At 42.9% G+C, this 126,171-nt stretch overlaps 2 protein-coding genes across 7 annotated transcripts; both read left to right on the forward strand.

The window, feature by feature from the left end:
- The first annotated feature begins 20,871 nt into the window (after positions 1–20,871).
- On the forward strand, positions 20,872–83,249 carry Il13ra1 (interleukin 13 receptor subunit alpha 1). Its single transcript, XM_041642914.1, has 11 exons — positions 20,872–21,191; positions 35,051–35,190; positions 39,145–39,283; positions 42,012–42,132; positions 50,073–50,257; positions 52,979–53,130; positions 59,341–59,388; positions 59,663–59,795; positions 63,747–63,843; positions 67,153–67,237; positions 80,775–83,249. The coding sequence occupies exons 1-11, from the start codon at positions 21,113–21,115 to the stop codon at positions 80,865–80,867; spliced, it is 1,272 nt and encodes a 423-aa protein (XP_041498848.1). The 5' UTR covers positions 20,872–21,112; the 3' UTR covers positions 80,868–83,249.
- Positions 83,250–108,276: 25,027 nt separating this feature from the next.
- Positions 108,277–111,529, forward strand: Zcchc12 (zinc finger CCHC-type containing 12). Of its 6 annotated transcripts, none has more exons than XM_041642842.1 (5): positions 108,277–108,345; positions 108,427–108,498; positions 108,857–108,917; positions 109,116–109,253; positions 109,650–111,529. In XM_041642842.1, exon 5 carries the CDS (start codon positions 109,752–109,754, stop codon positions 110,859–110,861), a length of 1,110 nt encoding a protein of 369 aa, XP_041498776.1. In that variant the 5' UTR covers positions 108,277–108,345; positions 108,427–108,498; positions 108,857–108,917; positions 109,116–109,253; positions 109,650–109,751; the 3' UTR covers positions 110,862–111,529. The 6 variants fall into 6 exon arrangements, with proteins under 6 accessions (XP_041498776.1, XP_041498780.1, XP_041498777.1 ...); XM_041642846.1 differs by having other exon boundaries at positions 109,116–109,249; XM_041642843.1 differs by having other exon boundaries at positions 108,860–108,917.
- The last annotated feature ends 14,642 nt before the right edge of the window (positions 111,530–126,171 follow it).

Raw genomic sequence — 126,171 nt, forward strand, 5'->3', positions numbered from 1 at the left:
ATGACACAACATTTCCCAAAAGCAATCAGAAGAAGGAAGAGTTTACATTGCTTCCCAGTGTGAAGGTGCTGAGGAAATTCCAAAGGAGTTCCGTGACAACTTTGTACCCGTTGTCAGGAAGCAGACAGCCTCTGAGCCGCCTTCTTCTTCCTCTTCCTTCTTGTGTTTTATTATTGAGACAAGGCTTTACTAAGTTTCCCACGGTGGCCTTAAAGTCACTCTCTAGCCCATTGTAGCCTGCAAATTTTGATCCTCCTCTAGCTAGGATGTAGCCTTCCAAGAAGCTAGGATTACAGGGCTGTGCAGCCAAGTCCAGCGCAGCCAAGCCCAGCTCAAACTTCAGTTTTTGTTTCCCAGGCAGATTGTTTGCCAAGAGTTCCCAGGAGAAGTGGCACCAACACTCAACCAGGTCCGTAGACCAGAAATGTAGATGTCTCGTGTGTGACCTCCCCCTCCGTTTCGAACCTTCTGATCCTTTAGTAAACATTTTGGTCTCCACCTTTAAATTTTCCATGCCTAACCTGCCCATTTTCATGCTACCATCCTAGCTGAAACAGCTCTCATCTCATGCCTGTCAAACCACAATGGCCTTAAACATCCACCCTTTACCACCCTGAGTCAACTCGGCAGTTAAATAATCTGTTTATTTTATTTTAAACCTTTGAACATGTGTATATACGCGTGTATACGTGTATAATTTATTCATATGTGAGAGTGTGTTTGTACACGCATGTGGAGGCCACATGTAAGCCGCAGATATTGTTCCTGGGAGCTGTCAACTGTATTTTTTACCTTACTTGATTTTAGGTGTATGAGTGTTTTGCCTGAATGCCCAGGGAAACCAAAGAAGGTATGGAGCCCCTGGTACTCTAGTGTCATGCAGTTGTGATCCACTACACCATCTCTTTTCTAGTCCTTTTTTTTGGTATTTCAAGACAGGATTTTCTTGTGTAGCCCTGGCTGTCCTGGAACTCCCTCTGTAGACCAGGCTGGATTCAAACTCACAGAGATCCATCTGCCTCCCAAATGCTGGGAATAAGGCTTGTACCACTATCGCCCAGTGGATTGAATTTTTTAAATTTAGTTTTGAGAGAGGATCTCATGTAACCCAGGTTGTTTTCAAACTTGTTAGATAGCTGAGGAGGTTAGTCTTGAACTCCTTATCCGCCTGCCTCCACCTCCTGCATGCTAGGATTATAATAATGGACCCACCCAGCCAGCTCATATAGCATTTTGACAAAGACTACTCATCTATTTAATCCACTTCATTTTTTTTCCATAGCATTGGATTTTTTGGTGTCTGATCTGTCTCCCTGAAATAAATATAAAATATGAGGGCAAGACATTTTTCTTGTTAGCTGCTGGATCTTCTCCTAAAGAAATTTCTAGCACATAGTAGATGCTCAATAAATACTTGCAAAATAAATAGATGCATAAAAGGCACAGGTGAGACTACAGGAATTAAGGTCAGAAATAAAGAGGAAACTTTTCAAACCTTGGAGTACTAAGTAAGTGGCTTGTGCTTCAGTGGTGGGAGATTCAAATTCAATGCAAAACTTGGTTATCTTTCAATGGCTATTCCTGTCTGCCAAAGTAGTGGATTACCTCATTGTTGACTGGACACAAGATCACTCAGAGTAACAACTAGCATGACTAATTTCTAACCAAAGGGCTATAAAAGCAAATGCCACGTGAAAGCCACTTGGGTTCTTCCTTAAGAGCCAGCTTCCAGGCAGACATGGTGGCTTATTCTTGCAGTCTCGATACTCAGGAGTTCAAAGCATGAGCATTACCATGAGTTGGAGACCAGATAGCTGGACCTTGAAGATAAAACCTAGAGCTACAGCAGCTGTCTTAGATCATGAGGTTATCTGACAAATAGAAGCTACGAGCAATGGACTAATGAAATGGAAGAAGCATAGGTGTCAGAGATCACTGGAAGTTCAAACACTTTATATCAGCCCCAGGCTGGTATAGTCTGGTTATGGAAAGATGGGTTTTCTTCCTGTTGATGCCACTATTATTTTGGAACATTGTTGCTCTTGGATGAATCTAATACTAACCAATACAATACACATATGGAGAGAGGCGCTATGAGTTTGAAACCAAGAATACTATAGAATGGCCTGCATTAAAAAAAACATACATTCTATTAATTATTTGGTGTGTTGTGTGTGTATGCTAATGTGTGTGCTTATGTGTGTGCATGCACTCAGGAGTGTGTACATATGGAGGTCACAGGACAACTTGTAGGAGTCATTTTTTTTTCCTTCCAACATGTGAATCCTAAGGACCAAACTAAGATCACCAAGTTTGGTAGCAAGCCCCTCTACCCACTGAGAAAAATGTCCCTGCTCCCTTTCTTTATATGTGAAATGTGTATGTATGTATTTTATGTGTATGCATGTATATATGTATATATAGAGAAGTGGAATAATAAGCCCTTTATTTTGTACAATTAATTTTTTAAAAGAAAATCCCATTTAGCCTGGCATATGCATCCCAGTAGCCCTAGCATTTTGGAGGTAGAGGCAGGATGAGAAGTTTAAGATCATATTCAGCTAGATAGTGAGTATGATGTCAACCTGGGCTATATAAGACCCTGTCTCAAAAAATAAAGAAGAGGAGGAGGAAGGGAGAAGAAGGCAGAGGAGGAGGAGAAAAGCAAAGAAAATGTACATATTTTTCTTTTCCATTTTTTGACACAGGGTTTCTCTATGTAGTCTTGGCTGTCCTGTAACTATGTAAACCAGGCTGGACTCACAATCAGAGATCCTCCTGTCTCTACCTCCCAAGTGCTGTGATTAAAAGGGAGCACCGCCATGCCAATCTGAAAAATGTTATAATCAAAGGCTTAAAAAATATTCCATGCTGTCTCGAAATAAAAAAAATATTCCATGAAGCAATAATACTGAGAAGCTCCTGAATGACACCCTAACATAGCTACTATAGTCAAAAGACTCGTGCTGTTACCATTAAAATGTATGTTTAAGGTTTTACAACGAACTGGAAATCAATATTTGACAAAGAGATTGCCCACCATTTTCTGCAAAGAACAGTAGCCAATACTTTTATTGGTTGTTTGCTAGGTGCCAGGTCCTGTTCTGAAAACTTCCTATGTTTGAACAATTTGATCCAATAACATCTGAAGTAAGGGCCATACTCACCATAACCTTCCCCATTTTCTTCTTCTTCTTCTTCTTCTTCTTCTTCTTCTTCTTCTTCTTCTTCTTCTTCTTCTTCTTCTTCTTCTTCTTCTTCTTCTTCTTCTTCTTCTTCTTCTTCTTCTTCTTCTTCTTCCTCTTCCTCCTCCTCCTCCTCTTCTTCTCCTCCTCCTCCTCTTCTTCTCCTTCTCCTCCTCCTCCTCTTCTTCTCCTTCTCCTCCTCCTCCTCTTCTTCTCCTTCTCCTCCTCCTCCTTCTCCTCCTCCTCTTCTTCTTTCTTCTTCTTTCTCTTCCTCCTCCTCATCCTCCTCCACCACCACCACCTCTTCGTCTTCTTAAATTGTTTGTTTGGTTTTTGAGACAAGGTTTCTCTGTGTTGCCCTGGCTGTCCTGGAATTCACTCTGTAGACCAGACTGGCCTTGAACTCAGAGATCTGCCTGTCTCTGCCCCCAGGTACTGGTGATTAAAGGCATGTGTGCCCCTGCTGGGCTACCATCCCCATTTTCTGAAAGAGGAAGCAGAAACACGGAGAATTCAAGGAACTTGAATGCAGCCAAACTAACAGCAAGTGTTGGAGTAAGGATTCTCACCAGACATTCTGGCTACAGAGCCCTTGATCTAACTATGGTGAAATCTTATTTCAGTATTAGTAATTTTACAGCAATGGTACTTTGAGTTGCTGCTGTGCAATAAGTAGGATTGTTTGCATGAGTAAATAGCCAAAAGCTGATAGACACTATTTTTAGTATGCCATTAATATAACTTTAGTAGAGCTGTCTGCCCATAGCTTTTCAGGACTGGTAATCCCCCACACTGAGGCTTGAAAAGGTTACTTTCTGAAACCACAGGAAAGACGGTCCTCAAGGGAGTCTTGTCTATGGTTTTCATTTCCATTAATCTTTTCATCATTAGCACCCTTGGTCGGTAGGATAGGGATAAAGGTTGAAGCTGGATTTCATGTAGCCCAGACTGCTTTCAAGTTAACTATGTAGCAGAGACTGGCTTTGAACTCCTGCCCTGCCTGCCTACATCTCCTGAGTTCTGGCATTATAGGCACTGTGCCATCATGCCAGTGATAGCAGATTTATTTTAGTATGATTTACTCATTCATAGTGAGTTCAGAGCTAGAGATAGAGCTTAGTGGTAGAGCATTTGCATAGCATGCCTGATGCACTGGGTTCTAGCTTCAGAACCAGCCCTATGAAATATGGCTACAGGAAATTCAAGGGCTTTCAACATTCTCTTGTGCTCACAGGTAGTCACTTCCCACCATCCTCACTTATCTTTAAGTCACTATTAAATTATTGCCTGTTTATTAGCTTTTCTAAATAGCTCTGTAATGGAATAATATAGTATGCAGCCTTTTTCGAATAGCTTCTTTTACTTAACATGATGTTTTCGTGGTAGGACAATAAAAACAAATGATTATTTAACCCTTTTTTTATGGTACTGGGGGATGAAACCTGAGAGTTTGGGCATGTTGGATAAGTAAGTGTTCAACTTGTAAGTTACAACCAAAGTCATCATTAACATTTCTTTTTTTCTCTTTCTCTTTCTTTCTTTCTTTCTTTCTTTTCCTCATTTTTCAAGTCAGGGTTTCTCTGCAGCTTTGGAGTCTATCCTGGAACTAGCTCTTGTAGACCAGGCTGCCCTCGAACTCATAGAGATCCACCTGTGTAGTGAGGAGCTGCAGGCAGGCCTGCTTTTCATCCCAGCTCCTGCATGGCTAGCTTTACACCCAAAATAACAACACACAAATTGTATTTATTTAAACACTGCCTGGCCCATTAGTTTTAGCCTCTTATTGGCTAATTCTCACATCGTGATTAACCCATTTCTAATATTCTGTGTAGCACCACGAGGTGGTGGCTTACCAGGAAAGATTCATCATGTCTGACCTGGCAGCTGGCTCCATTGCGTCTGACCTCACTTCCTTCTACAAAGCATCCTGTTCTGTTTACTCCACCTACCTTATGTTCTGTCCTATCAAAGGGCCAAGGCCATTTATTAACCAATGAAAGTAACAGATAGACAGATGACCCTCCTCCATCACACCTGCCTCTGCCTCCTGAGTGCTGGGATTAAAGGTGTGCATTATCACACCTTGAATTCACAGAGATCTGTCTGCCTCTGACTTCCAGGTATTGGGATTAAAGGTGTGTGCCACCACCACCAGGCTCATCATTAATATTTTAATGCAACTGATTTACTGATATATCACAAGAATTCAGACATATTGGGCTGTAGATATGGCTCGGCAGTTAAAAGCACTGGCTGTAGTTCCAGAGAGCCTGGGTTCAGTTCCCAGCACCCACACAGCAACCATGTAAAACTCTACTGTCAGGGAATGGGAAGCACTCTTCTTCCTTGCATGAGCATCAGACAAACAAGTGGTACTCAGACATATATGTAGGCAAACACCCATATACAGAAAACATTCTTAAAATTAATTCTAACGAATTTATCACATTTTCTTATTTTTTTAAGGTTTTTGCCTCTTTGAGACAGAGTCTCACTAGATATCCCTGGCTGGCCTGGAAGTCTCTATGTAGACTAGGCTAGCCTCAAAACCACAGATTTCCCTGTCTCTGCCTCCTCCATAGTACCAGGATTATAAACGTGTGCTACTAAGTCCAGAATTTTTTTCATGAATTAGAGATATAACTCAAGCATTTTACTGACAGGACTATCACTCCAGTCCCTAAATACATTTTGTTGTACTTTTTCCTTGAGACAGGGTCTCATGTAGCCCAGGCTGGCCTCCAACTATATACAGTTGAGTACCGTGCTGAACCTATGCTCCTCCTGTCTCCACTTCCCAAGTGCTGGGATTAGAGTGTACCACGCCCAGTTTATGCAGTGCTGAAGGAATCAACCTAGGGCCTTGTACATGCTAGGCAAGGCATAGCCTGAGCTCTTTCTATCAACTGAGCTACATCTCCAACTCCTGTATTTTATTGTAATAAAACCAAATAAGACAAAATTGACCAGTTTAACACTTTTTATTGTATTGAGCAAATGTCCTACTATGTATCACAATGACTTCATTATCCCTCCACGTTATAGTATGGGTCAGGATGCTGTTCCACTATTTGTATAGGCCATGGGTTTTTACTTTTCTTTAAATTTTATTGATTTTTATTTTTTAATTTTATTGAGTTCTACTGTTGTATGGTGCGTGGGGGGTCCCTTTGTTTTGGCCGCTCAGCTAACTTACACACAAAATAATCACACAGAAACTGTATTAATTAAAACACTGATTGTCTATTAGCTCTAGCCTCCTATTGGCTAACTCTCACATCTTAATTTAACCCATTTCTATCAATCTGTGTTCACCACGAGGTCATGGCTTACCCGGAAAGATTTAGCATGTCTGATTCTGGCAGCTCCATGGCGGTTCTCTCTCTGATTCTGCTTTCTATTTCCTAAAATTCAGTTCTGTCTTCTCCGCCTACTTAAGTTCTGCCCTATCAGGCCAATCAGATTCTTTATTGATTAACCAATGAAAGCAACACATAAACAATGGTGAGCATTGTTTAATTTCAAGCCATGGTTTTTTCGTCCATTCATCCACTACTGAACATTTGGGTTGTTCCTACAATTGCACTATTGTGAACAGTGCTGCTGAGAACATTGGTTCAAATACATTTCTGATTGCCTGCTTTTAATTCTTTGGGGTTTATACCTGGGAGTACACTTGTTGGACAGCAAAACAGTAACACATCTAGTTTATTTCCAGTCCCAGGGATTGAGCTCAATACTTTACTCATGTGAAACAGGTGTACGTAGCACTGTGCCCATTATTTAGAGTAATCTCCACACTGTTTTCCGTAACATTTATACCATTTACATCCCTGTCAGTAGAGAATCATAGGATCACATACATCCTTGTCTTTGCAAACACTTGTGTTTTTTTAAGGGAAGGAGTAATTTGCAGGAGACCTTTTGGGCAAGGTCTTACTATGTAGCCCTCAATGTCCTAGAAATTGCTTTGTATAAACAGCTGGCCTTTAACTTGCTGAGATCATCTTGGTTCTGCCTTCTAGGTCGTTGAATTACATGTATATACTATCAAGTCCAGTTAACACTTATTATTTCTGCTTTGTTGTTGTTGAGACAGAGTCTCATGCAGTCCAGGCTAAAAATTAAGTAGTATCTTATTATAGTCTTTATTTTCACTGTCTTAAGATTTATTCCTTATAGTTTGCTTGCTTTTTGGGTTTTTTTTGGTTTTTTTGTTTGTTTTTTTTTGTTTTTTTTGACAACTCTGGCTGTCTGGAACTCCTTTTGTAGACCAAGGTGGCCTTGAACTCAGACAGATCCACCTGCCTCTGCCTCCCAAGGGCTGGGATTAATAGCGTGGACCACCCCTGCCCAGTTTGTCTGCTTTTTCTTATTTTAAATAATCAATAAATGCCTTACAAGAATGAAAGACTCTGTTTATGAAACAGATACCCCCAAGTATCTACAAGTTTCTAAAGTTAGCTTGTTTAAAGTCAAGTGCACCTGTGGCTGAAGAAACTAATTGCTTCCAAACTTTAAACATTACTATGGCAGACACTGCCAAACACTTGTCACAGGTTAGGTTAACCAGAAGTCTACTCCCTGGCGAGTTGTTAAGGAGTGACCAGAGGACAAAGTCCTATGAGAAGGAAGAAAAGAAGGCAGTATTTAGCTGCTCATCATTGAGTGTGCATGCATGTGTGTGTGCACATATGCATGGTCATGAGTGTGCGTGCGCACATGGTCATGAGTGTGTGTGTATGTTTCTGTGCACATGGGCATAGTCATGAGTATGTATGTATGTGTGTGCACATATGCACGGTCGTGAATGTACATGTGTGTACACACGTGCACGGTCGTGAGTGTACATGTGTGTACACATGTGCACGGTCGTGAGTGTACATGTGTGTGTGCACATATGCACGGTCGTGAGTGTACATGTGTGTACACACGTGCACGGTCGTGAGTGTACATGTGTGTACACATGTGCATGGTCGTGAGTGTACATGTGTGTGTGCACATGTGCACGGTCGTGAGTGTTCATGTGTGCACACATGGTCATAGTCATGAGTGTGCATGTATGTGTGTGCGCATGTGCATGGTCGTGAGTGTGCATGTGTGCACACATGGTCATAGTCATGAGTGTGCATGTATGTGTGTGTGCATGTGCATGGTCGTAAGTGTACGTGTGTGCACATGGGCATGTTTGTGAGTATGTGTGTTGCATCATATTGCATGCATGTGAGTTTGTGGGTTCACACCCCTGCATTGCACATGCAGAGTCCAAAGAAGGACATTCAGTGCCTTCCTCTATCACTTGTCTCCCTATTTCCTTGAGACAGGGTCCCCCACTGAACCAGAAGCTAGGCTGGCCAGCCAGTGAGCTTCTCTCATCTGCCAGTTTTCACTTGCCAACACTGGAGTTACAGACACAAGCAGACTTGGCCAGTTTTTTGTGTTGGTGCTAGGGATTCAACCTCAGGTCCTTACACATACACAGCAAGTGCTCTTACCCACTGAACCATCTCCCCAACCCTCAACTTTTTTAGGCATTCTGACCCTGGGATCAGAACACCTAAGAATGACTAGTAGAGCACACTAGAAGAGGTAAAACTCTGAGTCACTTCAAATCAAATAGTTCTCAAGCTAGTGAGACCAAAAGACCCACTCTCTTGTCTCATCTCCCCCTTTCATATTCGCTCTCATTCTCTCTCCCTTTCCTCCATGTATTTTCCCCAGACTCTGTCACCTTCCCAGATTTATTTCTTTCTATACCACTTCTGGGATTCGTGTATCATTTCATGTTCTATGCTTGTATCTTTTCTATGGATCATTCCCGAAATTTCCATAAATTTGTAGGCAGTAGGATGAAAACAGCTAGGAGAGTTTAGATTCAGTTTGGTTTCTAGGACTTCTAAACCTAGAGAGGCATTGTGTTGTTCACTGTTCTGACAATCATTTTTCTACACTGTAAGGTGACATTGTACATTGTAATCCAGAAAGCTTCAAAAATAACAACAGCATCTATTTAATCTTATCCCGAAGAATGAAATAATTACCAGCAGAAGGTTAAGTTGTCCAATCTGAGTAAGACCCACTAGAAATCTGGAAGTTCGGCGCCTCTATTTATTTCAGTCTGGTTGTGGAAACCACCAGAGACCAGAAAAGCACCCAAAACTCCACCAGAGCGCCAGTGTTCCTACAGTAGCATGGTAAGTCTTAGAAGAATGTCATGCTACACGGGACATAGAAAAAGTCAAGACTTGAAGCAACTCTTGTAAGGAATCTCAAAACAAACAATGTCAAATGAGACGAGACCCTTTCCCACCTTGGAAACTTTTTGCTTTTTAGCAAAGAAAACACTTTGTTTCCTCTAATTGACATGAATTCACACACACGTGCGTGCACGCACATACACACACATTCATATTTATGCAGCTTGCTAAGTTTAGTTGTAGCATTGTTATAATAGTGATGATGAAATTTTCCTCTGACCGCAATGTGTTTGAGCCCAAATGGTTCCTCTTTCCAGGCCCAGGTCCGAGCAGTGGGGTGACACCCACTCTCCTGCAACAGGACTCCTTAGGAGTGGAGAGTAAGGATGGAGCTGTCCTCCATTAAGTAGGGAACACACTAGGGAATTGAACTGCATCCCTGTGGAGGAAGCCCTACTGCCTTTCTAGTTCTTCACAGAGACTGAAGATCCCTACTAAGCCAGCTTTATCATGGCCAACTGAGAGCGTCCTCCACAATTGAGTGTGTGCTGGCCAATCTCTGCCAACCTGTGGTCAGAAAACCACTGGGACTAGGGCTTGCCCATTCCTGTGCAGGACCGCAGGGACCTTTTTCCCAGAGGGCTTCATCACAACAGCCTGAACACATAAGCTGGTCTGGGGATAGAAGGGTAAGAAGAAACAGGAAACTGAGTGGCAGCAAAGGAGAAATGAAAGAAAAAGGATGGAGAACACATAAGACAATGCCAGCAGAAAGGAGAACACCAGATGGGGAACCATAAGCAATGAGGGAACTATAAAGCAAAATATGAAAGAGTGCTCAAAATTCTAATAATAGTTCCCATTTTAGTATCCTTGATACACTAGGTACTGGGTAAACATTTATTTGAGATTTTATTTTCTTCCAAATTTTATTTAATACAATAAACCTTTTGGAAGGTATTAAAGCAATGAAATCTTGTAAAAATTAACAAAATCCCTCACATTTAAAAGAAGTCAAGAGAGGAAAGGATGAAAAAAAGCATAAAATCAGATGACTGAAATAAAAATGTTAGGCTAATTGTAAACAAACTAAACTCTATAGTTAAATGGCAAGGGTTTCCTACTGGAAACAGAAAGAAACTTTGCACTTCATGCTGTTTCTTAAAGCAAACCTATATTGTGACAGTACTGAAAAGAAATATCCCTGGCACATGCTAGCCTAAAGAAAGCTTATAAAGGTCTATTCAGATTAGTCAGAAACGACTTTAAGGCAAAAAAAAGAATACTTAACTAAATGATGAAAGTTTGGTTCACTAAAAAGAATAACAATTCTAAAGATTTGTATGTATCTGATGAAATAACATCAAAGTACACATTTAAAAGAAAAAAATAACTATACTATCACAGCAGGGTATTTTAATACTTGCCTCCTCATAGTTAGTAAGTCTGGCAGACAAAATAAATAAATAAATAAATGTCACAAGTAACCAGATGTGGTGGCAGAAATCTATAATCTTAGCCCTCAGTGGATGCCAAGGCAGGGGGACTTTGAGTTGAAGACCAGTCTGGGATACATGATATAATTGAGGTGACCTTGGGCTACACACATGAAGACTCTGTCGTAAGGAAACAAAAACAGAGGCAGGTGGGACACTGCAAGTTCGAAGCCAGATTGGTCTACACGTCATGAGTTTCAGGAGAGCTAGGGCTATATAGAGAGTCTCTGTCTCAGAAAACCAGAAAGGAAGAGAGAGAGAGAGAGAGAGAGAGAGAGAGAGAGAGAGAGAGAGAGAGAGAGAGAGAGAGAGAGAGAGGAAAAAGAAAAAAGAAAAGAAAACAGAAACAAAAAGAATCAGCAAATACACTATTGTTTTGGTCTGCACAATCCAGGAACTTGATTTAATGGATGCATCCAGAATACTGGGCTCAAGGAGTGGAGAGTAGATACTTTCGTCAAACACTCATGGGCCATTTATGGTAATAAATTACATATTGTGCCATGAAGCAGAAATCATGAAATTCACAAGGACTGGCACCATCATGGATGCTGCAGATGCAAAGAAGTGGAATAACTGAACCTTGCTTCTGAGCGAGAACTGGAAGTTCTTTTAGCTAAGCAGGTGCAGCCACAGCACTGTGCCACGGTGCCTTTGAGGAAGTCTTTTCATTCTATTACCTAGGATCCCAAGAGGCAATGCGTTGAAGGGGTGTGGGCAAGAGGGAGTAAGGCAGCAGCTGCACTGGGAGGGGTTCTCTCTCTCTCTCTCTCTCTCTGTGTGTGTGTGTGTGTGTGTGTGTGTGTGTGTGTCTCCAAGCCTGTTGTTTTCAAGTGAAAAGTGAAGCCTCAACTCCATGTTTGCATAGGGACCTATCCAAAAGGTAGATACGCAAAGTGGCCCATGGGGATACAGTTAAGGTGATATACAAGTCAGAGCCCTGTCTTTTGGGGAAGAGTTACTGGTATACTAAGAGCCTCCTACTCAGAGAACCTTTGTGGACTGAGGTCTGAAACTAGACTTTGATTTGGTTAAATGGAAATATTATTGTCCTTGCCTTTCAAAGCAAACAATGGACAGCTTTCAAGGTGCAGGGGTTGGACTCAAATGTGCAAATGATATATTTGAATATTTCAACCCAGGACCCTGAGACTGGAATACTAAGGTAATGCTAGAGATCAACGAGGATACACCACTGCACTGACCTGGCTGTTAAGAGCTGCTCTTGAACCAGGGATGGTAGTTCAGGACTGGCACTTCCCACCGCTTGGAAAGCTGAGGAAGAACGATTGCCTGAAGTTCAAGGCTAACCCCAGGCTCTAAATAAAAAGGTTTCACTAATAAAAGAAAAAAAAAGCTTTATATGACAGTAGTGAGATTGGGCCAGCCTTGAGGTAGGTTGATGCCCGGTTTTCTGAGAAACCATCACACTGATTGGTTGTACAGGTTTGCATTCTCACCAGCAATGCAGAAGTGGTCTCTTTACTCCGCATCCTCTCCAGCATACGCTATCATTGGTGTTTTTGATCTTAGTCATTCTGACTGGTGGAAGATGATATCTCAGACTCCTTTTGATTTGCATTTCCCTGATGGCTAAGGATGTTGAACATTTTCTTAAGTGTCTTTCAACTATTTGAAATTCTTTTGTTGAGAATTCCCCGTTTAGATCTGTACCCCATTTTTAATTAGATTATTTGATAGTTTGACGTCTAATTTCTTGAGTTCTTTACATATTTTGGAGATAAGTCCTCTGTCTGATGTGGCGTTGGTGAAGATTCTTGGGGCAGACTGTGGGGCCACTGGTAGTGAGACTAAGATTTATCCCTACTGCTTGTTCTGACTTTTTGGAACCCATTCTCTCTGGAAGGATATCTTGCTCAGCCTAGATATAGGGGGGATGGCCTTGGTCCTGTCTCAAAGCAATGTGTTAGACTTTGCTGATTCCCATCGAAAGCCTTACCCTCTCTGAGGAGTGGATGGGGGGGGGCAAGAAGGTGGGGGAGCAGGAGGGAGAGGGAGTGGGAAATGGATTTAGAATGTAAAATGAGAAAATATGGTTTTTAAAAAATAATAAAGTAAAATAGAAAGATTGGGCAGGGAAGGGGGTGGGGCCTGGAGAGGATTTTGATTTATAGTGGAGAGGGGACACTGAGCAGGCTACTGGGGGTCCTGGCGGAGATGCTGCTACCAGAAGCCAAAGGAAGTTCTTTATATGCTAACACTCTGAGGTCCTTCCTCTTTTGGCCACTGAGGGTTGGAAAACAGAATAGGGCCGGCTATAGGGAAGCAGTGTTCACAGCCTGAGAAATGGAGGCCAGAGAGCCGGGAATGTTCTGTTTTCTTGTGGGGTGAGGGATTCCTGGCCCAGGGGCATACTCTTATATAAAATAGCACTGCTTGCTTTCCTGGAAATCACGGTGTTCACTTTGATATTAGTGCCTGCTGGCCAAGCCCTGAATTACCCCCAGACTTTCAGACTTTCAGACCTCTAGATCTTAGTAACTCATCTTAAACAACCCTTTATTACATCACGGCTTTGTTTGGAAAGCTTGCTTATCAGATGCAGCCACCAAAGCTGAGCTCCTCCTTTCCTCTCCTTCCTGCCCCCCATCTCTCCTCCATTCTTGAAGGTTTAGTTCAGCTCTGAATGAAAAAAAAAAAGAATTAGAAAAGGAAAGATTTGGGCAGTGGTGCATGCCTTTAATTCCAGCACTCGAGGGCAAAGGCAGGGAGATCTCTGTGAATTTGAGCCCAGCCTGGTCTACAGAGTGAGTTCCAGAACAGTGGGATAGCTAGGGCTACATGGAAGAAACCATGTCTAGAAAAACCAAAAAAGAAAAAAAAACAACAGGAAGAACAGGACTGCTCCGAGGTATGGTGGAGGAGAAGGTTCATTGAGATGAAAGGGAGAACATAGCCAGAGGCAGACATCTGGGAGAGTCCAGAGTGGACGTGACTAGACTGAGCGGGTCATGTGAGGAGAGAGGGGAGAGGAACTACTTACCAAGAGGGGAGGCCTGGGTCAAGAGATCGGCAGGGCCAAAATGGCTGAGTTATATACGGACCAGAAGAGCTAGGAAAAGGAATGCACTGCCCAATAACTTGGTTGGAGAGTTTAGGGTAAGGCAGGGGGTATGCCATCCAGGAGGGCCCTGTGACAAGTAGAGACTGAGGGATGCTGAGAGAACCTGGCAACCAGTGTCTGCTTTGCTATATTAATCTCACCTCAGCCATTTGTCCCAGGTTTGAGACCTATAAAACTCCTGTCTAATTCATGAGCTCTTCAAAAGCAAACCTGACTACATTTGTCTGCCCCAACTTTTTCTGAACTTGACCCAGGGACAAAGACTTTTGTCGTTCGCTTATTATTGTTTATTATTATTATTAATTGTTTTTAATAATATTTTATCTTTGTTTCGTGTAACCTTCCAAAGCTTAGGCTAGGAGCATGTTGCCTTTCATTTGTTGGTTAGTATCCTTTTACAGCACCTAAAAATGAGTGATTTATTCATAAATTAAAGCCTGACCTTAATTTGGAGGCTTAGGAGTCTCTAGGTTTCAGAACATGGACCCAGCAGCACCTGCTGGGACATGCCTCCTATGCCTTAGGTTTCCCCGAAAGGGTTCTGTCACGCCTCATTCGCCAAACCTGTAACAGAAAAACACTTGCTAAGGAGCAAGGCCTTTCGATCCAATTAAACATGAGCAATGAGGGCACTGCATGTGCTGCTAACCGTATTACAGTCATCTGTGTATTTTCTGTGGTGCCAGGGGATGTCTTCTGGAAGCCACCTCCGAGAAACCCAGAATCTAAGCAAGAACAGGCTGCTTGCTCTCTTGGTATGGCTTAAGGACAAGCTCCCCTGATGACTGTCTCTTCTCAGTCAGCCTTCTCCTAGCTTCTCTAGAGCCACATGGATGGACTTGAATCTCACGGCAGAAATAATCCTTCCCCTCCATACCCCTCTATAACTATGACTGCAGAACTTACTGAATGCTATGAGGGGCAGGAAAGTATTTTGCTTTGGGGGAGCGAAGTAGTTACCAACAAATGTGACATCTGGCAAAAGGAGAAAAGCAAAGGGAAACCATTTGTGTGGAGACAACAAACAGGAGCCAGGCAGTGGCAGGAGCTGGCCTGGCCAGGGAGCAACGGAGCGACACAAGGACACAAAGGCTGCTTGGTGGCCTGAGTCTTGCTACAATTGGCTGTAGGTCTAATAAAACAACAGTATTTTTGGTTTCTTTAAAGAAGCTGTAGGATGGGGAGCTACAATTCAGTCAGCAGAGTGCTTGCCTAACTTAATGAAAGAAACCCTGGGCTCACTAAGCATGGTGGCTCCTAGACTCTATCCCAGCACTCGGGAAGTAGAGGCAGGCAGACCTTTGGTAGTTCAAGGAAAGCCTGGTTTACAGAGTGAGTTCCAGGACAGGCAGGGCTGCGCAGTGAGACGAAGAAGGCAGAAGATTCCCCACTCAGAATAAATGGCATATGATGACCCGTAATCCCAGCACTTGGGAAGCGGCAGCAGGAGGATTGGGAGTTCAAGGTCATTCTTGTCTCCGTAGCCCTTTATTGGCTTGGGATTTTTGTTTGTTTTGTGTTGTTTTTGGTTTTTCAAGATACGGGTCTTGCTTACACAGCCATTTGGAAGACAATCTGGAATGCATGAACCAGTTTACTTTTTTAAAGGGAGGGAGTAGGGGACTGTCGATCTGGAGGGACATGTGTGCGCATGTGGAGGCCAGTGGTCAACTTTCGGGATTGTGCCATGAATGAGTTCTGTTCACCCCCTTCCCTGCCCTGATCTGATTTTTGTTTGTTTTTCCTCCTTTAGATTATTTTGTTTAATTTTATGTATATGAATGTTCTGTCTACATGTATATATGTGTGTCACATACATGTCTGGTGCCCCTAGTGATCACAAAGGGAAACTGAATCCTTTGGAATTGGAGTTACAGATAATTTTGAGCCATGGTGTGAGTGCTGAGAACCAAAGCCAGGTCCTCTGCAAGAACAGCCAGTGCTCTTGACGATTGAGCCGTCTCTCTAAAACCCACTCCATTGGTTGAAATAAAATCTTTCACTTGGCCTGGAACTCACTGATTGGCCTGGATGACCTGCCAACCCCAGAGATCCCCTCTGAAGTCCCCACCCCCCTTTCAGAAGACAATTTTGTTAAGCAGCCTTGGCTGGCTTGGTACTCATTATGTGAATATCTACTCCTTGCCAGGAGTATTTTCTTCCCATCTACCTGACAGTCAAGACAGCCAGAAACATCCCCAGACACGGAGCAATCCCCTGTGGGAACACTTGGGTGGCAGGAGTGAAACAATAGGTTCCATTCTCTAAACAGAAAAAAAAATGGTCAATTTTCTTCAGGGGACATCCAGCCTAAAGGTAACTAACCACCTTTTAGCTGGTTGGCAGTGGCAGGGATCTAAGTGCCCTGGGAGGGGCTGGGCTGCTGATGTAGCTGGATGGAAGTCTGGAGAATCAACCTGCCCCGATGAGGAAAACCTGCAGGCAAAGAAATTGGAGGCTCATGTGACACTTTGAAAAGGGTGTCACTTAGGAAGGTTATGTGGAAGAGTATAGCAGTCAGATTTGAGCACTGAGATGCTCTGTGTTGGTTTTCAAGGCCAGCTGATAAGGACAGAAAACAGGACTCTGCGTGTCTAGGCAGGATCGAATCTGAGAAATGCTTATCCTAATGTAGTAATTGACTGCCTGGCTAGACAGTATGATGGAGGAGCTGCGTGTAACGTAGGGAAGGAGTCTGTCAAGACCAGGCAATTGTAGCATTCATCTGATACAGGCAAGCACCGGAAAACGGGTGAATGAAAACCAAGTGTAAAAGAGAAGGAAAAGAACCCTTAGTCTAGAATTTATCAATTTTGGTGCAAATGTGTCATTCTGAACAGGCTAAATCTCAGTGGCGGGCCTGTCCTGTTCATTGAAGGATGGCCAGCAGCAGCCCTGGCCTTATCTAGTATAAGTCAAGAATGTTCTCTTCCCAACAATCTCTGACAGCCATAACAACCAGAAATGTCCTGAAAAAATGTCACCTGGGAGGCCGAATGGTCCTGATTAGAAGCCATCACTTTAGAGTCATTAGAGGGAAATTCTTTGTGACTTACACTCGTCCCTTGTACTTCATGCTGTATCTGTTTGGATCCTCCCTAATAAAAGGTTGAGGACATGCTGTGGAATATTTTCCTAAGAGATGGGCACTTTTAGCTAAGCCCATAACATACTCTACTGTCCATGTCCTTTTCGAATTTGTGAGGTTCTTTCTAGCTGGCTCCAGCGAGACCTGATTTAGGGAAAAGAGGGACATCATTCTTTCCCCTGAGGTGTCTTGTCTGCTCCTTTTCCACTCCTGTAGGAGGAGTGCCTCCGTGAGAAAGTGAAAATGAAAACAGTTAACTGAAGCTAGGCATAAAGGCTGTGCCTGTCTTTCCAGAACTCTGGAGGCTTTAGCGGAAGAATGGCTGATGGTTTGAGGCCAGTCTACAGAGTAGCTGGTGACTTCCAGACCAGTCTGGAAGTCTGGGCTACAGTACAAGACTCTGTCTAGAAAAAACATTCTCTCCTTTACAAAATAAGACAAAATAAACTAACTGAACCGGAGGTGGACCCCACTGCCAATCCCAGTATTCGGGAGGATGAGATGGGAGAGCAGCATTGTGGAGGCTAGTTTGGGTTCCACGGGAAGACCATGTCCAAAAGTAGGAGGGAGAGGAGGAAGAATAGAAAGAAACAAAAAAACAGGCCTCACTTCCTCCCCATCCAGAGTGGATGAGGTTCATAGATCAGCTCAGAGCTCCAGCCACCCAGGAGTCAAAGTGCAAAAGAGGTAGATAGTAGTCTCAGGCCCAAGTCACATGGGCTGGAAGGGTCAAAAAGAAACTCGGTGTTGCCTCATCATGACTTGGATCGTTCAAAGCCAAACTGAGAGTTTCTTTTTAACTGCAGTTCCTGGAAAGCTTTCCATTTGTCCTTATTCTTCTTGCACACCAGAGGAGTGGCCTCATTGAATCTAATGTGTCCTTTGAAATAGAGCACGCAGAATCGCTAAAGAAGAGTTGGATTTTGAAGACGCAACATCCCTAGACCTTCTCTTACTCCACCCCTCAGATTAAAAAAAATGTTGATGGATGTTTAGAGTCAGAAAGAAAGGGAACTGGCTTCATAGATTCACTCAGCTGGGTGAGAGGAAAACGTTCCCTCCCCTCGCCTGTTCCACCCTTTGCCTTTTCTCTTGAGATGTTCAAACTCTCAAGGCCGTTTCTGGAAGTTAATGAAAATGACTGCTTTAACTTTTTAGAATCATTTTTTTTTTGCCATTGCTGTGCAAGTTTTAAAGCACTCATTCAATCTAGGCTAGGCAGTGCCCACGATGGCACACAGCCAGTCCCCAGGGACTCTCTTTCCAACTGGAGACTCCTTAAAAGGCAGGTGGCATAATCATTTTGGAAATGCTATCATAAACTTATTGTATAATGTTTATAGAACATGTCAACAAGTGTGTATGTTTGAGGTGATGAGAAAAGGGGAGCCTTGGGCTAGAGAGTGCCAAACTACTTACAGAGAGATTTTAAAAGGGCAGAACCAGCTACCAGTTCCATGGGCTTTGATGGTATTGTTTTCAGAATCATTATTTTATTTGATAATACATATATAGGTGTGGCTTTATACTGAACCTTCGACAGTAAGAATCAGTGTCTCAAGATTCACTGCAAGCAATCCCCACTCCTAGAAACCTTCCTTGCCCCTTCCCTATCATAACATGTGTTCCTTTGCATCATCCCATAGTTCCATGTTCATGTTTCTGGTGAAGACCTCAGAAACTGTTTGCAGCGCTTTGTTGACAAGTTCTACCTTTCCTGCTTTTTCAAAAAATGCCATTGCTTGGTGCTGAGGACAGAACTTAAGAATGTTGTGCGTGCTAAGCACAAATTTAACCACAGAATCAGACACTTCCAGCCAAGGTCTGTCTTCAATGATTTTCTTCCACAGTTCTTGGACTTCACAAATATTTACTGAACTCAAGAGCTTTCATTCCAGAGTGGAGCCTTTGTTTAGCTAGATCAAACATTCTGATGGCCTCTGGGTGAGGTCGAGACTAGATATAGTATAACTAGGTATAGGTTATTAATAACTGTTTATAGCTACTTTCAGGTATTGACTTAATCTAATGAAAATACATCTCAATGGGTCTCACCATCCACTCAGACATCTTTATCAGGAAAAGAGAGATTTTTTTCCAGCCATGCTCTAATGCTTAATTAAGACTTATAAGTATATTGCCTTACACAGTAAAAATGATTTTGACTTTTCAGAAGTGATTAAAACAATAGATTGGTGTGTGTGTGTGTGTGTGTGTGTGTGTCTGTGTGTGTGTGTGTAGGTCAGAGATCAATTATCATTTGTTTTTCCTAATTGCTCCCCACCTTATTCTTTGAGACAGAGTATCTCACTGGACCTGGAGCTCACCAATTTAGCTATACTGACAGATTAGCAAGTCCAAAATTCCAAAGAATATTCCTGTCTCTATTTCCCCAGGGTTGGGATTACAGGTTCACTCTTCTGTCCTTGCCTTCTGGGGATCTGAACTCAGGTTCTCACGCTTGTGTGACAAGCACTTTACCAACTGAGCCATTCCCCTAAATCCCCAAATCAAGCCCTCTGAAATATGGGTTATTATTGTGGACTATTGCTCTATCACAAGGATCTTCGTAAGAAGAACATGGAGATAGATTGGCCAGAGTAAGAGAAAGAGATATATTTTGACCACAGAAACAGAGGTTTGCGTGTTATAGCAACAAAGCAAGCAATGTCTCACGGCATTAAAGGTCAAGGAAACAGTTTGTGTCTACAATCTCCAAGAGGAAAGTGGCTCTGCTCCCACTTAGGTTCAGCGCAGTGCGACTTCTAATTTCCAGAAATGTACTAAAGCAAAACTTAAGCCACCAAATTCATGGTGACATTCACAGCAGCGCCGCAAAACTTACAAAGCTCCTTTCTCTCCTTTCCCAGTCACAGGAACCCTTATTAGCACCCAGCATTGTGACTCCCACGTGGAGCCTTTTGTCAACTCGAGATCTTCTCAATGCACATTATTTACATTTTCACCACATGCATTTGTGTGTGTGTGGACATGCCGTGGTGCCCGTATGGAGGTCAGAGGTCAACTCGCAGGAGTCATTTTTCTTCTTCCTACATGTGAGTTTTGGGTATTGAACTCAGGTTGTCAGGCTTTGGAGCAATCATCCTGTTACTCACTGAGTTTCTCTCTCTCTCCCCCCTTTACTCCTCCTTCCTCTCTCTCCTGTTGTTTTATGTTAATTGTGTCCCTCATTCGAGACTTGGTCTTACACTGCCGGCAGGCCTGGTGTGCAATTGGTGACAGCACTTGTACTTCAGTCCTAGAATTGTTAATAACTTGTTCAGTCTAAGCCACCGTGAAACATCATACCTATCTACAATACGGAACTTGAAAGCGGAATCTATAGTAGTTTATTGTGTGTTTAAACAAATACGGGTACATAGGATAGTGGCACTGTCCATTGTTTGGGGGCTGTCACTTTACAAATCCCATTCAATGTTATTACCAGCTTTCAAATATACCATTATTGCCCTCTTGCACAAAACAGGGTGCCACTAAAGTCCCCTATTTGGACTACCAAGCCCTCCCAGAGAAATAAATAAGGCATTACTAATCTGGGGAATCAGGGCTTAGGAAACAACGCTCAGAGACCTAAGGCTGGAAGCCAGGTTTCCAAGCTCCCAGGCCAACGTTCTTTCCCTACATGACCCTGCCCTAGTGTCTAGCAGGGTGCAGTCTTTGGCACCTGGGACAACCAGGCATCCTCATAGAAGTGGGAGCAGGGAGAGGCAGTGACTGGAGCCTTGCCACAAAGCTTCAGAGGAAGTCACCTTGGGTCCTAAACAGGACGTTTCTGTAGCTGTGACAGGTGGTGGCGCGGAGGGAGGCCAGGTGTCACTCGGTGGGAGCCAGGGAGCCTCGTGCCCCGCCCCGTCGGCTGCCCGAGCCCTGGCGCCCCCGCGCGCTCGGGTTACCTGCGGCCGTGGGCGGGGCGGCCCTTCCCGACTACGCCTGCTCTGGCCTCCAGGGCGCCGCGGCCGGGAAGTGGGAGCGAGAAGCAAGGAGGCGGAGACTGCGGCGGCTTCAGCCCGGCCGCGCTCCGAGCCGAGCCGAGGGGCTGCATGGCGCGGCCAGCGCGGCTGTGTGGGCTGTGGGCGCTGCTGCTGTACGCCGCAGTGAGCCCAGGAGCCGCGGCCACAGGTGAGTGTGGCCCCGGGTTGGGGGACGTGGCGGGTAGGGACGTGGACCGGTGGGCAGGGAGCCTGGGGCGGAGGGGGCTTGATCGTCGTGGCCTGGGTGCGCGCTGAAGTGGTCGTTGCTTGGACGCTGTACTGGCCGTCAGCCTTCTCCCCCAGGGTTGGGGCTCCCGGATCCTACTGGATTTGGGGGGAACTCCGGTGCTGGGGATTTCCCAGGCGAGGTGGTGGGGAAGCCGGACTGACTACCCTCTCACTTCCCTTGCGCTCTAGGGAAGAGCCAAGAAGGAAGTCTGGAGGAAGGGGACTAAAGGGATTCTAATTTTTGCTTGAAATGACCCCATACTAGTGGCCTTGCCTGTGAAGGGATGAGTGATCCAGGGGTGGCGACCAAGTCCTGGTGAGCTGGGAACTTCCCAGGGCTCCTTGCCCGGAGCCTCTCAGATGCTTAGTTTGGAAGTGTGGATTTGGCGGTGGAAGTTAAAGGGAGCCTCTGAAAATAGATCTTAGACTTAGTAGTAAAAGGGCACAAGGGTCAAGAACCTCCTCTGGCGTTAAGAAATCCTTTGAGAAGACCTGACCGGCATCCGATGCCTCCCATCTTTAACAAACTGTATATCATGGGGGAAAAATCTCAAATTTATATAAAAAAAAAAGTTGTACATTGCTTCTGAAGTCGCTCCATTGCCCTTGTGCTTGTAAGCAACTTTTAACTAATGAACTTGGCAGAGTTGTCGTGAAAATCGAAGGTGAGTGATTTCCTCATAGACTGGGCCTGGCAAGTCTAGAGATCTGGGCCTTTTAGAATAGATTTTATTCTCACATACACACACACACACACACACACACACACACACACACACACGAAAACCAATTTGCTTAGCGAATGTTTACTGAGTGTGTTGTGCTTTGAAACGAAAGCTGAAATGGTAATTAGGAAACAAATGCGCGATCTACACAATATATGTTGTGTCTGTGAAGGGCGGTATTTCTAGGGGCTGAGGCTGTCACAGTGAGCAGAACGGATCAAGACCCTGAGCTCTGAAGCTAGTTACACCATTGGCAGAGACTGTGTGTTTCTGTGTATTGAGTAAAATATACCACTAATGTACTATGGAGAGAAACAAGACAGGGTAGAGGGTTAGCGTTGTAAATGGCACACAGCAGAAAGACTTTCCTGAAAAAAATGGCATTTGAGTGAGACCTGAGGTACACGTAAGTCTGTTGGACAGTAATTACCCTTTTTTCCTGGGTTCCTGGAGAGGGTACCTGAGGGCTTCATGCTGGCTCTGGGGCTGAGTCACACCTCCAGCCCTTGATAATTATTCGAATGTTGGCCTTGTTTCTTTTATGCTGAGCCAGGCTCTGGAAGGTTGACTTAGGATCTTAGGGTACACAGAATAATCTGTCTGAAACATCGCTACTTCAGTTGGGGACACCAAGTCTCTGTAGGTATATAGGAAAGCTGAAGACCACAGACTTACCTAAGGTCACCTATCTCTCGAGTGTCCTGGTTTTCACAGTGTCATTCCAGCACAACTCCTCCTCCAGGTTTCTTCCCCCCCCCCCCCCACACACACACCTGAAACAACAGCTGGCTCTTTAGACAAGACTGTCAACCCTCAACTTCTGGGCTTTTTTTTTTCACCGTCATTTGTTGGAACCTTAGACTACAGAAACTTCTCTCCCTTTTAGAAATGCCGAAAGAACTGCATTTGTGGGATGGCGTAAAAAGCGTTTGCTATCTCTAGTTACTCAGAGGTTGACGTTTGTATGACTCTGACATGGACTGGCTGTGAGACTCAGGATTTGTCATTATTCCCCTCTGTGGGTGATGGTTTTCTTGTGGGTGAAATGAACAGACTGAGCTGTGTGTGTTTTAAAGAACTGTTTTAATTGTAACGTCTGTGTTTGGGTGTTGAGAACTCCATTCATCTTAAGTGCTCCTTTCGGTTTGATCCTGCTGAATATTTAAAAAACGATTAGCTTACTAGTTGAGTTCAGTCTCTTTAGCACAGCAGCTAAGCTGTGGCATTGCTTAATAACAGCTAGCATTTCCCTGTCTACTGTCTGCCCAGCAGTTTTCTAAGGACTTTACTTCGTTTAGTTTCAAGTTGTATTTGACACGTCTCTGTCCTATGAAGCTAGTTTACATTATTGGCAGAAGCTGTGTGTTTCTTTGTGTTGAGGAAAATATAGTATGTCCAATACTTCTAAAGTACTATGGAGAGAAACAAGGCAGGGCAGGGGGTTACAAGTTTACTTACTAGTTTAGTTCAGTCTGTTTATCTTGATAGCCCACATTGTGGTATGGTGTAATAACAACTAGTCTTAAACTCCTGGCATGCAGAAGAGCTAGGTAGGTACCTTTCAGGGTACCAGTATAAGACTAGTTGGGATCCATGAAAGTATATACAGACTAGTCAGTACAGTAAGAATAGTATATTGCCAGGTGGTGGTGGCGCACGCCTTTAATCCCAGCACTCGGGAGGAGAGGCAGGTGGATTTCTGTGAGTTCGATGCCAACCTGGTCTACAAGAGTTAGTTCCAGGACAGGCTCCAAAGTACAGAGAAACCCTGTCTTAAAAAACAAAACAAAACAAAATAGTATATTGGAGACTGGCTTGTAGTTTGACACATAATTGGAGTTTTGCTCTGCAGCCCAGGCTACCCTTGAATGAACTCCCTGAAATCCTCCTGTTTCGGCCTCCTCCTTGCTCAGACTATAGATGTGTACCACCTTCCCCAATTTTAAGTGTTTCACTTCTATATCATTTAACCTTTACAAGCAGACTAAACTTCAGGTGTTAATATTGGTTCCCTTTTGTATACAAGGAAGTCGAGGCACACTGAGGCTGAAAGTCTTAACTAAATAAAGTCGAGGAGCTAGGCTTCCAACCCTAGCAACTTGATTCCAGAGGCTATGCCTTTAACCACTATTACTGTATTCAGTACCTCTTTCAAAAGAAGTAAGAGGGAGTCCTGGGCATGCAGAAGAGCTAGTTAGCCACCTCCCAGGGTACCAGTATAGGCACTAGTTGGCATCCGTGAAAGGAGAGGCAGACTAATCGTATATTGGAGACTGGCTTCATAATGGTTAGACCATGTAGTCCAAATAATAGGTATTCAGAAGAGAGGAAACTGAAGGCTGGCAGTTTCACAGAATAGGAAAAAAAACTTGAGCTAGACCTCAGAAAAGGTGGGATTTGATTGGAGAAAGTGTGTAGTGGAAGTTAAACAGGAGCAGCGATGAGGAAGTGGCTGGTCAAGAGCCTTGTGTGGTCAGAAGAAAGAGTGGCAAAGTCAATCTGTGCAAAGAAGCTTGATTTGCTCGTAAGCATCCTGATCAGGGCACGGTCTGAAGAAAAGCAAGCAAGGAGACTCGTCTGGGTAGAGGGAGCCCTTGGCGCGTGGAGCTCAGTGGAATGGAAGGTGGCAGACAGCAGTCTCTATTAGAAAGATGCACAGCTCCTCCTAATGAAGATCATGGCTTAGTGGTGTCTTTCCTCCTTGTTGGGTTTAGGAGAGCTGGGGATGATTATCAAAGACGTACCAAAGGGGGGGGGGCAGGAGTTGATGACTACATGTGAAGAAAAAAGGCAGATGACTCACGTATGACTCTTACGATTTCCTTCACTTTTCCCGAAATCTACATGCCTCTGCCAACTCCTGAGATTGGAAAAGAGAAAGCAAAAGCAATCAGTCAAATGAAGCACCTTAGAGTAAAATGATTAGTGGTCATATTACCCACTAATTCACACAGAATGTGAGGATAAACAATAAGCAGACATACTTGGGGTTTAGCTAAAAAAGCTTCTTCTTAGAAGCTTCTTCTTGTCCTGTTCTTCCCTCCTCATCTAAAGGCAGTGTTCATCTCCCAGCAATTGTTGGAAGTTGATGCTGAAGGAAAGCAGAAGAAGCCTGTGTTATGCCACTGAGCCCATAGGTCCATTTTTACAGAAAACCAATGCAGCTGTCGATTTTCTTAGCAGGTCTAAATACTTGCTCTGTGCAGGAACTGGTGTAGCGCTTCACCTAGTTTTTTGCTTGTTTTTTTTTTTTTTTTTTTGAGACAAAGTCTTATTACATAGCCCCCATTGACCTGGTGTTTGTTACTTATTCCAGCTTGACTCCAAACTCTTGGCAGCCTTCCTCCCCGAGCGTCTTGAGTGCTGGGATTGCAGGTGTGAGACATTATCTATCTTAACTTGTTTAATACTTATAGCCACACTTTGTTCTAGGTTATGATTCTCTTCCTTAACGTTATGGATGAGCAAGCTAAGGAGGAACAGGAAGGTTAAGTAATTTCAGCGCTAGGATTTGAGCTAGGGTCGGCAGCTGATGTTCTTAATCTCTCCACTGTGGTGAAACCAGTCACTCAGAGCCCCGAGAGACAGTTCAAGTATAGTAACCACTTATTTACGTATATGCCTTACAATGCGTACTACAAAATTCACATGTATTAATATGTGCTTACAATCTAGAGATTACGTGTTATCTTTTAAAAAGCATACGCACTCTGCTATGTTTGGGGTTGAACCCAAGGCCTTGGGAACTCTCGGAATTCAGGAAACAAGCTGAGCATTAGATGTTGTGCTAAGGTGGGATCTCTGAACCTGCTTCAGCCTTGGCCTTCAACGTTAGGTTAGGAAATGCATTTTTCCCATTTATAAGAATCATGTTTTCTCAGCAATGTCTTCTTTCAAAACTAGGGATTGTACCCAGGTCCTCACAAATGTAAGACAAATTTTCTATGACCGTGTTTCCAACCTATTTAATTTTTTTTTTAAATTTTGAGACAGCATTTTGCTAAGTAGTCCAGGCGAGCCTGACATTTGCTCTGTAACCCAACCTGGCCTCTAACATCCACTCCCCATGCGCCTGTCTCCTGAGTAGATAAGATTGTAGGCATGTGACACCATGCCCAAACTTGAATGTTTTTGTTATGAAAAGGCATTTATTTGGGTGGCAACGCCTGCAGAACGTTGAACCCAGGGCCCTGTGCATGCTACGCGCCCTAGCTCCAGTTGCTGAGTTTTGTCAGGTGTTTTGTTCTGCATCAAGAGGGATAATGCCGTGTTTTTCCCCTTTCATTGTGTTAATGTGATATATTATATGGATTAATTTTCGTATGTTGAGTCATCCTTCCAGGAATAAATCCCACTTGGTCATGGTGTGCAATCCTTTCGGCGTGTTACTGAAGGCCCCGTGTTGGCATTTTCTTGAGGATAACTTGTCTGTTAGGACTTAGGAACAGGTAGTACAGGGCTCATAGAAAAAAATTAGGAAGCATTCTTACTATTTAAGGTCTTTGAACATGTTTGGAAATGTATAGTATTGGCTTGTTAGACACTTGGTTCAATTTGCCCATAAAGCCATCAAGGTTGGATTTTTTTTTTGGGGGGTCAGGAGATAAATTTGAATACTGATTTAATACCCTTATTGATTACAGCTCTATTCAGATTATATATTTCTTTGTGATTTAGTTTCAGTAAGTTTTGTGTTTCCAGGAATCTGTGCATTTCATCTAAAGCATCAAATTTGTTAGTATTGAGTCGTTTATACTTCTTTCTATAAGAAATTCTTTTTGATGTCTTAGGATCAGTAGTAATATACCCATTTTCGTTTCTGATTTTAGTAAGTGCAGTCTTCTTTACTGACAAAAGGATTTAGAAATGTTATTGCCCTTAACAAAGCCCTTTGTTTTATTAATACTACTTTACTCTTCTGCTTCTTATTTCATTTATCTCTATGCTAATCTTCTTCATGATTTCCTTGACTTTTCTAAATTTGGATCTGTCCTTTTCTTTTTATAAGTCCCGTAAATTGTGAAGTTAGATTCTGTTTGGATGTTTGTAATCCTATCTTTCATAAATTTGGGAAGCTTGCAGTTATTACTTCTTTGTTTGCCCGTATTTGATTTTCAGACAAGGTCTCGTGTAGCTCAGGCTGGTTTTGAATTTGTTATGTAACATAGCTGAGAAACTTGAACTGAGGAACATCACTGAGGAACCTTGAACTCCTGATCTAACTGCTTCTGCTTCTGGGAGGACAGGTGTACACCAGGCCTCCCCCCCCCCCTTCCTTCTCTGTCCCTCTCGTTCCTCCTCCCTCTCCTTTACTCAGCCTTAGAGAGCTGGTCCTCAGGTACTGTCCATTTGTTTTTGTGGGTCTCTTACTTGCCTGTAGCTTGCCAAGTAGGCTAGGTTGGCTGGCCAGTGAGGCGCAGAAAGCCGCTTGTGTCCACTTCCTCGGTGTCAGGATTACAATCACGCTTGCTTTGCCATCTGAGCCATTTCCCCAGCTCCTCGTTATTTCTAAAATTTCTCTTTCTTCCTTTTTCTGTTCTCCTCTAGCCCCTTCCCCAATGCAGCCACTAGTCTAATGATGATATTCCACAGGTTCCTGAGGTTCTCTTGATTTTTTCTTTCGTCTTAAAAAAATGACCCACTAAGTCCTGTTAATGTTGTCTGCAGAAACATAAACAACCCACCAACGGCCATACCACCAAAAAAATGGCTCTCCCTCCACTAGCAGCTATCAGTGGCCAAGGGGTGGAGCCCCACGAGCCCCTCCACCACCCATGTTGAAAATATTGATTGGCTTGACATTGTACAGGTAAATTCTTGTGTGCAGCCCCAGGGACAGACCTGACTGGGACTTTGAGGGAATGAAGAAAAGACAGACAGACACATGGACAGAAAGCTAGGAATCAGTGGTCTGGGCCCTCTAATGGAGAAGGCACAGTATCCCAGAAGCTGTTTATTATATAGAGTTGACTAGGAAGGTGGAGTTACTGCACACAGCTGAGGAAGGAGGCAGAGTTATTACATACAGCTTAAACAGGGAGGTGGAGTTATTATACAGAGATAAGCAAGGAGTCAGGGTTTATGGTATGCAGCTAGATCAAGGAGACAGGTTTAGCTGTCTCAGCAGGAGCAGTAAAGTACAGTATAGTGCAGAAGAGCTCCGGAGGGGATCAGGCTTCAGGCCGTAAAGATCTGGCAGGAGAAAGCTATGGGAAACATTTTCTGTCCACATTGTCAGCATCTACACATGAACCAAAAGGGACGGCTTTGCCGTTTCTCTCTGAGGCTTGGGTCCGTGGCATGGCTGTGCCCATGTCAACAACACACAGCCACTCAGAATGTCACATATTTAGGGCTTTCTCTGCTCCCTGCAGGTTACCATGGCTACAGTGAGCTCATGAGTTTAATGCCTGTACTTAGAAGAACTTCACAGCTTTTCTCCTCATCCTCCATCTTTGAAATTCTTTCCATCCCTTTGCCCTTATCCCCTGAGATTGAGAGCAGGACCTATTGATAGCTATAAACATAAGTATTTAGAAGGCCGTTCTACAATCTGTCTAGCAAAACAACAGGGGTACCTTATTCTGAAGGCATATGATTTCCTAGCTATGGGCTTTTGACAAGTTTTACAACATTAGGTATGAATTCCCTCCTGTGAAACAGACCTCAAATCCTATCAGAGAAGAGTTGGTTACCCCAAAAATGGTCATGCTGTTTTTGCACCAGTGGGAACACCTTGTCTGAAAGGTTGGTACTATAGCATGCAGAGTCCAGTGCTGTGTAAGTTAGCTGATGAATTTTCTCCCCCAGCAGCCCACGTAACACCTTTCATAACAGCTCTCTTTGAAAGGTGGCTATCATCCCCGAGGAAGTATCTCCATTACTCCCATCTCGATTTCTCTATGTGCTGTGATCAATATATGTTGTGTCTTACCATCTTTCTGCAGTGGGCAGTGAAAAGCAATGGTGATAGTCTGTGTTAATGGGTGGTTGGTGGTCTCTGAAGCTTCCTTGACCTATAACTCAGAAAGGTGTCCCATAAATGGGACTGAAATTTAATTTAATAACCCTCATCTTCTGGGGAGGAGCATTGTGTGGAGTACCTCTGCTCAGACTCCTTTTAAAAATGTTATTTTTACATTTATTTATTGAGGGGGGGCAAGCAGCGTGTGAGGGAGGTCAAAAGACAACTTGCAAAAATTAGTTCTCTCCATCCACCATGTGGATTCTGGGACTTGAACTTAGGTTGTCAGACTTGACAACAAGTACCTTAACCTGCCGAGCCATCTTGCCAGCCCTCCTCCTTTAAAAAAGTCATATAAAAACATATATAAAATAGGTATATAAAAAGATATATATAGGTATATCTTGCCTATGAAACAGTGGGTTTCAGGAGTGTTTTTTCATACATCCCAAGTGTTTGTTAATTCTTCCCTCTTTGCTCCTATCTCTAGTTAAGCCTTCCACCCCCACTATTCCCCTGCCCAACTTACTTTTATATTACATATGTTCTATAATCCGCTTTCACCTTCAGAACTCTTCTGTATCCTAGGTCCTTTCTGAAGTCCTGTTCTTTATAGACACTGCAAGTCAAACACACGCAAGTGCTTAGCTAAGATCCATGTTTCTTTAGCCTGATCTTACTGTCATTTAGACTCAGGAATTTCCATTGCATTATATTTGAGTTTGCCAATTATTTCATTTGCTTGATCCAATCTGTTTTTAAATACCTCATTTCAGTTGTTTACTTAGGTTTTATTTATTTCTTTATTTATTTTTGGTTTTTGGATACCTCACTCATGTAGCTCTGATGATCCCAGAACGCACTCTGTAACCCAGGCTACCTCAAATTCCTAGTCATTCTCCTGCCTCTGTCTTCTTAACACTGGGATTTCAGCTAAGAACCACCATGAGTGGTTCAGTTATTTTATTGTACATCTCAAGAATTTGATTTTAGTTTCTTTTTACGTTACTGCTGTTTCTGTTTTTTTTTATCTCTCTTTGGTTCGTTCAGCATCTTTAAGAGATTTTGTTTTGTAGCCTTTGTCTGGCACGCTCTCCCTTCTCAGGATCAGTTTATCCTGATGGTTTTTCCTTTGACTGGCTCGTACTTGCTGGGATGTTGCTTAGTAATGAAGCACTTGCCTAGCATATACAAGGCTCTAGGTTCTGTCCTCAGCATCGCCATGTCAGAAAAAAAAAAAAAAGAATACCCGTACTTTACTATTTATGAATTGTGATTGGCTTTTATCAAAAAGAGAGTATTTGAATAAGTGATGTAGTAATTCCAGAAAGCAGATTATTTCCTGGCTCAGGGGTTTTTCTGTCCCCCACCTTTCTATTAGTTTCTTTGAGAGTTTTGTGCTATGAGTTTTGATTGTATTCACTTCTCCCCCTCAACTCCTTCAAGATCCACGCCCTTCCCTAACCGGCTTTGTGTCCTTTTTTTTTTTTCACCCATCAAGTCTAATTGCTGCTGCCCATACATACATGGATGTGCGGCCTTCCACTAAACTGTGATCAGCATACTAGGGCAACATTCTTAAAGACTTCCCTGTGCCAGAAACTAGCATCCGTCGCCAATAGTGCCCCAGCCAGGGATGGGAATCCATGGCCACCTGTACTCTCTGAATGCTTCGACTTGGGCTGGTTTGAGCTTGCATGGGGCTTGTGCACGTTGTCCCAACCACTGCAGCTTCGTATGTGCAATTTTCTTAGGTCTTTTGGAAGCTTTCTCTTTAATCTTCCTCCCGTATGCAGTTATTTTTAAAAGTCTTGACTCTTTAATGTGCAAAAAGAAAAAAATAAGGGAAGAAAATGAGGAAGAGAAGAAGGGTGCCAGTAATGTGAATTTCCTGAAAGCCACGTCTGCTAGAAGAGGAAGGACTTGCAGTGATAGGGTCAATGCAACAACTTGGTCCTGGCCTTTCTGTCTTTGCCTCTTTCGTCGGAAGTAGCAACCAGTGATCAGAATACAGGTCTCAGATATTTGGAGGGCAGAGACCTCTTTGCCTACTCTGACAAGCTTTATGCCAACTATCCCTGGGACACAGTCATGTTTTCCTGCCCAGGGTCGACTTTCGCTAACCATTGTTGTGTGGACAGTTACCACTAAACTTGATTGTAATGATTGTAAGTCACTGCACTTTTCCTGGTCATTTCCTTTATTTGGAAAGTGTGAAGCTTTCAGTTACCTCCAGGGTCTCTAAATAGTCACATCAAACAGATTCTTTTTCTTTTTTTCCTTTTCTTTAATGTTAGGGTCTTGATTTTATTATTAAGTTTAAATCAGTCATTAAAAATAAAATCAGATGGTTTACCTGATTAGCCAGCATGAAGAGCAACTTTACCAGGAGATGTAATGGTTTGACCTAGATATTCTTTCCCTAGAAAAATAATATTGAACACTAAGCAATGGTCCGTCACATGGTAATTGAACTAAATTTCAGTTACCGTGGGAAAAATGACAAAATTTGTTATATTTCTTAATTTTATAATTCAATTAGAAAATACCGTTATTATGTTTGTCAATATTCTTTCTTATTAGCTCATGTTTTCCACTCCTTTTCATTTCTCTCTCTCCCTCCCTCTTTTCTTCCCTTCTTTCTTTCTGAGAAGGATTTATTCTGTAATCCAAGCTGGCCTCGGATTTGTGAAAATTCCCATCCCTCAGCCCCTCAAGTGCTGAGGTGCTGTGCATGATCCTAGTTAGGCTGTGGCTTCGTATGCCTGGACTCTGCCATTCAGCATGCTGTCAACACGATGGTTTCTGTGGGGGGGGGGGCACATATGCTGTAGACAGGATCTAGCTCTTAGCCCAGGCTTGCCTGGATTTCATAGCCCAGTGTGGTCTCAAAATCATGGCAGTTTTCTTACCATAGCTTTCTGAGTGCTGGGATTACAGTTTATCAGATTGTATACTGTTTCTATCTAGGTAGGATGTTTCCTATACTGCGACACCCCCCACCAGCAGCCACGTATAGTTTTTCAATTATAGGGAGTACAAAAATTTCAGCAGCTATGAAGCAGCCACCAGGGAAAAATCAAAAAAGAATAGAAAAGGAAAGATGCCTGATAACCCCCAAGTAGCTTCTGTGCAAACCAGTTGCATCTGGCTAAATAGCATTTCCAAACAGATGGGAAAATTGAATCTTATTTGGGAAATTAGAACTAGGGAAGAGTTTTGATTGATTTCAAGTATAAATAAGAGGCCGAGGTAGGAGAATTGGTGTGAGTTTTAGGTCATCCTAGGCTGCAGAGTGAGTTCAAGGCGCCTGAACTGGAGTGAGACACAATCTCAAAAACAAATAGAAAAAACGGCAAAGGGGGGTGGGGTTGAAACATCTTAAATTACCTTAAATTTTAGAATCCAACAGAAGTAAAAATAAGTAATAGTTTTGTTGTTTTATTATAAGGCTTAAATTTTGGGGGGTAGGTAACTGGGTAGCTAAAGTGTCAGGAACCTGCTAAGCCAGGGATCCACGATTTCTGCTAAACTTTGTTTCTGGAAACTGCAGAATGAGAGAGATAGTCCTGAAGTAGATTGCAGTGTCAAAAATCCTAATTGATGGAATTTAGCATGCAGCTCAGACTGACCTCAAACTCAAAAGTGATCCTTCTGCTCCAGTCTTCTGAGACCTGGAATTCTCTCTATGATTCACCACAGCCAGCTACTAGCTCAGTTTAATACATTGGGCCAGGAAGTCCCTGCTTCTAAAGGCCTTGGCATGCTCAGGGCTGGACTCTCCGCAGACTGGGCCATGGGAAAAGCTTATCAGTAGTTGTCGGGAGGGAGGGAGTGTTAAAATTTAAGGGCTTTTGTAGACTGCTGCCCAATTACTGGCTGCGCATGAAATTGACTCTTGGGAAAACCTCAACTACATAATGTCCATGGGGTTGATGTTTGGGACTGATGGAGTCTTTTTTTTTTAATAGTCAGATAAAACACTCTAGGTTTCTTGAACCGTCATTTTAATAACATCAGTTATTATTATTTGCAGTGCTGGATTAGAACCTAAAACTTGGCAAATGATAGGCAAATGCTCTACCACTGAGTGGTACCCTTAGCTCCTAGAGGACTATTTTTGCTTTAGCTTGTTGTTTTTGTTGTTGTTGTTGGCCTTGGTCTTGTTTTTGACATGGAAGTCTCCATATGCAGTGCAGGCTAATATTAACTCATCACCCTTCTGCCTCCACTTCCCCACTGCCAGGATTGCAGGTAAGTCTACCATGTCTGGCTGGACTTTTAAAGTGGCTTTGGGAAACTTTGTTTTGCAATGTTTGCAGAAGTCTTGTAAAGAAGGGCAGGGAATTCCTCTCCATGCCCGCCCTGCTTCCGGTGTGGGGCTTTGATAATCCTAGCCTTAGAAGTTCTCAGGAAAGTTCAAGACACTTTGTTTCTCTACTTTTCCTTCCCTCTCCAGTTCCAGCTGCTTAGTGTCAGATCCCAGGGGGAATTGGGGTGCTAAATTTCTCTCAGTACTTCTTTGGAAAAGCTATAAAAACAAACAAACAAACTTCAAGGACTAGAACATGTTCCTGAGCTCAACTGAAGAGAGTGCAATTGAAAAGGAGGTTTGTAAACTCAGAAAACAGCTGGGTAAACTGGCTGGACTGAGTGTGGGGATACTAGTACTTAAGAGTCCATAGTCCAGACATGGTTATGCCTGCTTTTGGGAGCAGAAGCAGGTAGATATTTGTGAGTTCAAGACCAGCCTGGTCCATGTAGCCATAGCAAGTTCCAGGCTAGCCAAGGGTACATAGTGAGATTCTATCTCAACAAAAGGTCCATAGTTTCTCACTAATAGGCCCTGTGTTTGCTGGCAAGTTGCATGTAGATTAAAAAAAGAAGAAAAGAAAAATCTAAAAACATTACACCTGTGCTGAACATGTTATAGGTTTGTTTTTCTTGTCATTATTTTTCCAAACAATGCAATACAATGTTGATCTATGTACCATTAGAGTATATGGAAGGATGTTGATGGACTATATGCAAATCGTGCAAGAAGCCTTTGCAAATTTTGTTATTCACACAGGCTTCTGAAACAGGCCTTCTGTGGATACTATGGAAGGAATATATTATATTTATATTAGCTATATTTAATTAAGTATATGGCTTTGGAATGTAGGTCAGAGACAGAGATACTTCCTATGCTCAAGGCCCTATTTTCTATCCCTAGAAAGAAAGAAAAGATACAGGCCACACTGCTGTATTGCTATTTCTATACCGATGGAGAGCTGGAGGTAGATCAGCAGTGGGAGGCCAGCTATACTAGGACGTTTGGGGTCAATCTGAGTGGAAACAATCTCAAAAACGAGTGTGACTTTAAAGCCACATTATCAAGGTCGCAATCCCAGCTATGTCACTGATCATGGAGTATGAGGTAAAGTGACTGGCTTCCTTGTGCCGCAGTCACTTTTGCTGTTACTAGTCTTTTGAATTTTAAAAATGTAGGTATATGTGTTTGCTTGCACACGCATGCCACTGCACGTTTGTGGAAGTCAGAAGGCATTTTCAAGGGTGTAGACCCTGGGGATTGAACCTGAGGTTACCAGGCTTGTGTGCAGGTGACTTTACCCACTGGGTTACCTTGACAGCCTGATTTCCTTTTTTTCTTTTCCTTTCTCCCTCCCTTCCTTCCTTCCTTCCTTCCTTCCTTGCTTCCTTCCTTCCTTTTTCTTTCTTTTTTTGTTATAGTCTGAGTCTGTAGCTCATGTTTGCCTGGAACTTACTATGTAGCCCAGGCTGACCTTAAACTCAGAGCAATCATCTTGCCTTGGGCTCCCAATTGCCGGGGTTGCACAGGTGAGCTACCATACCCAACTAGTCACTGCATCTTTCAAATGACGCCAACAGTGTCCCTGTTTCAAAACTGTCTGTGCACATTTTCATTAGTATGTGTAAAGTGTAACCTTGTTTGTCTCAGCAAATGTTAGATGTTGTTAATTCAGCTTGTTATTGGTCTTGGCCCTAGGGTGTGGGAGAATGGATTAAATGAGCCATTAAAATTGATCTGGCATTGATCTATGTTTGTCTTATGTTTGATTTGAACAGAAGTTCAGCCACCTGTGACAAATTTGAGTGTCTCTGTTGAAAACCTCTGCACAATAGTATGGACGTGGAGTCCTCCCGAGGGAGCCAACCCAAACTGTACTCTCAGGTACCTTAGTCATTTCGATGACAAACAGGATAAGGTAAGTGTTCTAGAGCCTGTGCCACTGGTGAGGCGCCAGTGGGCAAACACTGTGATCAAAGCGAAGAATGAGTCAAATTCTCATCTCCAAAATGACAATGTTACTTTACGTTGTTCCTAGATGTCCCCTGGGGAGACTTGTAGAAACAACCATCAACAAAATCGAACATTTGAAAATATTTGCTAATTCTTGATGATTGAATATAATTGATTGTCCTGATAGAAAATACTGGATAGCCATATGTATTTGGCACCCAATAAGTAATCAGTTCCATTACTGATGTTTGCTCTTATGTTCTTGTCTGTAGCTCTATCTTCTTGAATTTATTTATTTATTTATTTCCTTACTTACTTGTTTTTTGATTTTTTTTTTTTTTTGAGACAAGGTTTCCCAGTAACTGTGGAACCAGTCCTGGAACTCGCACCGTAGACCAGGCTGGCCTCGAACCCACAGATTTCTGCCTGCCTCTGTCTTCCGAAGGCTGGGATTAAAGGCGTGCGCCACCACCACCCAGCTCTTCTTGTATTGATATGAGCCTCCATCGCAGAGCATTTTCACATTTAGCATCTCCTCGTTCATGTCTACCGGTAGAGATGCATGAACTTTGGGTCTAAAAGTCAATGCCACGGGGAATGGAAGGATGCGATGTTAGTGGTCAGTGGGTTTACATTTGCTGGTGCCTGAGGAAAATAACAGGGGAAAAATTACACCTTGCCTGTTAGAAGTAATCAGCTGTGGACTTAAATAAATTTTGGATGGCCTGGTGGGATGATTAGGTTCTTGGTGGCACATCTATTCAATAATCTTGCATTGTGTCTGCTGAGAGAGGTGTTCGGGCTTGACCTTGTCCAGAATTTTGAAGAGGCACTAGTGTCTAGACCTACTTGAGTTTGCCACTGGGAGGCTGCAGATGAGTGGCAGGAGCAGTGCTTCTCTTCCTGTCCTTTGGGTGCAACCTCAGTACATCTATAGGGTTGTATGTAGCCACTCGACCTATTGAACAGCGGGTACTGTACACAGAAGCCCAGTGTTTCCAAGTTGCTAAATGATATCAAGTCTGCAGGTTGCTTTTAGTCTTCTCAATAAGTCTTGCTTATTGAGACAATAGAGATATGCAGACAGGGTTTTTATATATATATAAAAAAGCCAAAGATTGATATCACTAGTATCCCTCTACCATTGTTTTGTCCAGGTCCCTTAAGTCTCCAATCTGACAAGTAGAAGGCAGCTCTGGCAATGCATTTTAGGTTATCTTTCATCACCGAGAGATAGGGAAGTCCCGCTGGAAGAATAAATCAAAGGCTCTTGGGTCCAGGCATGCACAGAGGCCTAAGCTGAGGCTGGCTCCCTTTCCTGCTGGGTAAGAACTCTTTAGCCAGGAAAGGTGTGACGGAGCCAAGAGGGTGTTCATTGTCAGGGAGATGGACAAATCCAGGACTGCAGCCTTGGGCTTGGATGCGGTTTACTAGAAGGCCGGATTCCCAGAGGGGTGGAGCATACTGTCATAGCAGCTACCAGAGTGCAGTAATTCTGCTGGGAAGAAGTGCGTTTCCTGTCTGATACAGGCAAGAATGTTTCACTTGGTGATCATTACTAATTAAGCCCCTATTTTATTCATAGCAATTTAATATTACATAGCTTGGAATTGGAGCTTTTCTTTTGAGGCAGGGTCTTCTGTATCTCAGGCTGGTTTCTGCCTCCTTATGTAGCTGAGGCTAGCCTTGAGCTCCCGATTCCTCAGCCTCTGTATCCAAAGTGCTGGGAATCCAGGCATGCACCACCATAGAAAGAGACTTCAAAACCATTACCTTTAAATATCTGTTTTATTATTCATATGCCTAGAAGATAAGATTCAAATCTTTGTTTGAAAGCATTTTTTAACTTAAAAATGTGAGTATAATAAAACTCTTTTTTTTTTTTTTTGGTTTTTGGAGACAGGGTTTTGCTGTAGTTTTAGAGCCTGTCTTGGAACTACCTCTTGTAGACCAGGCTGGCCTCGAACTCACAGAGATCCGCCTGCCTCTGCCTTCCGAGTGCTGGGATTAAAGGCGTGCGCTGATAAAACTCTTTAGCTTTCTAGCTGAAGCAGTATCTAAAGATAATGAGGCAACTGAGATCCCCCACTCCCCCATGATCCTAATTTATAATTTCTAAGAAATTCTTTTTAAACTAGAAAAATTATTTTAAACAAAAAACATCGAAACTTGAGATACTGGGGATTGAACCCAGTGTCCCACTTTTGAGATAAGGACTGTGCCCTCATTTATGATATTTGCCCATCCATTGTCCCTTGGCGTCCTCAGAGAGTGACCGCATCTCCCAGGCGAAAATTAGGAAGAATCCTTGAGTCGGCCAGGCTCAATCAGCAGCTTGGACTTAGTAAGGGAGTGAGGTTGGTGAGAGTTACATTGGAAGTCCTCCTGCCACCTTTATCTCACTTTCGAGGGCTGGGCTTGAGCTCCATGGGCGCGGTCAGAGACCTTGCTTCCTCAGGCTGCATTCATTCCTAAGGGGACAATCATAACTGATGATGCATTCCAGGAAGACTTCTCTCAGCACTGTACTTTTCTTCCCGGTAGGGACAGCTTATATGGGAAGCCAAACGATAAGTAGATTTCTTGGCAAGGAATCAAGAATTCCTTGTGAAAAAAATGTCCTTGGCTATGAATTGCCGGAGGCCCCGCTGAGGATAACCATAATTTTTCTGGATTCTCCGTGTCCACACTATCAAGTCAACACCTCCTTTCTCTGAGCCTGGATTTTACTTGAAGAGATCTATTTTTTTTTTCTGACCTACTGGCCCCACTTTTTCGGAGTTCTGTCCTAGTTGTGGTTAAGAACTATTCGGTGTCCATATACATCTTTCCTCTGGTATATTCATCACTGATTTGTTGACGACTTCCTGAGAGCATCCTCATGTCCTTGTTTCAGAGGTGACTGGAGTTTCCCTCAGGCCCAGCCAGCAGCAGGCATGCAAAATGTCACACTAGTTGCTTGAGGTGGTAGATTAAGCGACGTGACCATTTCCCCTCTTTTCATGGCTACCAGGAAATTATGAAAGGAAATACTATGGGAAACTTGAGTCAGGAACTATTGCAAAACAGGAAGTGCTCTTTGGAACTCTGATTAAAATCCGCTTCATTCTGAATTATTCCTCTCACGTCTGGCAATGTTAATTTCCTATAGAGCCCTTTAATAACGTTGCTCTAAGTCATAATAAGCAGCTCTGTGATTTACTCTTAGATTTCTGCAATGTCTGGGAATCTGTGGTTTCACAAAGCTTATTTATCCTTTTCTGTGTTCCAGATGAAGCGTGTAAGTGCATATAGCAAAACAGTCGAAACTTGCTCAGACACTACAGAAAGGTGTTTAATGAAAAGGGTCTCTTTGGCCCTTGGTCCCTAGAGATCACCACAATGACTGGAGTTTTATGTGGCCATTTAAAGCCTGGTCTTGATGGAATTTTGATAATTGCTTCCTGTCAGTTTGCTTGTAGAGAGTTGATGCTAGCTATCATGGTAGACGTCTAAGTAAATTTTATGATGGCTATACCCTTAAATGTGGGAATCTCTTTATCTATACTAGAGATTTTCAGTGGCAGGTGGTAGTACTAGTGCCTAATGCAGGCGTATTATTTATTGTAGGAGAAAGGTGGGCTAACCTGTTCATTACAGGGTGTCAGGTATCATTCCTGGCCTCTGTCTATTAAATGTCAGTAGTGTCTTGCTTCTCCGCTTCTAAGTTATGACAACCGAAACTAGGACTGAGACCTCATTGCAGGTCTACAGACATGGCAGAAGAGGAGAATAACCCTTTCAAAACCACTTACCCACACTATCTAGGAATGTATTGTTTTTCTTATACACTTGGGTCTGCTAAGACTTTGTGATTTAAGTGTCCTTTTTTTGTTTGTTTGCTGTAGAAGTTACTTTTTTTTAACCTTCCTAATCTCAGATAATTGCTCCAGAAACTCGTCGTCTAAAGGAAGTACCCCTAAATGAAAAGATCTGTCTGCAAGTGGCGTCCCAATGTAGTACCAATGAGAGCGAGAAGCCTAGTGCGGTGAGGAGAAAGTGCATCTCGCCCCCTGAAGGTAACAGATCCAGATGTTCTCCCTTGCGAGTGAAGAGCATAGCCAGTTGCTTGGTGTGCTCACATTCATGGTTGGTGGCTTCATTTCATTCTCAAAGATTTGCTGAGTCAAGTAAGGGTCAGGCCCTGTACCGGATGCTGATAAGTTTGGGGATGTTGCTGCTTCAAGTAGCTCAGACAGTTTGAATAATAGTAATGTTTACATAGTTAGAATGCTTTCTTCTTTAATTTGAAAAATGAACACACACACATTGACACGCACTCCCTCTCCCATCCCTTCCTCCCTAAAATGTGCTTTACACACTGAGCTGAAATAAGTAAGGCGTGCATTGTTCTCCAGATGGGTTGCACGATGGAGAAGAGGCTGGAGTGGCGTGCTCTAGGTCTCAGGCTCAGTACTTTAGGGAACCTATAGCACTGTTGTGGTTATGCCATATGGAAATTAGTCTGCTCTGCAGAAGTATATCTGGGGGAGAATGCCAAAGGAGAATAAGTATGCTGGCCTAGTTTCAGGACATGACTAGTCGAAGGAAAAGCTCTTGGGTGGTGAGGATCAATGTCCCTACTTGCGCTTTACCCACAATCCTTCTGTGTCTTCTATTATATCCAGGGAAGAGCTTACATTAATTACAAGAAATGCTCCCTGACACAACCCACCACCATTTAAAAATCCCAGTTCTGCCAGTTACTGATTGTGTGACCTTGGTTAGATTACTGCCCCCACCTATTCTCCTCATCTATAAAATGGGAGCACTTACCTCCTACAATGATTGAGAGGATGACAATAAATATTTTTGCACATTTTGTCTTTTCATATTATTCTGGCCCTTTGTTAGGCAGATCCAGGTCCCATCTCCAGCCTCTAAACCTTAGCACTGCATGACTTGCTGTTTAAGGCATTCTCTGATTTGCGCTGATCAAAAGAAAAACCGTATGAGGCACTGCTCTTAAAGGTATAAAAGTTAGGACTGCCAGGTAACTGAGATCATGATTTAAACCAGCATGGCCATGATGGGCACACACCTTTAATCCCAGCACTCGGGAAGCAGAGGCAGGTGGATCTCTGTGAGTTCAAGACCAGCCTGGTCTACAGAGTGAGTCCCAGGACAGCCAGGGCTACACAGAGAAACCTTGTCTTGAAAAACCAAAACAAAGCCAACTTGGCCAACCATATTTGTAATTTTGGAAGTTCACTAACTTGAAAAGCAGTTATATTGTGACATAAAATGGTTCATGATGGCTCAGTAGAGTATTCCTTCAAGAAGCATGAAGGTTAAAGGCTGACATTTTAAACACAGGCATTAAATAATGTAGGGACATGATAAATGAAACCTCTTTATCAAGAAAGATGTATATCAGGATGATTTCAGGCCACGTGTGGTGGCAAGTGCCGGTAGTCACATTCCTTGTGAGGCTGAGACAGGAAGAATTGTTGGGAGTCTGGAGATTGAGCCAGTTTCTTGAAAAAAATCCAGCAAGAATAACAAAGAGTAACAAAATAAAGAATAACAAAAGATAAAGATGGCCATCTTAGTGATCCACACCTCTAATCCAAGTACTCAAGGGAATGAGATAAGAAGATTACAAGTTCAGAGTCAGTTTGTGCTCCATGACAAGTTCTAGGTCATCCTAGGAAACCATGTCAGAGAAGGGGGATAGGAGGAGAGCACCTAAAACCACAGCATACAACAAGCAACTATTAAAGCTTAGGTTAGGCTTCTGATCCCCTAGAAATTCCCTAGATGTCAGTACTGACGAGAAGAAAGGCAGGTAAATTGTCTTTATAAAAAGGCTTGCCTCTTCCAGAGGACCCTACTTAGGTTTTAAGCATCCGTGTCAGATTGCTCACAGCCACCTCTCACTCCAGCTCCAGGGTGCTGTATGCTTCTGACCTCTGCAGGCACCTGTTCCCTCATGCACACACCCATATACAGACACACAATACCAACTGGTCAGCCCTGAAATCATACACTCAGCAAACAACAAAAACAGACTCAGCTGGTTGAATTTATATATTTCTGCATACATATGCCAGCTTTAAAAAGGCCATCAATTTGAGGGGAAGGAAAGGGGATATGAGGGTGATGGGGATAAGAAAGAGAAGGGGGGAGTGACAATTATATTTTAATTAAAACAACTAATAAAAATGATAGAATATAGGGGCTGTTTGTATTTTTACATCCATTCAGTTATTCCGTAGTCACTGAATATGGCTGAAATATTATTTGACTTTTCACCATTTTCTCTAGTTAGAAGAAGAGTAAGGCTCCTTTAGAGATACAAAAGATGCTTTCTTAATGCATGAGCTGACCTTGTGGAACCCTTTCTCTATGGAGAGATGCCTTGCTCAGCCTAGGCGTGGGGTGGGGAGGCTTGGCCTGCCTCCACAAGGGGACAGGACAAACTAAGTTGACTTCCCAGGGGAGGTCTTACCCTCTCTGAGGAGCAGATGGGAGTGGGGTGGGGGAAAGTGAGTGGAGAGGATGGGGGATCTGGAATTGGCATGTAAACATAAATAAATGAATGAATAATTAAGACAAAGGAAAAAAACAAACAAAAGCCCCACAAAAGATGCTTTTGTTGTATAAAGAGGTGAGAAGGAAAGCTGTGACTGAATTACATTTGCATTTTTACTGTCCTAAGTGACTTCTGGGCACAATGGGTGTGGAGATTAGGGGTTAGGTCGATAACTACTTTCCATGACAAGGACTCTTGCCTGGACATTCTAGGTGATCCTGAGTCTGCTGTGACTGAACTCCAGTGTATTTCGCACAACCTGAGCTATATGAAGTGTTCCTGGCTTCCTGGAAGGAATACAAGTCCTGACACAAACTATACTCTTTACTACTGGTGAGCATGCACTGTAGGCGCAACAGACTAACTGGAACATTGTGGTTGTGTTGGGAGCCTTTGAGGTCAGCCTTATTTTAAAGAGGAATAGCCTATTCTTAATATATGGTGGTGGGGATAAAACTCAGGGCCTTGGCCCGGCAGTTGTGGCACACACATTTAAATCCAGCACTTGGGAGACAGAGCCAGGCAGATCTCTGTGGGTTCGTGGCCAGCCTGGTCTACAGAGTGAGTTCCAAGACAGCCAAGGCGTCACAGAGAAACCTGCCTCCAAAACAAACAAGCAACAAACCACCAGAGCCTTGCAAATGTCATGGCCTGATGAGGCTATTCTTTATCTATGAAGGCAGTAGATGAGTAATTAGTAATGAAACACATTATTTGGTATGGGAACTTAAAAACTAATCTGGAAAAAAATAAAAAAGGAAAGACACATTAAGAAAGCCCAGCAGGTCAAAGGCACTTGCTGCCAGGCCTGGAGGCCTGAATTTGATCTCTGGAACCCACGTGGTGAGTCTCGTAAGTTGTTCTCTGACCTGCTCACATGCTCAATGACATGTGTACCTCCCACTAAATAAATACTATGAATAAATAAATGTAATACGATGTTTAAAAAGTATAAAAAGGTAAAAGAATGTCCACCCTTAAAAAAAAACAAAGAACAAAAAACAAACCACCAAAAACACCACAAGAAGAAGTGACAACTGACTAGAAAATACATCAACTTAAAAGCACTTCCTGGTTTGAAATGCCCATTCCCACACTAGCGCGACATGTATCTGGGAAGACCCCACACTCCTTTCATTCCTTTTCTCTCAGTGGTCAACTCTAGAGCAATCTAAACACCAGGAAATTGCTATCGACAGTCTATGGCCTTGTCACATGACACCAGTCTCGTGTGTATTTGTGTGTAGAGTTCTATGTAGCTTTTATCACACCACATGGCTCCACCACTACAACGTTCCCGCCAGTTGCTCTTTCATAGCCTCTGCCATCCCGTCCTCCTTTTCATTCCTCTCACCCAAGTCTCTAACCTCTGGCGGCCACTCACCGATCTGTCCTCCGTCCATATAATTTTGTTATTTCAAGAATGTCACTGGAATGAAATTCTACACATCACATACCATATAAAATGGGCTTCAAAAAAAAAAGCAGCACAATTCCCAAGATCCATAATACACACACACACACACACACACACACACACACACACACACACACACTACATTCCTTTCTCTGTTTTTGAAACAGGTTCTCACACTGTAGCTTAGGCTAGCCTGGAGCTCACTGTGTATCCCAGGCTGGCCCCAGACTGTGGCAATACTCCTGGGATCATCATGCCTGCCTGAAATTGGGGGATTTTTACAAGCAGGTTTATTTACGCTTTATAAAGGCCCAAAAGACTTCATTGATTTGATATTTGTAAATATTTGTGGAATATATTATAATTTGGTTTTTATAAGCTATATGCTGTGACCAAGTCATGCTAAATACCATATCTCTCTCCTCAAAAACTGTTGTTTCTGTATGCTGAAAGCCTTCAAACTCATTTCTTATCTTTGTAATTAGCTGTTAGGGGCACTAGCCCTGCTAGCTGTAGAACACTGAACTTACTCCTTACCCTCTTACCGTACCTACTACCCACCCTCCTCTATCTATCTCCCTATCAATCATGAATATTGCATTAGTCATGATTATATTTCTGTATAAAATGATAAAAAAAAAAGCAGCCAGGGGATGAGAGGGTTTCTTTTAACCTAAAGTTTATAGCTCCTCTTGAGCAGAATTCAGGGCTAGAACTCAGGCAGGAACCTGGAGGCAGGAACTGAAGTAGAGGCCATGGAGGAGTCCTAATTACTTGCTCCCCCTGGTATACTCAGTGTTCTTCCACAGGCTAGGACCACCCGCCCTGAGGTGGTCCCACTCGCAATGGGCTGGGCTCGCTCACACCAGTCACTAATGAAGAAAATGCTTCTTCACAGCCTTGCCCACAGAGCAATCCCATGGAAACAATACTTCAATAGAGACTCCTTTCCTCTTTCCAGATATGTCTAGGTTTATGTCAAGTTGACAAAAAAACAAAGTCTGTCTAGGGCAAGGATATTGAGACACCGTGACAGCTGGCTGGAGAAAGGAGTCCAACCTTGGGAATCTGTCCTCTCCATGGCCTTGTTCTCCTCACTTGTTCCATAAAACATCTCTGAGAGAAAGGCACGGGACCATGTCTAGCACCTCTGAAGATGTATGTTCTGGAATATCAGATTGTGCCTGTGGCTCAGGGGTAGAGGATTTGCCCAACATGCACAAGACCTTAAGGAAAGAAAGCAAAATCTTCTTAGAGTGACCATTTTGCCTGCTTACATCATGGAAGATATTCATACTATATTAAAACACTCATGGGTATGGGCAGATCATGAAGCAGAGTGTGAAACCCCCATATGGTATTTTCATTTAAATTTATTTTTAAATGATGCATAAAATATTGCATATTTATGGGCTATCACATGATATTTCAATATATATGTGCGTGCAAGTGTGCACTATATAAACTAGGCTCGGCATGTCAGCCCCCTCAAATCACTTTTTCATTGTTGAATGAAATCCTCCTAAATGTCCCGGGGCATTGCAATCACCCTCCTCCCTATTGGTTGGGAGGGTCAGCGTGATAAGGTTAAGACACACCACATGTAAAGCCAGGTGGTCCTAAGATTGTGTGGACAACTCTGTAGGCTTCTTTTTCCCAGTCCCTCATCTCCATGTAAAAGTTCCCATTGTTCATTCTTGGTACCCACTGGATCACCTTTTCTTATGCATCGTGTGGCACTCTTGTACCTTTATGGTAAAGCCTACCATACTCTTCAACATGACAGACAAAGCCCCTGATTGCCTGGCTACTGGCAACCTGTCTAGCGTGTCTCATCCCCCTCCTTGGACTTCTGCCCCTCTTACAGCCTACACTGAATTTATTTCCACTCTTTACACGGTCTCTTCAATACCCAGAATAGTGGTACTCAAACAGGGATCTTTACCTAGACCAGTGGGAACGTATTCTACCTTCTTTCACAGTCCATTGACCTAATGCATCCTGTTTGTCCTCCGCTCCGCTAAGATGCAATTTCCTCTTCAGACTGTCTTCCTGTACCTCTCAAGTCTGGAGACATATCCCCAGCAGTACCTTTGAGTGTCACGATGCCCTGCACAGTGCATCATCATTTCCTGTTTACTTGGTGGTAGTTCCCTTCTCCAGGCTGCAATCTCCTTTGCGAGCAGAGGCAGTGTTTTGCTTCCCCCAGCACTCGACACTTGGGGTACGTGTTACATAAATCAGTTATGAAATTCTTGGTAGGATCCAAAACTAGAGAACAGTCGGGGATAGGATGAGGACGTAGAAATATAAGCAGTGCAGGATCTCTATAGTCCGGGAGTGAAAAAGAAGGGTTGAGTACGTCTGGCTCCCCAAGACTTGGTAGCAGGGTAACAAACAGAATTAAGCCTTTAGGAGTCGCCTGGCTCTGTGCTGCAGTGAAAGGCATAGAGAGATGTTAGTATAGGTTTGAAAGATACCTTAGGAATTGGTAGCATGCCTGTGTTTATTATGCTGTTAACCCCAGAGTTATCACAGGGAAAGCCTTTAGAAATGTGTCTATAGGAGGGGATTAGAAAGAGAGTGAGGGGGAGTCTTAAAATGACCTCATTTTACAACAGACTGAAGGAAAGCAATCAGTTATTACAATTGGGGTGAACTAGTCCTTAAGGATCTATTAAATAAAAAATAGGAGGAGGTGTGCACGCCCTGGAGATATGCTAGCAAAAACCAAGACTCAGTGCAAGCCGTGCAATGTCCCTGTGGCGGTTTGAAAGAAAATGCCCCCATAGGGAGTGGCACTATTAGGAGGTGTGGCTTTGTTGGAGTAGGTGTAGCCTTGTTGGAGGAAGTGTGTCACTGTGGAGGTAGGCTTTGAGGTCTCCTTGCTCAAACTATACTCAGTGTGACACATGGTTGCTTCTGCTTGCCTGGGGATTCAGATGTAGAACTCTCAGCTCCTTCTCCAGCACCCTATCTGCCTGCACTCCGCCATGTCCCTGCCATGATGATAAAGGACTAAACCTCTGAACTGTAAGCTAGCCCCAATTAAATGTTTTCCTTTATCAGAGTTGACATGGTCATGGTGTCTCTTCACAGCAATAAAAACCCTAACTGACTAAGACAGCCTTCTTGGGATTAATCTGGGAAAGCATTCTTCTCTGAGATGGTGCAGGCTCTTGTCACAGTTGACAACAAACAGTGTTTGAGTTGGCCTTCGGCCCCAAGTTGAAGCATTCTGGCAGAGCACAATCTGTAACTGGACATGGCTCAAGGAGTGATCTGGAAAGTGGTGGTTTGCTGACACCCCAGTGGTCAGTTATCAAAGATACTACTTCTTGTCAATGTATTTCCAGTGCTGGTCATTTGACAGATGCTCTTTCCATGGTTTACGTAGTGTGGACTTGGCTGCTCAGTACAGGAGAGGCTAGCTATGTATGACTCTGCCTTAGTTCCTTTTCTATTGCTGTGCTAAGACTTTATGACTGAGACAGCTTTTAAAATAAAGTGTTTAATTTGGGGCTAACAGTTCCAGAAGGTTAGAGTTCATGACTATCATGATGAGACAGCAGCCAACCAGGCATGGCATTGGAACAGTAGCTGAGAGTCCACATCTTGACCCTTAACTACGAGACAGAAAGATAGCTAACTGGGAGTGGCATGGGTTTTCCAAAACTCCAAATCCACCTCCAGGGACACACCTTCTCCAACAAGGCCAGCTCTCTGAATCCTTCCCGAACGTTTCTACCAACTAAGGATGGAGCATTCAAGTATATGACTAATGGGGACCATTCTCATTCAAACCACCACAGGCTGTTTACAGTTTAATTTCAACGAAATTAAAACCTCGCTGACTCCGTCTGACCGGCCAGTTCCAGAGGTCACAGATGACTGTTGTATTGGATGGCCCATTTCTGTTGGACGGTGTTGTCCTGTGTTGTCTGCTCTCACCACTCCACAACTTCTTCATTCTGGTGCCAGACTATGTGTGTGCTCAAATCCTTACTTGTAATAAGCCTTTCTTATCTCTGAGCCTCGGTTTTATCATCTGTAAAATGGGGATGGTGATGTTAACTACTTCTGAAGTTGGGGGCTGCTATATAAAAAGTGCTTGGAATCGTGATTGACGGTCAGCATGGCAGCTCCTGAGGGCTGGAGATACCGATGTTTGTTGGTTATTTGTGCTCCCTTGCAGATACAGTCACCACTCAGTGATTCTCACTTCTCCTTCCACATGGAATTGGCATCAAGCCCATGCTTCCTCCTCCCCTCCACTTCCCTAGATGGATTCCTTTCAATCAAAACCCCAAAGGCAAGGGAGTCCAGACATGTTATTGGTTAGCAAACCCGAACAATGGCCTAGGTATCCATGTAGATCACATTGCACTATTTGCCAGACTGTTTGCCCTAGTCCCCAGTCAGAAAATGGGGAGATTATTTTTTTTTAATTCAAAATCATGGTTTGTCAAGCCAGAGCAGTGACTTGTATCATAGCAGGGTCGTTTGGGATTGGAAAGAGCCTGACCTGAAGAGCTCCAGTCCGGTCAACTTGATGAATTGTAGGGATCTTCCCCACACACATTAATCACCTTCAGAGTCCACGAGTTATCTATGAACTGTTGGCGGGGGGACAAAATGAACAATGAACCCAGAAGGCTGTACATCACAGGAGTTCCTCTCATTATATTTTTAAAGTCACATTTATCACTAGCTTTTGCTATGTAAGAAGACAATGTCATTAGTAGTGTTAGTTTCTGTTTTGATTGGAAAACATTCCAGGACTGTCTAATCCCAAAACTGCTCATGGCCATAATTTAAGATTCTAGAAGTTTTCTTTTATGATCCATAGAGACTTACAACTAAGAGGAAAGATTTCGTGCTTTTAGATGATCATAGTAGCACTTTGGAGGGGGAGACTGGACAATCCTAGGAGTTCAAGTTTATCTTTTGACAACAGAGTGAGTTTGAGGCCAGTCTGGCCATCAAGACCCTGTGTCTCAACAACAGCAACATAAAGGAATGCACTTTCTCTTGACAGACATTCTATATCAAAACACTGCTTTGTAGTATTTGTAGAGTAAACATATTACATTTTCATTAAAAAAAAAACAAACCTGGTTTGCAGCAGGATTTTGTGTTTTCTGAGCTCAGGAAGAACTACAGATAATTCTGAGGTTACAGGTGAGGGTTTGAGACTCTCTGTTCTTTGCTCATTTTTAAAAGTGATCTTCCTTTTCTACAGAACCTTTGCACAACTGCAACTGTGGCAGATGATGTAAGACTTGACCTTGTCTTGTTCCAGTTCCTAAAAAATAGAGTTCTCTGATAGCTGATGTGAAAGAGAGACAGAGAGAGTGTAATAAACACATTGTCTAGGTGCTCATGGTCACTTGGGAAGGCATGGGTAGAGATGAAATGGGATTTAGGATGCCAGCAGCACTAATTCTTAAAGCTGGACGGTAGAGTGAACACTGCGAAAGTCATCGTGTGCTCAAATGCTGATCTGGCGGTAATGAGAAGGCATTAGTAATGAAGATTAGAGGGGTCAAGTATGAAGTCTGAAGCTGTGAGATCATGAATTAGGGGGTGACCAGTGGGAGTATCACAGAAGATGAGACTCCAAGAGAGTTGGCAAACAGAATTTGGTGCTAGGATATGGAGAAAAAAGAAAAAAAAAAGGTTCATTATTTCAATGTATCTAAGGAACATCAAGAAAATGAACACGGAGTGGGAGAAATGGGAATGTGGCAGAAATGGCAGTTTGGTGAGGGATAGGGTAGGTACATATGGTGTCTTCAGTCAATGGCTGAGGCAAACGGGAAGAATCCTTAAAGTCTGGGATGAGCAGGGTGGTGGCATACACCTTTAATCCCAGCACTCAGGAGACAGAGGCAGGTGGGTATCTGTGATTTCCAGGCAAGCCTGGTGAATTCCAGGCCACACAGACACTGTCTGGAATAAACAAACAAACGAACAAAACCTACAAAATCTTGGAGGAATTCTGAGGTGAATGGTCAAGTTTAGGAATTGCCCAGAATACATATTAAAGTAGAAGGATGGGGTGACCAGCAGAATGCATGGATAAGGAAATCAGAAGTAGGGAAAGGGAGGTGCTGAGGAGATGACCTTTTTGGTACATATACTGCTTACTTTGTAACCATGAGGATCTTCATTCACATCCTTAGCACTCATATTTTTTTCTTAAAAAAAAAAAAAGCTGGGTATAGAGGTGTGTGCTTTTTTAATCCTAGTACTGAAATAGAGAAGAATGAAGGATCCCTGCGGCTTGCTGATCAGTAAATGTAATCCAAGTACCAGTGAGCCACCCTGTCTCAAGTTACAAAGTGGAGAGCCATGGAGGAAAACATCAACACTTCCCTCTTGCCTCTATATGCATATGTGCGGACACCCATGGATACATCCACACATAAAACAGAAGTAGAGACGAATGTCATTATGACTATCCCCCCCCCCCCCCCCCCCCGCTCCTGGAGCCGGGAAGAAAGAGACAGAGTGGAGCAGAGGGAAGCCACTGAGGTTCGGTATATCTGCCTTTTCAGAAGGGGTAAACCTTCTCATTCTGGCTTCAGAACTTCTCCCCTCATACAGAAGAGCAATGGAAGGGTTCCAGTGCCTATGGCTATCCTGAGTACTAATGCCCATTGTCAAAGGACAATCTTTTCTCCTAGAATATGAAATGAGCCATGTTAGAAATCGGGCTCTTAAAAACGATCATGCTTTATTGCATATATTGTTTCTCATGGAGATTTCTTTCTGCCATTTTTTTTAAATAACTACCCTTGTCTCTTGACCTTCTTCAAAATAACTCAGAGCATTGTCTCATTTTATCTTGTAGGTACAGCAGCCTGGGGAAAGTTCTTCAGTGTGAAAACATCTATAAAGAAGGTCAACGCATGAGCTGTTCCTTTAAACTGACTAAAGTAGATTCGAGTTTTGAGCAGCACAACATTCAAATCATGGTCAAGGACACTGCTGGGAAAATTAGGCCATCCTTCAAAATAGTGTCTTTAATTTCCCGTGGTAAGTTTGCAAAGCCCCCTTGGACAGCATGGATGAAAGGTCGTTCTGTCTTTGAATGGTTAAAGCAAATAATTGAAGATGATAAATTTCGGTCTGAAGATCTTCCTGGAACAAGAGACTGCATGCACACACGCTTTTCTTTGATTGATGCTTTAAGACGCAGATGAGAAATGGTATTTCTGGAACATGAGTACCACGTGCTTTCTTCTCGTTGACTTAGAAACAGGCAGAGATTTATTAGGGCAGCCAGTTGTGCGGCCAAGATTGGAACCTGGGCTCCCTGACTCAGAGATCTCGTTTCACTTTGGTACTCTGGAGAGCTGCTCTTCAGATGTTATAGTCTCTGAATAATCTTTTGGCTAGAAAGCCTTGGATGGGGTACAGTGCTGGGGATTGAGTGTAGGACCTTGCGGATGCTGAGCAATGCTCTACCACTAAACTATGCACTCACCACTGTATTCCAATTGCGGAACTCCACATGGCACACGCACGGTCTAGGACACCCAGATCTGGTCATATTGGCTAAGTATCGACTTGTTAGAGAGGCCAGTGGTAGTTTACTTCTCTGTTACTTTGATAAAACACTGGTCCAAATCAACTTGGGGAGGAAAGAGTTTATTTGTCTTACATTTCCATGTCACAGACCATTGTTGAAGGATGCTGAGGAAGGAGCTCAAGGCGGGAGACTGGAGGAAGAGACTGACGCAGAGACCGTAGATGAAGGCTGATTACTAGCTGCTCCCTTTGGTTTGCTCGGCCTATTTGGAGGTGGAATTGCTCACAGTTGCCTAGGTCCTGCCACATCAATCATCAACCAACAAAGTGCCCTACAGATATGGCTGCAGGTCTGTCTGATAGAGACACATCCTCAGTTGAGGCTTGCTCTTCCCAGGACTCCAGTTCATTTCAATGACAAAATTAACCAGCACAAGGCTTCAACTTGAACAACCAATATTTGGTTGAGGACCTAGTGCCTCCTCTTGTCAAAGCATATAGACCCTTTTTGAGTGTTTCTTTATTTGTAAAATGGAATATATAGTCCACTTCAACTCCAAAAAATTGTAAGCGCCAAAGGGCATGAGGTATGAAAAGGCGTTTTGTAAATCTCCAAAGGAAAATAATGTCAGTATGTCGGTTTGCTTGTTGCGGTAACCTATGAGGGAGCTCAGATTCTGGCTAAATGATTAATAGAAAAGAGGCATCTTTTGGCAAAGGCTTATCTAAATCTGTAAGCAAAACACTACTTACCACTCCTCCAGATAATCTTGGAAGTCAACTGTAGCAGGGGACCAAAGGCAGCCTAGTTTGTAGGCCAAGAGAGTGAGGTCAGGATAGTTTATCACATGGGGTTGGCCAAAGTAAAGTCCTCTTTTTCCTCTTACTTCTTTGGCAGACTATCTTAGGTAGGGTTTTAAGGTTTATTTTACTGGTCGTTTTGGAATTAATGGTAACATAAAGAATAATTCTTCTTGACAAGAAGTTGGCCTCTATATGTTTTCTGTTAATTACCCATTATTTTCTGTTCCTTATTCTTAAGTACAGTTCATTCCTGCAAAAGTAATGTGACCTTTGAAAGCTATTGCTTTCAAAGTATTTTATTCTTTTTTTATTTTTTATTTTTTTTTTATTTTTCGAGACAGGGTTTCTCCATAGCTTTTTGGTTCCTGTCCTGGAACTAGCTCTTGTAGACCAGGCTGGCCTCGAACTCACAGAGATCCGCCTGCCTCTGCCTCCTGAGTGCTGGGATTAAAGGTGTGCGCCACCACTGCCCGGCAAAGTATTTTATTCTTAATTGGGATTCTAATCATCATTATCATTGTACACGCACAGTAGTGCTAAGTATATTCATATTGTTGTACAGAAGATCTCTATAAGAGATTTTTCTTTTCTTTTCTTGTTTTGAGACAGAATTTCTCTATATAAAAGTCCTGGCTGTCCTGGAACTCGGTCTGTAGACCAGGCTGGCCTCGAACTTGCAGAGACCCACTTGCCTCCACTTACAAAGTGCTGGGATTAAAGGTGTGTGCCACCACTGCCCAGCATCTATACGTTTTTCGTCATGCACAAGTGAAATTCTACCTATTAAGCAGGAGTTCTGTTTCCCTCTTGGCAGCATGCCTCTGCAGTCGATTCCTTTGACTACAGCTCCCTTAGTATTTCACAGGAGCAGGATCACTGCACTCCTCTTGTTTTAGGTCAGATTGCTTCGCTTAACAAAATGTTATCAAAGTACAGACACGTTACAGCCTGTAGTGGAGAGCAGGCTATTTTTTTAAAATCATGATCTTGGAGTGGCATCAGCGAGGGAGAGCTCGAGAAGCCTCTGGTACCTAGTATTTTCTTACCCATGTGGTGGAAGTACCTGTGCATCCAAGAACTCATTTTCTCTATCCTCTGTGTGGCATCTAGATGTCCTGGTTCTGCTTTGACCATTTTCTGACTAGACTCAGATCAGAGTTCATGTCATTTACCAGATAACCCCAAAAGCTCTCCTTAAATCCATTTTACTGGGCAGTTTTAAATACACTTCCTCTGCTAATTGTGGGTAATCAGAAATTCTCAAACTCTATATCAGATCATGTGAGGCCATTAAAAGCCATCAGCCCTATTTTGATTTCACTTTGTGAACCTTCATTATCCAGTTTACATATATAATCATATCTTATATACACATAATTAAATGAACTTGTAGAAACTAATTTTCTTTCTTCTATCTTTCAGTGAAACCTGGTCCTCCACATATTGAACATCTTTTCTTCAAAAATGATGTCTTATTTGTGCAGTGGAAGAATCCTCAGAATTTTAGCAGCAGATGCTTATCTTCTGAAGTGGATGTCAAAAACAGTCAAAATGGACTACATTCTCCTTTCTCTGTAAGTTTGGTTAGATGATAGGTCTTTTATGGAGTGTTTTCTTTTACTAAAATAATTAAATGTAGCTCTTAACATTTGTCAGCAGATAATAAAAAAATTAAAAATAAGGCATAGTGCAGGTTTTGAAGGTTTACAGAAGTATTGGGTGCAGGGTTTAAATTGCTTAAAACATTGCTATTGTCTGCCATGTACCAGACACATTTGCTTGCCACAGCAATGAAAATGACAGTTGATAAACATTTCTCGCTCTCTCTTTCACCTCATGGAGATTGCTGGTTGAAAATAAGTATGTGACTTAGTCAACTAATTTCACAGTGTATTATGAAGGAAAAGCAAATGGTCTGATAAGTAGAAGGACTAGAAGGGCCTGAGGAAATATTAGGTAGGGAAGTCACACGCAATAATGGTATTTGAGATGAGAGCAGAGTGCTTAGCAGGAGCTAGCTGTGTGCGGAATTGGGGTTAGAAGGGGCAGCAGATGAAAGAAAACCGGAGTCAAGAGTGGGCTTGATGTGGTTGAGAGCGGAGGGAGCGGGCGTGGCCAGAACAAGACAGGAGCAGTGTTTCAGCAATAGGCAGAGACAAACCCGTGCAGGTGTGTAGAGGCCCTAGGGAGGACACTCTGTTTTCTTGGAGTTTGTGGCAGGAATGTAGTCAAATTGAAATAGTCAGTGCCTGTTGGATTACACTCATATCTGCCGTCCAAAAACCGATGCAAAACATACAAATTGAAAGTCTCTGTGGGGCCTTCATCAGAATATGGTGTAACTTTAGGGCATCGGTCCCATTATGTTTTATAGATTCTTGTGAGGACTTTGTTGCTTTGCTTAGAAAATTTCAGTTGGAGTGGGGAGGCTGGCCTGATTGCTCAGTGGTTTGCTGCTAAGCCTTATGAGCTGTGGGATCCACAGGGGTGGAAGGAGGGAAGCAATTCCTGCAAAGTTTTCCTCTGACCTCCCCATGTGTGCCGTATCAGTCACACACCCACACACATGCACATATGCCCAGGTACACACTAAATGTAATAACTAAAAACCCTTTGTAGGTCCAGATTTCAAGCCAGACCATCCTAGGTGTATGTTTCCATAAGGTGGCGCCTCAAGACCACGACAGTACCTTGCTCTCTTGTTTGCTACTGGTCGGGGTCCTTTGTGCAGTTTCATTTTAGAAGGTCTGTACTAAACTGTGTTAGATTGCTTTTAGAGGAACCCAGTATCTTGCATGCGGCTAAAAGTTCTGGGTCCACTTGTTTTCGCTCATTATGGAACTCTCCAAATGCTTATGAAAATAAGTCAATGTTGACATTCTCTAACTCCACAGGGAATGCCCAGCTCCACAGCAGGACAGAGCCCTTCAGGGCGTTTGCAAATGAAGCTATGTAATAATGTTCAGTCCTTGTGAGTGTTAGAAAGCACCATGTCCCCATGCGAAAAGAAATTATTTCTGGGGGCAGGGAGGGGAGAATGTTGGGATTGAAAGCAAAGTGAGTATTTCGAACACTCCAGCCTTTACTCTCCCCTGGTGCTTCTGTGGGAAATGCCAAAACAAGTACTGCTTCTCTGAACTCATTTGCTTTCTAAAGCTTGACCACACTTAGGCCTCTTCTCTCTGTTGAAAGTAGGCAACAGATAGCAGGTCGTGTTGACTTCATTCTGTCCTTGGTACTAACAACTTATATCCACCAAATGGTGACTATTTAGGTTTATTACTAAGTACTTTCTCTCAGTTCTCTCATTTAGAGATCACACTAAGCCTAGGGACCTATGTCCCGTTATTTGATCCCTGCCTTACATTGGGAAAGTTTCGTTACACCTAAGGCCATATTTCTAGTAAAAGAATCATGATTTAAGCAAAAGGGGCTAGAGGGATGGTCCAGTTGTTAAGAGAACTGGCTGCTTTGCTGGAAGACTTGGCTTTGATTCTCAGTTCCTACATGGTGGCCCAAGACTGACTGTAACTTCAGTTCTAGGGATTTGATGCCATCTTCTGGCTTCTGAGGGCACCATGGAGCATACATGCCAGCAAAATGCTCATGTGGAATATAAAAACTCAAAGAGATTGAAGCAAAAGTCTTAACCCCAAGTTTGTGTTTTTAGCCCCTGGAGACCACCTTAGTACTTCTCTTAACACTAATGCCTACCATTTATTAGCTGTCTAGAACATACTACAGAGACACTGGTCTAAGGGCGTCTGATGGACTAGTTCGTAATAACCCATGAAGCTAGTAGTATGGGAACCCGTATTTTTGAGAAACCAAGGTTGAAGAACTTTCACACAACTTGTAAGTCAGTATGAACTCAGAGGCCAGTCTCTGTGTCTTCGACTTAGCCCAAGATTACCTGGTACAATAAATGAGGGCTAAGTCTATATCTTAGTGGTAGAACCCTTGCCTAGCATGCTTGAGGTCCTAGGTTCAATCCCTAGTACTTAAAAAAACATACTAATTAAAGTCTTGTTGAATTAATAAATATTAAGAAATATGTCGCTTCTGAACTAAAGAAACCATGTATGCTGTGGATGTTATATACATAGACCGGACTGTAGTCTCTCTGGAATGACTCTATTTGTGCTTGAGTTTAGTGTTTTCTTCAAGCAGATGTTCACCAGCTGCTTCCACCCTAGAATGACATCAGCTTTTTGTGTGCGAAGTTTGAGCTTTGCTGATGAGACAGACTACTTGAGGAGTTGTAGTTGTCTGTTGGAGTTGCAGGTCTGGGAATGGGTAAACTGGACCATGGGCTCCTACCATCATACTGGGGGCTGTTATATTCAGAGAGAGCTTGGAACAGAATCATGAAATAAGATAGGAATTGTTTTCGTATCCCCACTCCTTCCTAGACAACTGTCTACTTGGTGTTCTGTGCCCTCGTTTTCCTCATCTCAGAGACAGCAGCAGCTGCTGACCCATACGTGAGGATTTCCAGTGGAATGAGAGCCTAGACTTAATCTACACAGTGATTTGCTGACTTTGGCATTCGTATGTTTGGGAAATGGTCCAGGAAAGAAGTGACATCAGTCTACAGCTTGATCCCTCAAGTGGCACTTGACACTTGTCATTTCCCAGAAGGCCAGTGGTTCCAGCAATAGGACACTGAGGCTACCTGTTTTTTCTCTGCCTGTGTATGCACTACTGGAATGATAGGCTTTTCTCGTTCTGTTGGCCTTTTAGCTCTTCAGAAATGCTGGTATGGACTATTTAGTGAATGACATTGAGTGCCAAAATTAATGGAGGTATGTTGTGGTCCTTACACCATGTTTAAATGTTCCTTTGACAGGGGCTGGAGAGATGGCTCACAGTGATTAAGAGTACTGGCTGCTCTTGCAGAGGCCTGGGGTTCAAATTCTAGCAACCGTGGCGCACAACCATCTGTAACTCCAGTTCCAGGAAATCCCACATGCTCACATAGACACACATGCAGACAAAACACCAATGCACACAATATGAAAGTAAATTATTGGAACTTTTTAAAATGTTTGTTGACCTAAGTTTAATTGTTAAGACTAAGCAACAGATTTTCATGCTTGATTTGTTTGACTGTTGTTGAAGAATTCAAATTTATATCTTAGGTATTCAACAAGGAAGATGAGTGTCTTAAAAATTAGTGGTGGAGGGCTAAAGAAATGGCTCAGTGATACAGCCCACCTATTGTTCTTGTAGAGAACCTGTGTTCAGTTTCTACCACCCACATGGTAGGGATCAGAACTGTCGAAACTTCTAGAGAATCCAATGCTCTCTTCTGACTTCTGCCTATATATGTGCACATACATCCATTCAGATAAACACATTAAATAAACAATTTTAAATATTTTTGTAACAGAATATAATTCACTCTAGAAAAATATTGCATAAGTCATAATATACATGTCAATGATTGTTATAAGTTATTTTATTTATTTGAGTTTTTGCTTTGTTTTTTATCTTGTTTTTAGGAAAAAGAGTCTCATAGAGCTTGTCTCAAGCTCACTGTGTAGCTAAAGCTGGCCTTGAACTGCTGGCCCTCCAGCCTCTGCCTTCCAAGTGCTGAAATTGTAGGCATGTGCTTCTGCAGACAGCTTTAGAAATAAGTTTTACAAATTACCTTTCACCTGTATAGCCCAACACTGCAAAAGCCCCTCCTTATCTATTCTAGGTGCTATACCCCAAAAGGAAAACTATGATCAGGACTTCTAATCGTGTAGATTGGTTTTGTTGCTACTATTTAAACTTTCTCAGGCATTCTAGCCATGTCTAGAGGGCTGAGAGGAGACTAGCTTACCCAGGGGGTTGAAATCACCCCCAGGAAATGAAACAGGTTTATGTCTCTGCATGTCTCTTTCTCTCTCTCAATCAGTGACTTATTTGGACAGCAACTATGTTCACCATTATACCATCAATGCCACAGCATATTTTCTGTGGGTTTGTCATCTTTGATTCAACATAAAGTTTACAAGACTTTCCCAGTATACGTAGATGGTTAATTTTCATCATGTGCATCCCATTGTGCAACTGTATCGCTTTCTACTAATGGATTTTCTCATTGACTTGGCAAATTTCCAGTTTAAGCTACAATGAATAGTGGTTTACAGACATTTGCATACCTGTCTCCTGGTACATAAGTGCATAACTCTCTGTGGGCATGCCTCCATTTATGTGGGGGGTGAGATGTCCAAAGGTTACAGATGAATGCCTCTATAGAAAACATTTTCCAAATGTTTGTACCAATTTGCACATCTAGCAGAAATTGAGAGTTGCAGGCACCTTGTGACCCATCAACATTTAATAGTTTCTGGGAGGTCTGTGTTGTTATTTCTACTTCATTTGCACTTCCCTGATGTCCAGTGAAGTTAAGAACTTTTTCTTATTGATTGCCCATGTACATATTTTCTCGTGAATTCCCTCTTCAGGTCATTTTCCAATTATTGAGCTGTCTTTCATTAATATTTAGAGGAAGAATATATTCACAGCCTTCGTTAGGGTTTATACAATATGTTTTCTTCTTCTTTACATGGCCTGCTTGTTTCCCTAATAGGTTGTGGGTTTTTTTAGTGTTAACATTTTATAAAATATTTCTTTATGGTTCATAGGTGCTGCTTGACACGTCCTTTTCTCTTTCAAAGCTATGAAGATGGGTCCTCTGATGGCTTGCTATATTTATGTGTTTATGTCTGTTCATTTATTTTTTTCCTCTCACTTATGTGTGGTGTAGGTGTGTGTTTGCATGTGTGTGGAGGCTCAAGGTTGACTTTGAGAATCCACCATTATCATGCCTCAACTTTCTTCACTGAAAATGATAGATCTCTCAATCAAACATGGAACCCATTGATATAGCTAGCCTTTAGATTGCTATGGGCAATCCTCTGCCTCACTGATACAGCTGGTCTCCAGATTGCTATGGGCAATCCTCTTGCCTCCATCTTTCTGGAGCTGGATTTACAGGTGAATGCCACACCCACACACCCAGTATTACATATGTGTCCTACTGCTCTGAACTCTAGTCCTTGTGCCTGCACGGTGGGCACTTAGCCACTGAGCCATCTCTACGGTCCCTTTGTTCATTTACTTGACTTTCCATAGGTCCATTTGCAGCACACTTGAAAATGGTCTTGTGAACGGTGTGAGGTAGAGGGAAAGACTTTCTTTATTCTAGGGATATGTAATATACACAGCACTGCTTATTTATCCACTGAATGTTTCTCTTTTATTTCTTTAAATTTTGCATCATTTTTATTTATGTGTGTGTGTGTGTGTGTGTGTGTGTGTGTGTGTGTGTGTACGGGTATGTGCATATGAATGAAGGTGCCAGAGGAAGCCAGAGGTGTTAGATTTCCTGTAACTGGAGTTGTAGACAGTTGTGACCTGCCTAACATGGATGCTGAAAATCAAACTTTGGTCCTCTGGAAGAGAAGCAAGTTCTCTTAGCTTGACACATCGCTGCAGCCCACATGTTCTTGTAATAGGATGCGAGGAAAGCCTGTTAGAAGTGGCAAAAAGAGCTGGGCGGTGGTGGTGCACATCTTTAATCCCAGCACTCGGGAGGCAGAGGCAGGTGGATCTCTGTGAGTTCGAGACCAGCCTGGTCTACAGAGCTAGTTCCAGGACAGGCTCGAAAGCCACAGAGAAACCCTGTCTCGAAAAACCAAAAAAAAAAAAAAAAAAAAAAAAAAAAAAAGTGGCATAAAGAAAAAGCATAAAACATTTTTTTTTTTAATTTTGGAACTTTTTTTTTCAAGGTTGAAGAGGACAAATGCCAGAATTCAGAATTTGATCAAAACATGGAGGTCAGTTAATTCAGCTTTTGTTATCTGGGCTTCGACACCAAGTAACGGGGGTGGGGCAGGTCAGGAACAGCGTAAACTTGAAATGCTTAGTGAAAAGCAAACTGTTTTGTTCTGTGGATTATTGCCAGTGTTTTTCAGGAGTCAAAGTCAGATTATCTGAATTGTAACCCAAGTCTTAATCACATACAGAATATGACCAATGATTATCATTCAACAGCAGAGCTAAGGGGAGTTAACTGATGATATTTTTGTGCGTTTCTGCTTTGTCTCAAAGGGTGCAGGCTGTTTCATCCTCCCTGGTGTTCTTGCTGACACTGTCTACACCGTCAGAGTAAGAGTCAAAACAAACAGGTTATGCTTTGATGACAACTACCTGTGGAGTAACTGGAGCGAAGCCCTGAGCATTGGTAAGAGAAGACAGTGCCATTACAGGCTAAAACACTGATGGCGGGAATTAAGTTGAAACACAAAATAGATTGGGAAAGGGTTTGCCATTCTTTCTTGATGCCAGAGAGCATTTAAAATGCACATTTCCTTTCCATCTAATTGTTATCAAATCGCCCAGGGTTGATAGACAGCATACAGTTCTTTGGAAGACCACGATCCATAGGGTGTTATCCTCACCTCTGCCCCATCTCCATCTTTATCAGAAACCCAAACAAAAACACAGAAGCCAAGCACCATCAAATTTTCAGGTTGTACCGGACCAGAGGACTGTCCTTTATGCTGGTTGATAGGCTCAGGAGGGTAGCAATGAGCTTGATGGTATTTAATAGAGGTAAGCCTTGTTAGTGGCTATGCTGAGTAGGCCATGCTCAAATAAAGCATGAGAAAGACCTGTTTGAGTTGGATGCCAGATAAAAATGCATGCGCAGTCTTGGCTAACAGTGCTGGTGTAGCTCACACATCAAGATAGTGTTGCAGGGTAGGGCATCCATGGTTCATCCCCATAGGAAATATGAAATCAGGCTAAGGACATAGCTCATCTGGTAAAGTGCTTGCTGCGTAAGCATGGGGACCTAAGTTCAGTCCCTAGCACCTCCTTAGAAAAAGCTTAGCATGGGGGTATACACATGTAATCCCAGTACTCAGGGGGTAGGGGCAAGAGGATTTCTGAAGCTTGCTTGCCAGCTAATCTAGTTGAATTGGTGAGCTCCAGGTTTAGGAAGGGACTCTGTCTTTAAAAATAAGGCAGAAAGAAAGAGGAAGATACCTGACATTAACTCTGGTTTTTACTTACTTACATGCAAACACATACACACACACACACACACACACAGAGAGAGAGAGAGAGAGAGAGAGAGAGAGAGAGAGAGAGAGAGAGAGTGTGAGTGAGTTTGTGGCAACACCTTTCCCAATTTGCGTGTGGAGCATCACATTGTAAGAGATACAGTGACTGCCTGGAATCTGTCGTTGGAAGGGTAATGAGGATACTGAAGAACCTCAAACTCAATAGGGAACTGTACATGGAGTAAATTTGAGAAGATAGAACTGTTCAATTCTTAAATTTAAGGCATTGCTGGGTAGAAGAGGAAATTGGCTTTTCTTTTGGTGGCCACTAGGGGCAATATAAAACCAATATGAGACTTTTTCAAAGGCTGATTTTGTTGGTGGTGGTGGAGGGTTTTTTTTTTTTTTTTTTGGTTTTTCGAGACAGGGTTTCTCTGTGTAGCTTTGGAGGCTGTCCTGGAACTAGCTCTTGTAGACAAGGCTGGCCTCGAACTCACAGATATTCGCTTGCCCATGCCTCCTGAGTGCTGGGATTAAAGGCATGTGCCACCACTGCCTGGCTTTAAAGTGTTAAAAGAGTCAGAGGAATGGATTTTTGGAGAATGTCACCCCCTATTCATTGAGAGACTCAACAAGGTGTGTGTCAGATGTGGTCGAATTAGTTATCTGCTGTTACAGAACAAAGTACACCAACATTATCTAAGAATGGCGGCTAAGATCTATAATTCCAGTACTCAAGGGCTTTGGGCAGGAAGATTGGCATGTTTGCGGCCAACCATGGCTGCATAGTGAATCATTAATCAGCCTGGGCTACAGTGTGAAGCTCTGTCTCAGTAATAAAAAAAATCATAAAAACAAAGTAAATGACACCAAAGTTCAATAGCTTATAATTGTAGACACCTACCAACCACATACCAGTTTCTCAAGGTCAGGAGACTAGTGTAGTTTTAGTTTGTTTGTTTGGTTTTTGGATTTTTGAGACAGGGTTTTTCTGTAGCTTTGGAGCCAGTCGTGGAACTAGCTCTTGTGGACCAGGCTGGCCTTGAATTCACAGAGATCCGCCTGCCTCTGCCTCCCGAGTGCTGGGATTAAAGGTGTGTGTCACCACCACCACCTGGCTAAGAGTCTATTCACAAGGGTTGCATCAGGACCACAAGTGGTATTATAATCTCATCCAAAGGCTTGGCAGGGACTGAAGAGTCCACTTCTAGGTATACTGAAGGGGAAAAAAGAAGAGGATGCGCAGAGAGCTGCTAGGGGGAAAGTCATATGAAGATGAAGGAAGATACTGGAGTAAGGTAGCCCCAACCAAGGAACTCCAAAGACAGCTACCAGAAGCTGGAGAAAAGTGGGAGACTGTTTTCTATAGCCTTCAGAAAGGAGCATGGCTTTGCCAGTATCTTGAATTTGAACTTCTTATCTCCCGAACCATGAAAGAAAAGTTTTGTTTTTTCAAGTATCCAGTTTTCTGTGATCTGCAGTGGGAATCTAGTAGAAATATATGTTTTTAGTTCCCTGTCCCCTTAGGCCTGTCTACAGGGCTCCCTTCTGACATAGAAATAGGCTCCCCCAGGTGAGCAATCCTAGCAAGAAAGGCTTTATAAGAGAACTGCTATGGTAAAAATAAAAGCTGTGGTTTCCCCGGGGGGCACAGCATCAGAAACGCTGCAGGTCCCCGAGTGGCGGTAGTGGGCAGTGGATCCTGAGACCATGGTGGGCCACAGAAGCAGTCAGTCCCAGGCAGGGAGACTGAGATAGATAGGCATGCCATGCAGAGAAAGTGGGTATTTATCTAGTGGGTTATGGAAGGAAAGGGAAAGGAGAAGGGGAAAGAGCAGAAAGAGGGAGGGGGAGAGAGAGAGAGAGAGAGAGAGAGAGAGAGAGAGAGAGAGAGAGAGAAAAGAAAGGGGGGGGAAAGAGGAGCCACAGCAGCAGCTACTTCTTGGAAGAGAGACATAAAGGAAGGGGCTAAGACTGGAAGCAGAAGGAAGATCCACCTGCCTCAGTGGTAGAGGTGGGGAAGGTAGTGGGAGGGGCTTGTCTCTTAAAGGGATAGGACAGACCATTACAAGAACAGCCTTGTAAAAAGTATGGTCTGTCATCACTTATCTTGAAAATGAGAGACCAGTACTGGTGCTGTTTTGTTATTTAGAAGAAAGTCAATCAGTGCAACCCATGTCTAGACAGGGGATTGTATGATCACTGGGAGGCAGGAATCATCTAGGGTCATTTTTGAAGTTCCCTAAGACAAGGATATTAGGTCCTGATGATGCTTTCAAGAATCCCATGCCCTTGTGTTGAACATAGAAATATATAATTAGCTTTCCATGTTTTAGGTATAGAAAAACAAAGTTTGGAATTTGACAGTTCTATATTTGAAGCCTGCCTGAGCCTTATCCCTGCATAGTTCTGTAATAATATTGTCTAACATATAGAATAGCTCAGAGATAAATATGTCAGAGCACCTGATATGGTACTAGACATATAGGGGAGGCACTCTTTAAGAATCATAATGGTAGTAGTTGTTAGGATTTATTTAAGTATTCAATAGTGGCAGTAAGAAAGTATGATAGTAAGTCTTTAAGTAAATAGTAATAAAGGGCAGTCAAGCTTGGTGGTAGTGGTGCATACCTCTTCCCAGCACTTGGGAGGCACAGGCAGGCAGATCTCTGTGAATTTAAGGCTGGCCTGGTCTACAAAGTGAGTTCCCAGACAGCCAGGGCTACACAGAGAAACCCTGCCTTGAAAATCCCCCCCCCCAAAAAAAAAGAAAAGAAAGAAAGAAGAAACAAGAAAAGAAAGAAGAAAGAAGAAAAAGAAAGGAAGGAAGAAAAAAAGAAAGGACAGTCATTGTCAGATATGCAGTCTTTTATTTAATACTGTCTAAAACAAGTTAAGATGCCCTGGTTGCTAACAGTCCTTAAGGTACTTGCTCATCTTGAAAGCTGAGGCACCAGAATAGGATAATTTTTCAAACTAGTAAGATAATTGAAGAATTTGGGGAAAATGGGTTGTGACATAGGAAAGAAATAGCTGTGATCTTACTAGCAAATGGAATTGTTGCCTGGCTCATTACAAAAAAGAATTTGTAGTTCTCATGTCTTTGTGCTTAACTTTCTATTCTGTAGGCAAGGAGTCGAACTCCACATTCTACATAACGATGTTACTCATCATTCCGGTCATTGTTGCAGGTGCGATCATTGTCCTTCTTCTTTACCTGAAAAGGTAAGCCACTGCCCAGGCAGATTTTAGAGTTCCTGCTAGCCTGTGTGTTATGCTTATTATTCTTCATGATGGTGTATTGTTGGCCACAACAATTTTTGCACAATTGCAATCAGACATGACTTATGCTGAAATGATGGGCAAATCATCATGCCCATTTTGTGGTAAAGGAAGCATCGAGTGAGTTTCCCACAGCACTGCTTTGGCATGGCTTTCTGTGTACATGTCTAGAATTGCTAAAGACACCTGTGCTATTTTCATTGACTCTTTTCAGTACGTGCTTTATCCACAGTTAGTTGGCAACTCTTGGAATGAGCTTTTAGAAATAGGGGATTAAGGGGGCTCGCAAGACATCTCACTGGGTAAAGGCACTTTCTGAATAAGCTTGGTGATGCAAGTTTGATCCCTGGAACCCATGTCAGTGTTTAAGGAAAGAATCATTTCCACAGCATTGTCTTGTGCACATATAAAGATCACAAGTGGCACCCACATGTGTGCTCCCTCCAAAACTCCATGCACAATTTAAAAAAAGAAGAACTTGGGTCTGGGAGTGGAGCTTAGTGGTAGGACACATAGTTAGCATGTTTGAGACTGGTTCAATTTCCAGCACCAACAGAAAAGGAAAATAAGAAAAGAAATCTATTGCTAATAAAATGACTTATCTAGTGTTAATGAAAGGCAGGCCGCTACTCGATGCCACAGGAAAGAGAACTCTGCCAGATTATCACTAATATATGCTACTCATCCTTTTTTTTTTTTTTTTTTTTTTTTGATTTTCGAGACAGGTTTTCTCCGTAGCTTTTTGGTTCCTGTCCTGGAACTAGCTCTTGTAGACCAGGGTGGCCTCGAACTCACAGAGATCCACCTGCCTCTGCCACCCGAGTGCTGGGATTAAAGGCGTGCGCCACTACCGCCCGGCTATGCTACTCATTCTTTAAGAATGCTTTTGTTGCTGAGCATGGTGCCACCTTCAGTTCCATGAGACCATGTGTCAAAGAAGAGAAAGGATGCTTTATTTCTCTTTAGCAGTGTAGAGATAGTTGCTGCTCTTCTAGTAAATTCTCAAGATTGGAATGAAAGTATTGATCTGGGCCCCAAACCAATGCTTTAGCATTATTTCAACATTATATGCTAGATATCTATTTATATGCTCGCTAGCATTCAAAGTGCCAGGCTTATGGCGTGAATAGAACAGAGGCTCTCTCTATATTTTTAGAGGGGATAATACACATCCATAGCAGGAATTCAGGTTGGCAGGAGGTAGAGGAAGGCAATGCTAGAAGACTCATTTCACATAAGGAGGCCAGGGAAGCCCTCTCCAAGAAGATGATAATTGGATTAGAGACTCATAAAATAAAGGCATTGAGCTATTCAACTATTTTTCCAGACTAAGGAAAAAGCAAGTACCAAGGCTTAGGGGCTAAAATGAGCTTGTGGTGTCTGCCTGGAAGAGATGGGGTGAGGGAGAGTGGCCGGAGATAAGGCTGTAGAACTGGCAGATAGGATCAAGTACGGCATGAAAAGGAACTGAGACTTTTTATCCTAACCATGGAAGAGATCTTGGAATACCCTAAGCAGAGAATTTGTGTGGTCATGCATGTACTGTTAAGTATAGGATCATGCCTCTATTAAAGAGTTCGTTTGGACAAGAATAGAAGCAGATGGAAGGAAGCGTGAAAAGAGCAGTCTTTATTTTTGGTCATTTTGTTTGTTTGGTTGGTTTTTATTTTGAGACAGGGTCTCACTATGTTGCCTTGGCTGGCTTGGAATTCTTTATGTGGATCAGGTCGGCCTCCATCTCACAGAGATCCATTATCTCTGCCTCCTGAGTGCTGGGGCTAAAGACATTTAACACTATGCCTATTGAAAGCAGTCTGTATAAGGAGGAAGAAGTGGTTAGATAAATTTGAGGTATATTCCAAAAGCCCAAATTAACAAGACTTGCTGGTGGTTAATTACTTATGGAGGTGTGAGGGAAATCGAATATTCCAGAGTTTGACCGTCAACAGCTGAGTGTCAGTGACATTTTCCAAGATAGGAAAAACGTGAGGAGTGCTACCTTTAAGAGAAAGGGAAGGATTTAAGTTTTTAATCTATTGTAAGAGATGTCTAGTAAGCATCCAAGTAGATGTATACAGTAGACAACTGTATACCTAGACCTGGAGTTTAAGGAAGAGCTCTAAGATAGAGATAACATTTGGGGAGTCATGTCATGGACCAGGTTTCAAATGATTAAAGCAAGCAATTAGATAAAGACACAGGAGGACAGAGGGTACACCTCAAGACCCATCCTGAGAGGTGAGGCAGGCCCACAAGAAAGAGAGGAGGGGGCTGAGGGTGTGGCTAGGCAGCAGCTGACTTGTCTGGCGTGTGCATCACTAGGATTGAAAACAATGGGAGAGCAGCAAGAAGAAAGGAGAAATGATCAACTTTTGGCTGTGTGAAGCAGCGTGTGCCTGTAATCCTAGCACTTGGCAGGTAAAGGCAAAAGAATAAGGAGTTCAAGGCCATCCTTAACTGTATAACAAGTCTGTGGACAGCTTGAGCAACATAATATGCTGTTTAAACACAAAAACCAACGAACCAAACAAACAAAACACCCGCAAAAAACAAGGGATATTTTTTGTGTGTGTGGCAGTGCTGAACATTGACCCTAAACTCTTGCACTAAGCCATATCCCCCAACCCACTTCTCACTTTTTAAGACAGGCTCTAAGTTATTTAGACTGGCCTTAAAATTACTCTATAGCTCAGCCAGGATTTGAATTTACAACCATCTTGCCCCCAAGATCCTGAGTACTCAGATTACAGGCCTGTGCCATTAGACTAATTAGACTACTACGTGTGTGTGTGTGTATCAAAATTATAAAAGCAAGCTTCTTATTTGTTAAAATTATGGCCCATTATTTTATTTTATTTTTGAGACAAGCCTCACAGTGTAGCCATAGCTGGCCTAGAATTCCCTATGTGACCAGGCTGGCCTTGAACTCACAAAGATCCACCTACCTCTGCCTCTTGAGTGCTGAGATTAAAGATGTGTGTCATCATGTCTGGCCCTCATTATTTTTAAATGACGTAAGTAATTTAAGTTGGTGCCTTGTTTCCTCTATGCAGATTTGGTGGTCTTGGGACACTGATTTCTCATAGCCATTTAAACCTGTCCTTCACAATTCTGTTATGACTAAAGGTGACTTTCTAAAAGTGACTTGGGCACTGTGGCTTTTGTATGCCTATTTTTGAAAGAGCTGTCTTTATGTGAGAGACTCCTGTGCACTGGGAAGTTTGATTCAAACAAATCTCTCTTTTCTTAAAGGCTCAAGATCATTATATTTCCTCCAATTCCTGATCCTGGCAAGATTTTTAAAGAAATGTTTGGAGACCAGAATGATGATACCCTGGTAAGCACTACTTCCATGGGGGTTGAAATGGGCTGTGTAGGGTATGAGACTGGAAAACTTATGGCACGATACACATAACATGAAACTAACTATTCCAACCATGTTAAGTGTATAGTTCAATACCCAGCACATTTTCCGTGTTTTACAACGACCATCAGTATCTACTTCTAGGACTTGTTCATCATCCTCAGTGGAAACTGTACTTCACCAAACTCTAACTTCTTGCTCTCATATCCGTTCCCCCAGCAACCACTACTCTATGTTCTGCTCTGTGTATTTGTCTATTCTAGGTTATCTCATATATATGGGATCATGCAATATTTGCCTCATTGATTTTGGCTTGTTTTATTTGGCATCATGTTTTCAAGGTATATCATAATGTACCATGTATCAGAATTCTTCAGATTGGTTATTGTATGTATACATGCATGTGTGGGAAAGGTTACAAATGTTGAGACCAAAGAAGGAGGATGTTGGGGGTAGCCTTTCTCTGTCAATCTCTGCCTTATTACTTTGCAAAAGGGGTCACCACTGAGCCTGAAGTGAGGCGGGTGGGCATTAGGTGATCCCCCTGTTCCTGCCTCCCCCAGAGCTCTGAGGTTACATGTCTCAACAGCCATGGCCATTTTTTTTTTAAATAGATGCTGATATTTCAAACTCACATCCTCATGTTTACACAGCAAATGGTCTCACCACCTGCCCCTGGCCAAAATTGGTTATTTTAGCCTACACTTGATCTAAAAGATGAAAGAGTTGATTTAAAATGTCGGATATCTGGCCAAGCATACCAGCTAAGAAATTCTCAGAATACCCTGTCTGTCTCGGGTCACTGGACTCCATCCTCTTTCTGAGGAATGAGATATCTTGTCTAAACACATAGCAGAAAGAGCCTCCTTTGGGAAGTTAAGCTAATGGAGGGGCCTTGAACGTTTAGATACCTTTCAAATGTTGATGAGGAAAATATAGATAGGATTAACAGTTAAGATGCACGTTGTCCATCCAGTTTCTCTAGAAAGATAGGCCCTAAGCACATAGAAAGAGACCAGACCCACCCAGCTGTTGGTCTCCCGCAGCCTTTCATGCTGTGGCTGGAGATTTAAGACACTGGAGCACAAGAGTTCGAGATGTCTGTGATAAATGCCTTCGCTGTAATAAGATAATGAAGAACATGTATGAAATAAATATTAATAGCACTGTAGATAGCTTAAATTAGTACTAGCAGGCATAGGGCGGTTCATTTAGAGAAACACTGAAGTGTACTAGATAATAGCCTGACTTCTGGAGTCACCATGTCTGGACTCAGATATCCGTCGTGTCATTTACTGTCTTTTTGACCTTAGGTCGCTGGCTTAGCCTTTCTGTAACTTGGTTTTCCATTTCTAAAGTAGTAGTAGGAGTAGCACCTGTCTCCTGTGGATTAAATTCATACAGAGCACAGTAATAATAAAAACTAGTTAACATATTTCACACTTTAGACATGTTTAATTCATGTTAGCAGGGAGTAGTGCTTTTGACAGTAATATACATTTATTGTTGACTCTCCTAATAACGGATTGCTCATATTGGCAATGATGTGATTCAGCTAGGGACAGGAAGGAGGGAGGTTGACAGGCTATCAGAGAAGGATTCTGGTAGAGCACTTTAATTTTTAAAAGCAGATCACTTTTGTAGAGGGTGGTAATGCCCAGGCCAGGGTACCACGAGGCAGGTAGGTCCAGCAGTCTACAAAAGATATTGCGTAACTTCAGTACAGGTTCCTGGGCCCTGTCTCCAGAAATTCTGGCAGCAAGTCAGGAGTGAATCCTATAAATCTGCATATCTAAAAAGAGGCCAGAGGTGATTCCTGTCCTGGTAAAGCAACCTGTATAGCATGCTGTTCTTCATTTCAGCAACTACTTCAATGGATGCTGGAAGCAGTTGCTGAGCATCTAGGGTATGTCAGGGAGGGCAGTGAGTGCTTGGCCTTTGTTGCCTTATTGAGTCTTAACACCCCCCCCCCCCATAGTGTAAGTGCTTGGGATGGTCATTTCTGTCAACCTGATGGAATCTAGGGTCCCCTGGGAGATAGGCCTTTGGACATGCCTGTGGGCATGACCTTGATTATATTAATTGATGTGAGAAGGCTCCTGTTAATTGTGGGTGAGACCATTTCCTGGGCCGTGGATCCTGGACTGTATTGAGTAGAGAAAGCATGCCGAGCGAGTGTTAGCATGCGTTCATCTGCTTTCTGTTTGCAGATGTGAGGCGATCAGCTGCTGCAAGTCCCAATTGCCTTGCTTTCTCTGCTCTGATAGACTGTACCTTGTGCTGAAATACCCCTTTCTCCATTAAGTTGCTTATGTCCAGAGTATATCAGAGCAGCAAGAAAGCAATTAAGACGGTGCTGTTGGTATAGTTTTTTCCAGATGAGGAAACAGAGACTCAGTGAGGTCTAGGAACTTGGCCATAGTCACACATCTGGTGGGGAGTGAGATTTTAGAGCAAAGGACTTGGAATCATATTACGATTAGCATGCAGTGAGACAGTATCGGGAATGAGGAATGGCATTCTCATCCTAGGGGGCTGCATTCAAGAAAGGAGGACCATGCCTGCCATCAAACTGGAAATAGGCCTGCTTTGCAACCATAGATGCCTTCGCTTGTCCAGTGTGCCTTACTTACAATCTTTCCATTTGGAATAGTAGCAGAGTGTGCATTCTCCCATTCCCCTGCGCTCTGCCATTTCCAGTTCTACCATGCTGTCACACATTGGCCTCAAGGCCAAGCCACGGAAAGGCGTTTGAGTTTGCTTCTCTTTTCAGCAGGATGGAGACTACCTAAAATCCCGCAATACAAATGCCCAGTGTCTGTGGGCAAAGGCCAAATGCATGTGCCAACCAAGCATTGATGAGCCATGTGGTAGTTTGAATGAAAATGGGCCCTATAGGCTCAAATGTATAAGTAGTCAGCCCCCAGAGGGTGGAACTGTTTGGGAAGTGTTATGAGGTATGGCCTTATTGGGGGGGGGGGGTGTATTGGGTTTTCTAAGCCCACACCAGGCTCTGTTAACTCTCTGCCTTATGTTTGTGGATGAGATATGAGCTCTTAGCTACTGCTCTCGTGCCACGCCTGCCTACCTGTCTGCTGCTGTGCTCCCCCACATGATGGGAAATGACTCTAATCCTCTGGAACTGTAAGCCTCCTCGAAACTTTCTTCTGTAAGTTGCCTTGGTCATGGTGTCTCTTTGCAGCAATAGGAAAGTAACTAACAAGGTATAAACTGCCTACCTAATGCAGTTCTTAAAAGAAACAATAACTAGTTCTTAACAAGTAGCTAAGAAAGTGCCCCTGTCATGCAGTGCTGGTGGCCCTCAATACAGGTTGAGTGTCCCTTATCTAAAATGCTTGAGAACAAAAGTATTTTTTCAGACTTTAGAGTATTACATAGATTTTACTGTTTGACCTGAAAATTGGAAATCCAAACTTCAGAACTCTTTTTTTTTTTTTTTGACAGGGTCGGGTCTCAGTATGTGCCTTGACTAGCCTGGAACTCACTAGGTAGACCAGGCTACTCTTGAACTCATATAGATTCATCTGCCCTATCTCCTTAGTGTTAGGATTAAAGGCATATAATACCACACCCAGACAAAATTCTGAAATTTTAAAGCACCTTATCACTGTGCAAACAGCCTCAGATTTTGGCTCATTTCAGAACTTGGGGGTTTTTTTTGGATCAGGGGTATTTAACCTATGTCCTTTCTTGATAACAATATAATAAACATCTTTGATCATGAAAATCATGCTCTTGGAAATAAACATTCGGGAAATAACCAAACAATGGCACAAGACTGACCCGTGTCTTATTTTGTTCTAATATGAAAACTAGAAAACAGTGAGTTACCAACAATTAAGAATTGATTTTATTTTCTAGAACAAAAATATGCTATGAGGAAAATTGTAAGACAATTAGTAGATAAATTGAGTCAACATATGAATAATGACTTATTAAAAATCAACAGATAAATGAGAAGCAAAATTAATGAAGTAATAGAATTTTCCATGAGCAGATGAAACTGTCTGAATCTCATATATGACTGTCCAAGTGTCAGAAAAATTTGCTAAAGCATCTAAAGTGAACTGGGGGTGTCTCACATCTAAGGACGGTAAAAGTTAACAGCTTTCAGAGCGAATAATAGTTTACTTATAAAGGAAGGCTGCTGCTGTCAGGCTTTCTATCTACGGCACTTAGAGAATAACATCTTGAATTGATTTTTTTTAAAAAGTTAGGTTTCAAAGAATAGTATCTCAAAAAGAAGAAGAAAGAAAACCCCACTTATAAGAGTACAAAACAGATTATAAATATCTAGTAAATCACAATCCCAATTTTTAGAGAACTATTAGATACACATAGAACAATGAGTAGAAGGAACTGGGTCAGAGGAATTATGGGTAGCTGATATTCTGTCTATCTCCCTGAAATTTCCAAATTGCCTATAATAAGCATGCATTACTTTTACAATGAAAGAAACCATGTACAAATCATTAACAAGGAAGAAGGACCATTGTAGTCATCCAGGTCTGGGAGATAATGGAGACTTGGACTTGCATGGTAGCAGAGGAGACTGATGATAAGACGCATTGTTAAAGGAATGCCCTCTGACTTGGTGACTCTGTGTGGGCGAGGAAAGGTAGGGAGAATAGAAAATAATTGTGAGTCTTCAGTTCTGGGTGATAGAGTGAATGACGGCAACACTGACGACAAAAAGCAGATCAATTATCTTTCTCAGAGACGGGAAAATTGCGGGGGATTTTTCAATTTTCTGTCTAGAGGATAATATGTTGTTTTTTGTCCCAATGAGTCAGATAATTCTGTAATTTTGTGAGCTGGATATATTGACAAGATGGACCGCTGAAAGCATGGGACATTTTCGTCTATGATGGCTGCAGATCATTAAACAAAACCAGGTCTTTCAAACTACAAGTAGAATAAAATAATGCTGCCTGTGGGCAAAGGTCAGGGAACAATTTTCTGTCTGCTTTTAAGCAGATGAATAATCCACTTTTTAAAAAAGTATTCTCCGTGTGTGGGGAGAGGACGTGCATGTGGCAGCGCACAACTTTGGGGAGTCAGTTATTTCCTTTAGTAGTCTGTAGGTTCTACGGGCTTGAACCCAGGTCTGGGGGCTTGAGTAGCAAGAGCCAGCACCCCCTGAGCCCATCTCATAGGCCCTGTTATCTGCTCTCTTTACACAGAAGTAGTCCTCAGAAAGTGATGTACCTGCACTAGAGAGACAGCCATTCCCTTCTAGAATCCTTTAGTCACAGAATGAGCGTGGTCTTGGATGCTGCTGAGGAGACACAGGATTATGTGCCGAATTCTTGCCTTTAATTACAAATTTGCAAAATCCTAGATGCTCTTCCTAACACCGTCACTTTAGAGATGGGGACTTTGGGGGCCACTGAGAAGTCTCCAGAGGTAGAGAGGTGACTACAAAACTACTTGGACTAGATCCCAGTACCTCAAAAGATGTCACCTCCTAATCTGAAGACAGAAGCCATGTGTTTTTGAAACACCTGTTACTTCCACACCAACGCCATCAGTAATGCTGCTTTAAAAACGCATTTAGATGCGGCCACAAAATAAATCTTCAGCGTAGTTTTCCTTAAGGTTTCTAGTGTTTTGATGCTGTTTTGTTCATCACCATAGTAACAGTTTGGCCCCCAGTGTTTCTTCCTGTTGCTTTGCTTTTTGCTTTTTCCATGTGACTAATTGGGCTGCTGGCCACATGCAGGGGTGGGGGAGGGGACTGGAGAGGGAATTGCTTCTCTTCTGCATCTGTATTTCTTGCATCCATTAAAAAAGGAAAAAAAAACCACACCATTCTCCCCACACTTCTCAGCAGGCAACTGTGCTGTGCCTCTTTTACATGCCCAATCACAAAGCCTTTTAAACTTCCAAATATATATATATATATATTTTCCCCTTCAGTATATATGTTTTCCTTTGCAACCAAGACACCGTCACATCACGGTGATTGAAAGATTAAGAATTCCTAATATGATCGAAGGCTCAGGCCCTGCTTGAATTTTGCCAGTAATCCCAGTTCTTTAGAGACAGATACCATCCAATGAGCCCACCATTAGTGAGGCTGAGAATGACCCCTGTGTTTAAGACGCCAGCAGCATACTCCCTCTGGTTACTCACGTCCTCCCTCCTCCCACGACCCGTGCCACTGGAGATACTTTGCTGGGTATCGTGTGGTACTGTGCCAACCCTTCAGCTAATGCTTTTACGCCAGTGGATTGCCTTTTTCAGCCTTGAGGTGTTGTTAAAGGGCAGTTTGCTCCTTTCTCCTTTTGTCCTTTCAGTTCCGTGTATAAATCTGCACCTTTCCGTGAAGCATTGCTTTTTGGTTGTCAGCTAGGCTTTTTGGCTGTTCTGAAATTCAGTTCCTGCTAAAAGGACAGAATGCATGCTTATTTTTTTCCCTTTATTGGCTTATAAAATGAGGCGTTGGGTTAATGGCTACCACAAATGGTTTCAAATTAGTCCCTTTCAAGACATGCTTGACAGGGCTCTTAGATGTGGGGTCTCCAATATGTTCTGTCCAGCCTTTTGTTTTTTACTATTCTGAAGAAGACTGGGGCAAGAAATAGGTTGATCTCTGTCCAAAAGACCAGTGCTTTCACATGGTGCTTAGCTGCGTGAAATTTACTTCACTTTTAGACACTGTGGGGACTATTGTAATCAAACTTGAAAAAAAATGTTAAATTGAGACTTGATTTTCCATAATTCTCCTGAATTTTTTGCTTTATAAAATAAAAACCCGTGATGTATTTTTTCTCTTTGGCCACTATTCTATTGTTGATGATGGCCCATTTCTTTTATTTTAAATGGCAGATTAAGGATTGAATTGTGGACTGGTAATTTTGGGGGTTTTAAAATTAGGCTGGCAGAAAATTCGTAAGATTGGATACTAAGGCTTTGTGCTCATTCTTTCTCCTTTATGTGGGCATATTCCATGCTGTGCTGAGAGAAAGGCCATGGTTCTGATAAAGGGTTTAAAAAGGAGTATATAATGTATTCTCTATTACAAGGGCCCCATGTGCTCTGTATTACAGTTAGCCCCCTTCATCCTCCATGTTTCTTCCCATCTCAATCAACTACACTCCCCGCTTTTCCTACCATTCCCTGTCCTGGATTCGTAAGTATGGGGGTTGTTTTGTGACCCATTTGAACTAACCAGTGCCATCCGTGTGATCAGTGGATTGGAACTGTTCATTAGAGCATGGTAGGGTCACTGGTGAGTGGCCAATTAAAAGCATTGACACTCCCCTCTGCATGAATCTATCAGTAGGAAATGGTAAGCTGTGGGGGGGGGGTAAGAACCCCTAAATCCTTCCTTCATATATACATGTATGAAACTGTCAAAGAATAAAATTAGTCAATAAAAAAATTTAAGAGTGTTGGGACTGGAGAGATGGCTCAAAGGTTAAGAGCACTTGTTGCTGTTGCAGAGAACATGGATTTGGTTCCCAGCACCCACATGGCATAATATCACAACTCTCTGAAACTCCAGTTCCAGGGGATTCCATATTCTGGCTTCTATAGGCAACATATATGCAAGGAAAACAGACACATAAGATAAAATGAGTCTAAAATTTTTTAAAGAGTAATCCAAGTTTTATTTTGGAATAAAAATGTTATTTGTAAAGATTGTCCTTACAGATTGTTTCTGACCTCGTATGAAACAATTAAAGTTTTGTGTGTGTGTGTGTGTGTGTGTAAAACAGGATTTCATCCTCAGCCCCAGCTGACCTTTAGCTCCCTAGATAGCCCAGGGTAGCCTAGAATTCCTAGCAATCCTCCTGCCTCAGCTCCCTGAGCATTGGGATTATAAACATCACTAGTGGCTTACAAATTGCTTTTTTTTTCTTATCCAACATAGCATTTTATATGCATATATTTTAGGAAGCTTCTACAGTAGTAGGTTATAACCACTTCTAAATGTCTTTAGTGTTAATTTTCCGTCCATGTACTCCTTCCTTTAGCCTGTTTTCCCATCCCCTGCCCGCATTAACCCTTTCTGTCCCATTATTAATTTTGAACCCTTTATACTATAGTGCATTCTGTCTCCTTTCCCTTTAACATCGTTTCCCATGGGATTTTAGCAAGTTCCTGCCCTTATGGGTATTCCAAGTGAAACACGCATGTGACGTGTGTCTTTCTGGCACACGGTTACCAATGCTCAAGGATCATTGCAGAGGTGGGGGCAGCAAGAGTGTGAGAGCTGATGGTTGGTGATCAAAGGAAAAGCTGCCTTCCAGATACAGCAGGCCTGCTGCACACACGAACTCAGTGAGTTTAAAACAAAACAGAAGCCAAAAGCAACACCGCGTGCACGCATGCGCACGCACGCGCACGCGCACACACACACACACATGTACGTCCTGCTTTGACTATCTTAAATCTGTTATTCTGGTATAAAATATTGTTAAAGACATCTGACCATATAATATTGTTCCATATTAAAATACTTGAGTTTCCCTCCCGGGATTTTCAAAAATATTTTCCCCACAAAATCCAATAATCTTACCAGACCCATTCTTGATGTTAGCCATTCTGGGTTGATTTTTGTTAGGTACATGTTGAATACCTCTAAAGTAAATATCTAAAGTCCAGAATGCTGGAATAGTTGAACTATTTTAAGGGCCAATATGAGGCCACAAATGGAAAATTCTGCTTCCTAGGACTTTGTTTTATGCACAAAACTTCTATGTGCTATGCAACCTTCTGTTGAGTTATGACTATTTAGTGTATGTGAAGCATGAAAGAATTTTGAGTTAAGACTTGGGTCCGTCCCATCTACAATATATCTCCAAATTTTGAAAAACTTTCCCAAACCCCAAACGCCTTTACTCTTGAGCATTTTGTGTGAGGGATGTCTGACCTAGTCTACGCTTGGCTTTTTGCCTTCCTTCTCCATTTGCTGCACCCTCTGTGTGATAATTGTCTAAATCCCCATCTCAGGTGCTAGTTCTCTGAAGACATCATCTAACAATCTGTTGTGTTTACTCGCCCATGGTCCCCTAGCTTAGTCTTCATTTCTGAAATGAAATTATTATTTTCCTTTATTTCTGATTCTTTACTGAGTTTTCTCATTTAATTTCTGAATTTTTTCTCATCTAATTTTCTGAATCCTGTTCTGAATATTTATACATTCCTTCGTGGGATTTATAATATCTCATTCTGTGTAAATTTTTCTTCATCAAGCTTTCAAATATTAGGGTATAGTTTTCATGGACATATTTCTGGTGACTTTTACTTCTGTGGAGATATTATTCTGTTGTTCATTTTTATGTGAATTTGGTTTCCTAAACTTTAAAAAAGAGAGAGAGGCTTTACTCGGGTCTGCCTTACTAATTTCATGATTATACAGCCCTCTCTTCTATGGCTTTGAGAAGTTTTGAAAATTATAAAAAATGACTTTGGAAGGTCCTGCCTTCCCATCTGCCTCCTTTTATTTCTCTTTAGTGGTGAGAATCAGTCTCTCTAGGTAGTCCTGCAACTTCCTCTGTAATCCCGGCTTCCCTTGAACTTGTAGTTATCCTTCTGCCTCTGCTTCCCAAGTTCTGGGATTCCAGGCATGTGCCAATATACCTGGCCTTTTCTTTTTATAACTTCTTCCTCCATCTCTCCTTCCCTCATCTCCATCTCCACATTTATCTGGATTTTCTTTCTTTTTTATCCAGTTCTTTTTCCTGCCATGCAAATCCTTTGGAGTCTATTCCCCCTAGTTTCTCTTCAGAGTGCAGCTTCATCCTGCAAGGGAGACTCGCTTTAGAGAGCTTGTGTCTTGGACTTTTTGTGATTTAGCAGACTCTTTTTTTTTTTTTTTTTTTTTTTTTTTTTGATTTATCGAGACAGGGTTTCTCCGTAGCTTTTTGATTCCTGTCCTGGAACTAGCTCTTGTAGACCAGGCTGGCCTCGAACTCACAGAGATCCACCTGTCTCTGCCTCCCGAGTGCTGGGATTAAAGGCGCGTGCCACCACCGCCCGGCTTAGCAGACTCTTAAAATGTTCGGAAATTCGCTCAGTGATGCTTGAGATCCCACCAACTTCTTAGGCCTCTTGGATCCATGTGGATTCTTTCTGTGTACTCTTCCACATAACCATGACTTTTTCGTCCCCATAAACACTTATTTGGGGTATTATTTGTTTGCTTTACTAATAACGCTGTTTGCCTTTCTTATTTTTTTAATGATTGCATTTGTATAGAGAGACAAATACCATACCATGCTGCCACAAACTACTTTCCTGCCTTCATATCTCTGCAAATTACAAACCATGAGCCAAATCCTGCCGGCTGCCACTTATTTTTGTATACCCCTTAATCTAAAAATAGATTTTTGGATCTCTCTCGCTCTCTTTCTTTTAATACTATTGATGGAACTTTGCACATGCTATACTACTGACCTGCTCCTCAAGTAGATTTTAGTTTAGAAATGTGCAGATTTGAAGTGACAAATTTTTACCCAAGGAGCTCGTGTGGCTTGAATAAGTTATGTGTATCCATGCGTGAAACTGCTTTTGGAAGTTAAAGTATTTGAACACTGCTACTGGTAAATCTAGAAATTTGTATACCCTAGTTTTAATATAGACTTCCTGTGAATATAATTATTTTGAATTCTCATGCTTAAGTAATATGGATGTTTTGTTTAGCAACATATGATACAAATTCTCATAAAATCATTTGTATTTAGATAATCACCATAAATACAATAAAAGGCAACAATGGCTAACAAGCCAAAGGATGATTATTTAAAATATGAAGCTAGAGAAATTTTTTTCTGCAGTAAAACTACCTCTCAAAAATGATATTTTGTGTGCAGAAAGTCTATACCATTGGAAACTTACAAAGTTGCTTCCCTGTGTATTTAGTTGACTTTGTGTTTTATGCTTGGGGCTTAATTGGTGGAGTCTATGAGGGAGTGTTTAGCTTTGTTTTTTCAAATGCTTAGCCAGTTGGCATAGTGCCATTTATTGAGTAAACCGTTGTTTTAAGGCTATCTTAACTTTTTGGATTGTTTTTCTTAGAAGTCTGAACATTTCACATTTTTTAAACTATAGAATTTTTCAAGTTCAATTTACAAATAACAAATGTATCCTTTTTAAGTGTTCCCTTAGAAGAATTTTAGCAAGTAGATGCAATTTTGTGGTCTCCACTCCAGTAGAAATATAGAATATTTCTGTCATTTTTTACGTGTCCCTTTGGAGTCAGCTCCAGCCCTCACTTGAGACCAGTCGTTATCAAATTGTGGATCTCAGCCCCTTTGGGAGTCAAACAACCCTTTCACAGGGGTCCCATATCAAATATCCTGCATATTAGATTTTTTTTTTTTTTTTTTGGTTTTTCGAGACAGGGTTTCTCTGTGGTTTTGGAGCCTGTCCTGGAACTAGCTCTTGTAGACCAGGCTGGTCTCGAACTCACAGAGATCCGCCTGCCTCTGCCTCCCGAGTGCTGGGATTAAAGGTGTATTAGATATTTACATTATGATTCATGACAGTAGCAGAATTAAAGTTATGAAGTAGCAAAGAAAAATATTCGGGGGTCACTACAACATGAGGAACTGTACTAGCAAAGAAAAATATTCGGAGGTCACTACAACATGAGGAACTGTACTAAATGGTTGCAGCATGACGAAAGTTGAAAACCACGGGTCATGTCCCTTGCAACCACTGATCTGTTTTCCATCCCCAGAATCTTTCTTTTTCCATAGTGTCAAACAAATGGAATCCTAAGATACATAGATTTCTGAATCTGGCTTCTTTCACTTAGTAATGATGTAGTAAGAAAATATTCATATCATTGCATATGCCAACAACAGTTTACTTCTCTGTATTGCTAAGAAATACTCCATAGTTTATTTAACATTCTCTTGTATAAGGACATCAGGACTACACATCGTTGGGTTGTTAGGAGTTAAGGTGCTGTGAATGTAAATAAAGTCTCTGTATGGACGTGTTTTCTTTTCTTCTGGGTAAATAGACAGGAGCAAGACTTTAGGGTCCTATGCTAAGTGTATGCTCAGAGTTACACAATTATAAGGCTGTTTCACAGAGTGACTACTAGTTTACATTCCCTCCAAAAATACGTGACCAATCAGATTCCTCAGCATCCTCGGCAGCACTTCACAACTCTGTCAGGTATGCTAGTGTTAAATATTTTATTTAGGAAAAAATGGCTATTTTAAACAGCATCTCCCAGTTTTTAGCTCCATACACTACCACTACTACTACTGGTCCTATTTCCTTAGTGCCGCAGCCCGCCACAGCTAAACAGGCTGCTCTTGTTTCTGTCTCTCTGACTTCCCCATCTTCCCGCAAGCTCAATGAACGGTAGAGCACCAAGGAGAAAGGGAGCCCAGTCCCAAGCCTGTGCAGGGAGTGGTGTGGCTTTATTTCTGCAAAGGGTTCTTGTTTTATTCATAAAGTATTTCACTCTCTGCAACAATTTAAAGCTTACAGAATGAAAACACCTATAGGCAATACAAAAATACGTGATTCTCTTTCAATAAAAACTTGATTTCCTCACACAGGCAGTTAGCTAGGCTCGTCTGTGCCTCATACTTTGCCTATACTTTTTTCTGGCAGCTTTTTTTTTTTTTTTTACAGATGACAGAACTGAGTTTAGAGTTCATTCTTTGGGGCTGGAGAGATGGCTCAGAGATTAAGAGCATTGCCTGCTCTTCCAAAGGTCCTGAGTTCAATTCCCAGCAACCACATGGTGGCTCACAACCATCTGTAATGGGGTCTGGTGCCCTCTTCTGGCCTGCAGGCATACACACAGACAGACTATTGTATACATAATAAATAAATAAATAAATAAATAAATAAATAAATAAATAAATAAGTTCATCCCTTCCCCAGACTGCCAAAGATGGCCAAAGGACCAGAATGTTGGCTTTTTACTATGAAAATATGCTTGGATCCCATTCAGGAGAAGCTCTGTATAATGAGTCCATTACACATAATGTCTAACAAATCGGTCCGTCTGGCAAATGATGTTAAATGAAGGGTTAGTATAGAGATTTTCACAGCTGCTAGGACTCAGACTTTCAGGATATCCAGGGTCTTGTTAACTAGATGGTAATTAACTTTTGGGAGCCTGTGATGTTTCTGGAGCAGTGGTCCAATGTGAGTGGTAAGAAAATAAAATCCCAAGTACGACAGTTGGAAAAGTGGGCCACCTTTTAGTTTATTTCCCAAAGACTGTTTCTAGTTCTGCAAATATCTCAATTTGTTTATCTCTTCAGACAGCCACTAAACGCTATGTAACAATCCCATGTTTTTCCTGTCTTTGATGTTCATTCTTGATTGTTTGGCTCCATTAATTGTCCCATTCGATGAGTATTCTTAGATCAGAAGACCCAAAGCAGGAAAGCATTGCTCTTACTGTTCTTGTGCATACAAACTTAAAAGTAAGCGCTGACTCCCAATGCCTGGGGAGAGAATGTGGCTGTGAAGTCACCGGGCGTGTTCTTGTTCTTCCTTGCAGCACTGGAAGAAGTATGACATCTACGAGAAGCAATCCAAAGAGGAAACGGATTCTGTAGTGCTGATCGAAAACCTGAAGAAAGCAGCTCAGTGATGGGGAGAACTGACTTCTGGTCTTCTATCAATGTGACCCTGTGAAGATTCACTGCACTCTCCATCTGTTATCCGAGGGCTTGTTAAATAGAAATCGAAACTACTGGACCCTTGAAGCGCAGGCAGCTCCTAAGAGAGCCATGGCTTTTTCATGTCAGTTTTGCACCGAAAAACCCAAACTAATGGAGCTCTTCAAGACGAGAGCAGAACCTTTCTTGTTCTCGTTGACTCTTAAAAGCAGATGTCCTTTGCCAAGTGTCCAAACTAGATGACAAAGAAAAGGGGACAATGAGCATGGATTCATCTTATCAGGAGTCATGATGACTTCCTTAAAGAATCTCTGCTTGCTCTGTATTCTTTGTGTGGATTAACACCACGAAATTTTACTTGTGAGGAAACTCACTTGGGGTGTGTATGCTAGTGCTGAACTTGATTCCCAGAGAACATCTAACAAACAAAACTGATACAATCTGCTGCCTATTGTTTGGGAACCTACTGAGTAATGTTTGTGGCGATTAAAATGTGCTGTCATTATCCACTTCAATAGCATTTCCCTCTGCCTTGAATTTCCCAGAAGTCATCTTGGCCACGGTGATGACATGTAGAAAAAAACGCAGAGGCAACTTCTCCACCAAGGCTGTTTATGTCCTTGCAGGATTTTGTGGGATAGTGGAGGCAGAATGACCTAGTATTAGAGTTGAAGTCAGGGAGTCTGGAAATATGTCTGCCCCACGTCATTTCTGCTACTCAAATCAAGTATGGACTATGTATCTAGCTTGTACTTGTATCTAGTGTGAGGGATGGGACCCCACTCCTGGGTTTATATAATTTTGGGACTCCTTATTTCTTAGTACTTTCTTTATCTTCAGATAGCCAGCCATTTCCCAGACTTTTGAACTTCTCATCGTCTATGCTTATTCCCTGCTATGCCTACTCCCGCATTCTCTTTCGTATAGCCTTTCGACTTTTAGTGAAATTGAGGGTACAGATTTGCTTAGACTATCTAGTGGAGCAGGGAATAATTTGCATCTCAGGTAAAAGATGAGTATTCTGAACAACAACGACTAATTCATACAGGTTTTGTTACTTTCCTGTGAGCCTGCAATTAGTTGAGGGTTTCGAGCAATTGGTGTTTCTTTGTGCATTTTCTAATAGAGATGATGTCTTTTCTTCGCTTAGAATTTAGGCTCTATTTGCTTGAGGGGGAAAAAAGATTAGTGTCTGTTTTTCTTTGTTTGTAAGATAGGCCTTAGGATGGCTATTTTCCATGCTGCAAATGGTTCTGTCCATTCAAATGTTCTGTGTTTATTGAGAGGGAGCCAAGTGGGGCTCCAACTATGTACTAGATTTTTGCATATGTTGGGTTTCCATTCTGCCCCATTCCCACGATATATGCATATGTGTATCCCCTATTCTGCCTGCTTCCCGTAAATTCAAAACAGTGAGAGGTACCCCACTTCTCTTTCTCATACCTACAGATCACTAGCAAGGACTGAAGAACTTCATATCACAAATTCTTCAGGCATTTACCAGTTCATATCAATAAAATGATGCTTCTTGCATCTCTTGTCCTTAAGCAGGGAAGATAAGAGACCCCTGATCTCCACAGGCTGGGACAAAGGGGAGTCTTGCTTCTGTAGGAGTAGTGGCAGTGGAGGAGCACTGTGCCCTCACATTTTAGGAAATGAGGGTGAGTGATGTGACTCATGGGTGTCATCTCCCGGTGCTTTTATTTTGGGTGTCAGATTGCTGCTGGGCTATAGGCATCGGAGGTCTCCGAGTTTCTCCTACTGTCCACTAGAATGAAGACCTAGCTTCCTGTAGAAGAGTGAAACCACTCCTTCCCCAGGATTTCATAGTTCTAGGAAGGAAAGCACCTAAATGCCTTGCACAGGGCCACTTTTCCTGCTGGCCTATGTGGATGGTGATGAAGACGGTGATGAAATGCCCCGAGAGCACCCATTCTGATAGTCATGCAGCCTGGGAACAAGGACATCTTATTTTGCTTCCAACCTCCTCTTTCAGCAGTTCAGTAGCAGAGGGGAAAGGCGATAGTAAATGATAGGAATACCTTTGTTTTAATGAACAAGAGCAATCTCCAGGACTTGGGAACTCTTCATGAGTACATTGCTTATTGGAAACTTGTAGGTTCATATATTATTTTGACTAAGGTATATGGATTGTTTTCACCTACATATATAAGTAAACCCAGTGTAAGGAGAACCATTTCTTTTCTTCCATTCAGATAACCTTTTTCTGAATCTGGGCACTGAAGGGATACATGAAATAATGTTAATGTTTTTGGTAATGTCTTCAACTAGGAGTCTTTCTGTTTAACTTCTTATAAGAAAGTAAAATAAATATTGTTTTTTTTTGTATGTCACCTAAATGCTTTCTTTTGACCTTGTTTTTGGGAGCGTGTTGTTGGGAGTGGATGGTAGAGAAAATGACATTTGAAACAATAAACATTATACCATTAATTCCAAGGCAGCTATTTCGTCTTAACAAACATTTGTTACAAGTTTCCCTGTTGTCTGGTTGCGTCAGTTTTCTGAAGAGGACACACATGTAAAATTAGTTTTATGTTAGGGCAGCCTTTCCAGGCGTCAGCTTAAAAGACGGAAGTATTTGATAAATTGTGACGGCAAAGATGAATAGTGGTCCAGCAAGATGACTCACCAGGTAAAGATGCTTGCTGCCAAGTCTAATGACCTGAGTGTGATTCCCCGAGCCCCACATGGTAGAAGGAGAGAGCCAACTCCCTCAAGTTATTCTATTACCTCCACACATACAGTGCCTACACATACAGCTGTATGTGTGCACTCATACACAAATAAAAAGCTATCTAAAAAAATTAATGGAAACCGATCTGGTCTTTTGCAACATCAAGCAGGAAACAGAACACAGTGGACTTATTGTCATCCTAGATGTAATGTACACACGATATTATACACAGCTATCATTGCCTTTGTCATAGAAGACCTCTAGTTATGTTATGAATATTTGCTTATATATGAGACCAAGAAAACTGTTTTTCAGTAGCTGACCTCTAAAGATTTATCTAGCCGCTTAGTTAGAAGCTTCATAATTTCTTTTCTAAACTTTTATTTGTATTGTGATGTACGTGTGTGTGTGTGTGTGTGTGTGTGTACATGCTTATGTATGTCTGCATGCTTAGGGCAGGGGTGTACGTGTGTGTACATGTATCTGGAGACCAGAAGTCAAGTGCTGGGAGTCTTTCTCTACTGCCCTCCTCCTTTGTTGTTAGGTCTCATTGAATCTAGAACTCACCGACTGGGCAAGACTAACTAGTCAATGGGCTGCAGAGATCCTCCTGTCTCTGCCTTCACATTGCTGGGGTTTGGAGGCATGGGGCACCACCTGTCCTAGCTTTCTAACATGACGGCTGGCGATTTGGAGTTGAGATTGTAAATCTATATGAGATCCATGGAAATAATAAATTCCTGTAGCCACAAGCATGCTCACCTCATCTCGGAGAGAGAGAAGCCAGAATGACCTATGCATGTTTGCTTTTCAACTTGTTTGCCATCTCATCGCGACCATGAACTGCTCTTTGAACAGTGCACGGTCGTGCTTACGTGAATTGTGAATTGTGTTACTAGGCTTTTGGTTTCGTTTTGCTTTGTTTGGTGATTTTATTTTTTTTCTTTTATTGGGGGTGGTGTTTTTTTTTTTTTTATGAGATTAGATCTCGTTATATTACCCAGGGTGGCTTGAGCTTATTGCATAGCCCAGCCTTGTCTAGAGCTCACAATCCTCCTACCTCAGCCTCCACATCGCTGGAATTACGGACATGCACTACCATGTCAGACTCACTAGAAAGTATTAGCACCTTGAGAGGAAAACACGGAAACAATCACTTTTATTTTGCCTGGAAAGACAACTCGGCATGTAAAATAAAGGTGCCTGTAGACTTGAAGACCTGAGTTCTCTTTCCAGAGCCCAATCAAAGGTGGGAGGAGAAAACTGGCTCCATAACATTGTTCTCTGACTGCCACACATCTTGTAGTGTGCATGTCCATATCCACATTCTACACATGTGCCCGTGTGCATGCACACTCACCCCACCCAATGATATTTTGTTTTCTTTTGTTTTTTTCGAGACAGGGGTTCTCTGTGCAGTTTTGGTGTCTGTCCTGGGACTAGCTCTCATAGACCAAGCTGGCATTGGACTCACAGTAATTCATCTACCTACCTCTGCCTCCTGAGTGCTGGAATTAAAGGCGTGGACCACCACTGCCCAGCAAGAATAATAAAAATTTAAAAACCCTTTTATTTCAGAAATGTTTTTCTTCCACACTTATGGTTAGGCAAAAAAAATCTTAACATATCTGTGTGTGTAAAGATATATATATATATATATATATATATATATATATATATATATATATATATATATCAACTAAAATCTTGGAATGCTTTTGGTTTCACTAAGGGAGAAATTTCATTGATATTGATACACTATTTGTTTTTTACATCAATCCTTAAGATGATTTTTTTTCCCTTGACTTCTCTGGCCTCTAACCATCTTTCCCAGTGGTTGCATCTTCAGCAGCAGGAAACTATCTCACTGCTGGTTCTCAACATTTGTTCGGTAGACTAGTAAATGAAAAGAGAAAATCAGTAGTCTCTACTTTGTTTCAAGTTATAAACGCAAGTGCTGTTTCCCTGATTCCCCATACCGGTCTCCTGAGATTGGCTGCGTGACCTGCCCTTTCCCAACGCAGACAGTCGAGGCTGATTGAGCTCTGGAAACCCATACGGTTGTGGGATAGTGAGGCAGAAGAAGGAAACAAGTCCACCCGACTTGTAAGGCTGTATGGTGCAACCAGTGGCGCTCTGATTTGTCCCTAAGCAGCAGCTACTAAAAGAAAAGACACCTTATTTCACGTTACTGCCTAATTGCTCTTTAGCTGTAAGACTTTGAGAATCCAGATCATTCCGTTATAAAGTGAGCATTTGCAAGATCTCAAGGTTCATTGTGCAATCACTGAAGAGTGTGCCAGGTAGGGTGTGCTGAAGAAAAGGAATTTGGAAGTGAATAATGTTTGGCTCTGTAGTCCATAGCTGATTAGTCAAGGACAGGCTACTTTCTGTGAGAAAAAAATAAGCTGAATTAATGTTTTGGAGTTCCCAAGGATGCTGGGCAGATAGCGCTCCCTGGCTGGATCTGCTTCCTTTCTGAGGAGTCGGTGTTTTCGTCTGTGAAGTTAAGAGCTTGCACTACATTTACTATATTGCTTCTGACACGCAATAGGGACTAATACAATTGTAGCCTTATAAATCAAGAAAACATGTTTATCATCATTTACTCCAGCTTGCTATAAGTGGGAAATGCCAAAAGCAACCAGAGGAGCAGGCCTTTTAATGGAATGTGAAGAACAAAGGAATTGATACCTTGGAGGAGCTCTGTTGTTCATCCAAGTCAAGCCTTTTGGCTGGGGCCCAGCCAAGGTTGTGACTAGCGAATGTTTCTTAAAGCCGTCAGATGATTTTAGAGCATATTTCTTCGAAGCACAGAACAGACTCTGTATAATACACATTGCTTCCATAATAACGTGATTTGACATAGTATCTAAAATAGGGACCATTTCAATTTGATTATAGAAAATTTGGGAGATGAGCTTAAGTTTTTGATTTCTTTGGATAGTGCTGGGGATTGAACCCGTGGCTTCACCCATGCAAAGTGAGTGTTCTTCTACCACTAGACTGCATCTCCAGCCAGCTTATTTTTTTATTTGCACAAAATAATGCATGCATGCACAAAACGTCTAAACTCACGGCATATTATAGAGGTTGCTGTGGTCTGTATTATTTGTGTTCCTCAAAGGATTCATTCCTGTCACACTGTCATCGGGATTTGATGGAAGCGTTTTAAGAGCTGGGGACTTTTTGGAAGCCTCTGGGTTATTGAGGGTTACTTCAGGGTATGTCAAAGGAGGCAATAAATGAGAGCCCAGCCCAATCCTCCTGTTCTCTTCCCAGCGAGGTGCTTCTACCATGATGTGCCACCATAAACCCAAAGTAATAAGGGCAGCTATTCGTGAACTGAAATTTCTATGAACCAAAATAAGTCTTTGCCGTTCATAAGTTATCTTAGGCATTTGTTATAATAACAGAAAGCCGACTAACACACGGCTCATAATGTAGAACCATCTATTCCTCTGCCTTACCCCTTAACCCCCAGTTTCTACTTTCAGAACAGAAGTCTATACCCCAGTTCTCAGAACCTAGGAATATGTCACTTTACACGAAAGACATTTGTGGATGTGATAAGGCCACAGGCTTTAGAATAGGGAGGATTTTCCTGGGTTAAATTATTGACTTTGGCCACGTGAGAAGAGTGCTTCTCTAGTGTGCATGAGTTCTGGGTTCAGTCCCCAGTACAAGAAAATACTGTGTAAGCTGCAGCTCTCAGAAGTGAGAAAGCAGAAGAGCAAGAGCAAGTCAAAGTAAAAAAGGCTCAAAGTACTGTTGCCAGCTTGAGGATTTAAGGGTCCACGTTGAAAGGGTGGGATGGAACTAATTACTGCCAATAAATTGAGCAAGCCTGGAAGCAGCTTCTCCCCAAGAGCCCACATAGAAGAGTAAAACCTGGCAGATACCATGATTTGGGTCTTAGAGGACTCAGGAGAGAAAATTCAGCCATACAGTGTTGGACTTCTGACCAACAGAAGTGTGAGCTCATAAATTTATGTTGTTTTAAATAGCTATAAAAACATTTTTAATTCCTTCTTTTGTTATAGAGTATACTTACGGTGGAATAGCTAATGTTACTTCTTATTTTTAAATTTAGAGATTTATTATACATTTCTGTTATGTAAGATAAGAAATTCCCATTTTTTTCTTGGATACTAGAGATTGAACCCATGACTAAATGCTAGTTCTCTCTCTCTCTCTCTCTCTCTCTCTCTCTCTCTCTCTCTCTCTCTCACTGTCTCTCTCTCTCTCTCTCACTGTCTCTCTCTCTCGCTGTGTCTCTCTCTCGCTGTCTCTCTCTCTCGCTGTCTCTCTCTCTCGCTGTCTCTCTCTCGCGCGCTGTCTCTCTCTCTCGCTGTCTCTCTCTCTCGCTGTCTCTCTCTCTCTCGCTGTCTCTCTCTCGCTGTCTCTCTCTCTCGCTGTCTCTCTCTCTCGCTGTCTCTCTCTCTCGCTGTCTCTCTCTCTCTCGCTGTCTCTCTCTCTCATACACACACACATTCTCTCTCTCTCTTTCTCATACACACACACACACATTCTCTCTCTCTCTCATACACACACATTCTCTCTCTCTCTCATACACACACACATTCTCTCTCTCTCTCTCTCGCTGTCTCTCTCTCTCTCTCTCACACACACACACACACATTCTCTCTCTTTCATACACACACATTCTCTCTCTCTCTCATACACACACATTCTCTCTCTCTCTCGCTGTCTCTCTCTCTCTCGCTGTCTCTCTCTCTCATACACACACACACACATTCTTTTCTGTCTTTCTCTGTTTCTCACACACATGCACACACTTCTACAAGTATAAAAGTTTTAATGACAATATGCACTAGCTATATTATATCATGTAAGTATTGCTCACAGTTGATGCATGCCGCGTGCAACTCATTATATTTCTATTTTATTCTAAAAAACATATTTTTTAAAATCTATTTTTCTCTGTACCATCAATTTTTCAGACAAAGCCATAAAATTCTGCATAGTATTATCAAACACTAAGTAATTCATGCGTTCCATTTATTTTTCTTGGAGAATTCGCTCTTGGAGTTTTTTCCCTTCTGATTCATTCTGGAACGGTTGTTTTCTAGGCTTACCACCAAACTGTCATCCTGGGAATTCCTCTCCTGCATTAGCATCTATTCTGTAGGCCCGAGGTTCTTTTAATTTACCCTCTAGCCTTGCTGGACCACACCCTTTGCTAACTTCCTTAGAAAGATGTCATCATCAGAGGTGATTTTTATTTGATTATTTTTCTCACGGTGTGCCCTTCCAGAGGTGATTTTAATAAAAACCTTTCTGTGTCTGATTATATCCTCACACATGGTTACGTTTCTGCTAGGTGAATAAGTCTTCATTGGAAACAATCTCCTCTCGGGATGTGGAATGCATTCTTCAAATTGAGCATATTCTTCCAATTTGTTCTTGCTTCCAAAATAGAATCAGCCCTCGATGATTTCCATCTTCCTGCGTGTAATTGTTTTGCTCTCCAAGACTGTCTGTTGGTCCATAGTGTCTTATAATCTAATGATATGCCTCAGTGCAGAGCTTTCATTAGTAAGCTGGGATTTGGTGTGCACTCTTCAGTGGAAGAACTAGCTCTTCATTTGTTGCATATCGAGTTATTTCTCACCTGTATCTCTGTTAGTATTCAGGCATCTGGACCGGCCTGCCCTTGGGGTTTTGACGGGCTATATTCTCAGATGCAGCCACTAAGAGCACCTTCTGTAAATATTAGCTACATTCCCTTTTAAAAGGGCCCTGCCCTCTCCCATCTCCTTCTCTTCTTCTGTCTGTTCCTCTCTCTCTCCTCTCTCTCTCCTTCTCTGCCTCTCTCTCTCCTTCTCTGTCTCTCTCTCTGTCTCTCTCTCTCTCCATCTCTGCCTCTCTCTCTCTCCTTCTCTGTCTCTCTCTGTCTCTCTCTCTCTCTCTCCTTCTCTGCCTCTCTCTCTCCTTCTCGGCCTCTCTCTCTCCTTCTCTGTCTCTCTCTCCTTCTCTGTCTCTCTCTCTGTCTCTCTCTCTGTCTCTCTCCTTCTCTGCCTCTCTCTCTCCTTCTCTGTCTCTCTCTCTGTCTCTCTCTCTCCTCTCTCTCTCCTTCTCTGCCTCTCTCTCTCCTTCTCTGTCTCTCTCTCTGTCTCTCTGTCTCTCCATCTCTGCCTCTCTTTCTCCTTCTCTGTCTCTCTCTGTCTCTCTCTCTCTCCTTCTCTCTCTCCTTCTCTGTCTCTCTCTCTGTCTCTCTCTCTCCTCTCTCTCTCCTTCTCTGCCTCTCTCTCTCCTTCTCTGTCTCTCTCTCTGTCTCTCTGTCTCTCTCCATCTCTGCCTCTCTCTCTCCTTCTCTGTCTCTCTCTGTCTCTCTCTCTCCTTCTCTGTCTCTCTCTGTCTCTCTCTCTCTCCTTCTCTGCTTCTCTCTCTCCTTCTCTGCCTCTCTCTCCTTCTCTGTCTCTCTCTCTCTGTCTCTGTCTCTCTCTCTCCTTCTCTGCCTCTCTCTCTCCTCTGTCTCTCTCTCTGTCTCTCTCTGTCTCTCTCTGTCTCTCTCCTTCTCTGCCTCTCTCTCTCCTTCTCTGTCTCTCTGTCTCTCTGTCTCTCTCTCTCTCTCTCTCTCTCTCTCTCTCTCTCTCCTCTTCTCTTCTGTTGCTCCTGTCCCCAGAGGCTGGTCTCCTCCCTCTCCTTCCGTCTTTTTAAGTTCCATTTCCTCTAATCAAAACCCCTCCATGTGAATTCTGTTGCATGGCGTCTTTCTCTCGCATGCCGCTTTTTTTTTTTAATTACAACAATCTCCTCTTCTATTGGCTGTGTCTCTAGAACACCTATTACTTAGCTATTGGTTGTACCGGACTGATCTCCTAACTTCTATATTTTTTTCACATTGTTCACTTATTTTTGGCCTTTGATTTTAGTTTCTGAGGAATTACCTTCATGCGGTTTGAACTTCAGTTCTTCTTGGTAGAATTTTATAATAGGTCCTACAGCCTAGGATTGTAGCGAGGGTTTGAATGACACGTAGAGAGTGCTCAGCATAGTGACCTGCCATGAGCAGTAGTTAGGAGCCAGTTCCTGTCCCTCGGCACATGAACATGCCCATCTGAGTGGAGCCCACATCTGGCTCTCACAGCACATACTCTAGTATTTTCTTCCTTTGTGGTACCGAATTTAGAATGACAGTTTTCAATTGCACTGCTTTTGGTAATTTGATTTATGCTTAACTCTGTTTCTAAAAACTCTTGAAATCAAAAGGTTTTTTTTTTAATTTTTTTCTTTCTTTCCACCTCCCCCCACCCCTGAGAAATAGATGTGAACTGGAAAACAGATGCTGAGTGGCTGTTCTTTTTTTTTGTTTTGTTTGTTTGTTTGTTTTTGTTTTGTTTTTTTGTTTTTCGAGACAGGGTTTCTCTGTAGTTTTGGTTCCTGTCCTGGAACTAGCTCTGTAGACCAGGCTGTCCTCGAACTCCCAGAGATCCACCTGCCTCTGCTTCCCGAGTGCTGGGATTAAAGGCGTGCGCCACCACCACCCAGCTTGAGTAGCTGTTCTTGATTGGAAAAAAATTAGTTTGGGGGTGCAAATGCACTAATTTTTCAGGATGACAGTTTAAGCCTTTAATATATGAAAGTTGCCATATACTCTGTCATATAGCCAGTACCTGGGGTACCAAAGAAGCTAAGAAGCAGCTCATAAACCTCACGACTCAGAGAAGACCTAGGTTTGGTAGAAATGTGGTCCTGCCTGTGTTTAGGGGCCCATGAGACCAGAATTAAAATCAGAGAAGAAGAACATGCAAAATTCAGTCTTGCCACTTCATTCATTCATTCATTCATTCATTCATTCAAATGACGTGGGCACCAACCAATCAGACTGGATTCCAGTTCCAGTTCCTTGGTATGCATGTTTCAGTCTTGGGTGTAGCAGCTTTTTATTGGGATGTGAATGTAGCCTAGTGATGAAGCTCCTGCCTCATGTGTATACATTCCTAGGTTCAACCCCCAGCATCACTCAGAGCAGCTATTTCTTGCCTATTGTGTGTCAAATCTCTGCTCGGCACTGCATGTCGTTTGGCATTGTTTCATTTCCTCTGAGATTCAATTTTCTCCTCTGTGATAAGCAGAGTGGGAAACAGGAACCCCTACAGGTCCAGTAGTCACAGTAAACCAAATGATGAGTTTTGATTATTTTTAGGAAAGTAATGGAAGCAGCTAATGGAAAAATTGCAGATGACCCAAGACTCACAGGTTTTAAAATGTGGAGGAAAAAAAAAACAAAACCAATTCCATGTGTTATTGTTTGACATAAAAACTGAGATAAGAATGAATTCTCCATGATTTCCCCCATAATGCTGCCGGAAGCACTAGAGACGGGACAGAATTGCTCTAATCCGAAGCTGAGGTTAAGCCTGGAGTCATGGCTTGGTTGATTGGTAAGGTGCTTGCCATGAACGCATTGAGGGCCTGAGTTTGATTTCAAAATTCGTGAGCATAGGAATTTGATCACAAGAATCCACATAAAAAGCCTGGTGGAGGTGCACACTTGTAATCTGAGTGCCAGGGAAGCAGAGCCGAGTGAATCCCTGGAGCTCACTGGCCATCCAGCCTTGCTTGGAGTGCACTAGGCCAGTGAGAGGCTCTGTCTTAATGACAAGGTACACAACTGCCTAAGAATTGACATTCAAGGCTGTTCTTTGAACCCCACAAGCATGTGCAGCTCCCATGTTTCCTGTCACTCAGAAGTATACAGACTGACATGGTGAAATAAGGGACACAGTCAAAGCACACTCCAGTGTCTATATACAGATACTGACCCCCTTCAGTGCGCACTACTTTCTTTTAGCATCCTCTCTCCAGCTGCTGCCACTCAAAAGCCTCTAGCTGATTGGCTAACAGTGGATTGGTAAGTCTTGCTAGAGTTTATGTTCCACACTTCCCTTATTGCCTCTTTTCCTGCTCTTTCAGCATCTGCCTCCTCATAATGTATAACCTCAGTTAATTCTTGAATCAAAAAAGACAAAAGAAAATTGTGGGTTACCATTCTTAGATAAGATTTCCCTTATAAGCATCCTCCCCAAACCCTGTTACCATTTTCATGGAGGATGTTTAAACATCTTTTCTTTGGGGAAAAATTGGAAATACGCTAAAAAAAACCTAGAGATTTTTATTAGAATATATGACCATGTACTCATCACCCAGTGTCAATAATTATCAATTTGTTTTATCTTGTATCCTGTTTGCCTTCATCTATTGTCTATTTCCCACAGAATGGACTAGTTTGAGACAAATCCCAGCCATCATACACTGTCATCTGCCAATACTTCAATGCATATCTCTACAAAGTAACATTTTTATTAAAGAAAAACACACAACTTTAAAAAAGTTTAAATAGTCTCAGATACTTGGCAGACTGAAGCGGGAGGATTGGTTGAGCCCAGGAGTTTGGGATCAGCCTGGGCAACATAGACTTTTTGCAAATGCTAAAGTCAATAGTCAAATAAAAATGTGTATGTATACCCTCAGTACCATTATAACACTGCTTACAATAACAAAAATAAGGAACATTGACAAATATCATGTTAGTGTTCACATTTCCTCAGTTGTTTCAGGAATGTTTTTCCTACAATTTTCTTAAATCAAGATCTAATGAAGCTCATGCTGGCTTTAAAAAATACTAATACTTTATGATTAAAAAGGCAAGAATTTGATGAAAATAATTATTTGGCTTTAAAAGTCATACTATGTCAGCATCTAGTAATGAATATGACCCTCTTAGCACAAAGTCACTCCCTTTTGCCCTTCCAGATTGTTTCATTTCAGGAATTCTTCACAAACACAGTAAGCCATCTGTGAAAGTAGGAAAGAAGTGAAAAACTGAAGCTTGGTTTTGAAATTTAAAAAGTTGTACACACTAAAGACATAGTCTCAAAAGACAAAACCAACCAATCTGGGCTGTGGGTTTATTTCTGGAGCATGGGTTTAGTGTGTGTGAGAGACCCCCGGCATCAAGACTAAAACCAAGACAAAATGACTCATGCACACGAATGTCCACCCATACACACTAATGCCAACTTTGCTATGTCCAGGGAGTGCTTTGGCAAATGAAGCAGAGAAGACATCTGTTTCTTATAATCACCCCATAGGGTAAGGATCAGCAGAAGTATGTTGGACATTGTGATAGTGAAAGACAGCACACTTATGCATGAATTAATTAAAGCCAAAGACTTTCAGCCTTTTGACAAATATTTTTGAAGTGTGCAGAAAACTTGAAACCAAGTGGAAAAAGAGATTTAGGTTGTCAGGCATGACATATAGTTTACGTGTGCACAACTTCAATCTGCTGCATTTACACTTGATAATGAAGTTTGCAGTAAGTTGCTGCCTCAGATGCAGCTGAGAAATATGAATCAAAACCTGTGAATCAAAAGAGATGCAATCTATATATAACACACATATTACATTATATAGATGAAAAACTACAGAGATAATATCATGAATTAAAACTACAACTATGAAAAGAGGGCCCAGGTAAGTGCTGTTTACAAATGTGGCTGTTGGGACCAGACAAAAGACCGAGAAAGTGGTCTTCGGGGAGGAGCTGGTTAAAATGCGCCATGATGCACTAGAATCGTTTGAACAGATATATGAAAGGAAGTAATTGCTGGTTTTTTAAAAGGAGGAGTTTGTGCAAGGGCCTGGACCCTGTTGGCAGTATAGACTGTGAAGGAAAGATAATGAAGATGCACAGATAAAGTAGGAGATTTGAAAAGAGGTCACCCTCCCACCACAAAGTCACTCCCTTTTGCCCATCCAACTTGTTTAACTCCAGGAATTCCTCACAAACAATCTGCCTTGGGTGGGCCTGTATTGTGGAGGAGGAGGCACAGATCTGAGATAGTTCAGAGATGGTGTCTTTGACTTCTAGTGCTGGGATAAAGCCACTCTAAACCAAAGCAACTTGGGAAAGAAAGGGTTTATTTTAGCTTACATATCCCCAGCGCAGTCAATCATGGAGTCAGAGCAAGAATCTGGATGCAGGAACTCATACAGAGACCATATGGTGTGTGCTGTTACTGGTTTGCACCTCACTCTCATCATGCTTTTTCACAGAACCCAGGATGACCAGCCCAGGGATGGCACTACCCACAATAGACTGGGCACTCCTACACCAATCAATCATTGAGAAGACGTACCACAGGCTTGCCCACAGGCCAATCTCATGGGGCCGTTTCCTCAACTGAGGTTCCTTCTTCTGAAATGACTCTCAACTTGTGTCAAGTTGTCATAAAAATGAGCCAGCACAGATGGTTTCTTCAGGACTTAATGCACAGGAGGTAGGGGCTCCAAATAATGGAGCGGAATCTGGAGGCACACACCTGGGATCCCAGCTCTCTGGAGGATGAGGCAGGAGGGCCGCATGTTAGAATCTGGGCTACATACTGAGGCGCCATCTAAACAAGTGCAGATATAAAACTATAAAACCCACAGGCTTGAGTTGGGAAGTGGATGCAAACCCTGAATTCTATTTCAGACATGTGGCTTGTAGGGCCTTAGAGAGGATCATTAGGCCATGATTCCCAGCGCTGTTCAGGCACTCAAGGATGGTTGTGAGCAGAGCAACTTCAAAAGCCAAGGGCAAGCAGCCCATGTCTTCTCTGGTGTGTGGAATCCAGATTTAAGTGTGACTGTGTGGAGGGTGGAACAAAACAAGAGAGGTGAAGAAGCCTAAAGGCAGGGAGAAGGGGAGAGCAAGAGAGAGTGCTGGAATCTATGTGCTATGAAAGCAGAAGAGGAGACTATTTGAGGGGAGGAGGAGAAACAGCAAGGGGCAGAGAGAAGTATGAGAGCAAAGTATAATTATCTTATATGATTTAATATATACATATATGAAATGTCACAATGTACTCTATTGCTTTACGTACAGATACACACACACACACACACACACACACACACACACACACACACACGGGCAGGGGGGGGGGGCTGTTGAGTACTTGCTGCCAAGATGGACAACTTGAGTTCCATCTCCAGTATCCACTTGATCTAATGAGAGGATCAACTCTCACAAGTTGTCCTCTGACATCCACAGGCACCCCATGGCACCCATGTACCCCTTCCCAGGATAAACAAACAAACGAATAAATATAACTGCTGTGGGAGCTCCTTCCGCCAAGAGCCTTTAAGCTATTGACCACTTTGGGCGTGGTCACATGTACTATTTATGCAGATGTAAAAGCATGCACGGCCCCTGGGCTGCTGGATTCGGTTCCAGTTCCCGCTCACACAGAGGACTTCTGCTCTGTGAGTCTACCCTTAAATAAAGAAACCTTTATTCTACTCCATCCTGAGCTAGTGTGGGCCTATTTTATTATAATCTGCAACGCATACCATTGAGAAAAGAGAGGCTCCTGGGAGCTGCTCCCCAGAGAAATACCAAGGAGGTAACTATGAGAATTCCCATAGCTTGTCTTCTAGCTCAGGTTCAAGAAACCCCAAAGGAAAGCTTGCTGCACAGCCTGGGGAGGGACGTGGGACAGTGCAGAGCTTAGCAGGCACTTGCTGCTCAAGAGTAGCACATTACTGCCACCTGGGGGCTGTGCCTATAAGCTGTGATGGCAGCTTTATGAAAACCCATTTTGAAAGGACATAATCAAGAGGACATGACCCCTCTTCTCAAGAGCTTTTTATAGTACTCAAATACTAGAATGATTTTATGTCTCAGTTATGTTTCCTTTCACTAACATCCTGTCATGAAGTGGAACTAGGTAGGCCTTTGTTCATTTGTTCATTTCATTCATGTATTCATTCAAGAAACTTTGGTTTAGTAGCTATAGTGTGTGCTGAGTACCAGGGATACTTTAATGAGCAAAGCCACATGCATCCCTCAAGCAAACTGGATTTCAGTGTAACTGTAGAGGTGTGTGTTGGAGGGAGGGCTTGAACTAAGGGTCTTGCACCTGCCAGGCGAATGCTCTACCACTGAGCACATCCAACCTCTGATCATTTCAGTGCAGAAGCTGCCATTAGGGGAAGTTGGATGATCCAGCAAGAGCAGGTCACGGGGAGTCTCACTGGTTACGGAGGAGGGCAAAAAGTTTTCGGAGATGTAGTTCTTAAACCAAAATGTGAAGGTTTGGTGGGAATTAGCCAGAAGCTAGCTGTTCTGAAAAATACAAAGAGCACAAGTCCAGGTAAAGGAGAACCCATCTTTCGGAGTCTTCTGCCCTCTAAGATACAAGGCATTGGAGAGACTAAGCCTTTCACATGGGGAGTTCCTCCGAAGGTCTTCACTTCTGCAACGACCTGTAAACTAAAATGAAAAGCACATCTCTAAAAGAAAGATACAAAATAAATAAAATAAAGATAACAATTAGAACAACCACAGAAATTAGGAAACTAGGAAACCTAGAAATAAGAGACCTATATATCCCCATATCCTAAAAGGACATCTTATATCTGGAAATTATACTGCCCATTCAGAACGGGATAAATGCAAATAAACAAAGATGATGTACTCAAAACACTATGCTTCAATTCATTGATTATGTTAAAAAATAAAGCCATTTTTTACTTTTTGTTTTTTACTTTCCAGAAAGAAATTTTACCTTATATCCTAGGCTGGCCTCAAATTTATGATCGATCCCCTTGTCTCAGCTTTCTAAGTGCTGGGATTACAAGCCTGCCTAACCATGTTTGTTTTGAAGTGGACCAGTTGATTGTTGTCCTGCACATTGATTTGAACAGCTTGAACACCGTGCCTTAAATCTTCTAACATCTTAGTTCTGGATAAAAATCAGAATACCAAAATCTGCCTTTCAGATTCTTCACTAGTGAAACAGATGAGAAGATTAGGCTCAGAGACTGGGGATGTAGCTCACTGCTAGAGTGCTTCTCTCGAATGTACAGGACCCTGGATTCCATCCCTAGCAACGGCAGAAAAAAAATAATAGCTCCATCCAGAGAGAACATTTTTGCATTACCACTTGAAAAGCACTTCAATTAGAGTCTGGTGCACAGAAAGCACATAATATATAGTACTCTTCTTACCCGCTTATGAAAGGAGCTAGGGAAATTGGCTTCAGACTGATAGAACCCTGAGGTTTTCAATACAGAATTGTGCTCCATAGATGCCCTACAAATTGCCTGGCTTGTAGAATACACACACACACACACACACACACACACACACACACACACACACACACACACAAAGAAACTGTTTCTGTAGCTCATACATGTAAAAGATTCCCCGCCCCCATCTCTCCAAGGTCTTGCTGTCTAGCCCAGGCTGACCTCAAATTCCCGATCCTTTTACCCAAGCCTTCTCAGTGCCGGGACTTCAGGTGTGCACACCACACACAGGAAATTATCTAATCCCTGCCTGACTAAAACGGCGTTCCCTGTTTTTAAGTAAAAGCTAATGTATGCAGCAGTAGACAGCTTTAATTTTCTTGATCAATCTATCATATTTCTCATATGCTTGCCCATTAATCTTTCTTCCGCCCTGGAGAAGCAAACGGAACACCCCCTGCCCGTGACAGCCGAAATCGGAGGAAGGACTGGAGATTGCAATATCTCACGGCTGCTAAATTTCCTGGATTTGATCACCGTCCTGAAGTCACCTACAAACATATCCCTTTACCTAGGAGATATACAGACTCCAAGAACTGAAGCGGCATGATATATGAAACTTGCCTACGCACTGCTTTGAGTAGAACCTTGATATGAAAATGGGGAGACAGAGCAATAAATCTGTCAGCTTGCTCAAAATTGATGAGGTTTGGACAGACACGTGGAGATTCCTTGTTCTCATCTTGAAGCTCATCAGTAATTTTGAAATTAATTCCTATGTCCAGTGTTATAAAGACTCTGCCTGTCTATGAGTTGAGACTACTTGGTCACATTTACTCTGTTCTGTTTCTCTCACAGACTCACTTTTTCCTTGTCTTTCACTTCTTAACCCATATTGGCTGAGAGTGCTCCATGCCAGGGCCAGAGCTGAGCACTGTGAATATGGCCCAGAAGAAGCTCGTCTGCCTATGCTTGTGTCTCCGGAAACTACCTGTAGCATGAATTTCTAATTGATCTTAATAATAAAAACCCTGAGTCACATATTAGGGGTTGAAAACGGGAAGATTAGAGAAACAGAACAACCAGCCACTAGTTCTTCCCTCTACCAATGCTCAATAGGCAAAATCCTGTCTCTATGAGTCCTCAGATTGAATGTGGTGAGCTCCTGTCTCCTCCTACCTTGTATTCCTCTCTCCACCCAGCCATATCCCTTCCTGTCTCCATCTCCCTAGTGTGGGGATTAAAGGTGTGTGACTCCCAAGTACTGGGATTAAAGGTGTAAGCCACCACCGCCTGCCTCTGTTTCTCTTTTAGACTGGTTCAGTCTTGTGTAGCCCAGGGTGGCCTTGAACGCACAGAGATCCGTCTACCTCTACCTCCTGAGTGCCAGGATTAAAGGTGTGTGCCCCCACTGCCTGGCCTCTATGGCTAACTAGTGGCTTAGCTCTGCACACTGATCTTCAGGCAAGCTTTATTTGTTAGATTATAAATAAAATATCACCACAGGTATCTGTGACAATCCAATTATTCAAAAAATTTTCATGCTAATAAATGAGACCCCTGTGGAGGAAGAATGGGTGTGAGGGGAGGTGGCTTGACGGTGCTTAGCTGACATTTCTGGACCTGGCAAATGGCTGCGCAATCTACAGTTACAATAATACAAAGGGCAGCGAGCCAAAGAGATGAACGCTCCTTTATGAAAAGCCTGTCAGCGGAGAGGAAGGGCACGGAAGCCTGCACAAGCATTTGACAAGTTGTTCTGTCTGCTCTCTTAAATGTCACAGCGCTCTGGAAAGAGATTGCCTGGGTTTGAATGACAGCTGCTGTGTCCCAGAGATATTACCGTGAAGGAAGAAAGAGTAATTTGGTGCCTTGGGGGAGGCTGGACTCAATTATCAGAAGTCCAGCCAATGCCTGCAACCCTGGGCCCCAGTTCCTGTCGTGCTACAGCACTTACCTTTTATCTTCCCTAGCTAAATGCACTGATATACATAGCCATGGCAACCCCTTGCTGCAGGGTTTCAGTCCTGAGCACAGAAACTCCAAAAAGAATCATGCCAGTTTCTACAGTAGGATTTGCCTTACAATCTAGATTGGAAAAGCTAAGGAGCCGAGCAACTAACATGCATCCCCCTCAAAACAGCCATTTATCATGAAGATGGACTTTAAGGCCAAGTTAAGGATGAAATTATGAATCCTAGTACCTAAAATGCAATAAGCCTTCAACATATTGCCTGTTGTTCTTATCATCATATACAAGTGGACTGGGTAAGGAAAACATGTAGCATACATGAGGACATTGGATAATTTTCTTCCGGGCATTTTCATGGGCAGGTACAGGGATCAAAATGGAAGGGTATAAGTACTGGGTGGGTTTTTTTTTTTTTGCCTATTTCAGAGGTCTGATAATTTGATCACCTAGTATTTTAAATAGTCAATACTAAAATGTAGTACGTGCATTTTATTTACTCATTAATAGGATCATAGTTCTGATTACTATGAGACTTCATAGTGTTTTCATCTTTATTATCTCATCTGACCCTTATATTAATCCAATGAAATATCTGTTGTTAATGACTCTGTTTTATTGATGAGGGAACTGGTCTATCTAGATCTATGGGTGGAGAAGTTTTTGTGTGTATAGGTGATGTATGTTCATATATGTGTGCTTTCACATTTGAGAGCTTGTGTGAACATGTGTGCATGTACCCATGGAAGCCAAAGTTGCCATCGTGTGTCTTCTTACATCTACACTCTATTTTATTTTAGGCAGTGTCTCTTGCTGCACGCAGATTTTACCGTTTCTGCTAGTTTAGTTAGCTGGTTGCCCAGAAATCTCTACTTTTGTCTCCTTAGTGCTGGGATTTTCTTAGGAACTTTAAGTTTTGTTCCCATTTGATCTATCTATCTATCTATCTATCTATCTATCTATCTATCTATCTATCAAAGATTTCTGCCTCCTCCCTGCCACCGCCTCCCAAAATGTTTATTTATTTATTATATATACAATATTCTGTCTGTGTGTATGCCTGCAGGCCAGAAGAGGGCCCCAGACCCCATTACAGATGGCTGTGAGCCACCATGTGGTTGCTGGGAATTGAACTCAGGACCTTTGGAAGAGCAGACAATGCTCTCGACCTCTGAGCCATCTCTCCAGCCCCCCATTTGATTTTTTTAAAATGGTTTTTATTGAGCTATATATTTTTCTCTGTTCCCCTCCATTTCTCTCCCCACCCCTTCTACCCTTTACCACACTCCTGTGTTCAAAGCTCTAGGGTATGGAGCTGGGTATGGAAGTTGTGAAGAGCAGCTTCCTAATGAGGTATGGTTTCCCGTGTTCTACTGTGAGGCATACACTTCCTCTGACCTGGAAATTATTTTCTAGACCTGGAAATTATTTTGTAAATTTTAAAAAAAGATTTTTTTTTTAAAGTGGTTCGTTTCTGTGTAGGTTTGTGCGCCTTAGTGCAGTGCCCATGTCGACCAGAAGAGGGCATCTGATTCCAACTGTGGTAACTTCCAGGGACACAAGAGATTTGGGTTCCCTCTTCAAGGACACATTCTCACTATGCAAATCTACCTGTATACAAAGTACTTGGGTTTTCGGATGGATTCCTTCACATTAAGTCACAAATGTTATAGTCTGGGTTTGCATATTCTCCAAAGCCCACGATTTAAAAGCTGGTCCTTGACTTAGAGCATTATTGAGAAGTGGTGAAACATTTAGTAGACAAGGCCTAGTGGACAGAAGTTAGGCCATTGGGGGTAATGATCTTGGAGTTATGCTCCTCTCTCTTGACTTAGTGATTGCCAGGATGTCTGCCTTCATTAGAGCATGAATCAGTATACTTCTTTCCTGGTGTCTTAATTGGTAGATGATCGTTTGATTTGAGTTTCACTTGGGGGTTAATATTAATATGTCGCTATGAGAATTATTATACAAGTTGTGTGTCGGTGTTCACCTAGGAGTTAGATTGCTGCACCATTCAGTAATCCTATGCTTAACTCTGAGGAAATTCCAGACTGTCTTCCAAAGTGAGTATGCCATTTTCCACTCCTATCAGCATTCATTTCTCCATATCTTGTCAATGTTTTGTCAAATCTTAAACTGGATTATCTGTCTTTTTATTATTGAGCTGTAATATACTTATACATTGAGATAAAAATCTCTTATTTTAGCACATATTTTCTTTTAGCTGTGGACTGCCTTTTACTTTTCCGGACAGTGTCCTGAAATATACAAAAGATTTTTGTTTGTTATTTATACTTTGGTGTTATATCTCTGCATGCTTTGCCTAAGTCAAGGACATACAGATTTACTTCTCTGGTTTCCTCTAGAAGTGTTATATCTGTCGCTCTTGTCCTTAGATAACTTGGATATATTACCCATTTTCAGTTGGTTTTTCAACATGGTGGGAAGTCGTGGTCCAAATTACCATCATTATCCTTATGATTTTGCAAGTGAGTATTCAGGTGTATGTGCGTAGACTATTTTTTCCTTATTGAATGCTCTTGCTGCCTATGTTAACAATCAATTGTACATAAATGTAGGGCTTTAGTTCCGGGCTCTATACTCTACCTCACTGATCTATCCTTATGCCTGGTCCTATTGTCTTGACTGCCATAGCCTGGTAGTAAGCTTTGACATTGGGAAGTGTGGTTCTCCCAGCTTTGTCTTTCTGTTTCAAAATTGTTTTGGCTGTTCTGAGTCCCTTGGATTCTGTAAGGATTCTACAATCATGTTTGCTTTTTACAAAGAAGCCAAACTGAGATTCTGTTAGGAATTTCTCTAGCTCTGTGGATCACTCCATCGACTTCCATTTTGTTAATATTAAGTCATCAAACCTCAAAACACAAAATGTCCTTTTCTTTATTTATATTAGATCTTTCATTCCTTTCAACTGTGTTTTATGGCTTTTTTAAAAATGTATTTATTTTGTTGGGGTTGGGGAGCTCCTATGGGCCATGGTGAGCAAGCGGAGGTCAGAGGACAGCTTGATGGAATGCAGGTCACCAGGCCTGGTGGGTGGCGAGTGCTCCCACCCACTAACCCAGCTCACGGGCCCAAAGGAGGACATTCTTGTTCTTTTCATTCCTTTGTATTTTATTACTTTCTATCCTTTTTAAATAAGCTTAGGTTTCCCTTTTTCTTTTCCTTCTTTCCTGTTCCTCTCGTTGCATCTGAGATGGATATTTGACACTAACTTTTGACCTGGTTGCACCATTAAAGACTTCCTCCACCTAAGCCCCAGTTTAACAGCTTTTCCCAAGCTTTGAATGCTGTTCTGTTAAAAAATATTTGCAATTCTACGATTATTCTTTGACTCACCAGTTATTTAGGAGTGTGTGTCTTAATTTCCACCTATATACCAAGATTTTCCTGTTAGCTTTCTGTTATTAATTTAATTTGAAATTTATTTACATTTCTGATCACAACTCAATTATCCCAAGTTTGTGAGCCTTCCTTTTTGGCCTCATAAAGGTCATGTTTTGTGAATGTTCTATATGTGTGTCCTGTACTACTTGGTTACAGTGTTTGGTACATTAGCTATTAGCTTTAGCTATGAGTCATGCAGTTCAAAGTTTCCTTCTGCTTCCATAATCCTATCCATATTTTTTTCACTTTTCCTAACCCAACCACAGAAGGAACTGACCTGTGGCTGTAGTTGGGCAGTTGCTTGCATGCTTAGCTTGTGCAGTGAGGCCCTGGCTTCAATCACCAGCACTAAAACAATCAACAAATGGCCTAAGGATTGGCTGGATTTTTTTTTAAAGATTTATTTATTATGTATACAGTATTCTCAATATTCTGTCTGCAAGTATGCCTGCAGGACAGAAGAGGGCACCAGACCCCATTACAGATGGTTGTGAGCCACCATGTGGTTGCTGGGAATTGAACTCAGGACTGTTGGAGAAGCAGGCAGTGCTCTTAACTACTGGGCCATCTCTCCAGCCCAATTGGCAGGATTTGTTGTTAATTTTCCAAAAATTTCCCCTCTCTGCCTGTTTGAAAATCTCAATCCTTTTGCTATTAACATAATTACATGTTAATAGTCATATTCTGAGTGACTCAGTGTTGCCTTAAGAGACTGTGAAGCCTATAAATGCCGAAGACATTTCCGACACAAGGTTCTTAGAAAACTTCAGTTCTCTCTCTGCCCTTCCTGATGACATCCTCATTTTATGATAGCTTACTTTAAAAAAAAAAAAAAAGCAGATTAGAGGGGTGAGAGCCAAAACTCAGTGGTTCGAGAATGCTTCCTGCTGTTCCAGGGGACCTGAGTCTGATTTCCAGCAACCACAACTGCCTCTAACTCCAGCTCTCGGGTCTCCAACACCTTTGTCTTTTGAGGACACCCGCAATCATGTGCATGTACTCACACACAGCTACACACATGCACATCATGTTTTTAACATCTCAAAATGAATGAGGGTTTATCTGTGTTCTTAGATGTTGCATTTCCTTTTACTGCTGCTTGCTATGTGGGCCTACACTGTCGCTTTCCTTCCTTTTCATCACATTGCACACCTTCAGAATTGCCACCGATGTGACATACTGGTGAAAACCTCTCTGTTTCTATGTTCTACAAATATACTGATTTTTCTGAATACTATTGTGATGGACATTGATTGCCGTAAGGGCATCAGATTACCAAGCACAGGGTTTCTGTAAACATCCCTCTGCTGGTTGTAACTTCAGATGACAAGCATCCATCAGCACGCTTTGGTGCCCATCTCAGTAGAAAAGACAACAGATGGAAAAAAACCTTTCCTCAGAGTGCAAAGGCAGCCAAAGGTAATTATTATGTCTAATGAACACTTCCTTTCTTAAGTTTTAGAAAGGTTTTTGTTTGTTTATTTATTTTTTTTTGTTTGTCTTTTCGAGACAGGGTGTGTCTGTGTAATAGCTTTGTCTGTCCTGGAACTTGCTCTCTAGACCAGGCTGGCCTCGAACTCACAGAGATCCACTTCCCTTTGCTCTGCTCCCCACTAAGTGCTGGGATCAAAGGCGTGCGCCACCACCGCCCAGCAATGGTTTAATTTCTACAGCTGGAAACTAAATACAGCCCTTTCAGAGTCCTTGGAGCTCTTATAATTGGAAAGCCCTTCTTCTAGCCCCTTGTTTGCAGCCTGGGCCCAGGGATAAGCTATACTTCCTATAAAGTTTAAGCCATCTTAGCAGTTCTTCCTCTGAGCCTCACATGAAGCATCCCTAGTGTTCTTCTGGGATCTAACCTGAGAATCTTTGTATGATCTACAATTTTGAGTCAATGTCTGATATCTAGCCTTCACCTATTCCGATGGCACCATGAAGGACCCACTGTAGACCACCAGATCTAAAGAGGAAGCGAATTCAAAGGCAGAAGAAGATTCTTCTTAGAGGCCAGATTCGGGGGTGGTGGTATTGGGGCACAGAAACATATGCTTGACAAGAACTCGCAAGCTGCTGCCGGCCTTGCCCCAACTGCGTGAGGTGAGTAACTTGTCTCAGTTACTGTTCTACTGCTGGGAAAGCACCCCATGACTGTCTTCATCACTGTGCTCTTGCTGTGAAGAGACACCCGACCAAGGCAACTTATAAAAGAAAACATTTAATTGGGGTGCCTTATAATTTCAGAGGTGTATCCTGTTATCACCATAGTGAGGAGCGTAGCAATATGCAGGTAGACTAAGACAGCTATTTAGTTGAGAGCAGTGTTATTATGTACAGGGAGAGAGAGAGAGGAGAGAGAGAGAGAGAGAGAGAGAGAGAGAGAGAGAGACACTAGGCTTGGCATGGGTTTTTGAAACCTCAAAGCCACTCCAAGTGACACACTTCCCCTAACAAGGCCACACTTCCTACTCCTTCTCAAGTAGGGACACTCTCTGATGACCAAGTATTCAAATATATGAATCTCTGGGGCCATTCTTACCCAAATCACCACAATGGCTGATACAACTTGTAAAAGAAAACGTTTAATTGGGAGCTTGCTTACAGTTTCAGTGGGCGCAACCATGACCAGCATGGAGGGGAGCAAGGCGACAGGCAGACAGACATGGCACTAGGGCAGTAGCTGAGAGCTTAGATCCCATCCAGGGAAAGCAAGACTGAGCATGGAGGGAGCTTTTGAAACCTCGAAGCCTGGCTCCCAGTGACAAACTCCTCCCACAAGGCCATCACTCCTAATCCATCCTAAAACTGTTCTAACAGGGACCAAGCATTCAAATATATGAGCCTATGGGAGCCATTCTCGTTCACACCACCACACAGCCATCTTCCATCTGCCTCCAGCACTGAGCTGCTCCTTCTCTGGGTCCAGGGAAGACGAATCCAGAAGAAAAGTCACCCGAGAGGCCAGAGAAGAAGAGCACAACAACTGAACTGAAGCAGGTGAGTTCTCTGAGTGGCAGTGCCGTCATTGTCAAATCGTGCCCTGTTTCATTTTTAAGACAGACTCCCATACAGCTCGGACTGTCATTGAACTGACTGTGACGACAAAGACGATCTTGAACTTCTGATAGTCTTGACTATACCTCTCAAGTGGGATTACAGGCATGTCTCGTCATATCCGGCCTAAACTGGGTTTTATGTCACAAACACAAACATGAAGGAGGAAGAGAATGCAGGAAAATACAGCACAAGAGTACAGGAATGTTTATAAGCACTAGTGACCCAGACCAGTTAAAAAAAAAGTATGCCTTAGAAAAATATGCAGCCTATAGTCATATTTCTACAGTCCTTCATTGTCTGCTTTTCTGGCTCCTGGTCAGTCTCTAGAGCTCTTAAGCAAGCCACGGCGTGGTTCCTTAGTGGGACAAGGGCTCATAACTCCAGGATTCTGGGGGCTTACAGTATCAGGAATCGCTTCCAGCTGCTGTAGATGCAACAGCAGCTGGATGTCCGGGCCCAGAAGCTCAGGTTTTATCAGCCCTTGGTGTTACCAGCTCAGTCTGCTGTATCTGTGACAAAGACCACAAGTCGGCAATACACGACCACCCAGGGAAGCATTTATTAGGCTGGATGCTGTCAATCCAGGAAAAATACCCCAGAGAAACCTCCGGGGTTAAGCTGACAAAACAGAAAAAGGCACATGACACACTCCTCCCTGAAGTATAATTCTACCAACCACAGTCTTGCATATTCAAAGCTCTCAGTTCTACCATTCATGAACTTTACATAGGCAATGACCACAGGATCTGTTTGGGAAACTATTAAAAACTTTGTAGTATAACAATCACAGGGTATTTCCACCCCCCACCCCTGAGTTAAACAACTGCGGGGTGAAGTAGAAGGAATACAAGCGTCCGAATCCCTGCAAGCTGTGTCTGGAGAAGCCGTGCTTACAGAGCAGGTGTAGTGACTTTCCTCCAAGTACCTATGGCTGCAGCGTCCTTGCAACTGGAGTGGGGTTTCCACGGAGAGCCATGGCTGTTCAAAGTAGAACAGCCTTGCGTGTTGTCTGGCTGTTGTCAAAGGGACCAATTGGCTGAGAGCTCCCTCATTAAGGCAGACAGGTAGAAGGGAAGGATCTGACAGTTGTCATCCCAGGGAACTGATAGCTTACACCAAGCAAACTTTAAAAGATGCTTATGATACAGATGAAAGAAATGAACATTTCTGTAGTAATATCCAACAATGTTTAACCTGGACATCGTGATCCATGCCTGTAATAGCGATAACTGGGAGGCTGAGATAGGAGGATTGTCCCTAGCTTCAGATCAGCCTGGGCTATGATGGAAGTTCCAGACCAGCCTGGGATATAGTATGAGGGAGACCCTGTCTCAAAACAACAATAACGACAAAGCAAACAAACAAAATAAAATAAAACAATAACTAACCCTAACCACGTGCCCTTAGGGAGAGCTGGGCCCTTCTGATAATTTAAACCTTAGAATCAGCTACATCATCCGTTAAAATTATAAAACAAAAAAGCATGCTCTACGCTCCGAAGTAAACCAGAATCCCCAGAGACCGGATCCAAGAATCTGCCTGTGTTCCTATCAATATCCAAAAAAATGTTTTGTTTTGTTTCCCATATACATTGAACCAGGGTCTCATGTACGTCACAGGCTGATCTTGAACTACCTATGTAGCTAAAGCAGGTCCTTAATTCCTGATCCGACTAGCCGCGCCCCCCCCCCCCCCAAGTGCGGCTATAGCAAGCATTAACCACCACAGGTAGCTTCAAAACAGCTTTCAACAGGGTCTTATGTAGCTCAGACTGGCCTCGAATTTCTGACTCACTTGCCCCTCCCTCCGTAGAGAGCTGGACTGCAGATGTACGTCACCCTACCAAGCAATTCTGAGGCAGCCAGCTAAGGAGCCTCATACCAACCCTCTTTTAATGTTTTTACCTGATTTGGGTTCTACCTTGTCGTACATACACATCTCAAGACACAATACTGAGCCAAGGGAGAAAGGAAGAGGCAGAAGGCAAGGGTGGAGGGAGTCAAAAACTCTGGGTACAATGCAAATTGGCTCTCTAAACTAGCCCGGCAGCGCTGGCTGCAGAGGCCTGTTGCGTCTTTTCCTCCTTCTTCTCCCCCGCTACCCCCCCTCTAGCCTCCCCCCCAGCCCGACCCTTGGGCTAGGGACCGCCCCCACATTCCACTGATTGGCTCTCTTGGCCCGCTCGTCACACTCTTTTGTGTGTTGGTAGGCAGCTGATAAAAGCGCTGCAGTGGACCTGGGAACTGCGCAGCTTGAATTCGGTTACCTCTGGGTAGGTGGCTGGGTGAAGCAGCTCTTTCTGGTAGCTTCGGGTCGCTTAGCTCTGGAAGCACCAGCCCTTTTTCTCCTGCAGGGTAACCCGACTGAAAGGCGGATTCCGTAGCTGAAGGCGTTGCAACAGCTGCTGGCCAGAGGCAGATCGCAGGTAAAACAAAAAACAAAAAAAAAACAAAAACGGGGTGGGGGGGAGGGACGCGAGTCCTTGGTAGGGGGTTGGGAGAAAGGGGGGAGGGGAAGCCCGCGGGTCCTAGGTGGCTCCTGCCTTGGAGAATCAGCAATTGCGAAGCGGAGGAAGGAGCATTTGCATGGCCTGAGTGCTTTGGAAGACACCTGGAAGATGACACTTGGTAGGATTTGCCTGGCTGGGGAAGGGGTTGAGGGAAGAGGCCACCTGGAAGATGAGGGAGAAGGAATTATGTTTGCCTCGAACCCCCTATGCATCTCCTCTAATTTCCCTGGGCACTGTGGGGGTGGGTGTGTCCAATTCATGTTCCCTTTCTCAGTAGCAGCTCATCAAAGCGGAAATCTGAACTTGAATTCGGTGCAGCTGATTGTTAGAGCTGGGTAGGCTAATGGTGTCTTGGGGTGCAATGCGTGTCTGGGGGGGGTTATCGTTTTAGATTGTATTTAGAAGGTTCGAGAGGGAATTTTCTGCCTGGTGACAGCAGAAGGGGGCGGGAGAAGAGGGAGGGGGAGGGTGCATCAAGATGACGATGACGATGGAGTCCGTTTCTGACACTTCCCTTCTCTGATGTGGCGCAGTCTTGAAGTCCTGAGCTCCAGGATCTGTGAGGCCCTGTGGACCGAGATCTACCCTACCCTGGAGGCCAGCTTTCTCCTGGAAGGACACAGGTTGCAGAGGCTGGAAATACAGGCTCACTCCAGCGTCCTAGCTAGTATGTAAGCATCTGAGAAATCACGGGGTGGAGGGTGGGGGTAATGGTCTGGGAGCTTTGAGGGGGGCAGTGTGGTTAAGATCAGAGATCATGAGATCTCCTTTTAACCCCTGTGAATTTGCTTTATTTTGAGAGCCCGACCTCAGTTCCACACAGTGTTAAATCTACAGTCGAAGCAACAGTTGCCCTCCCTCTCCCAGGACTGGCAGGAGGGTATGGATGTCGTGACTGTAAAAAGCACTCCGTTAGTACAGAAAGATCAGCTAGCTCCAGGGGGCTCCAATTGGTCTCCTCCCCAGTATTTTAAGGACAGTGGAGAGATATATGGGCTATTGAGGTGCGATAATTACAACTCTAGCCTGTTCCTTTATTAATCCCCCTCTCGCTTTATTTCTTGCAGCTCCTACTGAGATTCGAGACTGCCGCGTGACTGAAGAAAAAGCGATTTTTCTAAAACTTCCTGTGCATCACATATTAAGATATCCTAAAGCCGTTGTCAGCCATGACTAGCCTCCTTTCACGTTTGGCTAACAGCCGGGGGCAGAACCCACCCCTGCCCCCTTGGGCTCATACCATGATGAGGTCCCTGGGCAGGAGTCTCGGTCCGCTAATGGCCAGCATGGCAGAGAGAAACATGAGGATGTTCTCTGGGAGGGTAGAGCTAACTCAGGGGGAAGAAACCTTTGAAAACTGGCTGAGCCAAGTCACTGGGGTCCTGCCTGATTGGCATATGTCTGAGCAGGAAAAGGTCAGGCGCCTAATGAAAACCCTTAGGGGCCCTGCCCGGGAGGTCATGCGTTTGCTCCATGCTTCCAATCCCGGCCTGAATGTGGCAGAATTTTTGCGGGTAATGAAACTGGTCTTTGGAGAGTCTGAGAGCAGTGTGATAGCCCATGGTAAATTTTTTAATATGGTTCAATCAGGTGAAGAGAAAACATCCCTGTATATGATCCGTTTGGAGTCGCAGTTGCAGAATGCTATCCAGGCAGGGGTCTTTGCTGAGGAGGAGGCAAACAAGGCACGCCTGCACCAGCTCCTGGTAGGGGCTGATCTCAGTAGAGACCTTCGACACAGGCTTAAGGGGCTTCTCAGGATGTATGCAAATGATCCAGAGAGCCTTCCCGATTTCCTGGAGGTGATCAGGATGATAAGGGAGGAGGAGGATTGGGAGGACACTTATATTAAACAGAAGCGGCCCAGAAGAGCTGAGCCAGTGTTGGAGAGGGCACCCAGTCCAGTGACATTTCAGCCCCCCCCACCAATAATGATCAACAATACTGACGGCGATGTGATAGAGATAGATGACTCTCCGGATGATTCAGATGACGATGTGATCTTGGTGGAGCCTGAGGACCCACCACTGCCATACGCAAGTGCCGCCCCCGTTGCAGGCAGGGCTGTTCCCGAGGACCAAGTGGTGGTCATTGAGTCCCCCCCCATTTCTGAGATTCAGTCTCCTTCCACCAGCAGTGGTTCTGGGCGTCCGAACAATAGTTTGGGGGAGGTGCGTAGAACCAGGAAGCGGAGACACGCAGTTCACTGCCCCGTTTGTGGCGAGGAGGGCCACTCTGAAGAAGCCTGTGAGGCCGCAAGGGCCCCCCCCGTCTTATGAGTTTGTCGCCGTGCAGGACGTGCCCCAACCTGAGGAACCGAGGGCAAGAGAGGCTATTTTTGGACCCTTTTTCTTCTGTGAGCCACAGTAAGATGCTCTCCTCCAGCCTCGAATTAACCCTTACCTGTATTCAGAGTTCAATGACGGAGAAGTTGGGGGGACAGACTTGTAAATGCATGAAGAAATCCACAAAGTGGCTTTCTTTTGCGGGTAGAGAAAGGGTCTTCAACACCAGGACAGTAGAGAGAAATGGTCTGATCTTTTGCGGGTAGAGAAAGGGTCTTCAACACCAGGACAGTAGAGAGAAATGGCCTGATCCATCTGTGGCCCTGTTCCCTTTCCCCACTGCCTGAATCTACTTTCTGTGTGCACCCATCCCCTTGGTGAACTTATTCTCTTTGTGAAAGTGCTATTGTTCTCTGTTCAATCTTCAAGTAAGAAAAAAAGCTATTTAACAAAGTAAAAATTATCCAGAACTCTCTACCCTGTGTACCAATTATCAGCCCTTTGGTGACTATCCTGCTAAATACTTCTCTGTACCTATGTTCCTAGATAGGAATGTGTATAGACAAAAGTGATCGAATAGAAGTGTTGTTCTATATGCTGTATTTTTTCACCAAAATGTATGTTGTGGCCTTCTGTGTCAATAAATATATACAATGTGTCAGCATCTACTTTAATGTCTCTGCGGAATTATTTTAGGAAGTCAAGGAAAAGAGGGAAATATAGTGAGAAGGTATATAGGGGCAGAATTATAGTCTGAAGTGTTCTGCTTTTAATAAGCTTTTAACTTGCAGATGAGAAAAAAAGCCAGGCCTGGTGGCCTAGCTCTGTAGTGGCAGCTATCTGGGAGCCGGAGGCAGGCCGATCCTGAGTTCAAGGTCTCCTTGAGCAATAGAGTGAGCTCAAAGTCAGACTGGTAAAGTCACTTAGAGCTGTCTTAAAATTAAAAGAAAAGAATTGGGGCTGTAACTCAATGACAGAGCACTTGGTGAGACATCATAAAGATACAGGCTTAATCCCCAACACACACACACACACACACACACACACACACACACACGTGCACACACACATACACGAAGAAAGAAAACTAAATACAGAGGACTGGACTGTTTAGCAAGCATAAAGCTCCAGGCTCAATACCCACCACACACACACACACGAACACACGCACGCACGCACACGAAGAAAGAAAAAGAAATACAGAACACTGTTTAGCATGCATAAAGCTCTAGGTTTAATTCCCACCACACACAGACACATACATAGACACACAAAGATAAACAAACAAACCATCAAATAAATGCAGAGCACTTGTTTAACAAGCATACAGCTCTAGGCTCAATACCAGCGCGCGCGCGCGCGTGTGTGTGTGTGTGTGTGTGTGTGTGTGTGTGTGTGTGTGTGTGCACTCACACAAAGAAAGAAAAAGAAATAGGCTAAATAAATCTTCTAAAGCAAAGGATCCCTTTGCCACAGCTGACCAAGTTCCCTGGCCTGTGGAGCCAAAGGACGGCCTATACTGACTGACAAGTCTCCACTGCTTTCTTCTCGAATACTCCAGAGATGGATGCAGGAGGAGAAGTCCAGTGCTGAGGGAGGATGTTAATGTGGGAGTTGCAGTGATTCAGATCCTGCTCAGGTCCGGAAGGGCATTTCTCCCTGTGGGTGGCATCTTTGAATTTCTATTGCTGGCATCCTGCTCTCTTCTGCGGGCTGGTACTACCCCCTGCTTCCTCCCTGATTACGGGGGGGGGGGGGGGGGGGGGGGGGGGAGGGGGGAAAGAGAGCATTTGATCTTAGCTTAGCATCAGCAGGGTCTGCCTTTGTCAGTGGCCCAATCCTTATCCTGTGAACTATAGGACATAGGAGCTCAAGAACCCCAAACCCCAATTCAACGTAAGATCACTTTCAATCCAGTTCATTCATACAGAGGCAAAGGTCAAAGGTCAGCAATCTCCTTGTCAGGGCAAGGCAATATGGAGAGAGTGAAATGGATTCATGCATTTGAGTCCCTGAGAGTTTCTCATGTAGGAAATACGGGTCCCACAGAACTGAGAGAATAAGAGTATGCACAGTGCTTTATGAGCCAGGGGACAGGAAAGGAGGGTTAGGAAGACTCACATGGAGATTGGTAGGGACAGAAATCTTGGTAGGAATAGCAGACATGGGGGTTCATTTAAAAATCTGGTCCTCGCTGAACCAAGATTGGCCCAGATTTGTCTTTGAGGCAGGAATCAGGCATGCCATTTTGCTAGCATTTGATGGTCCACTTAGAAGTGGCAAGAGGTCCTGGGCTGAGACCTGGAGGATGCAACAGGCATCAAGAGCTGCCTACAAGAGGTTTTGTTCAGAATCTGACTTTTTCTAGAATGGCCACCTCACCACCTCCTAGTTTCTCACCCTTGCTCCATTTCATGACCCCACGATCTGTCCTTACAATCACTACTGTCCTGTAGCCTGCAGCCATGTTCCCCAGCATTCATTTCAAAAAACAAACAAACAAACAAACAAACAAAATCCTTGAGCCTCAGACACTCTGGCTCGCTACTGCTTCTGATCCTTTGGTTTAGAAGTCAGTTTTGAACAAAGATCCAAGAGGGCCAGCCTTTGCCTCCCTCCAAAGCACACATGAATTCCTGGAAGCCACTATACTCTTCAGAGCCAGAGAGGTGACTTCCTGTGCTCCTAGGAGGAAGTTGCCCCTTAAGCCACTGGAGCTTCCAATGGCCTCCAGTTTGCATAAGTTTGAACTCATTTTTCACCTACCCCTCTGGTATTACTTCCCTCAATGATGTGCCAAGACACTCGATCAAAGGAACTTGCGGAATACTTTGTCTTGGCTCACAGTGTGGCAGTGCAGTCCACCGCAGTGGAGAAGGCATGGCAGCAGGAGCCCCAGGCACTCGGTCCGCTGCACCTGCAGTCAGGAAGCAGAGAGAGAGAGAGAGAGGTGATGACTGTTGCTCCTCTGATTTTTTTAATTTGGGACTTTAGCCCATGGGATGGATGGTGCTGCCCACCAGCAGGATGGGTCTTCCCTCTGCAGCTGAACTTTTCTGGAAACCCAATCAGAGGCATAACTAGATGTGTGTTTCCATGGTGATTCTAAATCCAGTCAGGTTGACAATGGAGACTAAGCATGACATAGTCCCTTGCTGAATACCTACCTGTCCCCAATGTCTAGCACAGTTACCCAAATAGTTCTATGTTGCAGATCAACTTTGTTCAACTCCGCTCTTGAAATACTTGTTGAATGATTGGTCCAAAGGCATAGCTTATGCTGCTAGCATTGTTTTTGGGCCCCAGGAAGGGTAAAAACACAGAAAAGGAAAAGAAACAAGCCCTGGATGTTCATGACCCTCCTCACTGCAGCTAGAGCAGTGCTTTAAAAAAAAATCCACTCTGGGCTGAGTGGTGATGGCAAACGCAGGAGCAGGCAGGTCTCTGTGAGTTCGAGGCCAGCCTGGTCTACAGAGCACAGCCCAGGACAGGCACCAAAGCTACAAAGAGAAACCCTGCCTTGAAAAACTGAAAAAAAGAAATCTGTTCTGCGATTCTTTGTCCTTTCTCATGCACTCCCCAGGCTCTGTTGTGCACATTGCTTAATTTTTTCATTTTGCTAACCTGAAACTCCTTCCTTCTTCCTTCCTTCCTCCCTCCTTCCTTCCTCTCTCTCTGTCTTTCTCTTTTCATTTTATGATACACCATCCTTTCCTTTATGTAAGAAAAATCCACTTTTCTTGGCTTGGATAATCGAATACTCAAATAAGACCACCGAGATCACTAAACAAAGGTGACTAGGGAGGGCGTTTGAACTATAATTCCCTTCCTTTCAAGCTATGGGCTTCTTCTTTCTCTTCTGCCTCTACCCTTACCAGTCAGTACAGGCTGAAAATCGTTTTTTTTCTTGTCAGAAGCACCGGGCCTCTAAGTGGCCTTTTATATGGTCTCGCTCCTTCCCGGAATCTTTTCCCTTGGTTTCCATGGCACCCTTCTTTCATGGCTCCCTCCCCTCTGGCTTTCTGGGTGCTCTCTTCTCTGTTCCTTTTGCTTTTTTTTCTCTTCTTGACCTTTACATAATTGCAGTAAAAATTGAATCACCATGACCACTGGAAATTTTAAGAGTTGTTTGCCATGGCAAAGCAATTTCAAGTCCTTTAACTACACCCACTCAGTGCCAATCTCATACCAATTTTATAAAATAATCAAGCCTATGATCTCATTTCTTTAATGACAAAACAGAAGGAACATCATAGAAACTCACCTGGAACTGTGAGGCTTGCAAGTTGGGAAACTTGGGAGTCGAATGAGCCTTTCTAGGCCACTGGAAAACACAGGTATTTACATTATAGTTCCTAACAGTAGCGAAATTTACAGTTATGAAGTCGCAATGGAAATAGTTTTAGGGTTGGGGTCACCTCAGCATGAGGGACTGCACTTCACAGCTTCAGGAAGGTTGAGAACCTCGGCTCTAGGGTGGCTGACTCCAAAGCCTGGACCCTTTCCCTGACTCGTGGGCCCGCAGCACACTGGCATGTGGTGTGTCTTTTTACATACAAGGAAACGTACGTCTGTAAGGCTTGCTGTTGGCACATGTGCTTTGACCATGAGATTAACACAGGGTTAACCCATGGCAGGCTCTAGAAAAAAGACACCTGCTGGGTTCGAATACATTACTTAATCTGCTATGGAAAGAAGGACATAAGAAATGAAAAGCTGCCCCTGTTAACCACTCTGTGCTTGCTTACTGTTCATTTGAAGGTGTAATAGTCAGGCTCCTCAAGCTCCACTGAGCCTGGTTCCTAACAGTCCTGATAGTCTGCTCAGGAATGCCTGGGGTTTGCTGAGCATGGTAGGAGAATAAGATGGTATTGATTGACTGCCACAGTGGATTCCTGGGCCAAACCAACACTGCCCCCACTCCATGCATGACAGGAGGTGTGTTTTGTGCTTCCGTGGGTGAATTCTCCTGTTCTTGCATGTTAAAGGCTTCCCGCGTCTTTTTAGACTGCTCAAAGCCATTGAAGCCGTTACCCTCAGCAATGTGTGATGGGGGCAGGGGTGGGGGAACTGATATTAGAGTGACCCAGAACTTCCCCAGTACATGGCAGGAAGGAGGCATGGCTGGGGTCTGATGGGTCCTTACTAACCAGCTAAGTATGTGTTGCCACAACCAGGGATCCCAGGGACAGGCTAAGACAGTGCAGAATCCTAGCTAGCTAGGGCTAAAAGATTTTGAAGGTATACACGGCCTGATGAAGTGCAAAGACTCCTTCTCTTGTAGGCCTTAACCAAGGAAAAATCAAGGAGTAGAAGAGAGTAGTAAAGCAGTCGTCGGCACACTGTGAGAGTTGTTTTAATTTATAAACATCCACCTGGGAATGGTGGTGTCCTCGTAGGTTACATTTTATACTAGGTGTTTATAGTATGCCATTGTCCCCCTCCTCTTTTTGATTTTTCTTTTTCTTTTTGATTTTTCAAGGCAGGGTTTTCCTGTGTAACTTTTGGAGCCTGTTTTGTAACTTGCTCTGTAGACCAGACTGGCCTTGAACTCATAGAGATCCACCTGCCTCTGTGTTGCAGGATGCTACTAGTTCATTTCCTGATCGCCCTGACTTGAAACAATAACACAGAAGCTATATTATTCAAATCACTGCTTGGCCAATCACTTAAGCTTATTGCCAGCTAGCTCTTATATCTTAAATTAACCCATATCTATTACTTTATATTTTACCACTAGGTTCGTGGCATACAGGCAAGGTTCCGGCTGGCATCTCGTGTCTTTCCCCTCTGGTGGCTACATGGCTTTTCCCTGACTCTGCCTACTATCTGTATATATAACTTTTCCAGCCTGGCTATATTCTGTTAAGTCATTGACTGAAAGCAGATTCTTTATTCATTATCCAATAAAAGCAACACATATACAGGAGAACTTCCCACACCACCTTTGCTTCCTGAGTGCTGGGATTAAAGGTGTGCACCACTACTGCCTGGTTATTGTTCTTCTTTCCTGTTTTGTTGAAAACTTCAGTAGAACAAATTAATTTTACCTTGCGTGCCATCAAAAGGGGCAGGACTCAGCCCTTGCTCAGAGCTAGCTGTAAGGAGTGAACTAGCCAGGCAATGCTGGAGAGCTCCCCCTGGTGGTGAGAATGGGGAAGCGCTAGTAGGCTGACTAACCCTGCAACTACCCAGGCCCAGAACCAGGATTACCAGTTGGCCCACCCCAACTATCATCTGCTGGAGCACAGGAAGGGGCTGACAGCAGGATATCACAGAGCAGGCCCAGTGAGGGCCCCAGCATCAATAGTGTAGCAGAAACCAGAGGCCTCGAACCAGGCCAATGACTCTTTGCCATGAACACTTACAGGTAAAAAGAAATATATGGACAAAAGGGTTTTCTGCCTGACTCACTGTGTCACACTGCAGCTTCCATGATGAGATTTTTCCTTTTTTTCCCTCTTAAATTTTATTTTATTTTTGGAGGTTGCGAGGGCAGAGGGCAGATGCAAACGAAGGGGGAAGTGAATACAAGATACATGATGTGAAAGACACAAAGAAGAAATAAAAAGAAAATTTGAAAGGGGGGCTGGGTGTGACAGAGGATGCAGGTCTATGTCTTGGGCCTCATCCTGAAAGGATATATGGATTGCCTCCTGCAGCAGTTCATCTCTGACCAGGGCTGACAGCTTCTTGGCTGTCAACTATGGCTCCCACCACTATGACTCCCACAACTGCGCCCTTAGGTAGCTACTCTGTTTGGAGCTCTACTTTATAGTCAAGGACATCAAGGTATGGAAGGTCACACAACCAGTATAGGCTATAGCTGAAACTGAGCTTCAGATCCGCCTCTCTGGAGTCCAAAGTCATCACAGGGTTGGAGAGATGGTTCCGTGATTAAGAGCAGTGGATGCTCTTCCAGGGAACCCAGATTGATTCCCAGCACCTACATGACGGCTCACAGACACCTATGACTCCAAATTTAGGGGATCTGATGGCCTCTTCTCATCCCCAAGGTTTCCAGGTACATATAAAGTTAACAGATGTACTTACAGGCAAGATGTCCATACATATTTTCAAAAGAATCATCGTGGATGTTTCTTCTAGGTCAATGAGCTCAAATCTGTAATATTATTTGGTCATATTATCACTGTGCTATTTTTTACATATCCAGTCAGTCAGTAGCATGTTCCCAGTCTCATTTCTGTCATTAAACAAGACAGAAAACAAGTGATCTGTTTAAGAAAGTCCCTTATTGGAATCTGAAAACATCTTTATCTCATATTCATTCCTAAATGTGATTTCTGGGAATAGATACTCTCTCTCTCTCTCTCTCTCTCTCTCTCTCTCTCTCTCTCTCTTTCTCTTTCTGTCTCTCTCTCCCTCCCTCCCTCCCTCCATTGGTTAGACTTGATGGGCACTGGCATATTCTTGCTGACCGACCAATTAAGGAATGCAACAATGGTTAAAATAGAAAAACCTCTAGATCCAGCAACTTAAGTTTCTAAAATTGGTGCAGATAAACTACTTGAGCAATATAAACAATTTATGAAAACAGACATCTACCCACAATTTTATGTGTGTATGTGTTTATGTCTCAAGTGTGTATCTGTGAAAGTGTGTTTGTGTTGATGAGTTTGTATGCATGTCAACCAAATATAACTTTGGCCCTTTTCCTCAAGTAACATCCGTCTTGTTTTTGGGACAGAATCTATTACTTGAGTGGAGTGCATCAGTAGGTGACTTTGGCTGTCTAGTGAGTCCTAGGAATCTGTCTGTCTTACCTCTTCAACACTAGAATTACAAGGATGATGCACTTCAGTCAGCTTTTACATAGGTTCTGAGAACCCAAACTCAGAGGTTCATGCATGCATGACAAGTACTTTAACAACTAAGTTATGTTCCCAGCTACCAGCCTTGCTTTTTTACTGGTAGCAATGAAAAGCTGGAATTGACTTAAAATACCATGGGTATTTTCTCAATGGAATGATCTAAATCCAAGAAAATATAATAAACAGTAGACTGCTTAGCATAATTCATTTTGAAACTAAATAAATGATGCCTAGGGCTGGAGATATAGCTCAGTTGATGGAGCACTTGGCTAAAATGCATACAGCCCTGGATCCACCGTTCTCAGCATCATATAAACTGGGCACAGTGGCACACACCTGTAATCTCAGTGCTCAGGAGGCAGCAGGATCAGAAGCCCAGGTCATTCTCAGCTACCTAGCAAGTTTGAGGCCAATCTGGTATACACAAGATATTGTGGGGAAAACGTAAGGAGATGGAGAGATGGCTCAATAGTTGAGAGCAGTTGCTGCTCTTTCAGAGGACCTAGGTTTGGGTCCCAGCACATACATCAGGCATCTAGTTCCAGAGAACCTCTTTGTCCTCTCTGAGCACCTGCAGACACATGGGACACGTTACAGATAAGAAGGAACACACATATACAGAAATACTTTTTTCAAAAGTGATGAATAAATTTTTTCTTCTCTGCTAGGGTATTTTGTGAAACCTCTATTTAGTAAATAAAGTTAACCTCTATTTAGTAAATACAATTATTTATTAAATAAGATTAGTTATTACATAAGCAGTAGTTTGAAAGGTCGCAAAGCTAGAAAATATTATATAATAATATTTAAATAGTCAGAAAAGTATGCAGAAATAGAAAAAACAAGCTGTAGGTAAATGTTATATACTTTAACACATTTCTTTTAACATGTATTTCTAACTTTATGAGTGCAGATACATGTATAACTTGCTTTGCTGAGATTGTACTCCCTATACACTTTTTTTACATGTGAAAAAATGTTTTTATTCTTTTCCTAATAAGTGTAATAATTTCTAGAACAAAATGAAAAGATAATTTGGCAAAAGGAGGTATAAGGTTAAAAACTCGAGGAAGTGCCGGGTGGTGGTGGCGCATGCCTTTAATCCCAGCACTCGGGAGGCAGAGGCAGGTGGATCTCTGTGAGTTTGAGACCAGCCTGGTCTATAAGAGCTAGTTCCAGGACAGGCTCCAAAACCACAGAGAAACCCTGTCTCGAAAAACCAAAAAAAAAAAAAAACAAAAACAAAAACAAAAACAACTCGAGGAAGTATAGAAGCATATCAACAAAAACTACAAGAAATAAACTTATTTATAGGCACTCGCTGGTCATAAAATATATTTTTTGGTTTTCTAGAAAAAAAGCAAGAGAACTGATGGAAATATATCTAAAATACAACAATAAGGCATTAAGACGAAATCTGAATGACTTAGGGAAATAAAAATTTAAAAGACCGTCTGAAATGTACATGGATGTTTGCGTGAATAGAACAAAAAACCGTCTTCATTGGAAGCTGTGGTTGTGCTAGCCAGAACAGTGGGGATGACATCTCTCTAGAATCTCCAGGGCGCTAGCCACCTCACAAGGACATTTCAGAGATCCCTTCCCCCATTAGTGTAACATGAAGGGCCAGGCCTGCTTGTTTGGGTTTCTGTCCCTCCCAGTACCCCACAACTGTTTAGCCCCAAAGAAAATCACACATAGGTCTCCATTATTATAAGCTGACTGGCCCATTAGCTCTAGCCTCTCACTTGCTAACTCTCACATCTTGATTAACCCATTTTTTTGATCTATGTTAGCCATGTGGCTCAGTACCTTTGTTCAGTGGAGCAGATCACATCCTGCTGCTTCCGTGGTCTGGGCAGGAGTGGGAGGAATCAACTTCCTCCTTCCCAGAATTCTCCTGTTCTCATTATATCATTTCTATTTCCTGTCTGGTTTTCCCGCCTATACTTCCTGCCTGGCCAATCAGCGTTTATTTGAAACATGATTGACAGAATACGGACAATTCTCCAGCACCACATTAAGGTTACCATTGTGTCCAGTAGCCAACTACGTAAGAGCCCTGGAGCAGGTAAGCCCGTGGGACAGCGGAGTGTAGAGGTCTGGAAACTAGGAAGTCTGATTTTCATATGTGGGGCCATCGCATAGTTGCTACTGTCCTTAGCAACTGGGAACTGCAAGAGAGAAATCTGAGCTCAAATCACAGTGAAGCACGCATATTGTCTCTGTGGCAGAGAACCTCAAGCAGGAAGGCCAAGAGGCCTGAGAGAAGACGGAGGCTCAGAGCGCACACGTTTTCAGAAAGATCCAACAAAACACTTTTTCTCTCCTGCAAGGAGCTGGGACCCAGGATCAAAATGGCTCTGCTGTGCTTGGCTGGACTCTGTTCAGCTGCTCACCTAGTTCTGCTAAGCCCAGGCTGGACTCGGTTAGGTTACGGAACACTTTCCTTAGTAGGATTTGACTGGGCTCCTTCATGTCTCAGCTTGTTTTGAAGGAAAGCTCTAGCTGTGTTTGACCAGATTCGGCCTGGCTCGGCTCGGCTTGGCAAAACTCGGCTAGCCTAGTCTGGCCTTGACTCAGCTTATCTGGGACTTGGCGATAAGGCTATTCTCAGCAAAGTGCAGCTAGCCTACTTTGGATTCAGTTGGCTTTTGCTTGGCTGGGCTGGAATTTAGCTCAGTTCAACTAGACTCGGTTGTGCTAGCTTAGACTTGGCTGAGGCTCAGTTAAATTCAGTTACCCTCGACAAAGCTCCACTTGGTTCGTCTGGGCAGGTCAGGACTGTGACTTGGCTGGTCTCAAAAGGGACTTGGCTGGCTTTGGTTTTGCTGGCCTTTCACTGGGTTGCCTCGGCTGCCTTTAACAGGGCTCAGATAGGTTCGCCTGAGGCCAGAAAGGCTCTGCTGTACTAGGTTGGACTTGTCCATACTGGGCTAGACTAGGTTAGGATCGGTGTGCTCAGTTCAGCTGCTCCCAGCTCGCTGAGGATCATGGAATAAGATTTGAGATCATCGAGAGCTGTTTTGAGAGAGAATGGCCAGGCACTGTCCCGCTGACACAGGCAGCTTTTTTTTTTTGTCCCCCACTGTAAGTCTCTGTAGCTCTGTAATGGCAGGAGGGGAAAGCAACGACAATCCCGGGAGTGACTGCGCCAGTTTCTGGGCACCATGAAGGAGACACCAACCCTGGAGGTTGTGGTGCCTTTTATGCTTCCCATAAGACAAAGAAGTCTCACTCTGCCTTTCTCCTAGGTCAGAGAGCTGCACTTGCATCTTTGGGCTCCTCCCCATTGCCCTCAGAGTGCAGGACTTCCCTCTCTCGAGGAATAGGTGTTCCCGTGTGGACTTCTGTCTCTTGGCTGATCTGGCAGTGCGTAAGTCTCAACATTTCCAGGGGCATGCCTCAGTAGAGCAAACTGATAAAATATGTAGTCTTTTGTGATGGGCTTTCTGTCATCCACCATTGTGTTTGCTTTTTATTCTATTTTTATTTTTTAAAAACAATCTTTTTATTTTACATGCCAGTCCCAGTTCCTCCTTCTTCCCTTCCTCCCCTCCTTCTGCTTCTCCCGCCATCCACCCACAGTGCCCCATCCACTCCTCAGAGAGGGTGAGGCCTCCCATGGGGAGTCAACAAAGTCACATCACTTGAGGCAGGACCAAGCGCCCCCCGCCCCATACTAGGCTGAGCAAGGAATCCATCCCTTCTTAGGGAATGGGCTCTAGAGATAAGTACTGGCCCCACTGCCAGGGGCCCCACAGACTGCCCAAGCCTCACGACTGTCACCCACATTCTGAGGGCCTAGTTTGGTCTATGCAGGTTCCCAGCCGTCAGTCCAGAGTCAGGGAGCTCCCACTAGCTCAGGTCAGCTGTTTCTGTGGGTTTCCCCATCATGGTCTTGACCCCTTTGCTCATATTATCACCCTTCCCTCTCTTTGACTAAACTCTGGAAGCTCGGCCCAGTGCTTATCTGTGGACCTCTGGATCTGCTTCCATCAGTTACTGGATGAAGGTTCTATGATGATAATTAAGGTAGTCCTCAATCTGATTACATGGGAAGGCCAGTTCAGGAATCCTCTCCACTACTGCTTAGAGTCTTAGCTGGGATCATCCTTGTGGATTCCTGGGAATTTCCCTAGTACCAGGTTTCTCTCTAACCCCATAATGGCTCCCTCTATCAAGATATCTCTTTCCTTGTTCTCCCCTTTCAGTTCTTCCCCCAACTTGTCCATCCCAGTTATTCCTTCATGTTCTCTTCACCCCTCCCTTTCTCCCTCCCCCTCTCCACAGCACTCTCAATTTACTTAAGTCATCTTGTCTACTTCCCTTTCCCAGTAGGATCCATAGCATGATTTTCAAGGTTCATTCATATTGTAGTATCACCAATTATCTATTCCTTTATCTGGCATATTAAGATTCCATTATATGAAAAATACTGAATTTGGTTTTTTCCATTCATCAATTGAAAGACATTTGAATTTCGTCACTTTTTGGTTATTGTGGAATGTGTGAACATTGATGTAGGTGATATATATATATATACAGGAGCTATATGGTTAGCTCGTCTGAGCACTTCCAGAGTGTTTGCTTATGTGGCCACGGTGTTTTCTGTTCTCATGAGTAAATGGACATGCATTCCAATTTCTCCTCATCCTTCCAACACGTTTTCAGTGGGATATTTATTTGTCTAGACATAGTCATTTTTGGTCGTTTGGTTTGTCTTGTTGCACGCCATTTTCATGAATGCCATTTCCAACATTATACACATTAGGAGCTGAAATTGTCCCTGGTTGCAAGGAGTACCATGGCCGCACCAGGGGGACAGAAACAAGGACTCTGCTTGGTAAGTACTCTCATTGAACAGAGAAGGGATGTTGTGGGAAGCAGACACACAGTCCAGCTTGGGGAGGCCATAGTATTAAGTAGTATTAAGTAAGCCTTTTCTAGAAAGAGTCTTAATCTGCCTGTGATTTTAAAAATGTATTTTAATCAAAACTATTCAAATATAACTCCCTCTTTGGAGACAGGGTTTTGTTATGTAGCCCAGGCTAGCCCTAAACTTGTGATCTTCCTGACCCAGCCTCCAGGATGTTAGATGTGGTATAATCATCCATATTAAGTTCATTAGTTCTATGGCATTAGTCTTTTTTGTTCATTTGAAAAAAAAAATCTCTTCTGGTAGTTTTACATTTTATTCTCTCGAACATCTCCAGTGACCTTTATAGTAATTGCATTCCCACAGCAGCCTAGATGCCCACCAACAGGTGCATGAAGAAAAAAGGCATGTGTGTGCGCACATGTGTGCATGGATTTGTGTGTGTGTGTGCATGTGTGTAAGGAAAGTAGAAAAGGACCATGAAATAAGAGGAGATAATCTCAAGGGAGGAAAGATAAGGGAAAAGAGAGTAATAGAATATGTGCAACAGGAAAATAGACTGGAGGGCTATTTGTAACAAGGAATCGGAGGTGCCAAGGTGTTGGGTGACTTTCCCAGTGTCTGAATCCTGCATTATGCCAGTGTTTCTGCCTTTTGGCCTCAAAGTGCTAAACTATTCTGGCCTTCACAGAAAGATTTACTGACTTTTGTTTAATAGAATGAAAGGAGCAATGGAGAGCATTGCCAAGTTTTAGTGTTTATGACTTATAAAATGGAGCTGAGATGATAGGTCAACGCAATAAATTCTAGGGGCTTTTTTTTCTATTTATTTACTTACTTACTTTTAGACAGGGTCTTTCTTTGTGGCCCTGGCTGTCCTGGAAGTCACTTTGTAAGCTGGCTTTGAACTCACGGAGACCCACTCAATTCTGTTTCCCAAGTGCTGGGATTAAAGGAATGTACCCCCAAACCTGGCCAGTATATTTTAAAATCAGGCATATGTGCATGTGGGCGCAGGTACCCTTGGATGTCAGAGGATCTCCTGGAGCTGGAGTTACAGATGATCTTGAGCTGCCATGTGTGTGTTTGCATTTGAACCTGGGTCTTCTGCAGGTCCAGCCAGCGTCTTAACCACTGAGCCACTTCTCCAGATCTCCCCTAAGTTTTTAACTAATTAGCTATCAAAATATTTATTTCACGTCTATTATGTGCTATGGCATCTTAAAGGCATTGTGATAATAGTAACTCACAAATAAGAAACAAAATTCCTGCTCTCAGAAAGAAGAGGAGTCTGTCTGTCTGTCCATGATTTTCGTGTGTGCTTTATTATTTTTTTTCTGTCTTACTGATTGATTTTCGTTTTGGTTTTCCAATTTTTAGAGAGAGAAGGAACAGAGAAGGTGGAAGGGGAGGGAGAAAATAAACTTGAAGTTGGATGGATAAGGGGGTAGGAAGGATCTGGGAGGAGCTGGAGGAGGGGAAGGAATATGATCAAAATACATTGTAAGGAAACATTTTCCTAAGACTAAATTAATTTTCAAAAAGAGGAGCCCAAATATAAGATGCTGTAAGTTGGAAGATGCAGCCTGAGATTGGATCTGGGCTTCAACAAGCTTACTAGTTTGAATGTTTGGGGGGAAAACTAGGCATAGTTTAATATGAGTGTGTATTAAACAAAGTAGAAACTGATAAGAAATGGCAAAAGTCATTAATTGAGAAGTAACTGCAAAACCTCATTTTGCCAAAAAAAAGTACTTGAAAAAAGATTTGGAAGCATGTATAGTAAATTGCTTGAGGATGCTGTGTGGGCACTAGGAGCATGGTGGTTCTATTGTCTTGGCTTTATTTCATTTCTCTTTTCTCCTTCCCTCTCTTCCCCTTTTACACTTCCTTCTCTTCCTTCTCCTCCTTCCCCCATTCCTTTCTCTTCCCCTTCCTCCCTGTTCCTTTCTTGACAGGGTCCCATATAGGCAGGCTGGCCAGAAAACTCTGTGGAGTTGAGGATGACCTTGCTGCCTCTACCTCCCAATCGCTAAAGTTACTGCCATGTGCCACTGTGCCTGGTTTATTTTCAGATTTCCTAAAGTAAACTTTGTGGTGTTTGGAAAGAAAATGCCCCCCCCCCCCCAAAGGCTGTGGCGCTATTAGGAGGTATGGCCTTGTTGGAGTAGGTGTGTCACTGTGGAGACAGTCTTTGAGGTCACATATATTCTCAAGTCACACCCAGTGAGACATCACTTCCTGTTGCCTTGAAGATCAAGACAGAAGAGCCCTCAGTTTCTTCTTCAGCACCATGTCTATGGTCAAGCTGTCTTGCTTCCTGCCACGACGAATAATAGACTAAACCTCTGAACTGTAAGCTAGTCACCACAATAAAATGTTTTCCTTATAAGAGTTGCCCTGGTCATGGTGACTCTTCACAGCAATAGAGACCCTAATGATGACAATGCTATACTAGTTTTGTAGTTGCATAAGTAAGCAAATAAATGAATAAACAAATAAAGAGTTACTTCCAATGAAAAAGAACCCTCTCTTCATGAACTTACATGCCAGTGACTTTTATAAGGATTTTTTTTTGTTTAAAATATTAGTA

This window comes from Microtus oregoni, unplaced genomic scaffold, assembly GCF_018167655.1.
Source record: "Microtus oregoni isolate MIOR12 unplaced genomic scaffold, Mior012 000080F_ref0000499, whole genome shotgun sequence".
Classification (NCBI taxonomy): Eukaryota; Metazoa; Chordata; class Mammalia; order Rodentia; family Cricetidae; genus Microtus; species Microtus oregoni.

Bases quoted from the DNA above. Each gene is read 5' to 3' on its own strand.
- Il13ra1 (XM_041642914.1), top strand. From the start codon at position 21,113: ATGGCGCGGCCAGCGCGGCTGTGTGGGCTGTGGGCGCTGCTGCTGTAC. The intron at 39,284-42,011 runs GTAACAGATCCA...TGGACATTCTAG, and splicing joins GTGCATCTCGCCCCCTGAAG to GTGATCCTGAGTCTGCTGTG. The intron at 50,258-52,978 runs GTAAGTTTGCAA...TCTATCTTTCAG, and splicing joins AGTGTCTTTAATTTCCCGTG to TGAAACCTGGTCCTCCACAT.
- Zcchc12 (XM_041642842.1), top strand. From the start codon at position 109,752: ATGACTAGCCTCCTTTCACGTTTGGCTAACAGCCGGGGGCAGAACCCA.